We start from the raw sequence: 102,680 nt of genomic DNA, 5'->3' as shown, positions 1-102,680 counted from the left end.
GACTTTTCTGGTATAACACAGATTCACTGTGCACCTACCTTAAAATCTGAGGGAGAATTAGTCAAAACTAATTAAGTTGCTACCATTTCAGGAATGGCTAGGAAGAATCTAAGGGAATACCACAGATGAAACTAAAAGGTATTATAAATATTATTTATTTGCATCAGTCTTCAGACAATATTAACTGAAAACAGAGTCTCATTATTAGGTGTAATTTACCATCCAGAGTGAAAGAGAATTTCTGTCCAAAAAGCTCACAATCTGAAGAGGTGAAAAAGACAAGAGAAGAAAGCAACACAAGACATGAGAATATAACTGCTACCAGAGAAAAGGTATGCAGGTTGCAAACAAGTGCACAGCAGGTCTCACTCCATCACTGGGTCCTTTTCTGGCTGAAATCAGTGTGGAGGGAAAAGCTCACCCGAGCCTTGCCAGAAGCTGCCAAACCCAACGGTGATCACAGAGCTGCAACCTCGCAACTGAGAAAAGTAAAAGGCATCTTAAACCTTGAAGATGTTAGGGTACATAAGAAATTAAAATGTCAGGGGTAATTTGTGGCTACATCCAGAACATGATAAAGGGAAACACAACAGTCCTTAGACAGCAAAGTGCTTTGGCTGGAGGTATCTCTAAAGTAAATATACAAAGGACAAAAGATTAGGTAGTGTTTGGGCATGTGTTTTTCTGAGAAGCCCAAGCTATAAAGACATGAAGGTAAAAGACTTCATAAGGAAAATGTGGTGAGATGAGAAACCATGAGAGCCCATCTGCACATGTAGTTCCATGAGAAGTAGAATTTGTGATTACATCCTTAGTCTTATGTTAACCCCAGACTCAAGTGCTTCAACCCAAATTTCCTGGTTGCCTACATTACTCATAATTTGGTTTCTTCTAACCTAGCAGGAGAGAGAAGGCTGGTTCTCCCATGAGAGAAACACAGGTAGGAGGGAGAAAGGCTCTTGCCTCCCAAGGGAAACATCCTTGGCCGTGGATGATGTTCATCACCAAGACCAAGCATACCTCTGATGGGTCCCATATGGAGCTCCCCAGCCTTGGTTTTTGGTGTCTAAGGGAGTGGCTGAAGTGATATTACAAATTTCCAGCCAGTGTTTGTGTTTCTCTTCTCTACCTCTTCTCATTGTCAAGAATGAACTTTAACACAAAACTCAGCTGTTAGGAGAAGTTTGAGGAAAGTATGTAATAAACACAAATTTTTATGGGGTGACTGATGGTACAGCTGCCTTCACCTCACTGCCAGAGGAAACTAGGTTAAAAAAAATAATCCTCACAGGCAAAATATAAAGCAAGATTTTGCTCTGCTGAGTATGACTTCTGTGATACTAGGAGTTGTATTTATTATTTCATTAAACTTCAGTAACACAACTATGATAACATACATGCCATGGTTTATTCTGTAAATCAATCATACTGGAAGAAGTCCACTGTGGAATATCTGTGGATCATGCAGGGTCTATGTTTGTGGCACATCTGTCCCCAAACATTAACAAAAAAAACCTTAAAAAATCATCAGCGATTTGCTAAACAGGTTTATAATGATAGTATCAATTAGGAATGGAATAAATTTTAGCTCCGCTCCATTCATAAATTTATACTCATATAGTCATTCACTTTCTGTTCTCCAGTAGATGCATTGGTGCTTGGACTTTTCTCTGCTTCCTATACAGGGGAAATATCAGCTGAGGCTGCCCATCACTGCTGTGAACATGTTACAGCACCAGGTACTGTGGGACCTGCTCTGCAGTGAGATGCCATTGATCAAACAGATCCAAAACCTTTCTCTGAATAGGTAAATATTGAAGAAAACTCAACACAGCAGAGCCAAAGACCATGGTTCTCAGCTGCCATAATGAACTGATCATCATCAACAGACCTGGTTTCCTAGGGAGGCTGCCTCCCCTGACATGTATTTGCAATATCATCCTCTGTGAAAATTTAAAAATATTCTTAACAGCTTTGTCACCGATTAACTACTTAATGTCTGGAGATTGATGACTGCCCATCATTTCTCCATTCTCAACCATGAGACTGCCACTACTCTCTCTTGTGACACTGTCATATGACGGGGGGATGGACACCGAGGACGAAGTTTCAGACCTGACAGGACTCCTACCATAATTTGCACTCAGCATAGATGCAATGAGTCCTTCCTTTTCAGGAGCAGCATGTCCCAGGGTGTCAGAGCTGTGAGTTCTGTGCTGGTACAGGTAGGAGGCCTGTCTGAGGGAGCGCTGCAGCAGGTGGCTCCTGTAGGCACGCTGGATCACCGTGGCCGACGCTTCCTCCTGCCGGTGGCTGAGCGTCGTCGATATTGGCTCGTAGGATTGTTTGGACGGATTGGCGGCCATGAATTTCTCCTCCATCTGTACTTTCAGACTATCCAGGTCTCCAGAATCTCCCAACACCCTCTTGGTGAAAGCAAACAAGATATCCAAGCAGTGTATCTTGTCCCCGCTGACCACAGGCAGGTCCATTGCTGTGAGTTCAGCTTTGTTTGGTTTTGGTACGCACAGAGGCTGGGGCAGAGCATCTGCAAAGTCTGAAAGTGCAGAGACAGTGATGAACTGAGTTGCCTCAGGATCAAACTTCTCCCAGATTTCATAAAAGATATCAAAGTCATCTTCCCCTAAAGGCTCTGCACTTTCCTCAGTGGCAGCATTGAAGTTCTCCAGAATAACGGCTATATACATGTTTACAACAATGAGAAATGATATAATGATGTAACTAACAAAATAAATAATACCTATGGCAGGTTTACCACATTCACCTATGGTACCATTTATGTTTGGATCACAGAATGGTGGCCCAGTGTTTAAAATAGGACTGAGAAGACCATCCCAGCCAGCTGACGTGGTGATTTGGAAGAGACAGAGCATGCTGTTAGCAAAGGTTTGGAAGTTGAACATATCGTCAATGCCACCTTCCATCTTCACATAGGCAAAGTTAGCCATGCCAAAAATGGCATAAATGAACATGACCAGGAACAGCAAGAGGCCAATGTTGAACAGGGCAGGTAGGGACATCATTAAGGCAAAGAGCAGAGTTCGAATTCCTTTGGCTCCTCGGATGAGTCTCAGGATCCGGCCAATCCGAGCCAAACGAATGACTCTGAAGAGTGTGGGTGGTAAAAAATGTTCAAAGGCTTTGCCAATGCTGGAAAGCAGTAAGGCTGAAAAGGAGAGGATAACAACTTGTTAGAATATCTTATTTTTCATTTAACTAGTAAAGAAACTGGAATGATAACATATTCACAGCTCAAAAATATCGGATGTGTTTTTGCTAAGCCCTACCAGAATAACTTTTAGGAGAAGCTGAATTGAAATAATAGTTGTTGAAATCAGCAATTATGAACAACATTCTTCAGCCATCCCAGGAAAGTCCCTGTTTCACTAAAGATGACAAGGAACTTTCTGTGCACAACCTCAAATATGTGTATCAGTGGACATTTGATGACTGATGGTTTTCTTTGACTCTGGTTGCATGACTATTTCAGAAGATTCAAGTTACCTTCTACATTCGTCTTCAAATACTGACACTACAAAGCTAAACTAAGAAAACGAGGTATAAAGCAATGTCATGGTTATCATTTATATAATATAGGCATGATATGTAGAAGCAAACAGTGATGAACATAGAAGTTGTGCATGCCACTCTACAATGGCTTTGGGTTCATTCAGGGACAGAGCTACACAAGGATGTTATTTTTTCTTTGTTTGAATGAAATAAATGACATCTAGTAGCACTAGAAGGGGCCTGCCTTTTCTAAGTGTAGCTGTTTTGGATACATATTTCTGTATTTACAATCCAGAAATTTAATTTCTCAAGAAAGAGCTATAGTGTTACTGGAATCTTACTTACTCAAGACATGACTCATAGTAAAGAAATGAAATCTCCTTCTTCCCTTAAATGCCTGCTGCTAGGGCAGTACTAGCCCTGGGAACAGTTAAACTGGCAGGAAGCTCAAATTTGCAACAGAGCTTTTTACCCCATTTTTCCATTGCAATCCCTTCAAATAAAAATGAATGCATTTTTGGTGATCTTTTCTAAAGTGTTACAAAGTGTGAACCCTTTTTTTCAGTCAGCAGTGCCTGAGTTTATAGAGATTGAATTCTACAGGCTACAATCTAATTCCAGTCTTCCTATTCTATACATATTCCAGTATTCCTATTTTTCTATATACTTCAGTCATCTGTCAGAAACACAGATGACAAAACCCAATAATTGATCTGATTAAATATTTCTTAGTTGGTACGAAATCTGTGACAATGCAAATTGTCATGTAATGTGATGCTGCTATGATGGGTTATTCATTCTGTATTTCAGATGAGAAAAAAAACCCTAAATTATTATAAACATGTACACACTTTTACTGAAGGGATTTTTAAAAATCTCATTTAATATTATTTAATATAATCTTGAGAGGAATTGCTTATTTTTTCCTTAAGACTTTACAGTATTATGACTTACATTTCAATGACTATTCGCAGTTAATAAATTTTAACTACTTTTTTTCTTTCTAAAAAGAATAATAATTGATGTAGTAAAGAATTTTCAAGACTATTTTACTTACCAACAAGTGACATAATAACAACAACTAAATCAAATATGTTCCAGGCATTTGAGAAATAGTACTGCCTCAGAGCCAGCAATTTCAGCACACATTCTGCAGTGAAGATGGTAACAAAGAGTATATTGATTTTGCTGAGGACGTTTGTCTTTGTTTCACTTTGCTCATAGGTTTCCACCATCATCGTGACCATGTTGAGGCAGATGAGACCCATGATGACAACATCAAACATTTGGGATGTTACAATGTTGAAAAGGAAACCTTGGTATCTGTTCTAGAGGGGGAAAAAATACTTCTGACATGAGTTATAAAAATAAGGAGTTCCCTTCCATACATGTTTCCAACATTTCCAATTTTTATGTTGCAAAGTCACTCAGCTACAATGAAGTCAGAGAAATTGGAGAAAGGCAGAGTACAAAAAGGACATTAAACATCCCTTCCCATCTTGAAGTTTTATCAGTTCCAAAGTGAATATAAAACCCAATAATATTGATGCAGAGAACTTAATAAATATTTAACCTGTAAAATAATTCAGTCAACTTTTTGGTGTGGAACTGACTTTAGAGCACTGTGTGAGTATCAATGTAAAGACAACATGAATAATTTATATGCAATATATAAATATATGCACTTTTCAGTGAATTAAATTGCACTTTTGCAATGCATTTTCCCAGTAAAGAATTTTGTTTACCAAGGGTCTTGGAATGGGTTTTTGAGGTTTCTTGGATCCCAACTTTTTCATTGCATTGTAGTATTTTTTCTGTTCTTCTGTCATAAAGATATCTTCCCCACCTAAGTATACAAAGAAAAGTCGTTGTTATTTGATGAGAAGCAACACCATTGTACTTAAAATGTTTAAAATCCTGGAAACTGGCATTCCTTCCTTTTTTACACCTTGCTGTTACTGGCTCCTTTCATATCATGCAACTGTGTCCCAAAAATCAGTGGCACAAACCTGCCATTCACAGAGTAGAAGTCTTGGTGTGAAACTCAGCTCAATCAAAGGAATGGACAAACTCAAACAAAAAGCATGGACAGGATCAAATATTTCCCTGTCTTTCCATGTGCTGAGCTTGCTGAATATCCAAATCACGTATCAGAGCATCTGTAGCAGACCACTTTCTAAATAACCACTCTCCTGTCATGCTGAGTTTCCCAAAATAAATTAAATTTTAAGAGGCTTTGAAGTGTTTGGGGAAGATCTAGGTATTCAGATTACAGGAGGGAAAAAAGGAGAAAGTTATTTCTTGTAACTTCATTATTAATGCTCTGGTAACTGCCAATAGAAGTTTTAGATTCCATGTATAGGACCTTGCTCTCTAAAGCACAACCACTACACTTATCTTTTTCTTCTGCTGGTTGAAGTTGTCAATGATCACACCAACAAAGAGGTTCAGGGTGAAAAACGATCCAAAGATGATGAAGATCACAAAGTAAAGATACATATACAGATTGCTCTCCATATCTGGCTGATCATCTTTCTGCAAGAATGAGAAGCAGCTTGAGAAATAACACACAGCAACGTGGGCCCAATTCAGAATAATCTTCATATTGAAGCTCCTCTCAAAAATTGATTCCGGGAGGAATTAAGATTCACAGCCTCACTGCTAATTGTGACAAAAGTGGTATAGTTTAAAGCTACCAATAGTGCATAATATAAAATTTTGTTTGAATATTCTTGACGTGATTTTCACAGGCATTGGAGCAGCACCAGTTCGGTTCCTTCCAATAAGAATAGGAGCTGTAAATTTTTCAGCGCATGAAAATTCAACCAAACTATGTAGAAGTCAAATTCCAAGCTCTTGCCATTAAAATTCTTGGCCTAGATACGTTTTTGGTTTTTTTTTCTCTTCTTAGCAAAAAACTTCTGTGATTACTATTATGAATAAAAGCAAAATTGGAAGAAGAAAAATAACTTTTCAAATTGAAGAACAAAGAAGAAAAACATTAAAACATATGCACAAAAACATATCAATATATGAAAATACTATTATTAGTATATTCATATTTTTACATATTGTTTATATTTTCATATGTAATATTAGCAATATTATAAAATTAAAATACTTTAAAAATTCTTTTATCCCTTTGAACTCCTGATGAAATTAAGACATCCTCTACATTTCAATTTCTTTCCTTCCTAAGTCATACCACCTTGTTCTGTGTAAGTGGGTGGATCTAGAGCTGAAAGCCTTTCCCCATTGCACCAGAGGAGCTTTAGGATACTATGAGTCATTTTCAGATTAAATGTTTTCAACATCCAACAAAAAATAATTACTGGTAGTATTTAGCACAGGCAAATAGCAGATGTAGAAGTGCAAAGTGAATATGGCATTTGCAGAAAGTGGCAGCATTCACAGAAAATAAGGTTTGAATACAATGACTGACCTCTCGTGAATCTACTGCTGCATACATGATGTCCATCCAACCCTTAAATGTTGCCTGGAATGAGAGATTATGGAAAATGTGTTGGACTTTGGCCTTAAAAGTCTTCACATACGTTGAAATACCCGAATGACACTGACAGAATAAACCTTCATCAGCATGGCACTAAAGGCCATGCAACACTCATGGCTGAACAAATCCACATTTTGACAGAAAAGGTCACGATTTGCCCCAGAATTCCTTCTGAGATGGATTCCAGCTCTCAGGATCACGAAACTGGTGGAGGCTACAACAGCACTTGCCCACCAAATGTTCCCTTATCATCTGGAAAATCACAGCAGGGTCTCATCCATCCCATTTTCCCATTTATGTGCATGAACAGCCAGCTACAAGGGGACAGCAAGCTGCAGGATATTCCACTCCTTGCATCACCCTCAGAGACGAGTTTGGAATTGCTGAAAGGTCAAGCCCATCTGACAAAGTGCTGGCTACTGAGGACAAGCAGCACTTACCACCTGAAGAAGAGCCAGGTAGCCAGAGCCAACATTATCAAAATTGACTTTAACGTTGACCCAGAATATTTTTCCAGTGGTGTTATACGTCTCACAGTCTGTTTTGTTCTTGACGTCGGTACTTATTTCGGAATTTTCATCTGTCATGTTGACACATTTCCCAAACTTCCCAGCAAAGAGGTTCACTCCCATGATGCTGAAGATGAGCCAGAAGATGAGGCAGACGAGCAGAACATTCATGATGGAAGGGATGGCTCCCAGGAGAGCGTTGACCACAACCTTGGATGAAAAGGGAGAGGAAAAACACACTTCAGAAAATGGATGAGCCCAGGTATGTGTAAGCAGTCACTTAGTCAGCTCTGCAAACAAAAACCTGATGTTTTCCATGTAAATACCAGTCACAGCTGGCAGGGGGACCTTGAACAATATCTTTAATATGTATTATGCTTTCAGTGCAATGGTTGATACTTCTTGGTCTGTGAGACCCTACTAATTCTGAAATGTAAGTCCACCCTTTTTTTTTTTCTTATTTTCCCTTGTTTTGAGAATAAAACGTAGTCCATTTGTTTCTTTGTTTTAGACTTTATTAATATAAAATTTCTGAAGTATTCATCCATAGCACAGAGGACTATTTTTAAGACTGTCAAAAGTAGTTCCTAAAAGGACCAGTAAAAATTCTCCACTAGTAATTTCCATCATTAATTTTTAGTGGATTATGATTGTGTTTGGGGTCTATAACCTGATGGTGCATTTTCTGTGCAGCTAGGTGCTGTATAACCACAGAAAAGTATCCATGCAGATTTTAAATATATGCTAAGACATAACAGATTGCTTCAAAAAACTGGGTAAGGGAATGGGGGGAACATTTCTTTGAGGTTCACTGTGAAGACAGTGAACTCATCTGTGAGGTAGCAAAGGAAAACTTAATGGATCAAGAGAAAAATTCAAAGGCTTTGTGAAGGTTTTTTGGAGACTGTGCCACACACATTCTTCATAGCAAGACAGAAAGTATGACATCACCTCTTTCAATATCAAATTTTGATACATTCTGCTAATTAATTTAATGACATTTTTCTCTGTCTTCACAGTGTCAAGACTGTAACCACAGAATTTTCAGTCTCTCTCCCAGAATAAAAAATAATAAATAAATGGGCTCTTTCAATGGGAAAAGACAATCTGATATTCTACAAACACTTTCATTTTCTGAAAGAACTCTACTTGAAACTATAATTTGAGCAAAGTACTTTTTAATAGGCTACAGTTTTTGTAAATCAACGCAGTAAAAACTTTCAAAATTGAAGTGACTCTTTCCTCTGAGTTAGCTAGCTATCAGATTTCAAAAAATATAATTGTGCTCACAGTTCTTATTCTCTACTTTATTTTTGCCTGTCTCAGTAAGACAGGAACACAAGAAGGTCTGAGCAGTGATGGAACAAAGTTCCACCTAGTCCAGTTTTAATTTCAACAGCACTTGAATCAATCACTCCAGAAAGGTCTATAAGGAAACCCAAGTACAGAAGAGCACAACCAAGAGTCTCTTTAAAAATTAATTTTATAGTTCCTAAACTGAATTCGGGGTAAACATGTGACCTTCCTAAAGACACAGTGATGAGTCACAAACCTGTCAGGTGCCCTTCAGTTCTGACAAGCTTTAGTTTGCACTCAGTCTTACCCTCATTCCCTCAAACCGTGACAGTGCTCTCAAGGGTCTCAGAGCTCTCAGAGTCCTCAGGGATTTCATGGGGCCAAAGGTACTGCCAAAGAGGTTTACCAAAGACACCTGAGGGGGAAGACAAAGGAAAAGGATTAGCAATGTCCTGTCATCTGTTTCCTTTATTTCTGTTAAAAACAAAAGAAAAAAAAAACAAAACAAAAAACAAAAAAAAAAAAAACAAAAAACAAAAAAACAAACAAACAAAAAAAACCAAAACAAAACAAAAATCAAAACAAACAAAAAAACAAAACCAAACAAACAAAAAAACCAAACAAAAAAACCCCAAAACATAACCAAACTTTCAGTATTGGAGTACAATATCCTGACACCATTGCTACAGGGGTTAAGGGCACTGTCTGAAATTTACATCCAGAAAATAATCAGGGATTCTGCTGCTAATGCTGTGTAGGAAAAGCAAGGGCAGAACTCACATCTACAATGAGGAAATCCAGCCAGCACCAGGCATTGGTGAAATACTTCTTGAAGCCATAAGCCACCCACTTCAGGAGCATCTCCAGAACAAAAATGAAAGTGAACAGTTTGTCAAGAAATAACAATACTGCTTGAATTCTTTGTCTCTTATATAAATGGATGTCTTCAAATGCCTGAAATCATAATAGATATAGATAAATGGTAAAAATCAGAAATTAACCCTGTACAATTAAAGTCAAGCAACACTGAGACCCCTTCATCATTCAATTTAAGACAGATCTGAACACCATTTATTACTCAAATCTATGCCAGCTGATAAAAATATAATTCTCCCTGTGCTTTCTCTTTCTTTTTCACTATATAATACAGCCCTGTGGATGCAACCTTCCTGCACAATGAAATCCTAGGACACTATATATATTTTTAGAAATTTATGTAATAAAGTTATATATTTTTAGAAATTTATATAATAAAGTTATATATTGAAGAGAACTAAGTATTTGTTTTCCCAAGTATTAAGAGTCACTTGTTTTTTTTAATGGTATAAAATCTCCTTAATATTTCACAATTATGACATAACTTCCTGAGAAAAATACAGTATACAGCCAGAAGAGAAACAGCTTCTGAGATTTATATATTCTTAGCTCAGCTCATGCTCTCTTATATTGATATAATAATATCAATAATAGATTTGCAATAATTAAAATGGTGAAAAAAAGACTGCTATTTAAAGACTCTTCCCTAATCATGAGTTCAAAGATATCCACTTTGTTGGTAAAAACTACTTCTCTGTGTGCAAATTAAAGCAAAAAATCCTTCACGAATACACGGAACTGTGCTACACCAACCAGGGCTCCGCTGCTCAGAAGAATCATGAACACGATAAAGGTTTCAAACCAAGAATGCTCAACAATCTGGTAGCAGGTTTTTCTCAGATTCCACCAGGTTTCTCCTCCAAACTTGGCAGCCCTACCCAGGCAACACTGAAAGTACCGAGCACAGCCTGAAAGGGAGAGACAGCAGTGAGAGCCTGGAGGGGATGCACATGAATGTGGAGGCATGGCCAGGAAACTTCTGGGGACAGGACAAAGCCAATGGTCACACTTACTGCATCGTTGCTGTAGGTTTTCCCTGTTCTACCAAGAGAAAAAAAAAATGGGATACACCTAGTTTAATTTGCCTTGTAGCTCCTATTTATATACACAGTAGGTAGAGCCCTTTTGGACAGCTTTCAATTATTTCGAGATATTTCTGAGACACTGGACAGGCTCTCACTGACTTGCTGTCAAAACTTCAAGGCCATGGGAAGAGCCTTGATGTTACAAAAGCCCTTCCCAGTTTCTGCACACTCTTTGGAAAGCAGAGATGAGATGCTGTAACCTCAGCATGGAAAGCCACCAAATTTGTCAGGATTGATATTATGAACAATGTTGTTACATATTAGGGTAGGAAGAAATTATAAAAGTACTGAACACATCCTAGAACAACTTGCAAATTTAGGCATTGTCTGATAATTTGAAAAGAGTCCTCAGATTACTGGATGATATTTAATGTCCTTTCCAACCTAAGTCATTCTATGATTCTCTAATCATCACCCTATAGAAATTCAACTCATCTTAGCAGCTTCTTTTGCTTATTTCACTCCTTTGAGATTGTTCACGAAATATTATACAAGGAATACTTTGGCTGCTGCAAAGCATTAATAAATCTGATGTGTTAAGTGACCATTGCCACGTGAGACCTGACCCCACACACGCTTCTCTTATGTTAAACCCTTAGAGTGACTTGGCTGCTGTTGAACTGAGTGAAATTCATCTCACCCCACAATCCTATTTTTCAGAATGAGGTCTATGTCATTTTTTTCCCCATGTCCCACTTGTAAGCAATTGGCTTTTAGGTTGAAAGGGTTTTATTTTTTCAGGTGTCTCAGTCTCTGTGTTGACTGTATGGGAACAACTATTTAGCTTTTTTTCAGATAGCTAAAAATAATCTGACCCTATTGGCTCAGCAGCACTAGAGAAACAAGTTGAGTTTTCACTCTTCTCACTTCCCAGTAGTGAAACAATGAGAGAGTCTTACCTTCTGGAAAACATTGTTCTGGAGACTTTAAGTCTTCAGAAAATGCTGGAATCTGTTTTAAAACATCTTCAGGATTTGTGAGATCCACTGTGCTGACTTCAGAAGAGCTGACAGTGTCCAACTACCGAGCACAGTAATATCAGTTATTGATTCTTTCTAACTCAGGTCCAAATCAATAAATTAATCCATGAACAAATAAAACTCAAAATTAAACCTTTGTTAGGTACTAATATTACAAGTATTGTTGGAGTAAGTAATGGAATAAACTTTTTGATTTTAAAAGATACAAGCTTAGAAGTACCAATAGGTGCATTCAAATAGAGGCCAATAATTATATAATTACAATATTTATCTACATGAACCAGATGTAACTGCCTAATCAGCTGGGAAATGAATGGAAGAGCTTTTGAATTGCATATTAGTGAATGTAGTTCTCAAAACAGGAGAAATTACTTGGGTTTAAACCATGAAATCATGGAAAGATGCATTCACACAGGAGACCCAGATAAATATATCTGTTATCATGCCAGGAACTGAGCACCCATGAAAGGATTTAGGAATTAGAAATTGGAATCATACCCTGTATTCTTCAGTTATGAAGCTTTTTGCCATCCCATTAAACCAAAGACAATGTGTTATGAGTCAGCAGTTTGTTAGCAATTACTTATTCTACACTTTTGTTCTTTCATGTTTCCATAATACTGTTCTTTACTTCTTTGAATGTATTTTACATTCCAAATTATTTTAAGAGTACTGTTAACTGGCAAAAATGATCTTTAATGACACAGAGAGAAACTCATTTCAAGCATTATGTTTCTTGAATCCAAGATATTTAAGACACAGGCAGACTTGGTGGAATTTCCCACATGGAAACTTCTCTCTCTTTATTTTTTTTTTTTAATCCTCCTTTTTGTAGTTAGAATTTAAAAAATGGAAGGCATCAGAGAGTATTTTATAAATAATTCATGATTACTACCAAAATTACATTGTAGTCTTCCTATTTCTGCACACTCTCTTTCCTATAATTATTTTTTTTTCTTTAAAATAAATATCTGGAAATCCTTTGATTTTGCTCACAGAATTCCAGCTCCAGTACTGGATTTTATCCTGCCAGATCAGGTACTGCAAGTTCAGAGCTGCTTCTGGCACTAAATTTCTCCCTGGCAAATCCCTGAACAGGAATATGCCTGTGTTTGACCAGTATTGGAAAGTCAACAGCACTTAAAAAAAAAATTACCTCTTTTCCTTCTGGTGATGAGAGTTCACTCTTCCTGTCCTTTTCTAGATAAAGCACACTGAATTCTTCAGAGGAAAATCCTGATGCTTTACTCGAGCTGCCCGAATTTTTTGCTCTGTCTCCCCTTTGCCTGAGGTGATTTTCATCCTGAAATTAATCTGTGTATTAGAGGGGCTTTCTTTTGCCTTTTTAGGGAGTGTACAAATCAGAAGGGAAAAACCAATAAGCTATAAATTTAATTTGAAGTATGAATCTCCAGACGAGAGTTATAAGAAAGGATCATTTTGAGTTACTGATTTTACCCAAGGATTGAACTTTTCCCCAACACACACGCAGCAAATTAAGACATTTTAATTATCTATTCAAAACTCAAAAGAGAATTCTTACATAGGAATTAAGAGGGAATTTTAAGATGGGAAATTGTGATACCAGAATGACAATTGTGATTAAAACAGAACGGAAAAATTAATAGAACACAAAGAAATAGGGTAAATATATGATGTAGTATAAAAAATATGTCCTCAGTAGAGTCACTCCATACTTAATCCCATCCACTTCTAATAATTACTACATACTACATGCAGCAAGGAAAAATATAAATGATCAGAGCTATAAATTCATATGCTGAATCCATGCTGATGTTCTGTATGCAGAACATGTATTTTTTGCTCTTTTGTGTGAATAATACCAAAACAATTGACATTATTCATAAATATTTACTTTTAAAAAATCCAAGTTCACCAAGGACTGCCACAATTACCTTTCTGCACCACAGCACACCAGCTAGAATTCCTGCAAAAATTTTCTTTTAAAACCATGAAAGAATCTTGATTTTAAAAAGCTCCAAGTGATGATTTCCCCTTGCTATAAATATTTTTACTTTTGGTTCCAGTTCAGAACTTTGTAACTCTCTGGAATTGGACCAACATATCCCACCCTGTTCTGCTGCAGAACATTTTCTCCCCCACATCTCTCCCTCCCTTCATCTCTCTCCACAATTCTACTGTTCCAACACAAATAAAGAAACCTATTACCTGTTTGCTGCATTCTGTGTCAGTAAATGTGCTCATTTTATCATCATCTTCAAAACCCTCACTTGTATTCTCTGCCTCAGCAATAGGGACACAAACAAATATGTTGGGGTGTCTAACAAAATCTTCAAGACCTGGGCATTTGTCCCCGTTTTTCTCAATCCATTCATTATTGTAATTCTCTTTACAACTTTTTCTCTCTTCACTCTTGAACCCAAATGAGTTCTGTGCAGTCAATTTGATTTTCTTCCTGTGCACTTTCTTTATCTGCCTGAGCTTCCTACAGCAGGCATCCCACGTCACGCTCTTGGCAAAGTGGAATCCCTTGCGGATGCGAGCGAAGGCAATCCGAAGATTGTTCATCTCTCCATCATCCTCTGTTGTCTGGAGACTGTCAGCACTAAAAGAGCTCAGCAGCAGTGCAATGAAAAGGTTGAGAACCTGAAAGAAATTGAAAGAACAACAAAAAAAAATTCAAGTCCGGAGACTAACATTCGAAAATCTGAATTCTAGTTTTGAAGAACACAGATGCTACCAAAGTTCAGTCTCTCCTGAGCAAACCAAAACAAGGTGATAAGGAAATGGCAGTGACTGATCACATTGTGGTTGATGAAATCCACTTCTCTATCAGAAATTTCAATGTTCCCATTCCTCTCTTCTCAAAAAACGTAATTTAAACTACAAGAGAAAACAGATCCGTGTGCCAAATGCGTTATTTGGCAAAAGCAACTTTTCAAAGGTTAAAGTAGTAACATAGACTCATATCCTGTCAGTTTAATAGTTGCCTCTTCATTTTTCAAATTGGAATTAAATCGGGCCTCTGTGGAGTTACTTCCAAAATTCCGTGAGATCAGATTCAGGCCCAGAAACTTCCTCAAATCTTCCACATTATCACAAAAATCAAAACCAAAAGAAGCTCATTTTTTCCTTCAAATAAAAAAAAAATTTAAACCTCCATATTTTTTTGTTTGCTTGCTCTTAAGGGAATATGAGAACTTAATGTTTTCACTAGTATTTTGGTTTCTAATGGGATCTGTGTATCTTAACTTTTATCATGGCAGAACTGGGCAGATAACACTCTGAGCCATCCACAGGCAGTGGAGAGTATCAGCTCTCCAGAGATCAATTCATCCCATCTGTCTTAGTTATTGGCTTTAGGCTGGAATAAATCTCAGTCCCAGATACCTCTCTCTGCTTCCTTGGACCATAAGAAAGCCTGGAGGAAAAAATGGGTCTGAACACTTCATTGTTTGACAGTTAACATTATATAAGTCTCACTCAGAGCATTGCATCTCTGACATAAATTCTTGCAGTGTGGAACAGGCAGGACATTAAATACGTATTTAGAAATCAGCCACAGAGCAGAGATTTCCCATATAGGTCTGCCTAGAGTTAAATATGTTCAAAATTTTTTTTACAATTAAGAGAAGTATGATATATGAATGAAGGACATGAGGAACAAAGACACTAAAAGAAAATATTAATGATCTGGGCACAAGAAAGGCAGGCTGTCCCTTATGTCCCAGCACAGTGTGTTGAGACTGTGTAGATTATGCCATTGCAAGATTTAGCTCTTGGATATAAATGTATTTTGAGATGCCTGAAAAATAATACTGATTTCTGTGGTAGCACTGTAGATTCTGCCATTTGCTGATAAAGAATTCAGTACTTGCATGAGGTCTTAAAAAAATAAATAAAATTTATTTAGAGAAGACTTAAGCACTTGGTCTAATTAATTCAAGCAGGCAAGCCATAAGCCTCACTGATTATTTACATCCAAATCCCAAGATGTGAAGATGCAGTGTATTTACTGCAAAGGCATTTCTCGTCACATTGCCACATGAAAAGGTCAAGTGATGCCGTGTGCAAAGCTCACAAAATGGGAAAATACAGACAATGGCCCAAAGGTGAAAGGAAAAAGAGGATTTTGCAGACTATAACATACACAGGCAACTTTCCCACCCGTTTTTAGGGAAGCTACCTTTTGTTGTCAGAACAGCCATTAACTGGAGTCCACCACAGGCAGGATGAAGAGAAGAGCACATTGCGAAACTTACCACTAAATTTCCCATCACCATGACCAGCAGAAAGACAACAAGACACAGTGATGGTTCAGCCACCACCATGCAGTCCCACATGGTCTCAATCCATTCTCCACACAGAATTCGGAAAATGACGAGGAATGAATGGAAAAAGTCCTTCATGTGCCAGCGTGGCTTGCAGTCTTTGGCTATTTTAGTGCAGTTGAGCGCATAACTTCTCCCAAAAAGTTGCACCCCTACTATAGCAAAAATGAAAATGATGATTGCCAGGACGAGGGTCAGATTACTCAGTGCTCCCAGGGAGTTACAAATTATTTTAATTAGAGTGTTTAAAGTTGGCCAGGACTTTGCCAGTTTGAAGACCCTCAGCTGTGTAGCAACATAAAACATAGTGTTAGACATCGTTAGAGATAACTCATCTTTGCACCATGCAAATCCTACAATAACCAAATCACTGATATTCTGAACTATTCCAGCAATGCAACATCTTTGGCACATTAATAATTTTTAAAAAGTATTTATAGGTTGTTTTTCTTTTTCTTCTGACTGGGTAACACTGCAGACATAAACTAATCACCTTGTAAAGGACCAGTCTAACTTGAGACCCTGATAAATGCTTGGCCCACCCAGGCAGGTGTCCATGCAATGCTCTTGATGTAGATAATGGTGCCTAATTTACATGTAAAACAAAGGAACAAAAGTTCAGGGACTGCTGCTGTCGCACTATGAAAAGAGTCTATATTTTAATAAAGCAATTTAAATCAGCCCCCAGCATACAAAGTGGATATCTTTACAAAATTTCACATCTCTCTTTAAACATTGTTTATTTCTGTCTGTACTCTGACACTTTTTCCCTTATTTCCTGTGCTAGTTTTTAATTATCTGAATCAGTTTTATAACATGTCCCTTCTGGAATATTTTTTCCTTTGAATATTTCTCAGTGAATTCAAAATGAATATACTTCTTAAACTCTGGCTCTAATGTTACAAGGAGTGAGTGTGTTTCTTAAAGCCAAGACGAAGTAATAAAAATAATTGGGATAAAAAAAAAATTCTTGCCTCCTAACTGCAGAAGTATTCTCTATTAAATTCACAAGATAAAGTTTCATACAACTGAGCATGCGTGAAGCATTACCAGTCTGAAGGATCGTAAAATTGACAGGGTTCCTCCTTTTTGACTTTCCTTCTTGTTTTTGTTTTTGGGGAAACTCAGTTCAATTAAACTCAGTGTGACAATGACACTGTCAAAAATATTCCAGGGCTGCTGAAAATAGTAATAGGGATCTAGAGCGATGACTTTTAAGATCATTTCTGCAATGAAGATTCCTGTAAAAACCTGTGACAAAGAAACAGTAGCATCAGCCTGAAAGTAGCCAATAATTTGTCTTATCTATAGGTCATGTTCCCTCAAATAACATTCACGGACAGGTTAATAAAATCCATGTTTATCAAGTCCTAAGACACTTTTAATTAAAAAGGGAGGATTTTTTTTTTGCCTTCTCAGAAGCATGCCAAAGTGTATAAAAAAATCTGGGAATCATTTCTATTAGAAACAAAGTATATAAATGCAGAGTTTGCTAATTTTTAATTTTAACTGTTACTTTTTATGTTTAGAGTGAAAACACACATCAACCAATTAATTAATCCTGTAAAAAGCCACATAGCTGAGAACTTGCTTACCAAGTTGCCTATTTTAAGCATGAATTTAAAAGTAGGTGACATATTATTGTGCTCCAGTGCCATGAACAAAGTGTTCATCACAATGCAAATCGTGATGGTGAGATCAAAAAAAGGATCCTTTATAAAAGCAGCCACTTTTTCCTTGAGTCTCAACCAAAGTGGGCAACAGTCCCAAATTAGATACTTTAAAGCAAAGTTCTTCAGGCGTGGTGGGCATTTCTGCTGAGCTTCTTCGTGTTCTAAATGAAGAAGAAAATCCTTCTATCGTTAGTTATCACTGAGCAAGATGGTGAAATAGCAACTTCAAGCATTCAAAAGACCAGAGAAGAAAAAGGAAATCTCTCATCTCTCACAGAGCCTTCCTACACTTTTTACTACTCATGTAGATCTTAAATCAGCTGATAAACGTGAAAATAAAAATGCAGAGAAAATTGGATTCCAAATTCTTTCGTGAGCACTTCCTTCAAAAGCCTTTGGAAAGGGTTTTATTTGTCTCAGACTGGTGCTACAACCTTCTGACAATGCAGATATTTGTGATGCAGAGGCCTCCCCACAGCTTCTCAAGCTCTACTGCAGGACAATGGAGCAGCTGCAGCATTTCCCACCTTGTCCTCACATGGGGCCCTGTCACACCCAACAACTTTTTGTCTCTCTTGAACCCAAGGCAGTTTAAAGAATTAACGGTAGACATGGGAATTCTGACTTTGGCAAATCCAAATTGCCTGAAATTTGGCATTTGGCTCTTCTATGGGAAATGCCACGCCCACCATTTCCCAGCTAATGCAAGTTCAACTCATCTCCATTTTCCACAAGTAGAACTTGGGACAGAAGCCATTTTGTCTTTGTTGTTTTCATCCTTTTAATCAAATCTAAATCTCATATCTTTTCTTTCTTCACCATTAATATTAATGAGCCCTTCAAAATACTTTTGACCCATCTTAAGTAAGTCCTATGCAAATTCATTGACCAACTGGAACTAGCTTTAAAAACAAGCACAGTAGGAATTACTCATCTGGTTTTCAAGGACCTGGAAGCTTTTCAGGAATAAATGAGCTGGATCTGACTCATATCCTTTTCTTAATTGGACTCCTCCTTACTTCTTCCCTCTGTTTAATTTTAATTTCTTCTCCCCCAGGCACAACACCTACACCTGCACCCTACACCACTTATTCCAGAGTGATCACTTTGACTCAATCCTTACTCCAGGTCTAGCTCTTGTCTTCCACTAGAGCTACAAGTTCTGTTCCACCCCAGGTTGCAGCTGAAACTGTGCAATAAAACTCAGATTTTTGATGAATTACACTGCAAGGAAAAGCTCAACTGGATGTGTTGCAACCATAATTCTCCCAGGAAAAAAAAGACTTTTTAAAAATTAAGGAAAGGGACCTTCCTGCCACAGGCACCCTCCTGTTCAATCCCATTCTTGTATCCAAGAACTGGTGGTAGGGTTCCTCAAAAGGGCCAAAACCAAACAAAAGTGCATCATCCTGAATATATGGACTGAAAATTTTCAGCAAGATCTGGAACAAAACTATCAGTCATCAGAATAATTGTCACTGATTAACTCCCACCAAAAATTCACATGGGAAGGTGAATTAAAGGAATAAAATTGTGAAGTTTAGTATTCAATATCCAAGAATTACCACAGCTAATTTTACTTGCATAATCTTATTAATTGTTGAATTCTGCATGCCTGTGAATCCTCTGAATTCTGCCACTGTCACAACAGAAATCAGAGGATCGGGAGGAGAAAACAGTGTCCCAGACCTGCAGGAAAGATGATCAGAAATATGTCCCACCCAGTCTTACCCAACCCCTTCACCCTCTGTCCTAAAAAATAAGTTTTTACAGTAGGCAAAGATGTGCTCCAGTACATAGACACTGTGTAACACCTTTTTTTCTAAGTCCAAATTAACAATGAAATTCCTAACTACACGCCTACAAATCTCTGCTAACCTTTAAGAAATATGTTTTGTTCTTTCATGACAGCATTACTTTAGGGTTGAAATAAACTTAATGAGGAACCACTTACCTTCCAAGACACTGGTAATTATGCTGACTACACTTGCTGCCCTTTGTCTCTGAAAAGCCTCATTAAAGTACTCCGCTGACAGATGAGGAGGTAAATGCATCATGCTGCTCTCATCGTGCACAGCTGGCTGCTCAGAGAAGTAAACACGATTAGGGAGATACCACAGGAGTGAAATGAGCCAGGATGTGATGATGGGTAACTGCGAGAGTTAATAGGAACAATGACATGCAGCCAAATAAATGTACATTTTTACAAGATGTAATAGATGGCGAGATTGAAGGTCCTACTCTGTTACGGGGCTGCAGTGAATGAATCCTGCAAGCATGTAACATGAGGCAAGCACAGCCTTGGAAAGGAGTGTATGAGGGGAAATAGGCCTAGGAATTATTCAAGAGACTAATGGAATAGGAGAGAGGTGAAGGATAAATAGGGGAAATTGGGGAACTTACAGGCAAAGCTGCTTCATGATGCTAAAGGGGCTATGAACAGAAAAAAAAATAATCACCGGTATTATTCAAAATTACACCCCTGGGCAGCATTTAGGATGAAAAGACTCTTGGGTGACTTGTAATTTCAGCACTAGGAACCTTTCAAACTATGTTAGTACAATTAAGGAATAGCCGAAACATAAGGAAGGCCAAAATCCAATTTTCAGGACGTATCAAACTATTCAAAACCGGTTTCTACAGACAACTGAAAAATTCCCACATCAGTATGCTTGAGTTCACATCACTGCCATTGAGGTGAAACCCTTCAAACAACAAAAAAAAACCCCAACCCTGCCTCTGATCGATAAACCACCATATAAAACATATATACTTAAAATACGACCTTTTCCCTTACCACATCCCCCTTTCCCAAGTCTTCCATGACGGGTGGAAGCACGGCTCCTTCAGAGGACACGGCATCTTGGCTGTGCACCCTGCTGCTCCCTCCTCCCGGCCCCAAAGCCACCCCAAGGTGCTCTTCCACGCCGCCGCCCTTGCCGCTCCGCGCACAGTTCGGGGTGGCGGGGTGGGAGCTGTGCCCCCGTTGGCTTTGCAGGCTGGGGCGTCTCGCTGTGGGTGCTCCTGACAGCGACTGGCACCGGGGTTTGTGTCCCCCGGTGACACCCACGGTGTCCTCGGCGCCGCCATCCGCGCTGGAGTCCAGCTCCACGGCGGGGATTTGGAAGTTGAAGACGCTCCCGTGGCTCAGGCGGCGCTGGGCGTTGGGGCCGTACGCCAGGCCCAGGAGAGACTGGGAGCCCAGGAAAAGCAAAGCAGAGAGAACAGCAAAACATCATAGAGGAAATCTGGGGAGGCTGTAAATTACCAGAGCTTCATAACATTTGCTGCAAGTCCAAAACTCTTATTTGATTTAGATTTTTCGGGAAGGATTGTGTTTTAGATTCTCAACGGCAGATAATAAAACTTTATGAGCTGTGCCAGCTATTTTTGAGATAAGCTTTATACTTACAGTTTTACTATGAAATTTTTCACAGAGGATAACGGTATAAAAGCTAAATTCTGGTAGTCATTAACTTCTTTTTATTTCTCGTTGTTATAGAAAAATTATTTAACTATTTATTCAACTATTTTAACTTTGCTTTCATCCTTCATTTATAATACTCCCTTTTCAAACTAATTTTTACATCTAATTCGTCTTTATCCCAAAATTTGTTTATTTTAAAAACTTAACGGTGATCTGTGTTTATAATGGGATTTTGCTTATGCTTTCAAGCCATTAATTTTAAATTAAAGTTAGAAAAGCTGTAAGGATCTCAGATTCAGATAATAGATTACCAACTTTCGTTGACTGTCTGGGAGCTGTGACTTGGGGAGTTCTTCTTCCTCCTTATCTTCTCTCCCCAGTGACTTACTTTTCTTTTTCCTATTGCTCCTTTCTTTGATTTCTTTGGGTGACAGAGAAGAGGCTTCAAAGGAGCTAAGTGACAGGATATCAATCCCTTTAATACCCAATGACTGAAATAAAAAAAAAAAAATTATTTATATTTTTATATTTTTGCTGGGTGCTTAGAATAAAACCAGAAAGAAAAAACTTATGTGCTCAATATTATTATTTCCTGTTAACAATTTGTGTTTCACAAACTCGTTAAAAATCTTCAAATATGTGATAATACTAAAAGAAAGAGGAGAGAATTTCCCCAACATATGGAGCACTGAACAATTTGCTATTTGCAGTGTGTTATAGGATCACATGTACAGGGCCTGCTAGAGGCAAAATAATCACATTATAGCTCCTACTCCTCCATATGGCAAATTTACTTACAATAAAAATTCTCAGTTTGAAAATAATGCAGTAGAATATATCCTTTCCCCAAAATAAATGTTTGAACCATAATAAAATTCTTTCATTTCATTTGGGATCCTTGGGACTATATTCACAGTGTGGATGATTTTCCTTTCCCTGCTGATTTTAGGGTGATATTTTAAAACTGCAGGAGTATCTTTTTCCAGAAGTTTCTATGTTATTTATGTTACCAAGAGATTTTTCGTTCAACTACAATAGGTTTTGGCTCAGATGTTAATGCAGCAGAATTACTGCATGTTTCTTTGTTCAGCTGCCCAAATGACGAAGTAGAATAAAAAATAATTTAAAAACAACTACATGTTCTTTTGGAAGCTGCTGATTGATGGAATTTTATGTTTTCCAGATTTAAAAATACTGCTTGTCTTAAAATAACATCACCTCTAATGCTTTTTAACCAGAATAAGTCGTTGTTTCACAGGAAACATACACAGCTGAACATGGAATTGTTCTGCTAATTTCAATGTTATCACTTGCTCCTATTTCCATGAGTGGTTTTTATCTACAGCTGTACACAGGGAGTGATGTTTTTTCTTAGGTCTGGATGGGGCTCCGAGCAGCTTGGTCTAGTGGAAGGTGTCCCTGGCCATGGCAGGGGCTTGGAATGAGATGATCTTTAAGGTCCCTTCCAAACCTAAACCATGCTATGTGACCAAAAATATCTTCCAGCCACTTCTCACCCCAAGGCCCTTCACTCTGTGTCCTACAAAACAAGACTTTACAACAGGCAAAGGATGTGTTCCAGTACATAGACACTGTGTAACACCTTTTTTCTAAAAGAAGTCCAAATTAACAGTGAAATTCCTAACTACACACCTACAAATCTCTGCTAACCTTTAAGAAATGTGTACTGCAAGCGAATAATTTAAGTACCTCTTGCTCCTTCTGCAGTAGTTCCATAGCTTCCCGAAATTTCCTTTCCTTTGCCTCAGTTTCAGCAATGGTGGCTTTGTTCTGGTCCTCATATGCCATGGTTACTACAGCCAGAATCAAGTTGACTAGATAAAATGAGCCCAGAAAGATGACCATCATGAAGAAGACTACATACACCTTCCCAGAAGCTCTGAGGGTCTGCAAGCAACACACCCCAGAGACAAACATTACCACAAAAAATACCAAGTAGGCTTTCAATGTGTCCCTGAAATTCTTTAAAAGCACTGAGCTTCCTAGACACAATGCTTCAGGAAGCTTAAGTGGAATTAGAAATTTCTTTGCTATTCTTCACTGTCTTCCTCCCTCCTCCTATACACTCACATGTGAATCATTGATTGTACATCCCATGAAGACAATCAAGGAGGCATTTTTATATTTTTGAAGGACAATACAGAACCCTTTTAGGATTTTTTTCCAAGAGCAGGGTGAAAAGACAGGGAAACACTTCAGCATCCCTTTTCTAGGAGTCACAGGGAAGACGTGGGCTGGATGGCTTGCAGCTGTTGCTTTTATTTGAGGTTTCTTGTCCTCTCTACACATTTTCTACTTCAGCTAATTAAGACCTGAAGATTCTGAACCATGCACAAAGCTGTTACCTGTTGGTACAGACGCTCCCAGCAGTCCTGGGTCATCAGGCGGAATAAGGAAAGAAAAGCCCAGCCAAATGTATCAAAACTGGTGAAACCATAATCGGGATTTGGCCCAATTTTACAGCATTTATAGCCAGGAGGACAGTCTCTAAAATTAATAACAAAAAGTGGAGCTCTTATAAATGTGCAGATTTCAAGGAAAACTTCAGCTTTATGTTAGAGTTCTGGTTATGTTTCAGCTCTGCTGTTCATTACAGTGCAAAACAACTTTCTACTCCAGGTAATGTTGGCTGGAAGGAGGGATGGAAAAAGCAGCATCCACAATCCAGAAACAAAGGAAGAAGACATGTGGGAGTAGACCACCATCCCAGGAGAGCCCCCTCATCACCAATCCTCATCCCCTGCCCCTCACTGCAAAGCAGTCACATCTCCCTCTTGCCCAAACCTGCTCTCCAAAATCTGAATTTTGTTTCTCCAGTTTAATACTCATGAGCCTTCACAGAGAGGCGTGTCTGTCCTGTGTTATATCCCAGATCTTTCGTATTTTCTCTCATACATCCATTGGAAAGAGGAAGACAACACTCCAAGGAAGTCTAAAAGACTAATTAGACCTGAATAAGACAACTGCAAGCTCATACTTCATTCCCTACAAGACTTAAATTATCTGAGTGTTTTCTATACTTTGTTTTCTGTGTTCCTATTTCTGCATTCAGAGAAAGAATGGAATTTCTGCTTTTGTCTCACATGACTGAGCAAATATAGGAGCACTGAGGCAGAGAAAACTTTCAAGGAAGAAATAATCTTAAGTGCACTCACCCAGCACCAGGACCACACAGCAAAATATCCACTGTACCATTTTTCCTAGCAAAGTCATCTATTAAAAAAAAGGGGGGAAAAATTAAACCCAGAGCACTTTTTAGCCTGAATCCTCTATCATTTAATATGAGTAGTGATGAGCAACCAGTGACCTGTAAGAGCTAGTGCACAGGTTTCCTGTGCTCACATTAACTGCACCAGATTGCAGGATGCCCTGGCCTCATTTATAAACATGCATATGTGTGTGCTCAAGTTTCAGATGGAAGGCAGTCCTTTAATGCAGAATTTTTAAAGGTATTATCACTTTGGCTACATCTGTATAAAGGAAATGGACAACTGGAAGACAAGCTCAAACACAGTCACAGAATCCCAGAGTGGTTCGGGTTGGAAGGGACTGTAAAACTCATTTCATCCCAACCTCCTGCCATGGGCAGGGACACCTCCCACTATCCCAGGTTGCTCCAAACCCCGTCCAGCCTGGCCTTGGACACTTCCAGGGATCCAGGTGTCAGCCACAGCTTCTCTGGGCACCCTGTGCCAGGGTCTCACCACTCTCTGAATAAAGAATTTCTCCCTAACATCTAATCTAAATGTTAAACCAATCCAGTATTTGGCAAATGTTGGCACAAACTGTCAGAGTTCTGGCCTGCAGCAATTACCCTTCTCCAAGAACATGTGCAAACATTGCTAAGAGTAGAATAGACCAGTTCTGTTTCCAATGAGCAATAAAAACAAAGTCTGGTTCTCAGGGGGAAGAAAGAGTTTTTGCTTGTGTGAATATCCCCCACTGCTGAGCCAAACAGCAACTCCTAACCCCCCTTAGCTGAGAAATGCAGATTTATCCATTAGGATGCTGGAGCTGTGCCCTTTTTGAACTCTTCCCCTATTTCTCTTAGCATTAGTTACTCTGTTATCAGCAGAATCAAAGTAAAAGCTTCAGCTAATTGCTAATTATCTCCATTAAGATGCGGATTTATTATCCCAGATGTAAGGGAAGTCTCATGTCTCCCTGGTGCTTCTCAAACATCTCCTGTGCTCATCAGATAAGTCAGCACGATTCAGAACCACCAGGAACCTTTGATATCAGCTTTGCCATACCATACAAACACCCTATAAAGGAATGAATCCCTATCTGGGCTACTTCCCACTGAAATTTTGCTCAGCTCCACTCCTGCAAACTGAAAAAAAAAAAAAAAAAAAAGTGGGTTTTTTTCAAGAAGATTCAGTGATTGAACTTCAGAGAATCATAATAACATATAGTTATCCATTTGGGAGATGGCAACTTCCCACAAAATCAGGATGAAAGGAGTCTATAAAAATATATAAAAGTAGTTTTATAGAAAACTGGGCTTACAGGGCTCTATATCCTAAATCCTATAAGAAAGTCATCATGCATTAAACCTGTCTGGGCTCTCCTATTCTTTTTGGCATTGGATTTGAACAACACAAAGGTTGTGAAACATCACAGATTTTATATTTCTTGAGCTCTGTTTTCTCCACACCATTGCCTTTATACAGCTTCAATATCTGCATATACTAAAATATAGATCTTTTTACTTCTTTTTCTTCAGCACAGAAAATCAGCATTTTTAGCCCAGCTTTGTCACATTTATGGTCTCTGCTACAGTGTTCTAGTCACTGTCTGGTTCTTTTTCAAGTTTGCTTTCAATTGTGATTTTTGCAGCATTCTGTACATGTAAATTACTTCCTTCTTATGTGTGGTCTTTTGGTAGGAACAAGGGAAAAAAAGGTTTTCCTCAAAAATCTTTTCTACACTTCCTTCCCCTGGACTTTGAAATTATTGAAGAAATCCTGTCTGAACAAATCTCCCACGCAGTGTGTGGACAAACAGCAATTCTGGGTGACTTTTCATGTATTTTGAGAGTTTCCCTGGGAAAGTTCTTCTCTTCCTGTGCACTGTTGCTATGTCTGAACTCACTGGGAGAGATATTCTTCAGTGATGAAGCTTTCTTCATATTTCTGGCACAGACATTGATTATTTAGAATCTGTTTGGTTTTTTTTTTCACATATATTGAAGCTTCTCCTTTAACAAGGCTTTGCTTTGCTGTTCTGAACTGCATCATTTTACAGTTGTTCCTCTGAGAACGCTTTGATGCATTTTCAGGTCTCTGCTCCATGGTTCCATCACCAGCGTCAGCCAAGGTGTAAACATGCAACATATTTGTATATATGTTATATAAGACATAAAAGAAGATATATTTGACGTCAAGGAGAAAGTAATTTGACTTTTGAACAAATTCCTCTGTTTCAAGCTGAGCAGCAGTTCTCACTGAGCAGGAAAATGAAGATGCATGGGCTCTGCAGCTTGTAGTATAAGGTGAGCTTTGGGGAATTACAACAGAGAATGAGCTAATGCATGTTTCAGTTATTGTCATATCATTTGGGAAAACAGATCTGCATGTTACTGGAAAATTTGGGAGTGCTTTTTCTTATAATGAAGGGAAGGAGTGCATTCCTGGATGCCTGCATGCTGCTCTGGCAATCAGAAGGCCATTATCAGGTAGTTACTCATCAAAATATCAAACAAAACATCAACATAATTCACAGCAGTGTTTATATATGTATGCATAGATGTCTATAGCATCATCTAAAGAAGAATTAAGGAGAAAAAAATTACCTGAATCATTAACAAACTTTTCATAACTTTCCCATGTTTTATTACAAAACTCTGTCGTGTTCCTGATACACTTTTGCCTGAGATTGCCCTTAAAAAGCTGGAGGCCTATGAGGGCAAAAACACTCAGGCAGAAAACAGTCAGGATCATCACATTAGCAAGTTTCTTAACAGACTGGATAAGTGCTCCTACAATGATCTTGAGCCCTAAAAATACAATGTAAAGAGGAAAAACAGGATGAAGAACTGAGATTCAAATACCATAATCGATTAGAGTTAAAACAGTGTATAAAAGCCAAAGTATAAGAATTACAGGATAATATGTGGCAAATATATTTGTAATACGATTATATTTAGGATGAGAGTGACTATTATGAAACATCACTTTACTCCTTTCGTTGACCCTACAATTTTTAAATGTTCCTTTAATCCCTGAAAAATGGTCACACAAAAATGACAAACCAGATATAGTCTAGTTTTCTTTATCTATGAAAAGTAATATGCATAATTCAAATGACACTTCCAACACTGGTAATTTGTGAAGATAGTATCCAATGTGAACCTTTCCTGGCATGGATTGATGATGTAAGATCATTATTGGTAAAGTCCCTCCAATGTCCAGAATTATTTCTGTGGAACCATAACACACACATCATTCTGTAAAACTGGCATTATAAACTGTGAACAGTATCTTTAAAAGCATAATGAAAAAAACAAACTATATTCAATATTCTTTCTAACATGATTCATTCTGACTGGGATAGATGAACTGAGACATTTTTTGTGTGCACAAATTCAGCGGTGTCTGCAAATTGTGAAAGATGTGGGGGGGAAAAAAGGCAAAAGCCAACATTTTGAATGAAGCAAAGAATGAGGTGTAAGTAGGAACAAATACTCAGCAAGTAAGATTTCTTACCTGGGACTACTGAAATGGTTTTTAAAGCTCTGAGAACCCTGAAAGTCCTGAGGACTGACACACTCCCCAAGTCACTAAATGCTCCCACGTACCTGTAAAGACCAGATGTGAAAAACCAAGTGGTTGAACAGAGTTAACAGGGCAGTTTTGAACAGTGGTCATTCTTGCATGTCCATCTTTCCAAGTGTATTTTAAGTATTTAAAAGACTACATATGAAAGATTTGTCTGAAGACATATAAAATAGAAATGCATTTCTTCATTATTAGAGTTTCCCTCTGAGGTGGCTCCTGGCTTGTGCACAGCTGCTTTTGTGTGAGCATCTTAAAATATCATTCATTTAAGATACAAAGGTACCACTCAAAATTATAAATTTACAAATGCTGGCTGAACTGGTTTGACCTCTTTTCTGTAGTTGCATTTAACCAGTATATAAAAGCTTGCTAATTACCAGAAAATTAGGCTTTAACTATGATTTTTGGAGATGAAGTTGCAATTAAATCCACTATCTATACCTATCTATACCCATCACTCTAACTGCAAAATTATACTTTCATTCATGTGGTCAGAAAGTCTCTATTTATGCCCAGCCTTTACATTTCACCAGTCTAAACACATCCATTCATACATACCCACCACTGGGAATATATTGCTCTGCACATCTCTATTCCCTTCTTGAAAGGCTAAAATGTTATGGTAACACAGTGAGTGCCAAACAAGGGGAAAAGTCAATGTTCTAGACAGTTTCAGGTGCACTTAGGAGCCATGGGTTGGTTTATAAACCACAGACAGCCTTTTGCATCACAACAATGAGAACAGAGAGTCGAGGCAGGTAATCCAAATTTTATTTGTCCCCACTTACGCCATGACGATAACGGTGAAATCCAACCAGTTCCAGGGATCCCGAAGGAAAGTGAATTCATTTAGACAGAATCCTGTTGCCAATATTTTGATCAATGATTCAAAAGTGTAAATGCCAGTGAAAGTAAATCTAAGAGGGGGGAGAAAAGAGCCAAAGGGAAAGAGGAGGGTTAGCACTCAATGGAAGAGGTACGGTCAGATTATTTAATGTCTGGGCCAGCCAACTCAGACAATGCTGGAGAGAACCAACAGATTTCTGTTGGATTTCAGTGTATTCCATCAGCATCTGGCTCACATGGAGATGGAAACAGCTGACTGCAACCTGGACATGGCTATTAATGTGCAACCTATGACACACACACTTTTTGGCATTCGTCAATTTTTTATAAATTCTTTCATGTGAGTCCCCATAATTTCAGAAACACCAAACTCCCAGTAACTAACTAAAATAAAGATCCACATTTGTATCTTCCTCCAGTTTCAAACATCCAAGTGAAGTGTGATGTGCTGTGTTATTTCCTTTGGGCACACAGCAACCATTTCTGTGCAGAGTATTTAAAACACTTAGATGAATACAAGAGTAGAGGGTTTTCAATTTAAGATGGCAATTATTCTTATTAATGGAAAATTATCAGTAAAAGCTCTTCTGGACTTAACTGAGTGCACTTATAATTTGAAGAAGGCAGCAATATCCCTACAGAATTCAAAAGGCTTTCATTTGGTAGTCAGCAAATGCACTAAGAAATTATGTGGATGTAGTGCTTCCCTTTTTATTTGGAAAGAAGTATTCTGAAATTATGCTTGAGATGCATTTGAATGGTAGTTGATGCCAACAGCACATACAACTCTGATCCAACCTTTAACTCTCTCATAGGTAGGGAAGCACCTCAGCATCTTCTGGAGTTGTGTATTTTAATACCATGCAGAGTCTTGCTCCTGCTTGCATGAGAGTTTGCCATTCCAAGCTGTTTCAGTGTCATTTTACATGATACAGTAAAAAATAATTTTAAATCTGTTTTTAATACTAAGTATTGGGGAATCTTCTCCTTTGTGTTAGGTGTTGGAATTATCAGTATTCATATTCTAGCATTTTTGCCAAAGTGAAGAAGTGACAGCTGATATAGTGTCTGAAAAAGAAAACAAAACCAAAAACCCTACAGCATTATACATTTCAAGACTGACTACAAAGCATGGACTTATTGTGATTTAACATTGCAGGTGTTGGCAGCACTGAAGATAAAAGCTTTACATTCTAACAGCACTCTGCAGCCAAGTGCTTCTGACAGAACATTTTATTAGAGCAAAACTCAGCTTTTCAATATAATTAGCCAGAATTCTGAAAGACAGCAACTCCCATGTGCTCAATCAGCATGAGTAACAACAGGAAATACATCTTGATAGAGAGCAAATGATTACTGAGTAACTTCAGAAAGTGGGAAAACTGGAGCATCAGAACAGTCTTGAAGCCAGTTCAACAGTGGAACTTAATCTACTTACTCTCTCCTGTAACACCAAAATTGTTCTATATATTTGGTTTAAAGACAAAACTACTTCCTCAAATAAAATCTAAATTTAAAAACACTCTTAAGACAAGCAACTTTCCTTTTAAATCTCCCACAAACCATCTCGAGTGAAAGTGTCAAGTCTCAATAACTCAGTACAACTGCATAAATTAAAAATCTACATACCCATAGATACTTACTCAACATATGTGTTCCATGAAGACGACGAAGACTTGGATGACTCTGTCAGAGCCATGAATACACAATTAGTTACAATGGTGCACATGATAAACCAGGTGAACAGTGTAAGTCATGGGAGTGAAGGCAAAGAATACAACATGGATTCAGAAATGAAACTAAATATTGCATTAGACACTGGCTTAATATCTGGCTTTTTATTTAAAGCACATGTAAGTACAGCATGCACAGTATTCACTGATTTTGAGCCATGTTAGATGACAACACACTACTGCTGTTATTCATGGAATTGTCTATTGATTACAGCCTGGAAAAAGGACCCTCAACCACTCCAGGATTGGGTGGAAGGATACAATTTTAGTTTCATTTTACAGCATACAAGTTAAACACTTGCCCAAATCACACAGGTGAGCCCAAACCTGCCTCTGACCTGGCAAAACTTTTCTCTTCCAAAGGACAGCACAAAATCTTGACAGGGTGATTGCAGGAGTCTCAAACAACTCTAGATCACAGAATCATAGGATATGCTGAGTTTGAAGGGACCTACCAGGGTCATCAGGGCAACTCCTGGCCCTTTTCAGGACAGCCCAAGAGTCACATCATCTGCCTGAGAGCATTATTTCACTGCTTCTTGAGCTCTGTCATGTTTGGTGCTGTGTCCACTGCCCTGGGGAGCCTGTTCAGTGCCCAGCCACCCTCTGGGGGAAGAACTTTTTCTTGATATCGAACCTAAACCTCCCCTGGCTTGGCTCCAGCTGTTTCCTCAAGTGCTGTCACTTGTCACCAGAGCAAAGAGCTCAGGGTCTGCCCCTCACAAGGAAGTTGAAGACCACAATGAGTCTCCCCTCAGCCTCCTCCAGGCTGAGCAGACTGATTTCCCTCTGGCACTCCTCATGTGGCTTCCCCTCCAGACCATTCACCATCTTCAAAGTCCTCCTTTGGATGCTCTCTAATGGATTAATGGGGTTTTTGTATTGTGAATCCCATCTTAGCCAATTCTAGGGGCTCCCAGGTGCTGTCTGGGACCTGCTGGCCCACAGAACAGGAGCTCATATATTGACACCTAAGCTCAAGCCCATGATTCTGGAGCTGGATCTTGTTGTACCACACCTGTGGGCAATCCACAGGGCAGAAGAGTATGGGAAAGCCACCCATCTTTGCCATTATCCATCTTCTCCATCCCCACAAAAAAAGAAATTCCTGGCTTTAGCTCTAGGCAGGGTCCAGCTGCCAGAAGGAGCTGGGCCACTCATGGAAAAGCCAATGCCAGACAACTTCTGCCCAGAGAAAGCCCCAGATGAGAGGCATCACAGCCAGGGATGTGTGCACACTGCTACCATGACAACCTCGAGTCATTGAAGTGAGGTGGCTGGAAATCTGAAATCCACACAGGCACTCACAGACTCCACTCTGGGTCTGATTCAGCCCCCAGCAACAGCTCAGGTGTCCTTCCCCAGTGCCAAACTTGTGATTCCCACCCTCCAAATTTAATATATGAGGTGGGATCTGTATTACCTTTATATTCCCAAGGCATTCCCTGCAACAGCATTCCTGGAAAGATTTACTTTCATATACCACACATACACTTTTTGAATCTTATTTCCCAAAGAAACTAAGTTTACATGGTTTTTTTCTGTGTTTTCCTGCGTGTGCTTGCCCATCTCAACCTTTTCTCTCAAAACTGGTTTATCAGCTTTGGAATATGAGTTGAATTTAATTTCCACATATGGGTAAGCAGAAGATGAAAAAGAGGATAGAGATCTTATCAATCTTCTCACTGGAAAATGCTTCAGAATGAGATACTTGTTTATGACACATCAGGAAATCAATGTCAGAGCTCAAAACACAAATCTGTAGAAAATCAGGCTTAATAAGCCAAATACTCAACATTTAGTTCTAAATATCATAAGAGTATTAAAACACTAATAATATCTAAGGTGATTCATAATTAGAATCTGCCTGTAGTGAGAAAAAGACCAGACTAACTCAATGCTGTAAAATACAAAAGCACAGGATTATGTAAGATTTTATAATCCAAAAGAGTGAGTAAAGCAGATAAAAGGATATGAATGTACTAAAATTTTAATTGCTCTTCTTCGTATTGGATGGAAGGGACTGAAGATCCACAGGGCACGTGTAGCAGTAAATCTGTAGATTGTTTTCTGCTTGTTTAGCACTATGAAAATCTTTTTAAAATAAACAAACAAGAATTTGTCAGGAAGTGGAACACAGAACATATTTTTGTGCTATACCCTGTTGTGTCAGTCATGAGCCAGACTTTGAATTTCACTTTAGCCTGATTAACTGGAAAGGCTGTATAAATTTGCTATTCTTTCATCAGAAATTTTGACCCTCAGGCTGCAAAATATTCCTTAGCACAAACTTCTTTTCTCAACTTTGTGATTTGCAAAGAGCTGTGCACAGAACTAATCTTGCTTATGATTATTCTGTGAAAATAGAATGAACCCCTCACTGAGTCAAGATACACAAGAAGTGCAAGGAAGAACTGCAGCCTTTTTCATTATTTGTTATTTTTGACAATGATCCTCTAGCTCTTAGACTGCAGAAATTAGTTCAATGTTTAACCTCCTCTCAAGCAAAAAGCACAGTTCCCAATGGATTAATTTCCATTTCTCTCTTTGTTATTGAAAATCATATTCTCCAATATGTCACAACTGGATTATGGAACTTGAGTCAGGAGGTTGTAAGGATTCATCAGCAATTGTTTAAAAATAATTTTTTATGGTTAAGTATCATATGTTGTATGTGTAAGTGGAACAAAAGCATTGAGATGGAGTGAAGCACATTGTTCAAAACGATAGAATTTATGAAAATTATATACAAAATGTACAAAATTACTATAACTTCTAATTATTATAATTTCTTTCTCAAAGCCCCCTTTTCTTTCTTTATCCAATTTTTTTTTGCTTCTATTCTGATTTAAATGTTAATCAATTTCATATTATTTCATTCTTAAAATTAAAGGTTAAACTTAAAAAAAAATATATTACAGCACATCACTCAGCTGTGCTGACTCCATGCACTGTTTAACCTAGAAAGGGATGAGAGCTTGTATAAAGGGATGTAAGCAAAACTCTTTGATAGATTGCCTACAGAAACTTTTGGCAATACAATAAATTAAATTAAATTGATTAAAAATCAAAGCCAAGTATCTTGGTCGGCTCTAACCTTGTGATCTTTGTAGTATGGGTCGAGATCCTCCAGTGGTTCCCCAATGAGCTCTGGAGGAGGATTTCCATAGAGAGCTGGCAACTTCTGGAAAGCTTTCAGGTCAAGCTGAGGACGTGGTTTCTCCTTAGGTTTCTGCTCTATGGTATTTCTTCGACAATTCTTTTTGGCAGCAATTCTCTTTTTGATTGCTGCCAAGGATTCCTGAGTGAACCTACGGAAGTTGTTGGTACCAGGTAGCAAGAATTCAGCCATTTTTCATGCTTTTCTTCCTCTCACTAATTCTGTCCAAACAACAGAAACAAGTAAAAAGGAAGTTAAGTAACTCCAAAACGGGTAAGTTATGGAAATGAAAAAACAGTTTTCCCTTGCATGGCTAAGAACAACAACTTTCTAAGCCATCAGCTTCTACAAAGAAGAAAAAGAAACCAAGAAAATTTATGATCAATACCTTTTTCAGTGAGATGTCTGTTCAGTAATTTTTCTAGTTATATGCACAGATAGGATGTGAGCAAAGCTCTATAAACTTAAGAGTGTATTTGGAGCACCTTATTTAAGATACACATTATCCTAAATGCCCCTAAGATGCTCAGAAAAAAAAAAAAAAACCAACAACCTACTCTTCTGGTTCAGCCCAATATTTGGAAATGGGACAGTAAAATCCATCAAAATGCAGCATCAAACATGTGGAAGCTGTCAGCAGCAGGAGGATCAAGTCCTGAATTAAATAATGCAGTTAGGAATACTCAATTGGAAAGTCCATCCTGGTGGAACCAGCACAGGAATGAGCAGCATCCAAGAGGATTTAATTTGTGACCCACAGGATCATGACATGAAGGTGACTCAAGGAGTCATTGATGTGAATACTGACTGACATGGAGCACAGAAATGCTTGATCTGAGAAAGTTTATATTTTATACGTTCCACTCAGATTAAAAAAAAAAAAAAAAAAAAGTGACAATAGACTAGAAAAACACTTTTCACTTTTGATTAAGAAATCTGGCCAGGTTTTGGATGGAATCCATCCACTGAACACAACCTGAGTGCATGCTCTGCAAGAGGATTTCCCTAAAATATTTTCCTTGATTATGACCTCTGGGAAGAGATTGTTAATTCAGTAAAGGGTCAGGGAACTCCCGAGCCAGTGCAGCCCCACCTGCAGAGCGTGCAATGATCCCACCTGGTTGGGGGCTCTCCCTGGGGTGGATCAGTGCTGAGCAGGCACAGAAGATCACCTCGCAGGCACACAGTCAGGATTTTTCATTCAGAAGCTGCCACCACCCCTTCAAGTGTGCTTCAAATTTGACTCCATAACAGCAGTGAGAGCTTAACTTGAGATTTAAGTCCTCCTGCCTGACAACAAGTCCTTCTCTTCTTCTACCTTTCCTTTCCAGACACTGCATGGAAGACCCCCAGGAAAACATAGCCTGAACCAAGAGGCTTTGTTTTACTTTGTAAATAATTTTTTGTGTGTGCTGACTGCCTGTATCTTCCCCTGCCTTTTGATTTTTCCCCAGATACAACATGATTTCAGCTGACCTCACATTGCTGAGCTGTAGGAAACCATTGCTGTGAGAACAGCTGGAGGCCAGTGACAAACTAACTGCAGTGAAATTGCTCCATTTTTGCAGTCTGCCTGCCTCTCCCATTAAAGCAGCTCACTAAATTATGAATATGAGAAGTAACCCTTGCTCCCAGCACAAATTAGCATCATTTCTGGAAGAGAAGTAGGACAGTCAGGCAAGGATACTCTTTATTCTCTAGTTTTCAATATCAGGTTAACAGTCTGGAAGCTGTGTGTAATATTACAGCAAGAACAAAAACTACAACATCCACTCACAATATCTCAAGTCTTCATCTGGACAAAGTGGTGTTTGTTCTGTTGATGTTCAGGGTAATTTAGATGTTGTGGTATCAGTAATGGGAGCTGTGAATGATGTATGAAAAGATGCAATTTCTGTGCAATGCACAGAGGGAATACAATAATTACTTTATTAGGCTTTGTGCCAAATTTTCTGAACATACCCATCCCTCCACTTTCATAAAAGTTTACCTGATCTCAAAAGTTCACCATTAAAATTCTGTGTTTGTTGCAGATTTCATTGTGGTTTTATGTCTTCCCTTCCAAGAAACCATCTTGTAACCTTCCAGAAAAGAAACTTTGATACTCACACCATTTTCCCTCAAGACTACTCCAGGGCACAGGAGATTCTAGGAAAACAAGAGGTTGCTGGCTAAAGCCAAGGATGGGGAATTAGAAGGAAGCACAAGGGCACACAGAGCCTGGATATCTTTCCTGGTGGTTTTATGTATTGCTTTAAAAAATAATGGAAAAATTAATTTTTCAAACATAAAGGAAGGAAAACAAGCCTTGAGCTTGTTGTCTCACAAGTCAGCAGCAAAATTTCCATGAGAACAGCTGCAAGCCACAGAGCAAAAAGCTAAAACTACACTTTTTATCCATGGGCAATTCCGAGCTAATCAGCCTAATGCTGAATCAAATCTAACAATTATTAGAAATTGAGTAATTGGGGAAAAAATGTCTCTGATTCATTCCAGCATCTTTAAAAACATCCCCAAAATAATTTCTGTTACTCATAGTCTCAGGGAGAGTAGCACACAAAAGACAGCTGAGATGTATCTAGTTTTTATGTGACCAGGTACCAGTGGGGCAATTTGACCTAAAGAAGAAAAAAATGTTAATGCAAAACCATTTTTCCCCTTTATGTCACAGAAGAAACAAAGTAGCATTTTGGTCTTTTCTCAAGACTTGAAATACCTACAAAGCAGTATGATATTTAATATTTCTTGAAAATGAAAATGATCCTTGGAATTCCTAAAGACCAGACACTAATAATGAAATCACCATGATCAAAGAATAATTATTTAAATTAAAAAAAAATAATAAAAAAAGAAACAAACAACAAAGCATTTATAATTTTTTCTATCAGCTGGCAAACTTACTTTCTATGGATTATTTCTCAAATACCATAGCATGTAAGATATATTCCCAAAGTAAGGCTGTCTTCTCAATGTCTTTTCCTCTTTAGGAATATTCATTGTGAATAGATCAGGAAACAAGGTTATTGTCAAAGATATTTTCGCTCCTTTTATTGCTATAAGAATCACCCCAATTCAATCCCTGTTAATGAATAAAATTGTTCTCAATTATTTGCTTTTATGGCTTTGCCATCTGTTATAAAAAGAGGTGAAAAATGATGACTATTCCTGTGTTCAGCATGACCAAAGTAATAAGTATTATCAGAGTGGCCAAGATTACCCTATTTCTTTTTGTTAGTTTGTTTCTTTAGTTTGGAAAATTGTTACTATGTTTCACTTGGACTGTATTGCATCTTTCTACAGCTGAATTTCCAGAGGGGAACTCAAACTTTTCCAGAACTAAATAAAAAAAAGATGTAAGTAGTAGAAGGTCAAAGTTTCTTCAGAACTGTTCTCCTCTTTCCCCAAAGACATTTCTGTGTTTTGAGGCAGATGATTTAATCAAACCAAGCTGACATTTTCTTAATGGCTCTTAAGATACATATTAAAGCAACACTTGTATATTAACACGTACAAATTTTTAATCAGAGAATAATTTGGGTTGAAAGGGAGATTAGGAGGCTCCTCAAAGTGGGTAAGTCATGAGGTCAGGGCTTTACCCAGACAAATCTCCAAGAATAGCCAGCACAACCTCTTAGAGTACCTTGTTCCAAGACTTGACTGTCTCAGCCCATTTGGATCCCCCTTGCTTTAATTTATGTTTCCTGCCTCTTGTTTTCCCACTATACGAAACTGTCACAATAAAAGAGATTATTGTATTCATAGAATAATTGAATGGTTTGGATTAGAAGGCATCCTAAAGCCCATCCAGTGCCACCCCTGCCGTGGCAGGGACACCTTCCACTATCCCAGGCTGCTCCAAGCCCTGTCCAACCTGGCCTTGGACACTTCCAGGGATCCAGGGGCAGCCACAGCTTCTCTGGGCACCCTGTGCCAGGGTCTCACCACCCTCATAGGAAAGAATTTCTCCCTGATATCCAGTTTAAATCTCCCCTCTGTCAGTTTAAATCCATTGTCCCTCCATCTCTTGTCCCCAGTCCCTCTCCAGCTTTCCTGAAGCCCCTTTGGGCACTGGAAGGGGCTCTGAGCTCTCCCTGGAGCCTTTACTTTTCCAGGCTGAACAACCCCAGCTCTCCCAGTCTTTTATTTGAAAGGTAAAAGGCAACCCCAAAGTGCCCCTGTATAAGGAGAGCAGACATTACCCCCTCTTCAGCCCGTTTAGTTACTCCTCTATTGCATCCTACAAGGAATTCCTCCCGGCTCTGATCACACCACCCTGTGCAGCACCACTGACACTGACAAGGGAGGAAGACTCCACACCCTCCTTGCAATCAACAAAACCGTGAATTCAGAGCAGCTAATGATGACTGAACACAGAGATTAACATAGACACATGAAGAGTACCAAAAAAAAGAAAAGCAACAGATTTTTCTCACTAGTATGAGACAAATCCCCACTTTTCAAAGTGGGATTTACAGTTAACTGTTCTCAGTGCTGGAGAATGAAGGCAACAGTGTGGAGATTCACAAAATAATTCACCTGATAAAACCAGTTAGCATTCACCCAGAAAGCCCCTCTGGGTGGGATTCATTTCACCTCAGTGCAGACATCTTGGAGTTACACAGCTACACCTCCACGAGCTCCCATGCTGCCTGCTGAGACCCCTTTTGACATTTATTTCAGCAAAGAAATGCCAGTTGACTACAATTGATGGCCTGAGATATCTCAAGTGAGACGAGATAAATTCAACTCCTTGCATACATTACACCTGCTCTTCTCACTGCCCCTACTAATGGACAACTGCTAAACTTCCAAAGACTGGTGATTCTACAGTCAGTGGTGGGACTGGGCAAACATCATTAGTCACCAGCAGACTGTGAACACATAAAAATTCTATGATTGCCTGATATTGAATTGTCTTGTTAATGACTACTTCCAGCACAAGCCTTCTTAGCAATTAGTGAAGCGTTAAGTCACATTTTCTTTTGCCTGGTAAGGGGGCACTAATTTTCAGCTACTTTGCCATCATAAATAATTTAAATCTGTGCAGAGATCACTTTCTGTAAGTGCTTGAGCAGTCAATTGACAAGTTGTCAAATGGCCAGTTGTGTGAGGAGGCACAGAAACTCTGTGGCAGCACAGGAGTGAGCCTGAGAGAAAAGAGCTGAAAAGCTCTTAATGACCATGGATGAGTCCATTGCTGCAGGAGTTAGGATGAGTTAGGTGTAATCACCTGGTTATTAATATCAGCCCATGAACTTCAACTGGCAGCTTTGGTGTCCCCAAGGAAATTAGCCAAAGCATGGGAACAACCCCTTGGTCATCAAGAAGCACAAAATCCTCCAAAATTGGCCAGAACAAGATTGTAAAAGCCAACAGCAAATGTGACAATGTGGTTTGAACTGAGTCATCATCATCCAGGCATTCCCTGCCCATCCCTGTCCCTAGGGATAATGGGTGTAACCAGAAGACAAGGAAAGATTGTTTGGAAAGTCCATGAGCCAACAACAGGATCTGGAATTATCTCTCCAACCTCTGAGGAGCCCAGCGAGTGGAGAAAACCCTAAAGAACCCCAAAGGCTCAGGGCTATGGTTGGAGCTGCCTTACAGAAGAGTTAACTTATAAAATTGCATAATTTGTGGTTAAAGTGTGATAGTATCTGAATCCACTGATCTTCCACACTGTGGCTTTTTATGGTGGCAAATGCACAAAGAATTGACATAATAGTCTCTTTCCTCTGCTGTTATCAAGGAAATTTGTCAGATGCTGGTCAGATGACAGGGAAATAAACCTCAGGTGTGAGATTTTACAAAACAGAGAGAAGAAACAGGTCAGGACTCGGCCCTCTTCTAACTTGAATAAGAAATGGAATATATCTTGATTTAGAAGTGCCATAACCAGAAATATCAGCAGGTCTGGGGACAGATTTAAGAAGTGTGGCCAGACAGTGTGAATTGCTCATTTTCATCACTCTGAAGTGGGGAAGAGGGGTAGGAAGAGGAGAAGGAGAAAGGGAAATTCATTAATTTCACCAAGCTTGGCAGGCAGGGTCCTGCCCAAGGACGACATTGGAAGGAAGGAGAACATGCTGCAGGTTACACTGGGCTGCCAGGAAGAGGGACAAGCTGTGACTTTTAACTGTGTATTTTCTACAGTGCTGTACTGAACCCTCTGCAGACTTTATGGATACTCAAACTTTGAAGCAAACAAGGGGAATCTGAGTTGTCTTCACCACTAAGGAATGAGAGCCTTGCTCTCACTGCCTCTAACATCCAAGAGCTCAAGGACATCCATGTAAGAATTGCTGCAGTGGTTAACTTGGGGTTTTTTTGCATTTGAGATTTAGGGTTTTAAAGGTCATATCTGACAATATGTCAGATTTTTTGTCTTTCCAGCAGTGTTTAAAAAATGGTTAATATGATCAATGGTTCTATAAATTTATATTAACATGACTTGATTACAACAAACAAAAGCTGTAGAAAGTTATGGTTTGGATTTTGGACTGTTACCATTAACAGAAACTACTAAATGCACCAAAAGAATCACAGACTTGCCATTTTGTACACATTCCGTTGTGTACATTTTGATACAGAAAGGTCTCTCAGCAGCTAAATATATGGAGGAAAAAACAGGACAAAATGCAAGAGAAATATTTCTCCCAAGACCATAACAAAATTCAGCTGGTCTTTGAAAGAAAACCTGAAAGAAAACCCCTCATCTGTCACTAAAACACAATGAAAAAAAACTTTCAACTATAAGTTTTGAAAAAAAAAAAATTAACTTGAATGCACAATCTCAATTTTAACTTGGGTTACCAAAGGTTTAGCAGTTCCATAATTTAATGAAATTTTCAAATTACACGGTCTTTTGTCTGACAGTTTTCGAAATATATTGAAATCTAATCAGAAACTAGTTCTGAACCAACCATTTGCATTAGGTGTATCATTTAATAGTGTCACTCAATAAGAACATACATAATGTCATCAGGTTCCTCACTTCTCTTTATTAAATTCACTATTTGCCCTTTTCAAATTTCGAAAATTCAAATTTCAAAAAACTTTCTTCTGTGTATATAGAAAATATTCTCAGATCAAGTAAAATAATTACAAAAGAAACCCAAAATGGAGTACAACAAAAAAATTAAAACCTTTGAGACATGGAAAAGGAGCAGCACCTGTACCACAGGAGGAATCTCCAGAGCATCTAGTTTTTCCCAGGTCTCACTCATTAGTTTATTTTGTCCCCAAAGTTTGTCATGATAAAAGCATTCACCAGGCACAGTACAGCATATTATACAAATAAAACAGATGTAATTCTGCCTTATTCACACACACACAAAGTCTATTTAAAATAAGATCCATTCTTAAGTCTCAAAACCCAAATGTTAGTACGTATCAGAACAATATTACTAAGCATAAACCTATGTAAGAGAGAATAATGTTATAAAACATAAGGTTATTGAGATTTTTGTCTTTGCTTTGAAATAAATATTAAAACTAAAAAACCTGAAGTTTGTATATAACATATATCTGTAATTTTCATGCTCAGAAAAAGAACTTCCTCACATGCTTATTCATTTCTCTAGGATTCTCTTTTGACCCTAGTTAACTTATTTCAACAATTTTACAACTCAAAAACACTGGGGAAGCTCCTGTGCAAAGGAATAAATAAATACTCACTCCTCCCCACTTCCACTGTTGTTCATGCCACTCAGGAAGAAAAATTTGCTGCTCAGGTTTTTTAATGATTTTTAGGCAAATAAGAGGTCACTGAATCCTATAGAAGAGCCTACCACAAACCACCTTTTTTTTTTTTTTTTCCTAAGTAGAGAAAGTGCAATAAACCACAGGACTTACATTATTTTCCATCCCTCTAAGTGAAGGTTCAAGGAGTCACTTCTTTCAGTGCAAGAGAAGCATTATCTCAGCCCAGTTGTCTCCCAAGAAATAGTTGGAAAAGCCTCCTCACTGCTTTTATCATGTCTGTGTCCCCTTGCCGCGATCCCTGCCCACTCTGGAGATGCTGTTCCTCCAGGAACTGTGCTATTTGTGCATGGGGGTGTTGAGGGAGGTGTCAGTGAGAGCCATGGAAGGAGCTGAAGTGATTACACGGGCTCTCCTGGGAAAGGCAGAGACCTCAGCTGGGGAGGCTCCAAGCTGAGCATTTCTCCAGGATCTTGTTTCATCCCTGGATTTCTGAGAGTCTTTCGCAGAAAGTCAGGAGCGAGGCTGAGCAAAGTGGATGGGAAACACAGAGGAAAATGTGTTTGTCAACCCCACAGTGGGAGATGTCTGCACTCTCACAGATTGTCTATAAAATGGGTTGGCCTTCATATTTTCTTTGATTATCTCAGTTTCAATTCTCTGCATTAGTACAGTCCAAAAAAAAAATAAGAGGGGATCTACAAAATGAACTAAAAAACTGTGACTGAAGCTGAGTGGAAGGCTGGAAAATAGGTGGCTGTTACCTCTCTTGTCTCTGTGTGTGTGTAAATTTATGTGTGTGTGCATGAACATGCACATGTACATAAATAAAATATCAGTGTATATGTAAGACTCATCTATATGGGTTGTTCAGGGTATATATGGTTGTTCTGGGGTTGCTCAGCCTGGAGAAGACTCCAGGGACATCTAGAGGCTCTCCCAGTACCTAAAGAGAGCTGGAGAGGGATTTGGGACAAGGGCATGGAGAGATGGGACAAGGGGAAATGGCTTCACACTGAGAAGGGGTAGGTTTAGTGAGGTATTAGGATGAAATTCCTTACTGTGAGGGTGATAAGGAATGGAACAGATTATCCAAAGAAGCTGTGGCTGCCCCCTCCCTGGAAGTGTTCAAGGCCAGCTGGATGGGGCTCTGAGCAACCTGGTCTAGTGGAAGGTGTCCCTGCCCATGGCTGGGACTTGGAATTGAGTGATCTCTAAGGTCCCTTCCAACACAAACATTCTATGATTCTGAGATTCATATCAAATTTACACAGATGATGATATAAACAAGAAGTAGGTCAGGAGCCTGGGAGAATTCACTCACTCCTGAGACCTGCAACTCCTCTCTGGCTGAAGCCACTGTTGGGTAGGATGGGAGAGATCTTTGTCTTTACAGCTGTGTCTACACTCCTGGAGAAATGGGATGGGGCTCATTCCCTGGCCCTGAAGATAAATAGCATAGTAAAATTCTGCCCATAAATCTAAATTTTCTTAACCTTCAACGACAGGCAGGGAAAGCAAGAGCCCACCTCTCTAAAGAGGAGCTCCTGCAATTTTAGAGGATCCTTCCTCTCCTGCAGGGAACCAGGGTTTCTCTTCTTGTTTCTCCATATGGTTTGCTTAGGGACAGTGTGATCTTATGATTATTCTGGTCCAAAGCATCAGTATTTCTGAATTACCCTGGCTGATGAACTTTTAAGACAGAAAGAAGATGTCACCACTGAATTAAGCATTGGCTGCAAAAGAAAAGGATTAATTGTCAGACACTAAAGAGAGAAGCTAGGAATGATACAATCATTACAGATAATGGTTCACTTTCAGGATGTCAGCACTAGTTAAAATGAGATGAACCCAAGGAAAGCCAACTGACCTCTGGGTGGAATTTGAGATGGTGCCTCTCTAGCAAGAGAATTCATTAAAAATGTGAGCACACTTTTGACAAAGAAGATCATAGTGCTGGATCCTTCCCTATAGCAAATACTCTCAGGATCAATAAAATAACTTGTTAATCCTCTCTTATTTAATCCTTGGCAGCTTTGAAATAGAGGTTGAGGTACAAGAGAAACTTTCAAGGGAAGTAGTCCTGCTATATACTGAGAAAAATTCTATTTTATTTTCTGTTGAATTTCAGATTGTTGTCAATCTCTTCCTATCATTGAAGTTTCCTTCTTTCAAAACATGTAGGGCTGTGAGAAATGGGGGAAAGAACTCATGGTGGAACACCAGATCTCTACCTGTGATGTGTCGGTGGAAAATGGCTGTCTTTTATCCAGAGCTTTGCTTCATTTGGCTCTAAATTAAATTAGTTTTTCTGTAGAAAGTTAAACTCTGTCTTGCAGGCTTTGGACAGGGCACTGCACAGAAAGTTTGATTTAATTGAATGATGTATGTGTGTGATGGTGAGGAAGACTATCCAAAAATGAAATTAGGAAATTTCATGGCAGGTTAAAGAGATAAAAGATTCATTAATCCTTCTGACTTCAGAATTGTCACTACTATCCCACTTCAAAGTAATATCAGGTACAGAATAAATTCAGTTCATATCATCTCTTGTTCCCCCCAAGCTATCTGTCATAGGTCCAATATAGCTTTTAAACCATCTGATATTAATTTTATGAAGTGTGAGCTGTTTGAAGCTTAGGTATCAATGAAGGTGGGTAAAGTTCACCTCCTTTGTACAAATATCTGCACTTTTCATTCATAGGAAAAGAACAGGCAAGTAATAAGGTTAGATTTTAAATTATATTTATTCCCCCTAAAGAAATATATAGATGCCAAGTAGGATTTTTAGTGAGAATGGCATTGCAATTAATGTGATTTCAGCTCCTAAACACTCTTAAGAATGACCCTATAAAGGGTCTCTAGCACCAGTTACATAGACAGCTTTCCTATCCATCTCCAGTGCTAATTTCAAATTACATTTAACCTAAATTTAGAGATTTCACCCAAAGTTCCTTACATTTCATTCAAAGTTAGAGATGAAAAGAAGACTTGAAGGAGCAGCTGGTCTTGGCCTCCTCTCTATGAGTTATTCTCCTGTGTTTAAGGGGGAAATAGAACCTGCACTTTCTAGAGGCAAGAAATAATTATTGTCACCCATGGATAAGGAAAGCAGGAAGGCATTTCATGATTTTCTCTGACTCCCCCCGGTCCCTGTGCTCACCTTGAGCTGGCCCAAACTGAATCAGAGATGAGATCAGCTCTCAGTAATTTAAAACACCCCAGGGTGTTTCAGAAGGGGACTTTCCTTTCCAGGTTCCTTTCCAAGTACATCCTGGTGTGCACTGGGCTGTCCAAGCCCCCTGACTGCTCCTGGTAAGGAGGTCACTGAATCCTTTCTGGCACTCAGCCTGGTTTGTCCCAGTGGAAAAGCAGATGTTGTGTGTTCTCTGGGAGGCAGAGTGGCTTTGGGTCACAGCTCCCTGCAAAAGGCAGCAAATGCATGAAAAAATGCAGAATGGTTGAATTGCAGTAGCTGAAAAGAAATTCAGTAGAAGGTGAGAGAAGCAGCATTCTGGGCTCCCCTGGCCGTGCTGATGAAATCTCCCTTGGGAACAAATTGCAATTGCAGTTTAGATGTGTCCCATCTCCTTTTAAATGTGTGGGGAGAAAATAGACAATCCCTGCTGGGCGGGGAAGGCTGAGGAGCCTTTGGCATTGACTTTTCCTTCCCTGTCAAAAATTAAATTATTGTTTTCCCACTGGACTCAGAGCAAAGCTGTTTGAGTACCCTCTATCCCATCTATAGGAAAAATGAAGAATCTCCCCCCTCAGCAAATTCAAGTCTAGAGAGCAGGTGGAGGGAAATAAACCTCAAGCTAAGAAACTTTAAAAAGTAGAACTGCAAATGCTGCCATCACGATTAAGAAGAAAACCAAAAAGCATTCCCCATTTGTAAAGAATAACTATGGAAATTGTCCATTAAAAAATTAAGGTGTTTAGAGGGAAAATGTGGAGAGGTATTTAAAGAACTGAGAGATATCTGCATTTACAAATGATCCAAAAAGGCTTAATGGAAGAAGGCAAATATTTGATAGTAATGGATATTTGAACTTAAGAAAAATTAATACTTAAAGACAAGTGAAACATTCATGTGATGTATGTTTGCTAATAGAAAAAAAAAAGAATATTCTTTAAGTACTAAGCAGTTTAATCTAAAATAAAGCTTTAAGTGAGAGTCAAATTGCCCTCAGTTTTACCACCCACAGCTTAGCAATAACTTTGAGGTAGGGAATGGTTACTTATAACCAATACAAAATAATTTAATTTCTTGATTCTTTAAAAATAACTAACAACTTATTTCTGTGTGATTCCTGACGATGCTGTAATTCATATGTGTTTACACACCCATCTGTTATGATAAATGGTGCTATTTAATGGCCATTTAGGAAGTAAGGAATGGGAGGTATATTGTGAAAAATTATATATGATATGCAGCAATCAGCATCTCTCCAGTTTTCTATATAGATTTCATCACTATGGTAACAGAAACACAATGGTGAATACATTGGAAGCTTTAATTGGGAGGAAGAGGTTGAGTTTCAGGAGTGCAATTCCTTTTTAATACATTTCTGGACTCTCACAACATCACCAGATTTGGTATAGATTAATTTCTGGCTTTTCCTGAGAAGTTAGATATGATTGGGAAATCTCAGCTGTTAAATCTTTTTGCTTTTCACTATCCCCTTCCTTTAAGGATACACTGTGGGGTTTTGTTTGGTAACTGATCCCTATATTTCATGGCATAAGGATTCATCAATCAGAACCGTTTCAACTGCATGATGTGGGAGAAAGGAGTGAAAACCAATTAGGAAGTGTTAACGTCCAGTTTGTAAAAACATCTGAATTTTTCATCTGAAAAACGAAAAATATCAGTGTTGTGATGTCTTTCCTTCACTGTTGACTATTTGGGATATACAATGCAAAATTATATAGCCCTTAATCAAAAGGAATCTTACACATTCTGAACAGCACCCTTCTAACTAAAATAATAAATTCTGGCTTTTCAACTGAAAGCATTATAATTTCTAATGCCAACCAGCACAGACTGGGACAAATTATTTTGCAACTACAGTGCAAGTAATATTTCAGTATAAAAATTATGGTCAATTTAGAATTGCTTAACTGACACAGTTTTACACAGATGAGATAAAGAACCTTATGCTCACCTTAGGCTTTTTTTCCCCTTCATTAGGATGCAATATTATATAATAAATTTCCCATTTTTTGGAGATGTATTGTTGATTTTGTTTAATGAAATTATGGCATGAAAACTCACCTCCCAAATGTTGCCTGTCAGCTCAGGAATTATGTTCACCTGTGCATGTTGAAGCTTTTTAGTGTTTTGGGATTTTTCATAGCATGGGAGAAATTGAGACCTCCTGGCCAAGAGGGGAAATCTTCATAAATTGCTGTTTATGGGATGAGTATTAACATGTGTGGGATTTGTCACCCAGTGTGAAACTGAGGGAATGATGCTGCAGAGAGCTTCAAGTGATTTATGAAGGCTGTTTACTGCACAGAGATTAGAATAGCTTTTATCATATATTACATTGCTACTTTACTTTAAAAGAACAGCTGAAGCCATTTTCTGACCCACATAATGGTGAAGTCTTAAATGGTATAAAGTAGCTAATTGGCATTTTTGTCAAAATAAAAGACCTAGAATAAAGGAATCTCATTTCGTTTTATCAGAGAATGAAATTATATTTAAAAAAAAAAAGGTGATGTAAAATTCAGACTCTTTTGAATGGATAATTGTTATAACAGAGTAACAGGAAATTGCTTTCTCTGTAAGTGTGTATTAAAATCATTGTTACATACAGTAATCTCCAGCTTGCTAAATGGTCCAATGCACATTTCCATCATGAAAATTTGCTTATCACCTAGTCAAATGGAAAAATATGGATTGCTCTTCTCTCTCTCCTCAGTGGCCTATCAGAATAATACTAAGAGAATTAGAGTAGTGAAGGAAATAAAGTTTTAATATTAATATTCCTAATACTGCTTAATCAGGGAGCATTAGTGTATCTAGAAATTTCCCTCACTCTCACAGACATTGGATATTTATATGTTGAAAAACCTTCTTTTTGTAAAAAAAAATCTAATATATCTTTATTTTTATAAAGAAGCAAAACACAAAAATTTAATTATCTGAGGGAAACCAGAGGCAGCTTTAGGTACTTGAAGACACCACGCCCTGGAATTAAGATTCAGATGGCTCAGAACAAACCACAGCCTTCAGGAGAGGCAGATTTTAAGGACCTAAACACAGAGTACAGTGGATGAGCTATTTAATACATAATAAGATGATTGACTAAAGCATCTGTTTGGCAGAGTGTGGTTATTTAGAGATTGTATTATTTATCAGACAGGAAGAGCTGAAAAAAACCCCAGAATGTCAGGCACTGTCTAGAAAATGAGGTCCTCTTATACAACACAAAATAATTGTAAAGGAAGATCTAAACTGCACAATCCCCAACAGATCAGTGTGCCAGGTGATGCACTGGGAGCCACACCCTTTATTCTTTCCTGGAACACAAAAGTTTCTCACTGCCTGCTCTTTTCAACAGTTTTCTGCAGGAATTTTCACTTTTTCCTTAGTAATTTTGATATCATAATTCTGCACCTAAGAATGTTTCAGTGAGGTCATTTTTTTCAGCATCTCCACCTCTGGTTTTGTGGTTTCCTGCCCAATGGTGACCTTGCTGGCTCTTGTAGTCTGTGGTACAACAGAAGTGAGCATATATATATATTAAAGATGGTTTTTTTCCAATTTTTGTACATTTTCAGTCAGTCTTTCACCTTCTTGTGCAACAGGAGTGTGAAAAGAGGCCAAATTCATGGCAAGGCATCAGTTCATTGCCACAAATCTTTCCAATCCAATGCCTCTAAACAGCTGAAGAGCCCCAGCCAGTCCTGCTGATTTGAATTCAGCATGTTCATTCCAGGTGGGATGTGTAAATCCTCTAAATGAGGGCCCAAATACCTGCTGTGCATTGTCTACCATTAAATCTGGGAACAGCAGCATAAATGGCTTGGGAAAGGAAGAGAAGTTTTGTGTACAAGAAGCCACCTTAATCAAATGATTACTCTCTGGGTATTTGCAAACTGTTGTGTCCTTTGAGCCACAAAGTTTAATTTATTATATTAAAAAATAATTAATTACCTTTTAAAATATATGAGAATATTTCCTGTCTTTTTTTTTTTTCCCCCAGTTATGCTTATGTGGAAATTTAGACCTTTTAAACATCAGTGATCAAGAACTTTCTTTAAAGAACAGCAGGAAATGACTAATACAAATATACAGTGAAACCATCCAGTCATTTACACAAAGGAATCTTCCTCCAGCTTTTTAATGGACTAATGCATGCTGGATTGTAATGGGGCTAATTTGCTCAACACCTACTTAAGGAGAAGATGCTGGGGTGCCTGATTTTTCCCCTCTCTTGGGTCTGAAAAAGCAATATATTGCCTACATGAAAGCATCCGTGACACTTTGATAGATGCAGTGAGCTGCAGCCAATGCATAATTGGATGATGCTAAGAGAAGTGTCTGAAATTGCCTCTCAGAAGCCAGGCTTTAAAAGTCTATCAAATTCAGCAAACAGGATAGGAAAAAATGTCTAGGATTTGTTTCATTACTCGTCTCACTCTCACCTTTTCAAGCTAAAACTGGAGCTTTGGATCTGTGGCAACAGGAAAACATGGCCAGAAGGTCAAAGGGATTTTCTCCTGCTATGAAATTGTGTAATGTTCAAATCACCTGCCACAAGTGTTTTTGTGTCAAAATAATATAAAAGCAGGAGGAAGTAATAATCTGAAATAACATCAGTGTCTCAGCTGTGTAAGTCATCCTAATATTTCTTGCAAGATGTGAGCTTCACTGTCCTACAGAAGAGAAAGTTCAAGCCTCCTGTTGTCAATACCTGGTATAACATACTATGGACACACAATCCTATTTACACCTATAAATGCCAAAACTGGGTGTTTTCTTCCCAAGTAAATCAAAGGTTGTGTATTTAGGGGCACACTTTTAAGTTGTGAACATTTTTATTCTTATATATTTACAAGAATACTAGAATTTGCTGGGTGCCAGACATGGAACACATTCCACAAAAAAATATTTGTAGAGGTTGGTTTAATTCTCATATCTTGTCCATCTAGTTTTCATCATGTGATTTCTTGCAACACATAAAATATAAAGAAATTAAGGATGCAAAGGGAAAAAAGATGGAAAAAGGTGAGAGGGAAAGGGAAAGGAAAGGGAAAAGGAAAAGGGATGCTTGTATTTATTCACAAGCTTCATACAACATCCCACTCAGTTACTGAGCCTACTCAGTTCTGCTAAAACTTGATTCAGTTTCTTTTTCTCTGGGTGGGAGGTTGACTTTTGACATAAAGGATCTTTTCCTTTGCAAAAAAATCATCAGTTCACAACACCAGAGCTGGTGCATCAGGGCTTATTTTTTAAGGTAGCAAAATCTGAAAATCTGGTGTTTTTCACATACATACACACACACTATTAAAAAAAAGGGGGGTCCATAGGAATCTTTACAGCTATGTTGGTACACTGTTGGTACATAGAAACTTTTATTTGTGAGATGTTGAGGCCATCAATAGTCTTTGGTTTAAAATTAAAGCTAAAGATATGGTCTTTATAGCTGTGTTTGATTATGTCCAAAAAATCTCAGAATTACTGGGATTTATGGGAACATGCAAGCATGGTCCCACCTTTCACTTACAGCACTGAGGAACTTTAGGACTCTCTATATTCATTTTTTGGGGTATAAGCACATGGGGTACATGATATATAATCATGTGATTCCTAAGTGTTTGGGAAGTGCAGACTTTATAAGTTTCCTGGGGATTTACATTTCTGCCCGGAGTCTGAAGCTACTCAAAGTCTTTCCTCTCTACAGGGATAAAGGACTTGAAAATTCAACTTTGAATTTAGCAGAACTGGCACCAGGAAAAGGCCACCAGCCTTGTAAACCCAGTAAATTCCTCTGTGCTCTTCCACACCACAGAGAGATGGAATTAGAGAAAAACCTTGCAAGCAGGAGGGAATAACATTTGGTTATGCAGAGAAGCAGGTTTACTAAATCACCTTCAGAAAACCAGAAAGTGTTTTGTGAGAAAATGCCCATTACTGCTCAGCCATTTACAGTGACCCTCTGCTTTCATCCAGGGGAGATGGGCACTGTGGAAGCAGTGGCCATAAAGCCAAATTTGAAAATGTGCATTTTCCAGTGAGGAATGGCCCACTGGGCACTGAGCACTGGCATGAGATGAGTGAGGCAATGAGGTGGCACCTGGAAATGAAAGCCTCTGCCAACCCAGCCCATTGTTTTCCCTTTACTACAGCTGAGTGTGGCATTTAAATCCATTAATTCACGTCACCAAACGTGGAAATATGGAGACAGATTTCAATTTACTCCTTATATATTATTCATGGCTTGCTATGAGACATTATGGAGTTAATTTAATTGCACTGCAATTAAAATACCTGTTTCTGTGTACATAGGTAAACATGCAAAATTTAAAACCTTAAACGAAGATATTTGTTGTCACTGTTTCTATAAGCATTGAGATGAGGAAAAAGGTTCTAAAATAATAATTCTTGCTTTTACCATTGCCCCATCTTTAACAAATAGAAAAGCTTTTCTTCAAATGTTTGCTCATTTGTATTCTTGACCCTGGATAATTTCAGAAAGAAGTTCAGCCATGCCTGGTTCTCAGAGTCCAATAATCCAAGCAGATTCTTTCAGCTGTTCCAAGCACGGAGCATGAGATGTTTAATGTCAAATTTATTTATTTCAATATATTTGATTTTACATGGGATTTTGATTCAGCTGAATGATACATAATATGGTGAAATCTGTGGAGGTAGGATTGCTCCCCTCCCACTGCCTCAGGCTGCACTGGGATCTCAGAAATGCTCGTTAGGCATCAGCCTTGATGAGCAGCTCCTGGGCTGAGCTTATCAGGAGCACTGTCGGGGTCCCAGGAACTCAGGCTGTCTAATGAGCTCCTGCTTTTTAACCAACAAAAAACTTATTTATCTTCCTGGATAACAGCCCAAGCAGAACACCATGCTTGCTATTGAACTTTCAAAGAAAGTTACCAACCAAAATTTTGTCCAGGACAGAAAATCATTATGATTAAAGGCAAACTTCTTGCAAGGCTGCCCAAAGTGAGACCCTTGGGGCTCTCCTGGTCACAGAGGGCTGGGAGCAGAATCTGCCTCTGAGTGGGGAAATTGTGCAGCTCTCAAGGCTGCTGTGCTCAGAGCATCACTGCTCGACGCTGATGGTGGGACCTGGCTGACACTGCCACTGCTCAAGGCTCAGCATTTTATCCACTGACAAGGTGCAAAGGCATCTGCCCTGAGCACGTCACTGAACTCAAGTGGAAATTTTCCCTTTCCCTCTCACCTTTTTTCATCTTTTTTCCCTTTGCAACCTTAATTTCTTGATATTTTATGTGTTGCAAGAAATCACATGATGAAAACCGGATGGACGAGATATGAGAAATAAACCAGCCTCTACAAAATTTTGTTGAATGTGTTTCATGTCTGGCACTCAGCAAATGCTTGTAGCCTTGTAGGTACATAAGAATGAAATTTATATTTCATATGTGTGAGTGTGGATTTTACACAGCAAATGTAGCAGGAATGCTGCTCTCTTGGATTCATCAGAGTCCTGGGTAGGCCTATGAGCAAGCTACTGCTGGGCTTAGAGCAAATTCTATAGAATCTTCTGTTAAATTGTTTAAATTAGGTTATCAATTAAACCCTGCTAAATTCAAATATTGCTAAAACCTTTAGGCCTAAACTGTTGGTCAAGTCCTGGGCTAAATTTGGCAGGATGATCCACTGTGAACCTTGTGACTCCATGGGAGGATTTCCCTTATTCCTTTTAATCCTTATGCTTTCCCAGCCTTACTCTTTTTCCATCCCCAGCCTCCACACAGGTCATTTTAGGTAGATTTTAGTTTTAGGCTGATTGATTTTAGATTCTTTCTCTGTGTGCTTTAACCACCTATTAAGTAGTAGAGTGAACCTTGGTAATGAACTTCATCGTGCTTTCACTTTCATATTGAACCTGCTTCTGCCAGTGATCCTTTGCACAACCTAAAACACTCATTTATGACAAAATCACAATACAAATATAAGGTTACACTTAGAAAAATACAACAGCATAAGATTTCAATCACAATACCTGTGTGAGCTCTATTGCCCTCTTGTTGGTGGATTCCCAGGTGTATTAGAAAGTGCAACTTGCACTGATTTTACCCAATTTTTTTACTCTCTTTCCTACCTGGATTATTTTGGGGTCTGTATTATTGGCTGTTTGTTAAGGGGTGAGCCCCTCCGTTTAGGAAAGTAAGGGACATTAACTACTACCCATCATATTTGATGTTCTGGCAGCCGTGGGATCATCTGTCTTGTACAGAGCTGGCAGACAAAACAATTTATAGGAGGAAGCTGAAGATAAGTGAAATGGACATAATGGACATAAGCACAAGTGTTTTATTGAATGAGATGTCAGAGAGCCTGATAAATGAGTGATGGGCACCATGTATGTTTAGGAAGGAAATGCCATTCTCTAAAGATGCTGTGGTGGAATCCTGATGCTGCTGGTTTTATTGAAGCTTACCATTATCTCATTGAAAGGGGGAGAAATTTTCTGTACACTCTATTCAGGTTGGCATGGGGGGAAGAAACAGCTGGAAATATTTTGGTGAATTTCTGTGCACAGATGTTGGAGAATGCATCATGCAAACACAGATTTCTGACTGCAGCAATTACAGGCTTCACTGGTAGCAGCAGCAAAAAGTATACTGCATGAAAAACACAAGGATGGCTTTTTATTTGCCCATCATGTCTGTGTTATTATTTCAGCCACAAGCACAAAGAATATATAATTGGAATAAGGCTATGAAATCTTTGCTCATAAATTCTGCAGAGACTGCTGACACTGGTTGCATTACTAAAATACTACCTCCAGTTCTATCCTCTTCATTTCAAGAAAGGTATGAATATGTAAAAGAAAACTTAGAAAAGAGCTGCTTTTTCTGGTGACCACTTTAAATTCTCCCTGAGGACAAATTCTACCCAATGTTTGATCAGGGAGGTAGGGTGGCTGTTGTCCTAAATCTAACCTATGAATGTCTAACCTTGGAATGCTCCTGCATAAACCCAGCTTCCCTGGAAACTAGAGAGGAAACTTCAATTGCTCTCAGTCTACTCAGAACTCGAACAGCTTTGCAGTAAGTTAATGACTATCATTAAAATCAGCTTGGCCTGTCTTACCTTTAACTCCATGGAATCACAAAGCAGATAACAGCAACGGATTTGCCCAAACAGCTATATTTTCCTGAGGAGTTGCCAAAATGTCTCAATTGCTCTTTCAAAAGTTTCTGAAGATCAATAAAACCACTTACTGAGCTGATGCCTTCACATATTTTCCCTGGAACTGGCAGAGTAAAGAGTCAAAACTTGTGCACCATATTCAGCTCTGACATTGTTCAGCACCTTCATCCAAATATATTTAATGGATGAGGATACTGAAGAAACTTGCAGAAAGAAATCTGGCATGATGCTGTAGAAGTCATAGAGGACTCATAATTTAGTTTCCAGGGGTGGACAGGTGAGAAATCTCTTGTTAATTTTGCCCTAGAGTAGAAGTGCATGTCCAAAACAGAATAAAAAGATAGACTCCCAGCTATAGATTCAAGTGTCTATTTAGCCATAATATTTAAGTTTGAAAAGCATGTGGCTGCTCTCAGGATTGCTTTTGGCCAGCTGTAGCTGATGAAACACAGCTATTTAAACACAGTTCCTGTATCTTTGAAACTTTTACCATAAATATTGAATAATTTGTTCTACTTGGTCCCAACACAACAGATCTCTTCTCCACCACTTTTCACCATAACCCTGACCTCTGCCTGAAGCTGTTCAGGTTGTTTGGTGTTCTCTTCTTATGGGAATATTCACCCTAAACATGAATTATAAAAGTATAATTTGGGATGTCTTCCTGCACCACCTAAGTTGTAAGGATTTCTCATTTTGAGAGAGGATGTTTAGCTCACTGATGTCTTTGGACAGTGACATTGCAGATGACACACTTGTCAAGCACCTCTGGTGGGTTCAGGGATAAGATGAAATGATGAGATTCTCTTTCTGGTACCTTTCATAGAATCACAGAATAATTTGGGTTGAAAGGGAGTTTAAAGATCATCCAGTTCCCACCTCCCTGCCATGGGCAGGGAACCTCCCACTAGGGGTTATTTATTTTCAAATAACTTATTTACACATGGGGTCTCTTTTGAGCCCTGAGGAAACAGTGGACAGTGCAAACATTCCAAGGGGAGGAGTAACTGAGGAACTCCAGAAAGTAAAAGGACAATTTTCACAAAACCTTTGGGGAGCCTGCTCTGAGGGATACAGTGCTACCACAAAAGTAGGAAAAAACTCTTATTTCCCTTCTATTTCTACACAGGAACAGTGACACATGGAAATGCAAAACAGAGATGTGCACCACTACTAAGGAGGCAATGCTGGTTTGTACTCTACTGCTGACCCTCAGAAATTCCCTGGGAGCTCTGCATTCACTGTTTCCTGCCTGGAGGGATCCAATATTCCTGTATTTCTGCTGTTCTCTGATTTAAGCATCAAACTTCACAAACAAAAAGGAATATTTTTCCTCTGCGTTCCAAGCATTCCTGAATTTCTCATGGATTTCACACAAATCCAGGCAGTTGTACCTGAAGAATTTCACAGTTCCAGATTAACAGAATTGTAAAAAGCTCCCACCTATTCACTGCTTTGGCTCATCGCCATTTACAGACTTACTAAAAAATTAAGTTGCTTCAGGAGCTGAACTGGCTTTTGGACAAATCCAGCAGGAAGAAGCTGCAACAGCTGGATATCACCATTCTCCTTCCAACCCTGCAACAGCCTGTTATGGCAATTTTAATGCTTAAGCAGTACTAAAGAATTAGTCAGACTTTTAAATTAGCCCCATGGTGAATTCAGGTGTTTTTGAACATTGCAGAGGTGGCATAAATCACTAAGCATGTGTTCATGCCAGGTGTGATTTTGTCCAAAATTTCTACCTCTCCAATGGAAATAAAATGTTCATCTTCAAAGTATTTCTAGGTATGGACAGAGAACCTGCTGTTGCATTCAAACAAATATTTTTTAATTGCTAAGATCAGAGTGATTAATGCTTACAATTCTCTTACATGGCTTTTCCAATATTTCCTTCTTTTCCAATAAGCAAGTACAAAGCAGTCTTAGCTCTCCTCTGAGAAACACTTCCTTTTACAGTGCTACAGAGAAATGCTTGAACCACCCCTTTGGAAAGTCCAAGCACAGGAGAACAATTTTATTTTTTTTCACAACCATTGATATCTATCAGACACCAGAACAGTCAGCAAACAAGCACTTACTGAGACCTGTGGCTAACTTGAAAGCCCAGGACAGGAAAAAAGAGACTTGTGACACTTTTCTTCTGAACAATTTAGAATTAATTTAGTACTTCTATGCTGCAGTGTGCAAATTTCACCTGTTTAACTGAAGACTGGCCACATCCTAAACCACAGTAAATGCTGCCATCTAATGGAGCCTGAGTGCTGAACAAAAGCTGTCGGTTCATTCCAGAGCTCATTCCAGCTCACACTGAATAAAATTTATAGTTTCACCAGCATCACTGTGCATGAAACAATCCAGGCTGGGCAGGAGACAGACCCACCTGGCATCTCTGCATCCCACTGACAGGGCTGCTGACCCCCGAGTTCTCCCGAGAGCTCTGCAGAACTTTTTATTATGAACAGAAGCTGGTTCTGAAAATAATCATAGAATCATTAAGGTTGTTAAAGACCCCCCAAGATCATCAAGTCCATCCTTTGACTGAATATCTCCACTCCCACTAAACCACAGCACCAAGTGCCACATCCACTCATTTTTGGAACACTTCCAGAGACAGGGACTCCACCATTTCCCTGGGGAGGCTGTTCCAATGTTTGACCATAATAAGTCTATTTATTTGGTCATATCAATAAATCAATAAGTATATATTACTATAATAATCAATAAATCTATATATGGTCAATATTTGACCATATAAATCTATACATCTACTGTATCCAAGCTCTTTAACTCTTTGCTTGCCTGTGCCTTTATTTGTCCTGAAAATAACTTAGTTTTGACTAAATCTGTCCTATTTTAATAGCCTTTAACAAGGTAAATGACAGAAAAAATGACCTCATTGTTCTTGATATTCTTGGCTTGAAAACTCTAGATCTTTTCTGACTCCCTGTGAATAGCAAATTATTTTCAGTTTTCTTGTGCTAATAGGTAGTTACTTTGAGAAAATTACATTACTGTTGTTCTACCCCTCAATAATAGATTATGTCTTGTAATAAATGAAATTGAAGATACTTCTTGGAAAATAGACAAAAACATGTTAAGCATCTGAAGTCTTTATTGAAGAATCTAAACCAGTCATATTCCAAACTGAAAAAAAAATCAGTAAAATATTATTACATATGGTTCACACATTTTTGTCAGAATCAATGAAATAAATACTTTCTCTAACTTTAATAAATGTTATCTCACAAGGTGCACCATTAACTTCTTTTCAGATGTCTATAGATAAAGTATAATGATGGAATTTTATGTACAATTATTCTTTTCTTGAAATAATATTTCTTGCACAACATATTTTGATTATGATTATGATTATGACAATTTTCATACACTGAACATACAAAGAACAAACTATGTACAACTTTCAGGCACAGGCAACTGAGGATGATCTGTTAAATCCCTTGAGGTGTAAAGACACCTCAAAAATTCTTAGGCATAATCAAATGCATTCAAAGACTTTAGGAGGAGGATGGTCCCAAAAATATCAAAATTAGAGGCTGATTATACTCAAGTGTCTTGAGTCAGCTCTTTTACAGAAGTACAGTAATTACTTAATTTTTCAACAATAAAGCCTGTTTGGAAAATTTGGTTCTCCCTAAAGACATATACCTTATTCTATATCCTTGTGTGTTTATAAATGCTTACAACTGATATTTTAAAGACTTTTTCCACAAACACATGAGCTAATATAAAAATGGCAGCTGAAAAAATTAACTCACCAACTCCAGTAGTTAAGGAAAAAAAATTCCATGGTTTGATTTTCCTCTCATATTTATGACATAGTTGCTCAAATCTTAATTGCTTTAAGGAGCATTTGCAAATCTGAACAATTACAATACTTGAAGGCTGCTATTATTATTCTAAATTCAGAGTATTTGTGGGATCAAAATATGATATCCATATGAAAATGTGACATTGGTTTAACTGGAAATGCTGCAGCCAGGGGCAACCTCATGTGTCAGGCTTATCCCTGTCTGTGTGAGCAAAGCCATCATAAAATAAAGGGAGGGATATGGAAGAAACAGGACGTAATTTATCTGCCTTCCTACCTTGATTTTCATTAAGCCGTGATTCAAGAAGACTTGGCTTGTCCTGTATTTCTTCTGCAAAGACAGCACTGTTATGTTTGTAACGGTTTAAGGATCTATTTTCAAGAGAACGTTGTCTCAAATACCTCCTGAAGGCCCTTTGAATAATAAGAGCTGACACTTCCTCTTGTTTTCTTTTGAGGGTAGAAGAAATTGGGCTGTAACAACTTTTAGATGGATTGGGAGCTGCAATATTTTCTTCTACATTTAATTCAAGACTCTCCAAATCTCCAGATTCTCCCAAGACCCTTTTGGTGAAAGCCAGCAAGATATCCAAGTAGTGGATCTTATCTCCACTAAGTATAGGGATGTCCATGGATATGAGCTGGATTTTATTGGGCTTTGGGATGCGCAAGGGGAACGCCAGTGCATCTGCAAAGTCTGAAAGAGCAGAATAATCTATAAACTGCGTTGCCAGAGGGTCAAACTTTCCCCATGTCTCATAAAACATATCAAAGTCATCCTCACAAAGAGGATCCGTGCTTTCCTCAGTGGCAACGCTGAAGTTCTCCAAAATGACAGCTATGTACATATTTATAACAATGAGAAACGATATAATGACATAGCTTACAAAATATAAAATACCAAAGCCCTTATTTATGCAATTATTTTTCTCTGTCCCTGTTACATTTAATTGGGGAGCACATGTGTCAGGTCCTTTCAGCACAGGGGACAGAAGACTATCCCAGCCAGCTGATGTGGTAATTTGGAAAAGGCAGAGAATGCTACCACAAAATGTTTGGAAGTTGAAAATGTCATCAATCCCACCTCCCAAGCGGAGACAGGCAAAGTTTGCCATGCCCACGATGGCATAAATGAACATAATCAGGAAAAGCAAAAGGCCAATGTTGACCAGTGCAGGAAGAGACATCAGCAATGCAAAAAGAAGAGTATGAATTCTCTTGGCCTTGTGAACTAGCCTCAGGATTCGGCCAATCCGCACCAAACGAAGAGTCCTCAAAACCGTAGGGGAGAAGAAAGATCGAAATACTTCAGAAACTCCAAGACCTTTGAAAGGCAAAAGAAAACAAAATGTTGTCAGGTCAAGTTAGTCAAATGAATGTCTGTTTTGTTATATTCTGTGCTTTAGGTGTCAGAAGTAGCACAGATCATATTACACTGCTCTCAATATAAACATCAGCAATTCTGAAACTGCTGAGATAAAAGCTTAGGTAAAGAAAGGAAAACTGCAGTATCTTTCAATATTAAAGAAGCATCAAGAGTTCTGCATAGTTTGGAAGCTGCATTCTTCCAAGTTTGTCGAATCTGGGGAGTGAATTTATGCATTCATTGCTGAAAATCCTTTTAAATCCATTCAGGTCCTGTGCTGGAAGCTCTGGGACTGTCTCTGAGCCACTGCCTGAGTGCTGCTTCTTCTGCAGGCCTAAGCCTAAATGTGAGACTTTGACTAATGCTTGGCACTCAAATGAGATCAGAGAAGAGCAAGGAGAAAATAAAGGAAAATTGTCTCCTCATTCTATGACCTTACTATGAGGGTGATGACACAGCAGCAATGCAAATGTTTACAAGCAGAAGAGTTAAGAAATCTTAATTTTTCTGGGTTGCACAGGATGGTAAAAGGCTACCATGCTTAGGCAAGAAGCAGAGAAGTCAGAACAATTTTTCTTTCCCATGTTTTACTATATGACATGACCTAAGCCTGAGTAGGATGAACAGACAAAATTAACTTTATAGGAAACTAGAGCTGTATATGACCCTTTATAGAGCAGGAGACCAGCATCTAGTCTTATTTAAAGAGCAAAAAAAATACAAGCCAGTTTTAATAATTTTTTCAGTCACAAATAGTGGTCCAGATTTAGAATGGTGTTGAGCAACCAAATTTTCCTGAGCATTTCAAATCTGCAATTGGGCTCTGCTTTCTTTAGAGGAAGTCCTGGAAAATTAAATTAATGCCCATTTTTGATGCAAATGTATTTTTAACCTGAATTTTCTTCAGTTAACGTGACAACATGTAAATTGAAAGCATAAAACATTAGACAACAGTTTAAATAAAATAACTTTAAAAATATTTCACTGAATTAAATTAATATTCTGTTAATTTCTCAATAAAAAAATCATACTTAAAAAAATTTGCAAACTCCATTTACCTTTTAGTACTCTGCAGAAATATAAGGGAAAATAAAAATGCATCCTTTTAGAAGGGATCACTTAGCAGATAGTTTAAAAAAGTACAATGGATCTGGAATTTATTTATCAGACATATGTAGGCAATTACTTCAAACTGGAATTTGGCTTAATATTGGTAAGACACATTACCTGACCCAATGATTGATACTTACTCACTATTGAGAGGATCACAACACTGAAATCAAACATATTCCAGCAGCTTCCAAAGTAGTAGTGCCTTAAGGCCAGTATTTTCATGACACATTCTGCAGTGAATACAGCCACAAAAAAATAGTTGATTTTATTAAGAACATCCTTGGTGGCTTTCTGGTTGTCTTCTGCCACCATAACGATCATATTTAGACAGATGAAAATCACAATGGTGATTTCAAAAGCTTTGTGAGATACGATGTCAAACAGCCATCCTAAAAATGCATTCTGTGGAGAGAATGAGAACTACTTAATGCCACTTCTGAGACCCAGCCTGCATTCAAACATTGATCAGTAATCTGTGCTTAGAAAAGGAATTTAAAATAACATAAATTAACAACAAGCTACTAGAAACACTTTCAGGTGATTTCTTTAGACCCTCAAAGAAAAATCACTGTCCTTTCAGTATTTTCAGGCATTGTGCAAGCACATTGGCTTAGGAAAAAAATTATAGCAGGAAAACATTCAGAGTACATTGTGATTGCTCTTTTAATAGAAATACTTATTGAAGCAGGTATTTTAGGACAAGCAATTCTAATTAAAATATCATAAACAGGAAAAACTCTGAGTAGTTACTGTGCAAAACCAGGCCTGGAATTAAATTTAAGAAAATGTAAGAAATAAAGCATAAGATTATTTAAAAGCAGAGAACAGCCACGGGGCATGTACTGCTCTCTATTCATTTTCACCTGTGATAATCCAATCTAGTTGCAGAAGCAACATCATGCAACTTAAACAACCAAGATCATGTTATGAATATCAAATGCTTAATATGAATTGGTTTTTAAAGTTTGTACATTGGAGTAGGTGATAAATAGGTTGTGAATTTCCTTAATTAATACCCTCAAAGACAACTGTGTTGGATGTAATTTTTAAACAAAAGAGAGTAAAATCTAAATACTGTATTGACTGAGGAAGATGAGGGGCTGCAATGCAAAGTTTATTTCCCAATGCCTGGCATTAAATATTATTATCTTTATATCCCCTGTCATGCTCTTCTTAAGGTGGTCTCACCGATGGTCTTGGGATGGGTTTTTGGGGTTTCTTGGATCCAAGTTTTTTTAGGGCATTATAGTACTTTTTCTGTTCCTCAGTCAAAAATAGATCTTTTCCACCTAAGTAAAGAGGAAGAATATTGTTGTTCAGAAGAAGCCAAACACCAGCAAGTTTATGTTAAAGATAGTAAGTTACAGTTCTTGTGAGTGGGACCTAAGAGAACAGAGAGACCAAATGTGTCTTCACCATTTCTCCTTTTCCCCTTGATCTTTGATCTGATCTGGGTTGATCATGAAAGTCAAGTCCAGGCAGTGATCCCAAGTAAGTTCCCTCAAGTGTGAGAGCCTTTCTAAAGTTTTGTGAATCTATTTCTTATTTTCAAAATTACATAAGATGCATCAAGAAGTAGAATATTTTATATTTTTGGGAAAGGTAGAAGAAGTACATTACTGGACTAGCAAGTAAATAGAGGATGATGAACAAGCATTTTGAGACCAAGTTCTAGGGCTCCTGGCAATGAATTTCTTATTACCATCCACACCACCTGTATTCCTGAGCAATCACTTGGAACCCAGTCATCAGAAATCATTCATCATGAAAGCATTGAGTGATCAGCATTTTTTACAACAAACACATCACAATGTTCAGCAGGGCATCTGCAATTTGAGTTACTCCAGAAAAACCTCTGAAAATTCTGCTGAACTTCACACATGGAATATCAGTGAAAGGCCCAATGAAGCAGAAAAGAAATGAAAGAAAAAACGAAAAATAAACAAATGTCAGTTACAGCATGCATTAAGAAAAGAAAAAGTGTTACATCCACAGAAACTTCTAGCAAATGTTCAAGCTTATAAACTACTTAACCTTTATATCTATTGGGATTATTGTAACTGGGACTTTGTTATGAAAGGAAGTTCTTACAGTGAACTGCTGTTGCTCAATCTCTACATATCCCTTCTCTGTCCAAATTCAGAGAACAGGAGAATTTCTTGTGGGTTTTATTTCTATTTTTCTCTACCAAAGGCAGCAATGCTTTGATGCTTGATGTGTAAGCTAGCCTATGGAAATAATGAAATATTCCAGTAGAGATTCTGTCTTCCAAACGGAACCTTGAAATTGTAAACCTCCTGTTGGGGTCTGCTTTTCTGGTATTTTTTCAGTGAGCAAGATGCTTATTTGTTTTAAGACTTTCAAGTAGATTAATTGACACAATTTCCCTTGATACTTTAAGCCCTTAAATGAGTCAGGACAGAACTCAGTTGATAAATAAGTTTGGCATAAGGAAGGTGAAGTATTCCAGGGAGGGACGGATGACTGTTGCTTTTCTTTGCTGCATTTTCCATTTTAAGATTTTGCTTCCCATTTCTTACTCAATAACAAGAACAGGAAATACAACAACTATGAGGAGAAAAGTGGAAGCAGTCATTGCTTCATGGGCTTTAAGCAATCTTTAAATTTCTACATAGCCCCTTCCTGGGGTCATGGCTTGAATCCCAATGCAGATTTTTTTTAAAACCTCCTTAATTAATCTGCAAGTTTATTTTGTAGATGAAGGACTATTTAAAGTGTAGCTAGTTTTAAAAGAAGTTCTAATTGACAAGACCTTTTCAAGGAAAGCAGAGGTTACTCCTTCCATGATTGTTTCTTCCATGACTGATTACCCTGGTCATATTTGTGAGGTGTTTACCCTTAGCAAAAAAGGGTTGTTCTGTTCCCTAAAGCAAACCTTCAAAGCAGAAGAAAAGAATTCCACTCTCCTGTAGGAAAGTCTAGGTAACTTTTTTGTCTTCTCATTTCTAAAGCTACTCACTCCTTCCTCCTTGTCCGCTACTTAGAATAAATTCAGGACTTAGTAGGGAAATAGAATTCACAGGAAAAACTCTTGAGGAAGAGGAGAGTCCTGTTTCCAAAACTTGGTTTGAAATGTTATTATTTTTTATTCATCTAGTCAAATACTTATTTCAAAATATTAGACCTCTAGATGTCAAACCAGCATTCACCTAATCAAATTGGGATTACAGGAGACCATAGGTTAGCTCATGTAGTACTTATCTTTTTCCTTTGCTGGTTAAAATTGCTGATAACCACTCCAATGAAAAGGTTCAGCATGAAGAAAGATCCAAAAATAATGAAAACCACAAAGAACGCATACATGTGTAAGCGTGCTTCAAATATTGGCTGCTGATTGATCTGTTTAAAAAAAAAAAATCAAACCAGAAAAATAATATTGGTAAAAATCAGATAATCTCATCTTTATAATTTTCAATTTATTATAGCAGATCTTTTTATTGTCATGAGGGATAAATTATTTTCATATATTTAAACCTTTATCTAAATGTAGAACAATTGTCTTTCTCTATCTTGTTACTGTTTATAAAGATAATGAAAAATAAAGCCAAATCCTGCTCTAAAATTTCATTTCAGTGACATACCTCACGTGAATCCACTGCTGCATACATAATATCCATCCAACCTTTAAAAGTTGCCTGAAAGAAAATGCATTGTTTATTATAACTAAGAAAAAAATAGCCATTGCTAATATAAATGTGTTAATAGTTGTGGAAAAAATGAGAAGTGTGCTATAAAAAAATGTGTATCAATTCTAAGATAGGCTTGCAAGTATGATTTACTGGAGCTTATTACAAAGAAAAAAAAAAATCCTGAAAAGAAAACAAAAAAAAATAATCATAATTCATGTCAAATGTGCTTTAATGCTAACTCTTGTTAAATTGAAATTTTTGCAAAAACAAAAGAACATTGAAAGAACAGCTTAACTAGCAAATATAACTTAAAATTATAAAAACAACTTTTAACAAAACAGCAGACTGTTCCATCCTGTAATTTTTATCAATCCAAGAACATTTTGGAGGATCTAGAGCAAAGAACTTCATCTAGAAAAGATACAGGGATAACAAAGACTTTTAAAAAATTACTTTATCTCCTTTGTTGTGGTATTAGGGAGCTCAGTGAATTAGCAACCCAACACTTCAGGACTTTTACAACAAAAGAAGACATAGAATTCTAAATAAATTGGTCCATGAGTTTTCTTATCCACTCTGAACCAGAGAAAACAAGAATAACTTTAAATACAGTAACAGACAGACTATTTCAGGCTTAGTTTGTTAATCAATTTTTTTTTTATATATAAAATTTAAAACAAAATGGAAAAGCTGTGAAACAGAGTTCTTGATTTTAACAAAAGGCTGCATATGCCCAAGTGTTTTTCAGGAGAAACTGAGCAGCTCAAAGATAAGGAAAATATTCATGGAAGCTAAAAAATCCCTGGTTTCAGTGAGATAAACAGAACCATAGTGGTGTGCCTTGGTTGGGCTGCTCAACCCAGCCCTTGAGGAAAACAAAAATTAGCAATTAGTTTCTATAGAACTTACCACTTGGAGAAGAGCCAAGTATCCCATGCCAACATTGTCAAAATTTACAGCACTATTTGACCATGTGCCATTGTGGGAATCACAATCATTTTTGGTATTAATGAGATCAAGATTTCCTTCTTTGAGTGTGCATTTCCAAAATCTGCTTCCAAGCCATTTTACTCCTAGAACATTAAAGAGGAGCCAAAAGACCACACAGACAAGCAGGACGTTGAAAATTGAGGGGATGGCTCCAAAGAGTGCATTCACAACAACCTGAAGGAAATGAATGAAAAGAATTAATTATTTGCATTCAATAGATCACTTTTCCCAGAAATCCACTGATTTTTTCATCTTCTGTATCTACTGAAAATTCTCATCCATTTAAAAACCCAGACCCCCAATATCTTTACCTTTATCCCTTCAAATCTTGACAAAGCTCGTAGAGGCCTAAGTGCTCTTAAAGTCCGGAGAGATTTCAGGCTGGTCCCAGAGGAACAAGGTGATGAATCTTCAGAAACAGAATTTATTCTCCAGGAAACAAAGGACAGCTGTGTTCATTGAATTGGAACTGGGATCATTAAATGGCATACAAAATTTTATTTTATTTACATTAGTAGACAATCCTAAGATGAAAGTTACAGTATATTTCACCACTAAGTCAAATTAAGAAAATACACATTCAAAGTTATTACAATGTAATTTTACTTCATTCTTTACTAACATATGAAAAAAATTAATTCTAATTTCATTTATTTTTAAAGAGTTCATATCATTCTGTTTAATACTAGTATAACAATCAAGTTGGTAACTATGATGCTTCCATGCACTACCAGAGTAGAAAGTTTTATTCAAATAAAATGCTCCCATTTTTACACAGTTATTCTCTTAAGTTTATACAGGAATTTGTTATCATAACTGAGGATGGGGATGTAGAAACAAATTTTTAAAAAAAAAATATCTGGTTCATTTTAGCTATTTCTAGGAGAAAAACGACTACATTAAAAATAATTTCAATAATTAGGAATTTTTCTCTGTTCATGATTTGTCTCTTCTTTCCTATTTGAATTTGTTGCCTCATTGTTAAGCCATTGGATATTTCCATGCTTATCCTCTGTTTTGGACTGCTATTTACATTAGAAAACTGTAACTGCTCAAGTGTTCTTTACAAATAGTCATAATATTAAATCTTTCTGTTGAAATTTCCTAATACTTCACAGCTTTCAATGCTGACTCTCTCGAGTCTATCAAAAGCTACATTGATGCTACAAGTCAGCAGTTTAGATGTCCTTATTTTAAAATTCTTAACTTCAGAACAGTCCCAGTGTGATATTGAGAAGAAAAATATTTCATTTTTCTACACCAAGATGGTAACATTTAGCATTTTCTACATTCAGACCAAATACATATGTACTGAACACTGCACTTATCTCACTCTTGGTGATCCCAGCATTTCTCTTTAGGGCTGTGCACAGCAAAAGATACTTCCCTATGATTAATTCCCTGGGAAATCATTTTTCCAACCATGTTTTTCGACTGTCTTTGCCATCTAAATTTCTTCTCCTTCAAGGAAGGAATTACTTTCTTTTTTTCTGTTTCTAAATGTGAAAATCACAGGTTTGGTTTGGGTTGGAAGGAGCCTTTAAGATCATCTAGTCCAGAACTGTCAGTAGCTTCACATTTTCTACTATCTTAATAAACTTATATTAATTTTATTTCTGATCACTAATTGAACACTCTCTCTTCAATTGAAAAGATTTTTAGAGCCATCATGGTCCTCGATGATGGTGATACCTAATAAAATTTTCTTCAGTAACTTCTTGATTATTGCTGACAATTTCCATTTAAAGTCCTAAAGCCTCTTTTGGATTGAAGGTTTTTCAGCTTTTGGAAACTGTCTTTAACATTTGTATTAATTCATAATCAGAATTTACAGGTAGTTCTCTAGATAGAAAATATCAAAAATTAAAATGTATGACAAGCTGAGTATAATACTTACACATACAATGATGAAGTCTAGCAAACACCAAGAATTTGTGAAATAACTGTGCAAACCAAAAGCCATCCATTTCAGAAGCATCTCCATTAAAAAGGTGTAGGTAAATATCTTATCAGCATAATCTAGGATAATTTTCACTTTTTGCCTCTTCTGCAGGTGAATATCTTCAAATGCCTGGAATTTCGGGATTCAGTTTTAAAACAGGTCAATAGTTCTATGGAAGATTATTTTTTAATTGCACAAGAATACACAGTTTGGCTTATTATAATCATTTCATATTAAATTATCAGCAACCATCACTTATTTTCATACTTAAAAGTAAAAAACTAAATTTTAAAATAGGTACAATCTCATTTTCACATTGAAAAATCTCATCATTCAGGTTTTTATGTTCAACACTTGAAAAAATGAAGTGATGAGGGTCTGTTGGGGCTAAAAAATTTTGGCTTCCCAAGGTAGTTGATAATTTTGAAGGCATCAGTCTAAAATTCGTCACAAAAAAGCCTGAATTGAAAACATTAATCAGTGTCTGTCAGAATCTGACCTTCCAAATGAGTCATCTTGAGTCATCCTGCAGGGTTGTAATACAGACATGGAAAAATGTGACAAATACCTCATCTGGAACTGCTCATTCCTGAAGATGCATGTGTTTTCACCTAAACCTTAACCTCGAGGTTTTAGGAAAATTGCTGTCATTCACATCAGTGTTTGCTCATGTTTAAACTATTTGCTGCCTTGCTCGTTTACTTTAATGTTTTTTATATTTCCAATCTATTCCAAATTCCTTTTAACAGCTTGCATTATTTCCTGAGCCTTTGGCAATGTCTGTAATTTTCCCTTCATCCAATTCTCCCCTGCTTTTCTGAGCATTCTTTCCGTGGTCATCATCTCATTTAATTTCACTTCAAGCCATGGACATATGTCATGGTCTGGTGCTCATTCATACTCAGTCAGAAAATGTCATATCAGTAAACTTTATAAACAAGTAAAAAAATGAGCAAGTCCATTTTTGCAAGAGGACAAGTGTATCTTAGAAGTGGGAAAGTTCTCAACACTGTAAAACATCTCTGATGACCAGAAGTCATTATTGTTTTGTCATTTTGCACCTGTCTACCAACTAACTTTTTGTTCAACAGGACATTAAAAATAACTCAGTTTCCTTCTTTACTTCAGTTTGGTTCCCCATGAACTCAGAGGAGTCCTCAGTGGAATCCCAGGGAGCTCCCCTGGAGGTTTTGTCAGGAGAATTTTAAAGCAGACAGCTCAAATCTACAGTTCAGGGAACAAGCTGAATGTAATGCACACAGAACTGACTTTAGTTGGAAATTCTGACATCTACCACATAGATCACCTTCAGACTATTTTGTTATGTTCCTTGTGCATTACACAGCATTTTACTTAACATGTTACTTTCAGTAGACAGTGAATATACTTTCAAATAAATTAATTCTTCCCTTATTCTTCAGTAGAAATGGGTACAAACAGAGTAGCAATGAAAGATTACCTCACCTACCAATTTACAGCCACCTTCACTTTTAGCTTCTGATCATGTTTGGATGATTTTCAATCCACATTTTTACAGAGTAGTTAGTTTGCTTTACAAATTTAGAAGGGCTATTATTTTTTTCTAGTTTTCCTAAGTAATTTCAGACTGGTTTAGCCTTGTAATTAACACAAAAGTGTAAGGGACTATGTTCAATGAAGAACTATGACTCCATGTATTTAAATACATCTATTTAAATATCTTATCCAAGTGGAGGAAAGCATTATAACTTCTAAGGGTTACATTTATTGCACTCTTCTCTCTCCCTGGGTAAGGGAATGTTATAGTAGAAGAAATCAATTCAACACTATTTCTTTACTGACAACAATTAATTCAAAAGTGGAGAAATTAAAAGAAATTTACCAGTGCTGCGCTGCTCAATACAATCATAAAAACCATAAAATATTCAAAGCCACTGTGGTTAACGATTCTGTAGCAGGTTTTTCTAAAGTTCCACCAAGTTCTGCCTGAAAACTTTGTGATATCCACTACACAACATGGGAAACACTCAACACAACCTGAAAAGAGAGAGAACAGCATATTGCTTCAATGGAAAATGTTGAGATACGGATTTAAAAAGTATAAAACATCTAAAGAAGGTTTTTACATATTACAGGAAGAATGTGATTTTTTTATCTATGAGGTGATGCTATTGTTGAAATGATCTGAAGCTAAAGAAAAGACAGAATTTTTATGTTAATAAAGCAACACATACATGGAATAACAGACATCTTTTTGTGTCCTTCTGCAGAAAGGCCTGTGGGCACAAAAGCTTTTACTTCTATCTAAAAATGTATTTATTTTCTGCATTTTTTTCTCTTTTTTATTTTAAAAAGAGACATTACCTTACTAGCAGGTCATTAAACTATTATATTTACTGATTATTTCACTTTATTGCACTGCAGAGACATTACATCTGGACACTTGTTCACTGCCCTGTGCCAGAAACACTCTTCAGTAATCTTTAAAGGCAGCAGGATTGAACCATGAGAGTCAATAGAGTCTAAGGAGAAGTTCAGGTGATCAGAGGCAGACATCCACACTGGGCTGAGCAGGCAAACAATTCCTGATAATCTGGACATGCTCCAAATGGATATTTTTGAACACTGGTTCATTTGGCATTAGTGCAATACACAAAAAAAAAAAAAAAAATAAAATAAAGATTCCTACATTCTACAAAGCAGTCCTTAGGCAGCTTTGAGTTTTTAGTCTGGGAAAGGATCTCTAGAAGAGCAACTGGATCCACAGTGCTGGTTTCAGAAAAGCTACGAACAGCATGGTATTTCTGCAGAGGAGAAGGAGCAAGAAAAGAATTTGTTTGCTTTTCATTAATATGGTTAACAAACCTAAAATAAATGAGAATGATCATCTCCTCTCCCTCCCCAAAAGAAATATGCAGTGTATAAATTATCTTAATGTTGCTGAACTACCAAAATAAGTTGTAAATAATAGGACAGGAAAAGCCAATCCCTACCTTTTTGTTTTCATCACGTTATTTTAAGAATTTTCTTGGTTTCTTTTAGTCATCTACCGTTGACTTGCAGGAAGGGAAATGTTTAGAAAAGATTATATTATGCTACAGTTTTAGAGAATTTCTGATTTCTTCAGGCCAATCCATTTTTAGAGATACAAATCATGTCTCAAAAGGCTTGAAGAGGGAAAAGCCCAGCATATTCTACAAAATGATAAAGCTTATAATTACCTCTTTTTGCTCATTCTTTGGGTGTGTTACTGTGAAAATATTTAGAGTTTCAGAAGTCCCAGAACTCTGATTGAAACTCCTTGAATTCTGCCACTGTTCTCTGCGTCCTAATTCGTCTTCCTGCATGAAATTATGCAAAACAGTTGATTTTCCACTTATTTTTTTTTCCTGACAGTCATTCTTGAAAAGTAAAGTTATTTAACAGAATGCAAAAACATCCACAAAGTTTAGACTCATATAATCACAGAATGATTTGTGTGTTTGGTTTGGAAGGGGCCTTAAAGATCATATAGTTTCAAACCTATTGCCACGAGCAGAGAATCTTTCACTAGCAAGTTTTTCTTTTTATAGATCATTAAATGATTTTCCTAAAGAATGATGCTTCCAGTTATAGGCAGAAGATCTATGTGATCAGAATCAGTCCTCAGTCCTCTTGATATTTCAAATTCCAAGAAATACCAGGTTCCACTGCAGCAGGGAATGAATTTCTGATATGAAATGTTTATGGACAAGATATCTGAAATAGCCATAGATGATTCCAAGGTGATCAGCAATTTTTGCTTCTTTGAGAATTTGTCCAAAGATATTGCACTGATAATATCTCCTAATATGACCAAAACCATACAAAATGGATCCTAGCAGTCCACCTAGATACTAACTGTGTGCTAATCCATCCAAAAAGAGATCCCTCCAACCCTAACAATTCTGTGATTCCATGAAAAGAGTTCCTACAGTTCCTGTGCCATATTTGACAATCCCATGTGGATGTGACAGACACCTGAAAAATCTCCAATATCCCTAAATGCCTCTGTACAGCTGTCATGGCAGTAAAAATGTCTCACTCACATGCAGAAAGACTTGAGCTTTATCCTGCCCAACACAACAAAATCAAGAGATATAAAGGGGAGTGAACAGCTGATTAAAAAAATAAAACAAAAAATACTAAGAATTTATTTTTTATGGTGTAGCTTTTGTTTACATTCCCTTTGGAATGCAACTGAGAAGGAACACATGAGGCCTGCCTTCCAAAAAACCCAGGTGAAAGGCAAAGGATACAAAAAGAAAAAAATGTCTGTCTTGATTGAAATTTGTTTATCCATTGACAGGAATAAAATGAAGCAAAACAGTCAAAAGCAGAATTTTGGAGGAGAATGATGAAAAAGTGAATATTCAACATATCATTGAATAACCAAGACTATTGTTTTGCCCTTGTACTAGACGAACAAAGAAAGTAAAATTGCAGAAATGACAGGAAGGAAAATGTTTACTGTTGAGTCTTTGAGATTGCATTTAAAGATGCAAGTCACAATAATTTTTCAAATCTCAATATTCCTTACCTGTTTTCTGTATTCTACAGCTGTGTGCAAAATGTGCCCATCATCACCTTTGTTGGTGTAAGCCTCTGCTGCTGTAATGGGAACACAGGTACTGTGGCTGGTCAAAATTCCTTCATATTTCCTTGCAAGTGAGGAGCTCTCTTCCATGTGGCAACGCTCTATGTCAAAGCAGCTGTTGTCTATCTGCTTTCTGACATCTGTCATGGCATAATTAGTAATCTCTATGCCTTTTCCAGAAACTTCTGCCACAGTCTTCTTTTTGTCTCTTCTTCTGAGGCTTCCTCTCATTCTTTTGCAGCAGTGATCCCAAATTCTGTCTTTCACAGCCTTCAGGCCCTTGTGAATCTGTGCAATGGCAACCTGGTATTTCGTGCCTTCTCCAGGCTCCTCTTCTCCCTTTGGGCTGCCATTGTTGAATGAACTCAGCAGCAAAGCAATGAACAGGTTGAGCACCTTAAAATAAAGTAAGTTGGAGACACTATTGCTAACAGAGACCCTCAAACTTGATTTCATTAACCACTGCAATGAAATTATTTGCTATAATGCTGGAATACTGTTATAGCATGATATTGCTCCTTCTGGAAGGAATAGCAGCAGAAAAAAAGGAGAGAAGTGAGAGTCTGGGTATATCAAATACATTTTTACATGCTTTGATATCCATAGTGTATGAGGAGGCAGACATGGAGAAAAACAGCAGGCAAAGATGAATTTTAATTACATCACCATCAAAAAGGATCTGGTATAGACCAACAAACCAAGCAGATGAAAAACATGTTGTCTTCCAGTAAATTTACATTAGATCTAGTATTAAACCAAAAATCTGGGTTCTGTAAACTTTTGATAACATAAGGGCAATGTGTTAAGCATTTAAAGCACTCAGCTGTTTGGTTATTTGGTCCCATCAACACAAAAGATGAAGACATCTGACACCAAATTATGATAAGCTCTGCACTTCTATACTCTGGCTAGAAGGAATAATTTTATTTTGCTTCTGTGTCTTGCAAGAGAAAAAGAAAGAAAGAGGAAAAGGGAGACAGAACAAAACCTTATGTCAAGTGACACCCAGAAAGAGAATAAAGTGAATACTTTTCAAACAGTAAAGTTTGCCTCCAAAGCAAAAAGTAACTGAATGCATTCAGTAGGGATTGAAAATTGACTTGAAACTCACCACCAGGTTTCCTAAAACCAGGACGAGCAAGAAAATGATGAGACATTTCTTTTTTCCAGCCACTTCCATGCATTCCCACATAGTTTCAATCCATTCTCCACATAATATTCGGAATATAATCAGGACTGAATGACTAAAATCTATCATATGCCAGCGTAATTTGCCACTGGAGCTTATTTTACAGGATTCTGCAGCATAATCACTGCCCAAAATCTGCATTCCTACTACAGCAAAAATAAATACTGTGATTGCCAAAACCAGAGTGAGGTTACTCAGTGCACCAAATGAGTGTAGAATTATTTTCATAAGAGTATTTAAGGCTGGCCAGGACTTTGCCAATTTGAAGATCCTGAGCTGTAAATAAAACACAAGGAAATAAAACAATTAAAAACAGCCTAGACAGCACAGCACACATGAAAGCCAGACCCTGCATTTACCATGTCATTACTGCAGTAATATCACTGTTTTTTCCCCAAAGAGAGCACTTTAATTATTTTGATGTCATTAAAGTCACTCCAGTTAAAACCTCATGCTCAGTTAAAACCTCATGCTATCTTACTACTTAACAATAAAGAAAATAGATTTAACATACTCATCAGTAAAACAACATGAGGGTATTTCACTATACAACACAAGTACTTTTAATTTTTTTTTTTTATAAATAATTACCAGCCTGAAAGGTGACAGATTTGTTCCAAAGCTCGCTAGGCCAATTAAAACAACCACGCTATCAAAAACATTCCACTTTCGCTGGAAATAGTAGTAAGGATCTAGAGCAATGATTTTCAAGATCATTTCTACAGTAAAAATCAGGGTGAAAACCTGGAAAGACAAAAATGAAATCCAGAAAAAAAGTCACTGAAAAAGTCTGTCTCCTTAAGGGAGTGTCCCAGTACAAATACAGGGTTATAACTCCATTTTCACCCTACAGAAATCTAACTTACCTGATCACTTAGAGAAATCAGTTTTTGGTAATCTGGGTCCATGCCAGGGTACTCCATAGCCAGGAATAAGGTGTTCAAGATAATGCAAACCATGATTAAGAGATCAACAAATGGATTCAAAATTACCAATTTCATCTTCTTTTTGACTGCTCTCCAGAATGGACAACAATTCCAAATGAGATACTTTTGAGGGAAATTTTTCCAAAATGTAGGACAGTTCAGTTTTTTGTCTGGTGGCAGACAAAGAGGGAAAGTGATATATGAATAATCCTTTGTAGAATATCACAGAATGAAGAAAAAGACATTCATTGACAAGATTGAAAAGTCAATCTCACATGAGCAGAATAGCAGCATTGAAAAATATTGTTTAGCTAGTTCTGCACAAACTAATCACAGACTAATAAAGGTCAGGCAAAATTTACCTTTGGTAATTGTGAGTTACATGAGATATGAGAATATTTGTTTTACTGAAATTTACATTTCGCAGCATAATTTCCCCTAGAGGCTTTTAAAATAATGCTGGTTTTGACAGTTTGATCTCTCAGGTCGAGTTACACAATCACCACAGGAAAAAGGAAAGAATGACTTACTTGAATTATCTGTAAGAATTGTGGCTGCACTCATTAACCTCTGTCTTCGGACAGGATCATTGATAGCATCCATGGACACCTCATAGGACAGCAGGATCTGCCTCTGGGGTTAGAAACACAGCAGAAGATAATATAACAAGGGAACATGAAGATAGAATAATTGCAATACAAATTGAAATACGAAAATTCTATCCAGCATGAGATAAATATGCCTTTTTAAATGCACATTATAGTGGAGCTTTAACTTGCCAAAAGAACTTAGAACAAAACAAAACGAAACAAAACAAAAAAAAAACCCCAAAAAACAATATCAGATCTTTGAAGACAAAGGACATTTCATCAAAAACAGTACAATTTTTCAAGAATACTTTTTTCTGAAAGTATTTAAATTGCAATTAAATGCCATTATAAAGAAGTACAGAAACATTAACAGGGGGCATGGGAAAAGAATCAATCTGTCTTTCCAGTGAAAGATAAAAACAAAACAAAAAGAACACTGACCATCAGCTTGAATAAACTACTGGCTATTTAACTATGAATTACTGATTATTAATAGATAATCATGTATTAATGTGAAAAATAGTCACATAGTTAATATAAATTATTGGAGTTTTAGCCCTATTAAGCCTATCAAGATCTAAGTAATATTGAATTGCCTAAAACCTGGAATGGGAGTAATTTTGTTTTCATTAGAGCTACCAGGTGACAAGGAACCTGACAGACTGGGAGTGGATAGATTGACCACATCACAGTGCACTGTACCTTAATATTCCCTCTCAGCACAACTGGATTTGCATATTTTTCTTTTTTGGGAAGGATAAATGAATAAAAATATATCATAATGTTACCTCAAACTCTTATGTTATTAATATACTCTGTAAAACTGTTATACAGGGAATGAAACTGATATACTTGGCCTTAAAGGCTTAATAATAATTATTTCTCTTTGTCACCCTGATATTTTAATATCAGATATTTTAACGAAAATCTAAACAAAACTTAGCGATAGAACTATCAGAGAACAGACTTATAAAATGAATTTATAATAAAGTGCTAAAATGCTCATTTTCTCATTTTCTCCTCCTCTCCTTTTTTTTTTTTTTTCTGAATCCAAAAGGATCAACTAGACTATTCTAATCATGGCCAGTGCAAGTCATCCTTTCATTCTTTTCTCTAAGATTTGGTTTCTCAGAAAACAGAAACCCAGAATAGTTTGTGTGGCAGCCTGACTAAAGTTCTCAGTCTTCTTGTTGAAATTCACAGCTGTCAAGGAACCCTCAGAGTTGTGTTTTTGGAAAGGACAGGGACATTCACCTGCCCTGAACTCGTTACTGCTCTCATTGATCTTCAGCTGAAGGAAATAACTGGAGGTGAGAAGTCCTCTGACAAAGTGAGATTTAAAATAGGGATGTGCACTGCAGAAATAATGGTCATAAACTCATTCTGTCCTACCAAAAAGCTTCTACCCAATATGGTTTTTTCTTTGACTTAGCACCTTTAGCCTCTTCTTATGATGAAAGAAGAGAGGACATTGTTTGAGGAGTCCTCAGCTGCAGCAGAACTTATACTACCAGCAGTTGTCAGAACATGGAATATACTGCCATGTTTATTGCAGATTATATTTCTTTGACTAAAGGTAAAAATCTACATTGGAGCAGCTCACAGTGCTTAGATCATGATTTAGGTTTTCCTAGAGATATGCAGAACTTTGTCATTCCCTGGACACAGAGAGGGGAAGGGACCTTGGAAAGGTCTGAGGATGTTATTTCTGAGATATAAAAATCCAGATTACATCTGGCATCCATCTGTGAGACTTTGTAGCCTTGCAAAAGCAAGGTCTAGAAAATAATCCAAATTTATCTCCTGTCTCATACATCTCCTGCAACATAATCACCATCTTAGAAGAAAAAAGTTAAATAGGAATAGTCAGCCATAAAAAAAGATTTTTATACTTACAGAAGATAAGACACCTATTATGAAAAGACTTTTTTTTCTGAATAGGTACAATAAAACACTACCATGGGCTGTGACACAGCACTTCCTTTAAGTGCAGCAAAACCAAACTAGGTCACAAAATTGAATTATATTCTTAAGACAGCAGGGGAAACATTAATCACACTACAAGAAGCAAATGCTTTGCTAAAGGAGATGACAGGTGGCAGTTGCTGCCAAATGTGTGATTTTGATTCCTTCAGCTCCAATATATAATTTATTATAGCTAGGATTATGGACTTTAGAAGCAATTCTGACCACGATGACTGTCAGAATGAGAATTTAATAAATTTTATCTAGGATTATATGTCTGAGAAAGACTCTCCTTCAAGGATACTTTTCAAACAGATGGAAGTAGGAACATTATTTCTCTTTCTCTTAGCTCTGCTATGGGAAAATTTCCATTTTCAGTGAGATGTGTGGAACAATTCTGATGTGTTCTCTTAGAAGCAAAAGAGAATCTGTCATGAGATGAAATCAGTGTAAGGGCATCAGAAGCTTTCTTTTTAGATATTGTTGGAAATAATGAAGCAATATGGATAATTACCTGAAAATTATTTGAAAGATACAGTTCAATATTAAAATATCTAAATATAGGTATCTAAATGAAGATGTTTACAAAGAGACAGAGAAAGATTAAACTTGGGATGCTCTTTCAGAAGATACAGTATTTTGTCAGTGGCAAAGGTACTGTGGAAAAAAATCTCCAAAATTAAGCAAAGGAAGAATAAAAAGTCATAATAAAAGTTTCTTAATGGACTTAAAAATGAGTGGTCAGCAGAGAAGCAAGAAATCACTGCTGTAAACAAGATGTGAAACAATATGTGTGAGATTCAGCCTCATATTTAAATCTCCATGTTCAATTTACCCATGTGTGCAGTGCATTTAAAATCCCAGTATATGGCACACATATGTTTCTGATAAGTTTGGTTCCCATAAATAAATGTTTGTGAAGCCATTTGAGATGGTCAATTGAGACACTTGGTAGGTGAGACATGGCACATAACATCTGTGTCCATCCATAGAGGAGGTGAAAGCCAAGTAAGACACCAGAAAAGCTCTAATGCCACTAGGTATCAATTTGTGATCTAAAAAATTAAATCTCCACTCTGGGAGTTTAGAACCTAAAACACATGTACAAACCTAAAAACCTCAAAAAATTCTAACCCTGGAAACAATCCAGTTGCATAAATCTAGGAATTTAGCAACATTTGAGATTCTGTAATGTTTATGAGATATCCACAAAGTTCTGGAAGATATGCCACAGATAACAAAGATATCTGAAACATCCAACATATGCAAGAACACCTAACTGGTACCAGATCCTTAAAGTGAGGAAGTGAATCACACCCCTAAGATCAGAAATCTTCATACTGAACTAAACCCTATCCTAAATATTTAGGTCAGAGAATTAGCTGTCTGTAGAAAAGAATATTAATTTAAAAAAACCAAAATAGTTAGGTCTTTAGGGAAACTCTAAAACTTTAGAATTTTATGCATTTATTTCTGTAGCACAAACAGAAATCTCAGAGCACAGGTGAGTGATGTGCCATAAGTGTACCACTGACAGCCACTTCTGGCTTCCCTTTCAGGTGCAGGTAGTGCTGGCTCCCTCTGGTCTCAAAACCTCATCCTTGATTTGTCATATCACATGCAAACCTAATGAATGGAGTTTCTGTTCCAAATACTTACAAGCTTCTTGTGGCAGCGATCAGGCTGTGAACGAAATATTTGCTCCTCATTTTCCTGGTCATCTAAAATTAAGTTTTGCCTTGAAGTAGGTGTTTCCTTATTACTCTCTTTTCCTTTTGAATTTCTCAAGTCAGCAATTGATATTTCAGATCCAGCATGCAAGGCCTTACTGCCTTCTTCCATAGCCAACATCTGTAACAGGAAAAGTAAAACATCTGTCTGTTAATTCAAGGCAAACACCAGTGCCTGGACTAGGACCATATACATGTAATTATTATGCTATCTGAATTATTTGCACTGACAATTCCTAGGTTCCAAATGTTAAACTGCCATAAAAAAACAGAAGTACAAAATGTTATTCACAATTCTGAAAGACAAAGTAGGGTTACCTGTGAGCTACTGTAATTAAAGTCAGCCCTTGTCACTTTAAATATTGTACTTTGTGTCTGATTTACAAAGTATTATGGCTTGTCCTTTTACTTTCCCTTTCTTGCTTTGAAAAGGACCTTGAATCCAAGACAGCAGAAGACTAAGGGCTCAAACTAAATCCTAAAATGTTAAATTTTCCTAAATCTTAATCCTGTTGAAAGAAAAATAGAAGAAAGAAAAAAGAAAAACTGAAGGAAGAAAAGTGTAAGCAAAGCCTGGCAAGGTGGATTGTCGGGCATTACAGAGCTGTCAACAACTGTAGAGGAGGAACTTGGTAAAATGGTGATGCCTTACACTTTAATTATGAAATTTGATAGTTGCTAGAGAATATTTGTTTGTCCTCTTAAAGTCTGACTTTTCTGACTGCTAGCAGTAAATCAGTGATATCTTTTATTTAAGGTAGAAGATAAAATGTTTCCACTCATGCTTCCTTCCTGCAGTAAGATCAGGAAGGGATACCCAGACAAAGAAATTTTTGGACACAGGAATAATGGTACTGTACAAGAACAGGATAAACTATGGAGTTCAGGACTCATCAATACTATGAAAGTTACTTTCTTATCAAAAAGCCATTCCTATATAATGTCAGGTCTGCAAGTCTTAAAACTTAGTATGTTTTAACTTGGATTCATGATGGTTTTTTGTATCACAAGAATGTTTATGCATTTAAACATACATATACATACATATATGCATTTTTAAAGACATAAAGAGAAATCAAGAGTCAGAAAGTATTGCAAGAGGCCCATGTTTAATTCAAAACATTATTTCCATAAATCACAAACAGAAGAAAACAAAAGGAACTACAGATTATACATGATAATTCACAAACCTGCTCCTTCTCTATAATTTGTTTGGCATCCTGAAGCAGTTTTTCCTTTGCCTCTGTTTCAGCACGAGTAGCTCTGTTTTCCTCTTCATATGCCATAGTTACCACAGCCAAGATCAGATTGAAGAGATAAAATGAGCAGAAGAAGATGACTGCCATAAAAAAAAAGACAGAGGACACTCCAGATGTACGGATAGTCTGTGAGGAAAAAGTAAAGGTGGTCATAAATTCTTAACAAACTAACATTTACAAAGCAATTTCAAAATAACTCTAAACAATTTATTTTTCTGTGCAATACAAAAGGTTAATGTACTGCAGTGTTTTCAGTGAACAACAGTAGGATCTGTTTCTGGTCTAAGTTATACATAAAAATGTCACGTACTGTAGAAAAGAATTTTAAAATCCCATTCTTAAAATCAAATCGAATATCTTTCAGCAAATTAGGCAAATGATCATCAGAGTTTAAGTTATGAGAAGACAACTTCATCTGTAAAGACTTAAACAGGTGATTGTGGAAGAAATTGATGAAACTCAGTAATAAAGATGAAAGCTAGGATTATCTATACAGTCATGAAGGATGTTTTAATTACAGAATCAGAGGCAATATTTCGACTGATTATCTAATTCTTAATTTTTCTTAAATGGTAGCAGAGGAGATGGTTCAAAATTAAGCTCTGAGACATTAAAAACTAAAAATCACATGGCCTTCAAATGGCAAAAGATGTTGCATCCATTTAAAAAAGTCTCAGTTAATAAAGGCTGATGGGGAAAAGAATTAAAATGGACCAATATGAAAGGTACAGAAAGGCAGAGAGTATTGTTCCTCTCTGACAAAGGCACTGTATAGATGTAAGGGATACACGCAGTTCTCTACAGTTATTTTTATATAATTTTTTTCAAAAAACCCACAGAATTAAGAAGTCACATTCAACTCTCAGAATCAAAACATAAGGGCTCCAATTTTTTTCGAACCATGTAGTCCCAAATAAAAGTGTGCATGTTGAGCCAAAAGGTTTGGTGAGGAGTCAACATTAAAAGGAAGACAGAGAATTGACAAATCCTCACATTCCCTGCAGTAGCAGGGAGCTCCCTGGCTGGATTTGCTCCATATCCCAATCCTTGGGTGCTTACACATAAATATTTAACTCTTATTTAGCTTTTACCCACTGACCTGAGCCTGTTCTCCAACAAAACTATGAACATTCACAGCAGGGATTGCTCCCATCCAGTGTCACTTGCAAAAGGTGACAGCTCAGCCACTTGACTCTACTTCCTTAATATTTAACAATGATTTTAAAAAAAAATGGTGCCAGTAATGTTAAAACCAATATAGACTTTTGTAGTGGACATATCTAAAGTCATCCCAGCAGGTCAAAAAGCACCCACTTGTCTGTAGAGACGCTCCCAGTAGTCCTGGGTCATCAGACGGAACACAGAGAGGAAGGCCCAGCCAAAATGGTCAAAACTTGTGTAGCCAAAGTCAGGATTGCTCCCAATCTTCTCACAGGTGTAGTTTTCTGGACACTCTGTACTAACCACAAAAGAAATGTTAAACAACACTTATGTGGAGATTCAACTGAACCTGAAAGCATCCAATACATAGTGACAAATAAAGATTTGTTCAGTTTCTCTGAAATGAGGTTTCATTATTCCCCAAAATATTCCTGCCAGAAGGGCTGATTCATATCTGAGCATCCCAGAGATCCATTTGCTAGTAAAGAAAACTAGACAGACACCTTAGTTTGGGACTATACAAAAACTCTCAGTGATTTAGGATATATCCAAACAAATATACAGAGAGGGGAAAAATGGGAATTCCTTTACTTTTAAATAATTCACGAAGATGAGGAGAGGAGAATTTATTGATATCTAAAAAGTCTTTAGTAATCTGTTCCCCTTCTCATTTATATCATTTTACCTTACCATTATACTCCCAGTGGTTAGCAATAAAATACATATAAAATTGGCTGCATCCTTGTCCTTCAATCTTTTTCTGGTATGAAATATCTGTTTTTTAATTCAATAACACACCCATTGATTCATTTCCTCCTCCTGAAAAATCATCACCATTCCTTTAGACCAAAAATAAAACCACAGTTCATCTGAAGGAAAAAAATAAGAAATTACTAAAACTGCTTTGTTCACTTACTTCAGTTCTCCACTGTACCCACAGAGCAATATTTCAGAAGAGTCTTCCAATCTGTAGCAGAGCTCTAATGAAAAAAAAAAATCAAGGAATCATAAAATCAGAATTTTTCAGTTTCTACAGCTTTCTGACAGTAAACCAAACATTACTGCACTTTATAAGCACTCTGATGGATCAAACCTCTGTGAAAGATCCTTTCCCAAAGATCAAAGATCCCAAGCTCCAATGCCAAAGGCCATACAGAACTGATTCTTAGCAGACCTGTCTCTCTGACAATTTAAAATAAATAGTAACAATTTGCTGCAGAACAATGTAAGATTTTATTTTTTCTTTGGTAAAAATAAGAATCTCTTTGAGAAGTAGACAAAATCCATGAAATACAGAGTAAATGATGGAAAAAATCATTCTCTGCACAGTATCCCTAAAATCAGGATCCCTGTGCAATGCACAGACAAAGAAGAAAATGCTTATAGAAAACTCAGTCACTTCTATCCCACAGACTGCTGATCTTTCTCCAAATCCAAGATTCGCTAATCTCATTTTCAGTTGTCCCAGATAACTACTACTACTACTTGTGCAAATGGAAGGACAAACATTCTTGGCAGAAATACATGCAACTATATTTTAACATCTCTGTGAAAAATGAATACATACACAGGAAGATACACAGATTATGTAAAGGGACAAATGAAACACATTTACCTTCATCACTTGGTACATATATCTTGGGATCCTTACATAAGGAGTCATTGAACTGAGTGTTATTGAGGACACATTTGGATTTTAGATTGCCCATAAAAAGCTGGAGGCCTATTAGTGCAAATACACTCAAGCAAAATACAGTCAGGATCAACACATCCACAAGCTTCTTAACAGATTCGACAAGTGAATTCACAATGATTTTCAGACCTAGGAAAATAAGATCCAATAACACGGAAAGTAAGAAAAGGAATGCAAAGATATTCCTGTATGACAAGACACGACAGCTGCAAGTTTGTTAAAGACAAAGGAAAACTATTGATGTGTGGCTTTGACACCAAAATTAAACACCTTCAGTGTTTCATTCCTGCTGTAATTTCATAGCAAAATCAAAAATATATTTGCAATTACATGGAAATTGTAAAGTTAATATATATTATGATGGTGAGAGATATAGCAATTTATAGATTTTCAAGTGAATTTTTGCAATTGGAGTCTGAAATCGTTCTTTGGTACCCTAATTAAGGATATGACACAAAAGTATTGAATATCTGGATGGCATATGCAACATACTATTGAAAGTATTGCACACAATCCAGAGAGTGGCTGTGGTCAGTAAGGAAACAAATCAAAGTCTCTCAGATTGTGAAATCAGCATTCTGGGAAATAAACCAGAGAGGTAGAACATGAAATCAGAAATATGGTGGTTCAGATATATTATGTTAAGAGAACATATTACATACAATGGGCTGCTCCAGGGAGACAAATTAAAGAAACAAAGACACTGGGCTAAATAAAAATGCACATCATTGATGGGTTAAAAAAAATGTAGACTATAAATTTCCTTTTTTCCAAACAATTTGAAGGAAAGATGATTTTAAAAATTGTGTTAGAGTGCTACTGAGGGTGCAAAACAGTCACACCTTGGGATTTCTTGGGGGGGAGTCACAAAAAGTGACCAGAAAACTAGAAGGCAAGAACAGGAGTGGAATTAGAATTTGCATTCTGGTGAAGCAGAGAGAAAATCAGTAAGATGTGTTGTTCCTTACCTGGTATTACTGAAATTGCTTTCAAAGTCCTCAGTACTCTGAAAGTTCGAAGAACTGAAACATTGCCCACACTCTGAAATGCAGTAACATACCTGTAAAATTAACCCACACTCAAATGAATGACAAGGATGGAGCTTTGCAAACCATTTGCTTATGGAGCTGGATAAGATATATGCCTAAAATTAAGAATTAAGTCCATTTCTAGGCGTGGATATAAAGTAATGGGGCTTTGGAGCAATGCCTCTGAAAAGAAATACAGTAAGCTCCTACTTAGTGTGGATTTGTATGCTTTAACTTTGGAAGAGTTTATCCATTAAAATGTCAAATAAATATAAAACTGTCAGTGTCATAACCACACTCTTACACTGAGGCTTCTCTCATGAAAGTACATGTTGCAGCTATCTCAAAACAAAATTCACTCTTCAGGAGAAGGAAGTTGAGCAACAGTAGATTTATAATGTGTTTATTCTGTACCACATGTGCCTTTCTAATCTTTAACAGTCAGTGAAAACTTGAGGATTGCAACTCGTTTCAATTTTAACATTTCAACAATTAGAAAATGTCATCAAATCCAAAGCATTTTAAAGCATTGCATATTCTAACAGCAGTTTAACAGGCTACCCCAAATTTTCTAAGACTTCTTTCATGTCAGAAAGGACGTGAATTGTGACTCATCTCATGAAATGGTTGTAGCTTATAACAGAATTCCTTAAAAAATAAAATCTCAATAACAAAGTCAAAGACAACAACGGCTGGAAAGGCAACCTCCCCCTCAAAGCATGACTTTGTCAGCAGCAGATCAGAGCACATTGGATTTTGCCTAGTTTGTAGGATTGAATAATTATCAAGTACCTTAAACAATAATTAAACTTGAGTTAGCAGCTGAGCTAATTTCCAAATAGTTTTCTTTGCTGTACTATAAGACATGGAAAAAACAGGTGGAGGTACCATATTGTAAAGCTGAACACTAATTAATTAGGGGTGCAGGTAGGGAAAAAAGACCATAAATTAAATCTTTCATACAGCTATTGGATTGTCTTGTGATAGTTGTAATTAGCAGTAGCTATTTAGTGATAGATGCTGATGATTAATAATATTTAATCTCCTTAGCAGTTCATTATTACCCATAAGAATAATTCATATACATGAGATGTGTGTGATGAGACCTGTGAACATATACCTATTATTTACAAATGAGGAAAAACCTACATGCAGTGTTACAACCTACTCCCTTCTTTTTTATTCTGCCACCTGACAACTTCATTTGGCGCAATCACCTCTTGTCAAAACTCAAATATAGACTAAATTAAGAACAATCACACAGTTCTAAGATGAGCTTTTAATTTAGGTCTTACTTTAAAGCTTGTTTTTCTCTTTGCAGACATGCAAACTATGACCAAGCAGAGTTTAGCAGGGAGGATGCCAACAACTGAAAGGAATTTCAGCAACACCAAATGGTATTTTCTCTGTGTTTTTTTGTCCCCTGAGTGGAAAAAAATAACTGAGTTTTACTTACATTACAATAATAATACAAAAATCCAAGCAGTTCCATGGATCTCGAAGAAAAGTAAATTCATTCCAAACAAATCCTCTTGCTACTATTTTAATCAATATTTCAATAGTATATATGGCAGTGAAAACATGTCTGAGGAGGAAAATGTATATTAAAGTTATAGAAATAAAAATATTAATGAGACTGATACACATTCAGGCACATTTCTATCTTTTCTCTGATTTAGTTCCTGCATGGAGACAAATGTAGAAAATGTTAAGCAAAATAGGACAGGTTGCATTACTTTCAGAAGCATCATGGGGACAAGATGTCTTCCTGAATTTTAGTAAATTTTCCATGTAAATCTACAAACACAAACATTCACATAAGCATAAAATTCTATTTCTGGCTGAAGGATAGATTACATATTCTTAGGAAACATTTTTAAGACTGTGTTTATATTCTAAAGCAGGCTGGAAAATTTCAAAGCCTTACCATTCTGGCAGAACAATAACAACAAAGATGTATTTGAGCCTGTAAATTTTGCACATTTTATATATTTATTCTGACAAATACACTATAACTGAAAGAAATCCTACAGAAAATGAAGTTATCACCACGCTTACACCAAAATAATAGGAATTAAAAATACAGAACTTCTGAGGCTCCAGGCACATTTTCCAGATTTAATTCTGGAACATTAACTCCAGTTACACTGAATACAGTGCACAAGTACAAGGAAGCAAGACATTACAAGTAAATGACTTCCTAGTGGGAACAACTGACTTAGGAGAGTCACCAGTAAACAGAGGAAATAACAGAATGAATATTTATTCCTTTATAGCTTTTACATGAGGCAACTGTAACAGACATCCAGGTTATTGCTGTAGAATGAGAGATATTAAATTAAAATCCCACTGCAGTCTCTTGAAAAGATTTAATCCTCAAAAAGGAAAAATGGGCCAACCTCCTATGTTACACCAGATGGCAAAATTAGGCAAAACAAAAAAAAGGCCATATGGTGAGAGCTTCTAAGAAAAGGCACTGAAGCTTCACAAAAGACTGTGTGATATAATAACAATCCTCAGCCTTCCTCAGAGGTCTAGTCGAGAATTTTCAATCCCCAGAATTAGATCACCACGTTATTTAAAGTTTTCAGTCGTGCATAAAATAGTGAGCACATGGCCACGGAGGTACTCACTCAGTCCAGTAGGCTTCCACAAGGAGGTGAGGGATTGTCATAGCCATACAATTGAGTAACACAGTGCACGTAATAATGGCAAGAAACAACGTGAATAGTAAGTTAAGGAAAAAAACACTCTGTTATGAAAAGGAAGTTCATACAAGTCACTGATTTCCACACACAAAAACCACACAAACATTCAAATAATTCCTTTTCATTTGAATATGCCCAGAACTTTTCATGGGTCTTCCTAAGTAACTTATAACAGAATCACAAATTATCCCGGGCTGGAAGGGACCCACAAAGATCACTGAAATCCAATTCCCATCCTTGCACAGGACCAAGATCAAACCTTCTCAGCTGGGTAAAATTCTTGTTTTAAATATAAAAATGAATTATCTGCATGTGGAGAGGGTTTTGGAAGTTAGGAAACTAGTGGGACATAACATGTTTGACATGTTCAGACATGTTTACCTAAAAAGAGCTATTTCCACTAATTGATAATTCCAAATAAAAGCAGAAAAAGCAGAAACAGAGGAACAGAATGACAGAGAATGACACAGAATATTTTAAGATTCAAATCAGGGAAACCAATGAAAGGATATGAATGGATTAGAATTTGAATTGCTGCTTTTCTGACTGGATTAAAAGGACCAAATATAAACAAGGCAGGTGTGGCAGCAAACCGGAAAATAGTCCTCCTTTTATTTAGCACCATAAAAGTCTATTTAAAAAAAAAAAAAAAGGGATTAATTGCATATGAAACATTTAAATTAATTAGAAATTTCTCCAAAAATTGCATGTTCAATTTTTCAAGTGTGCATCTGGAGCTATATCTAACTGCAGTTAGGAGTACAGCTTTCCTTTATTCTTACTTGGGGCTGTGACCTGATTATACACATGTTGAAGGAAAGAGAGCAGCCCTACAGAAGCTCATTATTGCCTGAGAGGGAGAAGCCATAATGGGAATGAATATGAAGAGTAAGTAATCATATTCACTTGGTCAAAATAAGTAAATTACTACTCTGGGACTGTAACAATGGTCTTAATACCTTACTCTTGGACAGTTTTAGAGGTTATAAGAGATTATTTAGATACACAAGATACACATTGTGTAGCACTGCCAAAATCTTGGACAAAGCAAAAGTTTTAATTTTGAAATATCTCTATATTGTCATGTAACACTGTAAATTCCCTCTAAGTTACCTTAAGGTCCATGAAGCTCAGCACTTTTGCCATATAGTAAAAATGAAATCTCTTGAATTAATAACACAGCTTTCTAACTTTAATATAAATTTCTTCTACTCAATCAACCTTAGTTCCTCTTCATCAATAATATCACTTCGACTACTTTGAGAAAAAAAGTATCTGGAAGAGCAAAGTCTAAAGCATGTTCTGTGAAAAAATTATTACATTCCAATATCTTGCTGGCATACATTAAAACACCAACTAGGACTGGATGGAACCTTCTGCTCTTCAGATCAAGTCTTCCTTGACAGTAGTAATAAATTAATTTAAGAATTTAATTTAGAAGGGATTCCTAGAATATCTACTTTATATACTGCTACAGTCAGCATCACCAACCACTTTGGAATAGCATGGAGTATGTGCAGTGAGTCATAAAGTTACATAAAATTAATTTAAGACAATGAAAAAACATGGGTTTGCTACACAGAGTAGTGAAAGTATCTCAAATGTGCCTGTATTTGTAATTCTGTGAAAGCATTTGCAATTCCAGCATGACCAACTGTTGGACAGGCACTGTTTATACAACAGGCAGTTCAGCCCCACAGGCATCAGAGAAACTACTCTGGAAAACAAAGCATCACTAATCCCAGAATATATTTATTATTAAAGTGCACCAATCACATGTTTTCATAATTAATTTTGATTCTTAACTGGAACTTAAAATACCTCTTCATTCCATAATGCAGAGCATGCCTCAGAATTCCCACCCAAAAGTTGTCAATAATGTTCAAAAATCTGTCTACAGAACAATCAAACCCCAGCACCTCCTGGATAGAGCTTTTACTATCCCTTAAGAGTTCAACAGGCAAAAATAAATTTAAGAAAATGCTTTGGGAAGTTTTAACCTTGTGATCACTGTAGTATGGATCAAAATCCTCCAGGGGTTCCCCAACTAGTTCTGCAGGAATGTCCCCATACAGAGACGGCAACTTTTTGCAGGTTTTCAAGTCAAGCTGAGGAGTAAGTTTTTTTTCAGCTCCTTGGTCCTTTTTCTTCCCTTTAAGTTCAACTTTCTCCTTTTTTTTGTTGGCAATCCTTTCCTCGATTGCTGCCAAGGACTCAGGGGTGAATCGTCGAAAACTGTTAGTTTCTGATGACCAAAATGAGGCATCCATTTTTCCTTCTGATGGTTTGCTTCCAGTACTAGAGGTAACTTAAGAAAGAAAGCCCTTGACTATTAGAAAATACCAGAAATAACACACAGCTTTAATATCTATTGGATAGATGATTTTTTACTTCTCTGAAACTCCATGTCAAAATAGAATAAAATAGAGTGGAATATGAATAGACTATTTAAATTGAAATGAATCCACAATAAGCATCCAGCCCGACTGCCTGACCAGTTTAGGGCTGAGCATTGTAAGGCCTCGGGCACTGCCCAAGTGCCTCTAAGACACTGACAAGGCTGGGGCATCAACCATCCATCTAGGAAGCCTGTTCCAGTGTTTGACCACCCTTTTAGCAAAGAAATGCTTCCCAATGTCCCATGCAAACCCCCTGCAGTGTGGCTTAGGACCATTCCCACATGAGAAGAGCTCAGCACCTTATTTTCCACTTCCCCTCCTCAGGAAGCCATAGAGTGACGAGGTCACCCCTCAGCCTCCTTCTCCTCAAAGCAGACAAGCCCAAAGCCCTCAGTGCTGGATCTCAGTAATCTGGAGTTTTTGAGCTTTCTGGGCTTCCAGGCACAGATACCCTGGAAAATACTGTTCTGGATCTGAAACCTTGGAGAAGGCTTGTAAATACAAATAATGAGTTAGAAATCACAAATGTATAGTGGGTTAGATGTATTTTCACTGGGTGATGGGTTTTAAATTCGAGGTTTTACAGTATAGTGGTGGTTATGGGACAAGATGGAGAATTTTGGGCAGTGTCTTCTCTTTGTTCATCTTCTTCTTTTGCCTTCTTCATGGAGCTTAGGTAGTTACCTTTGGATTGGTCAGTCAAAAGTCATTCTAAGGGTCATGGGAATCTATTATTGGGTCAAAAGGATAAATAATGTAGATGTAAAACTTTTATAGGTTTGTTTAGCTTTAAAAGGCCTTGAAGCAGGCTCAACTACAGCCATTTTTTCCTACTTATCTAGCAAGGAGCTAGAGGTGCTGTTATACTTTCTGTAGTTTTTTTATAAGATATAATAAACATCCAAGTCCGAACATGAAAAACCATCTCAATTACCTTACTAATAATCCTGGCTCAGAGGGATGAGATAAAGCACTAATAAGTGGTGCAGAGCCAGCATTCAACCCCACACCTCAGCAGCTCCTCTCGGGGCATTCCTTCCAGCCCTGCCACCAGCTTTGGTGCCTCTGGACACACTCAGGGACCTTCTCATCCTTCTTAAATTGCAGGGCCCAGAACTGCCCACAGTGCTCCAGATGAGGCCACACCAACACTGGACACAGCAGGACAATCAGCTCTTCTGACCAGCTGGTCCTGCTGTGTTTGAGACATTCAGGATATAAGGCAAAACCAACCAGAAGTACATTGATTTACAAGAATGAGTAATGAAAACAGACCCAATAAAGATCAACTATTTAATCTGGATCCACCTTGTGTGATCCAGGTTACAGAAGACATAATTTTTTCCTTTGTCTTTCCAGCTTGGAAGCACTCTATCACAAGTCTGACAATCATCTAATTGTTTCTCACTGTAGATAAAAGTATCAACAGCCTTGCACCTCAGTTACTGCTCCTCTGTACTTCCTGGAAACAGAATTTAGTTCCACAGGTCCCACCTCTAAGGCTCATCAGATCCATCCCCTCCAAGCTGAGCAAGGCCAACACTGAATTCGGCTCAAGGCTTTGTCCAGTTGCATTTTCAATTATTCTGCTTGAGGCTTAAATCCCTGACAAAGGGGAAGGATGGCAACCAGAAGCACTGAGGTGACAAGACAAACCTGCAAGGCAATTCAGTTACTTATGCCCGAATTTACCACTCTACTGTAGATGACAGCAATTCACATGACACCAGTTCTCATCCACAGAAGATGAAGAAAATTTTGACCCATTACAGGACGATTTGTCCTTTGTGACTCATGTCAAAAGTGTTTACTTCCATTTAATAAACACCTTTGGTCACTGCCAAGTCTTTAAAACACTTTGCATTTTTGATTGCTGAGATCCTGCTGTGCTGCTACTTCTTGTGAGCTCACCTGTGGACCACGTTAGAGAATCAATACTCCTGCAATTACAGCTCTCTTCTTTAGATGCAGATATACTTGTTTTAAAAGAATATGCAAGCAAGAATGATTGTGCAATGATTCTGTTGGGGTTTATGGGACTTGGGAGGGTTTTTTTTTTTTCTCCTTTGGGACTTTCCAAGCATGTTCAGACCTGATCAGGAACCACAACGCAGAGATCAGAATTTACCATGGTAACAAAATGGAAGCATATAACCAAAGAACTGTTACTTTGCCAAACCACAGACCAAATCAGACCCATTTCCAATCAAAAGCTCAAAAGTTAAATTGAAAATCGAGATTTTTTTTTTAATTTTCAATAATTCTAAGGAGATCAATTTTATCTTCAAAGCAGTTTTAAGAACAACAGAGAAACTCAGCTTTTAGGGAACTACATCAACTGAAATAAATGAAGCAAAGAAAATGGTTTTAGCAAATAAAAACATAATCTTAGTATTAAGGATTTCAGTGCTAAATTAAAAAAAAAAAAAAAAAAAAAAAAAGAGAGACAAAAACCATTGATCAAGGACAAAAGGATGCAACACATTCCCTTCAGCAACTGTGACCAGAAGTCATAATTGGACAATCATTCATGGACATTCATGAGAGGATTTCTTCAGCAGACCTGCACCAGAAATGTACTTGTGCTCACATGGAACAACAGACTTCTTGGACTTTGATCAACAGCCAAGTATTTATAGATTGGGTTAGGAAAAAGGAAGCTAAGAAGATGTGACTGAAAAATCCTTCCAATACAAAGGACTAAAATTATATTAAAAAGACAGAGTGACTACTTGGAATTCCTGAAGCTCAGCTAAACTCAGCCACCTCACCATATACTCCTGAATTGGTCAATTATTTAACACAAGACAGTGAGGTAAAGTGTTACTCTGAGAAATAATTTTAATTTTTGCATGACACACACAAGTTTCCCCAGTAAGGGAAGATACAGAACAAGTTTTATTAGTAGTAGCCTAGGAATGAGATCTATTCTAGAAACTGAGAGAAGGAACTTGGGGGTGTGACTACAAGTTGGTGCAAAGAAATTGTAGGTCAGTATGTACTATGTCAATATGCTGCTGAGGCAGATGCAAGACTATAGTTCAGATCTCTTAGTTTCCAGTACAGCAAATGAAAAACAATTGCACTTAAATTAAATTAAGAGTTGAAAATCCTCCAAGAGAATTTGATATCTCTGGTTCTGTAGTAGAGACCAGACCATCTGTAACAGATACAAATGCATTCATTTACAAAAGTACCACTTTCTACAGGATCAGGGATGCATAAACACCTTTAAATTCAACTTTTTCTTTTAAATTAAAGTGGAAATTACTTGGTTTTCTCATCTTGAGAAGAATTTCATTCAGTGTACAAACCTAGGCATTGAAGTGAGTCTTGCTGGCTTAAGGGTACTGCGAAAATTACTCTGAATATTTTTATGTCAAAATCCAAGGAATTCCAGATATTCTGATGAAATTTACTGAACAAATGACGTGCGAAGTACTAGAAACAGATGAGCAAAGAGTCATTACATGAAACAGATACTGGGCACTACTAAAGCACAATTTGCTACTAAAATTTCTTAAGATGAAGGGTTTTCAGACAATTTTCTAGAATAGCAAATCAATGCCAAAAATTAGTCTAGTAATGCAATATTTCGGAGACATGAATTACAAAATGCTTCCTGGGGTCCTGACTAACCACTAGAGATGGTAACTAACAAATTTAGACTTTTAGATGAAAAGCAAAATACAACCTCAAGCCTTATATACAACTCCTTGATTTGGCTCCATTTTTATAATTTCAGAACTCTTCAGCTCCCTAAAAGCACAGAGTCCCTTTTAAATGCAGAGAGGCAATAGCCATCAAACTACTGACAAAAGATATCCAACAAAAGTAGAATTGAAACTGATAAAACTGCTCAGTAAAATACCATCAAAGTCAGTAAGGGTCATTTATGAGATGTTTCTCAAAATAGGAAAACTAGTAGGAACATAAATATAAAAATGTCCTTATTTGTGTTTCAATCTAGTTTTAGCACAGATTGTAACCAATTCTGAGTGCCAAATTACTTCTATCAACTCCCTTGTCAAGGGCCACTCACTGAATATTTCCTGTGACAACCTGGATCAGGAAAAAATAAAGAGTAAACTAACTGCTAGTTTGTTTTTAGTGTGCTTTTAATATAGTCTTTCACACAGGAATAAAGAATAAAAATGTGTTCACCTCTTCACCTGAAATTTAAAAAAATGAGAAAGAGGCTCACAGCAACACCTTATGAATCAGGACAGGAATTCCCTGTTTTCTGTTCTATACCTTGCCAAAAGCTTTTGCTATCACCTACTCAGTTTCAATAAGCAGAAAAAAAATCTGTTTCTGATCACCATTTTCATCTATTTAACTGCCAGTGATGGTGAACAGATTTAACAGACTTTAGTCCTTAGTAAAATCCAGCTTGGGCATTTTACAGGACTACTGCTGTTTCTAAAATACAAGGCCATTTCTTCCACCCAGCACTTTGTCCCCCACTCTTCACTTCTCACTTGTCACCCCATCTCAAGAAAAGTTTGTGTTTGGACAGGTCAGATAAATATCTACCAAAGCAGTTTTTCAGGGGTTTTCAGGGTTTTTTCGTGTTGTTTGGTTTGATTTTTTAACACATGTAATAGACAAAGTTATTCACAATATCATATCATATCCTCACTCATTATGTCCAAAATCAGAAATCTATGCAATGGGCTAGACTGTGCATTATTTAAACATCCTGAAAAAAAAATCACTCTCCAGTATTTGTGAGAAAAACATTCCAGATTTGTGTAGATAAAGAAATTTTAGTATGTCAAGTTCAGCGTAACTGAGATTAGATAATACAATTAGATAAAGCAAATTTGAGGAATACTCTGCATGAGGTGATATAACAAAATAGAGCAGTCAGTAATTAATATGATAATAATTAATATGACAATGATTAATAGTAATTAATATGAAAAACATATCAATATTCAATGAAATGTTTCACTGGCACATTTAAATTATAGGAGGAGCTACAGGTTTACAGAAATGTAGTGGTTTTACATTAATGACAGATTTTCTTACATAGATGCTCCCTGCACCTAAAATAAAACCACATATAATATTTGGAAACATGTTTGCACATATTTTATTTATATACAGACACACACACTTGTATACATATATCCCCAAATATTTTGATCAAATAGACATAGAATTAAATTAAGATAACCAGCAACTGAGTTTTCTCATAGTATACAAATATTTAGCAAAAACAAAATACTTACAATATCTCCTTCAAAATAAAAACGGCTTCACACTGATTTCTGCAGGTAATGTTGGCTGGCTGTTATCTCCAAAGAGACACAAAGTCTTGGTTTTCTCACCTTCACCTTTCCATTCCCAACAACATCATTTCTCCTGAGCCAGATCCCATGCAGAAAGTTTTCTTTGTAGTGGGATGCCTGTGGGAGGGATGGAGGGAGGAGCTTGGTTGCTTTTCTGAAAACAATAAATGAAATTTTGTGCTCTCACTGATTGCACTGTAAGAAAGGGAAAAGTACATGGGTGATACTTTTGAAGAATGATCACCTAAATATTAATCAACTATTTCTTTTCTGATGAAATCATAGCTATATTTATTAAAAGCAAAGATGGAATTTTGTTCAGTTGAAAATATACGTGTAAAATGGTAAGAAAGCAAAAGGTTTCTTATTTCACATTTCATTCCAAGCTTTTAACCATGCAGACATGCATTAAATATTGGCATAAAATTTGCCTTTCATTAAAAGGTTTTGGTTAAAAATTAGAGTATATATTACTGTTTTTCATTTGTTAATATCTGCTTTTTGTTATTCCCAGGTTCTGATTTATGCTCAATACATCTTATATAGACAAAAGCTGACATTCAAATACTATCTGTTATACACAAGACCAGAGTCCAAAATAAATTCAATAGCACATGCTATAACCTCCATTAAAACATACAAACCTTGTTGAGCAAAATGAAAATCACAGCATTTATCCTCATATCTGAAATTACTTATATCTGTCTTTTAAAAAGTGATGTATAAAGCCTGCTAGCAACAGGTATTGGACAGTAACACACACCCACATTCATGGTAAACCCTAATGCTAAGTACAGTTATTTCTCTTAATTACATCAATTAGAACCCATTAGTCTGAAATTTCTTTTCTTCTTTATTAAGTAAAATATAAATCTTTCCTATCATCTTTCCTGATGATAAGAGAGTTGCTCTGGGTTTTGCTGGAAGAATTCTACCGAAGGAACTAGGCTGTCCTTAAAAGCCAGGCAGCACTAATGCACACAAAGAAATAAACAGTGATTAAATGTTTTTCTGGATAGGTACAACTGCAGATGATTTAAAAAAAAAACCTCTAAATGTTCTGTGGTGCAAGCAACAGGACATTTTAAGTTCCAGTGTAAGTTATTTTTCTAGAAAGCAAGATTACATTCTCAATACCAGTTCAATTAAGAAAGCAGAATTTTAAAGATCACTCAAGCATCACTCTATAAATGCATTATAACTGCTACATTTACAGTGCTGTACCAGCTAATACCACTAAATGCAATATAGATCCCTACCTGCATGTATTTATTCTGCTGTATCTTCTCCATCCATCTGTCCCAGTCAAAAATGGGGCACAGGGGATAAACACAGTCCTCAACAGGGCACAAAGAACTGCACTCCTTCGGTACACTCTAATGTTTAAAATCCAAAAAGCGAGAGCTCAGAGAACAAGATATTTTATCTTCAGCAGTTCAGGACTTGCAGGCTAACCACAAAACACTTAGACAAGTTACTTTTCTTGTGCTACAGTGGAAAATTTCCTTTCTTCCATTAGGAAGGCAGTTTCTTACAGTGGGGAGAGGGCAGAAAACCAGCCTCAGAATAACAACACTCTTTTCTCCCCTATTTCATTATTATTCCTGAAGAAATAGGAGAAGGAAAATTGAAGAAATAAAAAAAGCTGACGTTTAACAACAAAAAGATAATGTTTGTTATATAAAACCACTAAAATTAAATTCATTACAGAAATTACTGTTAATTTATTCACCATGCTCTTGACATGGTTCCGTTTCCTCCATTAACTGCAAAGTACAGCACTTTTCTTTTTCCTTTTTATTGTCAGAGCACAAGACAAATATTTCTTATTGGTAGCATTAGCACACCACCATTAGTTTAATGACTAAGAGTGCACAGATGTCAAGAGCTGAAAAAAACAGATTTTTGCATAATTAAATGTATCTTATAACTGTGCCGTAACTCTAAACATTAGCTGCCACTTTAAATTACGGACCAGAAATGCAGTCATGAAGGATATCAAGGCATCTGACAACTCATGCACACTACATGACCCTCTTATCCTCAGATCCCATCTCCTCCTCTAAATCTGTGTCTCCTCTTCAATGGATAACAGACACACCACCCATGCCTCTGTCTCCAAAATAAAAATAAAAATAAAATAAAAAAAAAACCAAAAAACAAACAACAAAAAAAATTCATGCAAGGTCTCTCTTCCTATTTTTCCCATTTATAGGAAATATTTAAGTTCCTAACAAATTCAGCATGATTTACCTCCTTTTCCTGTCTGACTGAGACTTTCCCTGATTAACTCACCGACCATTGAACCCCTGCTGTGGGACACCTGAAATGAAGATAATCAAAAATCTCTTTCTCACTACATTACCCTCCAAGATGTATCTGTATTATTAAGATACTGTGTCTCAAACTGGCTAAAGCTGGACACAAGACCCTTGATGAATAGAAGAGGGAATGGAACAAGAATTTCAAACAAACAAGTCATTGCCATCAGTTGATGTATCTGTAAATCTAATCCTGAAATGTGTGTGCTGACCTCTCCAAAAGTCTCTTTTCATGATTCATTCAAGCACAGAAAGTTTGAGTAAAGAAGTGTTTTACTGAGGCAAAATAAATACATTTACCAAAAATTTAATGGAAAAGTCCACATCATTTTACTTACAGGCTAAAAACATCCAGTAACTTTGACCATAATAGTTGGAAGGGAAATTACTTGAGCCTGAGAAAGACATTTCATGTTTTCATATTTTCAAGAAATGGCTCAGGCAAAACCAAATCATACAATCCATAACTAGACTGTGTCATCCACTGACAAAGAATGTTATTGAATTTGATACAAAGTATCTTTTTGAGAGTTTTAATTTTGGTCAAGATTCTTACAGAGACCAATCACAACTGTTAATTACAGAGTTTATGGCTATGGTTCACTGTCCATTAGCCAGCACCAACCACAAGTGAGTCTGAAACAAACACAGCAATGCCAATGATCCTCCATTAGAATCAGCAAATGCAAACCACTTTTCACACAGAAAACACCACAAAACACAGAAAATTCAGCTGTGCACATAACAGCAAAGAGGTATGAACACAGACATCAAGATACTCTCTTGAAAGCAAAATCTCAGACTCTGTAGAGCAGGGAATGGAAATCATGTCAGAGGGAGCACAGGGAGATTTTGAGTTTTGTTAAAGATAGCTGCACCCCAGGAATAAAGGTTGTCTCTTCTGGGCATAATGAAAATAAACACAAATCATAATCATAGCAAAAAGATTTTGTTAACAAAAATCAGGTGTTATTTTTGCCTCCTTACAATATGCAAGGAAAAAAAGTTTTCCAAGTAACTTTAGAGATAAAAATCAGAAAGTTCCATTAACAAGAAGGAACTGTTTAAATGTTGTAAACCTGAACAAGTGATTGCATGACAGACAGAATTTCTCAACAAAAAATCATAAAGACTTGCAGATGAATGGCAGCTTTAATATTGGATAGCTCTCTTCAAGCTGAAGTTATTTGGTTTATTGGTCAAATTTAGACCAATAAAATGGCACCAATATTTAAAAGGATAGACAATTTTCTACCAAAACAACTTGTGAACACTTGTGGCCTTCTCAAATATTCAAAATCATTAGTGTCTGATATTGTCAGTAGACCTTTGTTTTTGCATCCTTGCCTTCCTTTATGTATACAAGGAATTCACAGCAGATTTTCATAGGGCAATAGTTCCTTATAACAGATCTTGAGCAGTGTAATTGTTGCTAACTGTGATGCTAACAGCTCATAAATGATATTTCTTAAAAATTTAGTTTAAAAAGGTACTTCACTGCTCAGCAATAACATTTCATACTCCTTGGTAATTCAAGGATTTGCATTGGAGACAATTGCAATAAAAATTATTTGCAGAAATTTCTGTTTACTCAGGCTGCAACTTCAGAGAATTTGCAATCTTCCTTCCTGTCTGTAACCTAAACTGGCATACAGGGAGTGCAGTGCCCATAATTTGGGAAGCACTATAACCTCTGGAATATCCCATTAAGAGTGATTTCTAAGTAATGCACACACATTTATTACAAAGCAAACAAATGCATCCTTTGTGGGCTGAACTAATTCAGCTGCTGGCCAGAAGCTCCAGGATTCCCCTTAATTTCGAGGGTGACTAATTTCAAGACGTAGATGAGATTCCAGGAATGTCTTATAAAATATCATAACCCTGGAACAAGAACAAAAGTAATAGGGGACATCAGGGAAAAAAAAAACAAAGGTGGGGAAATACAGAAATATATCTGCTTTGTTACATTTGGAATACAGAATAACTAAATATTACATGTACAGTAAAATCAAAACAATACCCAGAGAAATTAATATACAAAATCTCCAAAGGCATGAGTCCAGAAAAAATGAGGGGCTTTGGCACATTATCTGTGAGATAAACAAAATGTGCCACTCAATCTCTCTTAGAAAAGAATCTAAGAGTATGAAGGACATGCTGTATTTATCAAGACAGTAATTTGCATGATTGCCATTTTCTTTCTTTCATGATGCACAATGAAATAAGAAATCGACAGACATGAAATTTGGTATTTGGTAAATAGCTAATTGACTTTACAGAACAACAGGAAATGGCTTTTATGGTAAGTACACATTAAACGCATTGTTACACAGAGCAGCTTTCTGCCTAATGACCTAATGTACACTGAAGAAGTCTGAAAATGATCTCAGTGTCTGGAGTTCAAGTTATTCCATCTGTTTCTTCTTAGTGTTCTGAAAAACAGTATTAGTATTTTTGAAGCATTTTACATTTCTCCAGAGTCAGATGCTAAGAGCAAAATATTGCTGTTACAATCTGAAATCTTAAAGATTTCCAGCATCTCTGATGCAGTCTCATTAACACAGTTTATGAAGTCTCACCTTTTATTGAATGGGCCTCCAAACACAACCATGAAATGAGAAAACCCAAGAGCCCTAGCAAAGGTTGAGATATTTGGTTTCACACCTATTTCTTACTGCACCTCCCTGTATGATTAAAGTCTAAACTTCAACATGTCAATAATGTAACTCATAAAAAAACTAACATGGAGATGTTTTTGTTATTGCTGTGCAAGGCTTACACAGAGCCTGCTTTTCCTACTGCCACAGTGGCAAAGGAGGCTGGGGATGCACAGGAGGTTGAGAGGAGACACAGCCAGGACAGGTGACCCAAACTGACCTAAGGGATACTCCAGACCATGGGACATCCTGCTCGGGGACAAAGTGGAAGGAAGAAGGAGGAAAGGGGGAACATTCAGTATCTTGGCATTTGTCTTCCCAAGTCTCTGTTCCACATGATGGGGCCCCTTTCTCTTGGAGATGGCTGAACATCTGCCCAACCAGGGGAAGCAGGGAATTAATGCTTTGGTTTTCCCTGCTTGTGTGCATGGCTTTTGCTTTCCCTATTAGACTGTCTAACTCAACCCACGAGTTTTCCAGCTTTTACCCTTCTGATTCTCTCCCTGATCCCACTGGTGGGGGAGTGAACAAGTGGCTTTGAGGGGCTTTGGCTGTTGGCTGGGGTGAAACCACAACAATTCTTTATTCTCCAAACACTCCACCCACTGAATCCATCTCCTCCAGTTCAGAGAGAAGGATGTTGTGCAGGACCATGTCAAGGCCTTTACAGAAATGACATCCAGAGCCTTTCCCTTGTCCACTAATGTAGTCACTCCATCACAGAAAGCCACTGGGGTGGTTGGGCAGGACTTGTCCTTGGTGAAGCCATGCTGGCTGTCCTGAGTCACGTCCCTGTCCTCTGTGTGCCTCATTACAGCTTCCAGGAGGATCTGCTCTCTGATCTCCCCAGGCACAGAGGGAAGGCTGACAGCGTGGGAGTTCCAGCAGCCTCCTTTCTAACCTCTTTAAAGACAGGCACAAAATGTTTCCCTTTTCCCAGTTATCTGGGACTTCACCTGACTGCCAGGACTTTTCAAATACCTTAGAGAGAGGCTTGGCAACTACACCAGACAAATCCCTCAGGGCTTTGGGATGCACCTCATCAGTTCCCATAGACTTATGTACATTCATGTGTCATGAACCTGACTGTTACACCGGGAAGCCTTTTGGTTACAGCAGTAGGAAGATTATGATTTAAGATATCTCCTAAGACAAATTTGAAATATGTTTATTGTTGGGTTTGCTCTTTTTTTTGTTTTTTGGGTTTTTTTCAAATAAAAAATGAAGGCTTGTTTTGTTCAGTTTACTCACGTGCTGGCTTCAGGCTAATGGTGATTGTCGAAGTGTTTCAGATGCTGTCATGCACTAAGTATAGAGACATGACATTTTGGGTTGGAAAAGAATGAGGCAAAATGAAGTTTTCCCTGTAAGTAAATACTGAGCAAAGTGCCTGACTACATTTCACTATACATTAGTCCAATAAGAAGCTGATGACTTCTCATAACACAGTCATTTTCATGCATACACTTAAGTGATTACTTGTCTTGTCTTAGAGGTAATGAAATTCTGATTAGTTTTGTGTTATTCTTTGATAAAATTAAATACTAATTTCATTGATAAACCCTAACCATCACCTTATTATCCATAATCACTAATGGATTATTCATTTAATAAAGATAATAATGTATCTTTAAGAGCAGTCAGCATCTCTTGTACGTTTGCTTTGAAATTGACTTTGTTTATAGACAGAGGACATTTGCTTTTTACATTTTTGTGCAATTTTAAAATGAGGTTTCCTTTTTTTCTTTTTTCTTTTTCTTTTTTTTTTTTTGTTCATCAAGGAACTTTAAGTATATTGTGGCTGCTATTAGTGTATATAATTCAGTGTTTGTTAGACCTGTCAGGTCATTAAATTTAAGGTGAAAAAAAATGCACAGCGATGCCTTTGTATCACAGAACCATTGTGGTCAGAAGAGATCTCTGGAGATTGCCTGGTCCAACAAAGACCACATTTACAGAGAGCTGCTAAAAATATGCGTATCATAATAGTGATAATTTCTGTTTTCTGTGTGTATGTTTACCAAACCTAAACTAAGGCAAAATTACATCAAAAAAAAAACATTGTAGCTAATGCTTTCTTTGTTTTGCAGGAAACCTTCCAGCCTTTCATCATGTTTGTGTCATTTCCTAGTAGGAAAGTGGTAAGATGAACTGGTCCATAACATCAGCTGTTTGCTTTAGGTTTTGGAAGAGAAAGAATACGATGTTTACATGAGTCGAGGGATTATTTTTCAATTTCCATGAATATGTGATCTTCTTAGGCTAGATTGTGAATTTCTGAGAACACTGCAGTGAGCAAACTGCTGCTGAGCCAAAAAGGAAATGGTGGAGAATCAAACAGGTCTCAGGAGCACAGTCAGGATGTTGAGATAGGGAGAGAAGGAAGAATGGAAATGCCCAGAAAGTAAGCATTGAGTGAATAAACATTATAACAGAGTAAGTAATCTAAGAATATAAAGATTATATTTCCTTAATAACAGTGACTCGTAGAACACTGTGGAATTTCCCAGCTTCCTTTGTGTTCTGCTGCATTCTCTCTCATAGGGCTTGACAGTCACAGAATTAAAATATTAAAATATTTTAGAAATACACTGTAAGAATGATTTGGAGCCTGAGAAGTATGATTTTGTCCAGTGGAGAGAAGTTGGGAGGAAACATGACAGCATGACAGTTAAGAAGAAATGAGGAACAAACTCATTTTCATGTCCACAAGGAGTGAACCAAGAAGTAACAGGCTGAGACTGCAGCTCAGAAAATTCAGATGAAGCACAAGGAAACCCTTTTCTGGCAGTGAGAACAGTGCAGCAGTAGAATATGTTGCAGATGAAGACATTGGAATCACCATCTGTTGCAACTAGGGACTAAACAGATATCTCCAGGAATTACATCAGTGGAGTTGATGCTGTTTTGGGATAAATGAACTAATTTGCTTTAGGACATCACTCCCAACCCCATTTTTAAAAGATATAATTATACAACTATAAGCAGAAAATGTTTTGCAGTAAAGAAAGGCCTAACTAATCCTCCAGGAAAAGCTGTAATAGGTTCTCTGTTTGGGATAAGAGCTACATCAATTCAAGGTATAAAGACACGTATTTTAAGATAGATAATCATGGAAAAAATACCCAAAGGACATGGTAGATTCTATACAGCTTGAAACCAAAAGCATTGTAGGCTTTATATAATTTATGGGCATGACTCAGATGCAACTGTTTGAAAATACTCTATTTAGGCTTTGCTTTATGGGATGTGAAACTTAGTGATCTAAAATACGATTTAAATGTTTTGTGTGACTAAAATCTCCTGAGATATCATATTCTGTGTCTGCATAAGCAAGGCATTCAAGTAAAACAACCCACAGTTTTAGATTCCATAATGTCCAAATTCTGCTGTAAAAGCCACAAAAATACATTCACATAACAATGTACAATGAGACCAGTTTTTGCAGTGGTTCTCTGGAAGTACTGTGTCTGTAACTGCACATCTTGCTGCTGGATTAAAGAAGAGAAATTACTATTGCTGTATTAACTTTGTCTTAAATTTGCTTAATCTAACCAGTAAGTACTGGATTCCAGTTCAGTTATTAGGAATAAATTCTTCACTGTGAGGATAGTGAGGTCCTGGCACAGGGTGCCCAGAGATGCTGAGGCTGTCCCTGGATCCCTGGAAGTGTCCAAGGCTGGACAGGGCTTGGAGCAACCCGGGATAGTGGAGCAACCTGGGATGGCAGAGGATGGCACTGGATGAGTTTTAAGTTTTTTTCCAACACAAACCATTCTGTGATTTTGTGGAAAACTGCAGTTAAGGAAGGACTTTGGCCAAGGCAGAGGCACAAACCCCACCTGCAACTGTGATGTGGACACTGTGTTCTGCACTGCTAGAAAAAGTGATCTGTATCAAAAGAAGCAAAGTTTAAATCAGCAGAAGTAATAAATATCCATCTTCTAGTTAGCCTTGCAGCCAGCATTAAAGAATAGGAATACCTGAATCGTTTCATTCCTAACCCCTTACAGTTTATCTCTCATGAAATTCTTTTTTTATTGACTAACTATGAGCAGCTTTACTCATCAGCTACTAATACTTTTACTGATCTACCTCAAAGTAACCAGTCTAACAAATGGTGTGCCAAGAATAGCGTCTTGCACACAACTTCATACAGTCGTGAAGACACAGAAGGAGTACAAAATATTCTAAGAGAATGCCCCAAATGAGGATCAAACCTACGACCCTAGAGTTATCAGCACCATGCTCTAACCAACATCCCTACTTCTTAATCGACATGAATATTCCCCACACAGAAATCTCTGGCTACTATTAATGAAGTACAAAACTATTGATAAAAGACCGTCTGATTATTACTGACAACGGAAACTGATTTTGTTTATTCGAGTTGGCCCTTTCTTATTTCAAAACAGGCCTTTCGCCGCCACTCCAGAAGACGCAATCCGGG

At 37.3% G+C, this 102,680-nt stretch overlaps 2 protein-coding genes across 2 annotated transcripts; both read right to left on the bottom strand.

Annotated features, from left to right (window-relative positions):
• Positions 1–214: 214 nt before the first annotated feature.
• LOC106851576 (sodium channel protein type 5 subunit alpha-like) lies at positions 215–33,932 on the bottom strand. The gene is made up of 27 exons (XM_088157117.1): positions 33,678–33,932; positions 32,554–32,674; positions 30,491–30,599; positions 28,790–28,918; positions 27,930–28,021; positions 27,017–27,220; positions 24,378–24,435; positions 23,568–23,709; positions 22,912–23,109; positions 21,513–21,692; positions 20,572–20,967; positions 19,729–19,855; positions 17,697–17,935; positions 17,152–17,352; positions 16,033–16,386; positions 13,979–14,416; positions 12,945–13,091; positions 11,708–11,828; positions 10,477–10,631; positions 9,628–9,801; positions 9,155–9,262; positions 7,483–7,761; positions 6,974–7,027; positions 5,925–6,066; positions 5,277–5,377; positions 4,589–4,859; positions 215–3,187 (listed from the first exon to the last, which is right to left on the bottom strand). Exons 1-27 carry the CDS (start codon positions 33,930–33,932, stop codon positions 1,989–1,991), a joined length of 5,994 nt encoding a protein of 1,997 aa, XP_088013243.1. The 3' UTR covers positions 215–1,988.
• Positions 33,933–56,914: 22,982 nt separating this feature from the next.
• Positions 56,915–87,823, bottom strand: LOC106851577 (sodium channel protein type 5 subunit alpha-like). The gene is made up of 25 exons (XM_088155406.1): positions 87,554–87,823; positions 86,066–86,184; positions 85,479–85,568; positions 84,302–84,430; positions 82,786–82,877; positions 81,723–81,946; positions 81,041–81,102; positions 80,278–80,422; positions 78,895–79,089; positions 77,634–77,825; positions 73,950–74,052; positions 73,360–73,589; positions 73,085–73,237; positions 72,416–72,769; positions 71,248–71,700; positions 69,379–69,493; positions 68,572–68,726; positions 66,601–66,839; positions 65,080–65,149; positions 64,688–64,942; positions 63,731–63,784; positions 63,347–63,488; positions 61,317–61,417; positions 60,266–60,530; positions 56,915–58,973 (listed from the first exon to the last, which is right to left on the bottom strand). Exons 1-25 carry the CDS (start codon positions 87,821–87,823, stop codon positions 57,829–57,831), a joined length of 5,352 nt encoding a protein of 1,783 aa, XP_088011532.1. The 3' UTR covers positions 56,915–57,828.
• Between the last annotated feature and the right edge of the window lie 14,857 nt (positions 87,824–102,680).

The sequence above is a fragment of the Sturnus vulgaris genome, chromosome 1 (assembly GCF_052056855.1).
Source record: "Sturnus vulgaris isolate bStuVul1 chromosome 1, bStuVul1.hap1, whole genome shotgun sequence".
Classification (NCBI taxonomy): Eukaryota; Metazoa; Chordata; class Aves; order Passeriformes; family Sturnidae; genus Sturnus; species Sturnus vulgaris.
The sequence above is the reverse complement of the archived record's forward strand: the minus strand, read 5'-3'. Positions and strand labels throughout refer to the sequence as shown.

Excerpts from the sequence above, each read along its gene's own strand:
- LOC106851576 (XM_088157117.1), bottom strand. The coding sequence starts at position 33,932 with ATGGCTGAATTCTTGCTACCTGGTACCAACAACTTCCGTAGGTTCACT. Across the intron at positions 28,022-28,789 it reads TTCACCGTTATCGTCATGGC|GTACGTGGGAGCATTTAGTG; the intron begins GTAAGTGGGGAC and ends TGGTCTTTACAG. Across the intron at positions 5,378-5,924 it reads CCAGCAGAAGAAAAAGATAA|GTGGGGAAGATATCTTTATG; the intron begins GTGTAGTGGTTG and ends TTGTATACTTAG.
- LOC106851577 (XM_088155406.1), bottom strand. The coding sequence starts at position 87,823 with ATGGATGCCTCATTTTGGTCATCAGAAACTAACAGTTTTCGACGATTC. Across the intron at positions 69,494-71,247 it reads CTGTAGAATACAGAAAACAG|AAATACCATGCTGTTCGTAG; the intron begins GTAAGGAATATT and ends TCTCCTCTGCAG. Across the intron at positions 68,727-69,378 it reads TAAGGACTGCTTTGTAGAAT|GTTGTGTTGAGTGTTTCCCA; the intron begins GTAGGAATCTTT and ends CTCTCTTTTCAG.